Source organism: Bombina bombina, chromosome 3 (genome assembly GCF_027579735.1).
Source record: "Bombina bombina isolate aBomBom1 chromosome 3, aBomBom1.pri, whole genome shotgun sequence".
Lineage (NCBI taxonomy): Eukaryota > Metazoa > Chordata > Amphibia > Anura > Bombinatoridae > Bombina > Bombina bombina.
In genome coordinates this window covers 665,050,840-665,195,018 of record NC_069501.1, presented here as the reverse complement: position 1 = coordinate 665,195,018, position 144,179 = coordinate 665,050,840, and the positions used below count along the sequence as shown (strand labels likewise).

General features: G+C 37.8%; 1 protein-coding gene across 1 annotated transcript; it reads left to right on the top strand.

The window, feature by feature from the left end:
* Positions 1–74,607: 74,607 nt before the first annotated feature.
* UPK3B (uroplakin 3B) lies at positions 74,608–128,299 on the top strand. The gene is made up of 6 exons (XM_053707407.1): positions 74,608–74,766; positions 82,515–82,658; positions 105,522–105,735; positions 109,874–109,950; positions 113,600–113,729; positions 124,350–128,299. The coding sequence occupies exons 1-6, from the start codon at positions 74,709–74,711 to the stop codon at positions 124,489–124,491; spliced, it is 765 nt and encodes a 254-aa protein (XP_053563382.1). The 5' UTR covers positions 74,608–74,708; the 3' UTR covers positions 124,492–128,299.
* The last annotated feature ends 15,880 nt before the right edge of the window (positions 128,300–144,179 follow it).

Sequence of the window (144,179 nt, the reverse complement as noted above, 5' to 3'; positions counted from 1 at the left end):
ATGGGACAAGTATCGTTTTAGGCAACAGAGGGATACACATTAACAGCGGACCCCCCACACAGAGTGTTACTCACAAGAGCGGCGGTACAAACGTGTACCCAGACAAGCAGGACGGAACCAAAAGTCGCCCGTCAGACAGGCGTAAGCTCGGTACGCTAGGCAAACGTCACTCAGCAAGGAGCGTCAGAGTCGACCCAGCAGGGGAACCAATGGAGTCGAAGGAAACTCGACACAGCGGACCTCCAAAGGGGATCAGGAACGTAACCAAATTGCTTCTTCAAATCAAAGGTACTGCCATGGGTACCAGGTTCGCCCCTAGTTACGCGAATTTGTTCATGGGTCATTTTGAAAAGCGTTATATATATGACTCACACTATGGGGCGAGCCTGGTATTCTATGGCAGATACATTGACGATCTGATATTTATATGGAGGGGCAATGAGGACTCAGCCACTTCTTTTGTGGATTATTTGAATTCAAACGACAGGGGCTTGACCTTCACGAGTTCAATTAACAATAAATCAATTGTATACTTGGACCTGCACTTGAGCTTTAATGAAGGCAAGGTGACCAGTACAACCTATTTCAAGACGGTTGACTGTAATAGCTATCTGGATTTCAAAAGTTGTCATTTTCATGCCTGGAAACAAAACGTACCATATGGTCAGTTCAAACGTATTCGCCGTAACTGCAGCACGTTATCTGACTATGATTCCCAAAGTCAGGTCTTGAGGGAACGTTTTCTGGAAAAGAACTATCCACTTAGTATTATAGACAAAGGTTACAGAAGGGCTAGATTAGATGATAGGAACGGTTATTTTATCAACTCAAATAAACATTTGGGACAAGTAACTAATAACTATAATGAAAATCCTCTTTTCATCACGCAATTTAATTCTAATCATGCACTGATTAGAAAGGTGCTGGCCAAACATTGGGACATTCTAACTAAGGATCCCATTTTGGGTAAGTCGATAGGTACCAAACCAAAAGTGGTTTACAGGAGAGCTCCTACTCTAAAGACCCTGCTTGCTCCCAGCAAGATAGTCAAACATAAGAGACAACCAGCCCTCATAACACCGAAGTCTATTGCACCAAAGTTTGGTGCTTTCAGATGTAGAGCGAGCAGATGCAAGATGTGTCAGTCGATTGACACCAAACAAAAAAACCTTTCGATCTACTATCACTAATAGATCTTATTCGATCATTGGACATATCTCTTGTGCATCAACCTATGTTGTATATCTACTCACCGTTTTGTGTGGCATCCAATATGTGGGCAGAACCTGTAGGCGGTTCAGCATAAGGTGGTCTGAACATAAACGTAATATGAGGAAGAATTACAAGTACCATAGTGTCTCTAGACACTGCAACATCATGCACAATGGTGATACTAACTGCTTCTCCGTGACCCCTTTAGAACATATACCTAAATCTTATATCTATAATAGGTATTTTAGATTAAGACAAAGAGAAACGTATTGGATCCACGTTTTGAAATGTATGCATCCTGATGGGTTAAATTTGTGTATTGACCTAGCAGCCTTCCACTAATTAGGGCCATGCACTAGAGCTGTATCCAGTCACTCAATCCATATCTTTTATTCTTTATTTTTTATTTTTATATTTACATCTGAGCATTTAGTATAGTCAATGACTAAGATTAATACTGTTTGATTTATTATTTTCTGGTGCTTTTAGTCATTAATAGTAGAACTTCCATCAATTAGGGCCATCCATTAGAGTTGTTTCCAGTCACTCAACCCATATCTTTTATTTTTTAATTTTATAATTACATCTGAGCACCTAGTATAGTCAGCGACTAAGATTAATATTGTCTAATTTATTATTTATCTGGAGCTTTTAGTGATTAGTAGTAGGACTTTATAGGACCCCCTTATATTTATAGGACTTTGAAATTGTCTTTATCGCTGGTCCTTTTAGTCTTATCCCCTTATTTTCCAAGGATTGCCCCCCCTTTATAAACTATTCTCTCATTCTCTATTTAATAATTTTTAAATCATTATTCAGCCCCTTTTTATTAAACTGGACCATTATTATTATTTTTTTATCTGTTCTGAGTCTTTTAATGATACTGGGTTATTATGATACATTATTATTATTATATTTTATTAAACTATGATCTTAATTTGTGAGCGTTTTAATTCTCCACATGTTGTATGCTGTTACAGTAATATTTATTACATGTATGATTTGAATGTGTATATTTTCTGTAAGGACAGATCAATTACGAACATATAATTCAGAATGTTTGAAATATTTGTGTATGTTATTTGTTGTTTGTAGTCCATCCTTAGCTCCGGCTCCTGAGACACCTCCTACTCGATTCACATCCTATCACCAGTTATCCCCACTTGGAGGTGTGTCGGCAGCAGGAGCTCTGTGATTGACACAGGTGTGTTATAAATAGAGCAGGTATTTCCATGTATTAGTATCAGCCTGATGAAACGACTATTTGTTGAGAAACGCGTTGCTGTACGCTTGTTTTTATCTGTTTGTACTCAATAAATGTATCCTTGAGTACATCACACCTGCCGGTTTTCTATTATTATTGCCGCTGGAGCAATTTGGTTACGTTCCTGATCCCCTTTGGAGGTCCGCTGTGTCGAGTTTCCTTCGACTCCATTGGTTCCCCTGCTGGGTCGACTCTGACGCTGCTTGCTGAGTGACGTTTGCCTAGCGTACCGAGCTTACGCCTGTCTGACGGGCGACTTTTGGTTCCGTCCTGCTTGTCTGGGTACACGTTTGTACCGCCGCTCTTGTGAGTAACACTCTGTGTGGGGGGTCCGCTGTTAATGTGTATCCCTCTGTTGCCTAAAACGATACTTGTCCCATGAGGCGCCTCTTCCATCTGTCATCCACAGGTTCCCGTTGAATTAAGAGTTAGAATACAAACTAATAATTGCATATGTACATTGAGGTTTTTATGTGTATGGTTTACTGCTCAAAGAAATGTCAAGTTTTAACTTGAAAATTCCACAACTTATATACAAAATTGATTCATGAAGGATAAGACAAACATATAAAACCAAATGTATATATTATTTTACTACATGTTTATAACATGGGATCTTTGAGTGTTAATATACCACTGCAATTCACTAATGCAGACACATGAGGGCAGCCAAATCTTTTTTTTTTTAAATATATTCTTTAACAATACACTGAAATCACACAGCAATCATCTTCTATAACTAAATGATTATTTGCTGATCATTTTCACCCATTCACTTAATGGGCTATTGTATATGTCAGATTCAGGAGACCTCCCAGTTTCTGTTTTGAAAATAGGTACTTTAGTCACAAAGTCCTTTTCAGAAGCTTTTTGGTCTAAAACGCATTTGTGGTTTTAACAAACAAAACAATATAGCATTGTCATTTCCAAAGAAACTCGGCTCCCAATTTGCTTGGAAAGCAAAAAAAACATTTTCGGGAGCAAATCATTAAAAGATTGTGATTGTCCTCCAAGTTTGGAAGGAAAGTTTTTCATTCTGTATTTGCTACTAAATAAAGTATTTTATTTTATATTATTATTATTATTATTATTATCATTCATTTGTATAGCACCGCAAAATTTCAGTATAATTAAATTATGAAGTATATTTGTTCTTTGCTATTCACTTTTGAATTTTATGGTTGCTACATGGATGATACAGGAACAATGGAAATTAGATCATAACAATTGTCCATATCTTGGCTATGTAGCAGAACAATTCAAATAACCCACTGATCAAGTGACAAATGTCCTGCACTGTATAATTAGAAGGACACTGTACTTAGGAGAATCGGTTGCTGTCTTCACAACTGAAAACAATAGTCCTAGAAAAATCAGCTCACTGGGGAACTAAAGTTCTGGCATTACTCCTGCAGGTAGCACCCACCCAACTACACTCCCTTCTAGTGCTGAATAAGATTAATGCTCAATAGCAGAAAGAGGAGGCATCTGATCTCCACACTGGGCTCCATACTTAAAGAGCCCTAATTTGTTTGTTTTTGAGTTCTTCATAGGAATTTGGGGCAAGATATAAACATTTCAGTACCTATGTATTTTCCCACATTTATCCATTTTGCTAGACCCCGGTTTTCAGCTCCTCATAACCCATTAACAAGACAGAGATTAGGACATTGGAAGTAGATCAAAGGTGATGTAATTAGCTGCTCACATTTTTTTTTTTCCTTCAAAGTAATCCTTGAAATCAGGCTTGTTTCTGGGTCCTGAGGACTTAGGCCTAGTTTTCATTGAGGTGGTAGTTTGGAAACTGGTGTTAACATAAAAATTCTCCATATACTTTAATGGAGATGAATGTTTTTATCACCAGTTTCCACAATTTACCACCTCAATGGAAACTAGGCCTAAGTTGGAAGAATCTTGTTTCCTACACTGGAGAAAGCCTTGCACTAGACCTTTAGTGTGTTATAAATATGAGCAACTACTGACATGAGATACATTTGCCAGATTAATATGTAGCAGCATCATTTAACTCAAATTCATCTTTCCTTTTACTTACTGAGGTTTTAAAGTGACACTAAAGCAACTATTTTTAACTTAGCAGTACTAATTGTTCACTGCGTCACAGCAGATATGCCTGTAAAATAAATAAAGGTTTTAAAAGCATTCCCAGGACACACCCTTCAAAAGCCTGATGAATGTTGTTTATCTTACTTCCTCAGATATAAATAAGCACCTGCACATATCAAGCAATCACTGTGCAGCACAAAAGAGTGTCGGGGTTCTGCTCTTCATAGAATATTCTCCAGCATCTGAGGGAAATGAAAGCACTGCAACTTTCAGATTTAAATGCCAGAAAAGCATGGAAAATAAATAAAAACGAAAGTGCATTGCAAAATTGTTTACTTTAACATTTTATGAGATGTGAATTTTTGAGTTTAAAGGGACAGTAAAAACAAAATTAAATTTTAATAACTTAGAAAGAGCACGCAGTTTTAAACAACTGTCCAATGTACTTATATTATCAAATTTGCTTTGTTCTCTTGATAGAGTAAACCTATGTAGGCTCATAGTAGCTTAAAGGGATATGAACCCCCAAAAATGTAATTTGTGATTCAGACAGAGCATACCATTTAAAAAAAAACGTTCCCAATTTACTTATATTATCAAATTTGATTTGTTCCCATGATATTCTTTGTTAAAGAGATATCTAGTGAGGTGTCTTAAGCATTACATGGCAGGAAATAGTGGTGCCATCTAGTGCTCTTGTAAATGGATAACATTCTTGTAGAACTGCTGCCATATAATGCTCTAGACACGTGCATGCTCCTCAGCTTACTTCCCTGCTTTTCAACAAAGAATACCAAGAGAACAAATACAATTGATAATAAAAGCCAATTAGAGCATGCCATTTTAAACAACGTTCTATCTGAATCATTAAAGAAACCATTTGGTTTTCATATCCCTTTAAGAGTGTGCATGGGTCTATAGCAGTCTATGACAGCAGTGTTTGCCACTATGTGTAACATTACTATAAACATTGTTGCAAATATTGCTGCCAGGTGGGTAACGACATTTGCAGGCTCCTGAGCTCACCTTGGATTACTCATTAAAAAATGAAATAAGCAAAACCGATCATTGAAGTAAATTGTAATGTTCTTTAAAATGTTGTGCTCTGTCCAATCAGTTTAATTTTGACTTTACTGTCCCTTTAAAGGTTTGTCAGTGTTACCCGTTCTTATGTCTCACATATGCCCCATCCTCATCTATTAATCTAAACTACTATGATTCACAGAGAGAGAAAAATAGGATTAAATAGTTAATCACTAAGTTAACTATCTCAAAAAACAATACAGGGTAGAACAACTCGCCACAGATCTAAATTCAGAGGGCGAAATTGTAGCATTTTTTAGCAAATGGTCAAAATTCATTAAAAGCTTTTCGCCAACCGAAATAGAGTATATGATAAGCCCATTTCAAAATTCGGAAATAGTTCTTTTGGGTATCTGGTAGTATGGGGCATGCGTGGAGGGGGGAGGGAGGAAATGCTTAAGCAAGGCGGGGTTTTTTTTTTTCTCTTTTCTTTTCTTTCCCCTTTTCTTCTTTCTTTTTTTTTTTTTTTTTTTTTTTTTTGTGTTTCCTGATTGCCTTTATAAAATGTTATTGAATCATGGAAAATGAATGTTTATTATGACTTGTTGGAAAATCAAAGGTGTCGGTGAGACTCCCAAAGTAGTTACAAATTTTAGAATATCCAACAAGAAACTCCTTTTTTTTACTACTATGAATAACTGTATCATGCTTCGATTCATCTATTATGTATGTACCAAATTGTGTTTTTTTGTTGCACTTTTTCTGTTTATGTGGGTACTGTTGAAAACCTCAATAAAAATTATATTTAAAAAAAAAAAATGTTGTGCTCTGTCCAATCAGTTTAATTTTGACTTTACTGTCCCTTTAAAGGTTTGCAGTGTTACCCGTTCTTATGTCTCACATATGCCCCATCCTCATCTATTAATCTAAACTACTATGATTCACAGAGAGAGAAAAATAGGATTAAATAGTTAATCACTAAGTTAGTGAATTACAACCATTGTCAATTAAACTCATTGGGGCATATGTATCTCGCCAGAGACAGGGGGCGGCGTTGCACCAGCAGCTCTTGTGAGCTGCTGGTGCAATGCTAAATACGGAGAGCGTATTGCTCGCCGTATTCAGCAAAGTCTGGCGGACCTGATCCTCACTGTCGGATCAGGTCCGACAGACTTTGATAACTTGGGGCCATCGAGTTGTTGATTTAATATTTGCTACAAAATAATCTTATGCAAAAAGGTATATGAAATAGTTAAGGTCACTTTTTTTTTCTCAACCAATTTTTTTTTTTTTTAAATCTTTCAATGGGGGGTTATTTGTGCCTGGGGTTGAATTGTTTTCACTGTTCCATTAAAGGATGTGTGGTACAAAAAACCTGTCTGGCAACATTCTGAAGATATTTCACATACCTGAAGATCTAGGTCTACTACTTGTTGAAACTGTAAAATGTTGAATCTTTTAAACTTGGTTAAAGTATATCCAAGCTGATTATCAATAATAAAGGCAGTATGACATCTATACACATAAAATATAAAAACTTTTATGAAATATCATACTAGCAAAATCTGTAATAATGTGTTGACTTTCTATTACACAATAACTCAATAATGAATACATTAAGTAATGCTGAAAAATATAATACATTGTTGAATAACATTTTTTAAATAAAATAAAAAATTTTGAATAAAGTGTCTACCTTAGCAAAACTGCACACATCATTATAGATCATACTTGAATTATGTAAGACTTCATTACAAAGAAATGAAAAAATAAATATATATATATATATATATATATATATATATATATGTTTAAGGCTGTGAGTTATTAAAACATTAATAAATGCTCTGAGCATTTAGGGAGTCTGTAGATCAAATAATGTTGTTAGCAAACAATGACATGCACACCATTTATTTAAAAGGCAAAGTTAAAGTGGGCATGTAAAGTTTTCAGTTATTGGATATGAATTTTTTTAGGAGGAAAACTGTGGACTTTCTTGAAGGGTTTAAACATTCATGGTCGGTGACATTGTGCTGCATCAACTTGGCTAATAATTTTTGATATTGATGACATTTTTAACTGTTTTTTAACCCCTTAACACAAAATTATGTATGTAGATGTCATGTCATACTTTGGCTATCGTACTACATAAAGTATATATGAAGGATATCGGCTACCCCGACTGGGTAGCTCCGCCAAAGGGTCCTGCTTCCTCCCTGGAGCCTGCAGCTGTATAGCTGGGAAGTGATTATAGCCAGAGCCCACCCAAATAACCAGACAAGACCAGTATTCAGGTGAAACAAGAACTTAACTTTATTGTGAAACACACACTGCTTATATACACATTCAGAGCCTTATCTGATCACAAGATCTCCTGCAATTCCCACCCCTCCAGACAGTCCGACGCCTCCGTAGGAGCCACAGTCCCATAGAGCCCCCACAGTACCTAGGTTGTGGTTTCAGGGTGATCCCGGGGGAGCGGGGGCACTTCCAGGGTGTCATTGGAGATGCCACAGTTCAAAAAGCGGCACAATCCATTATTGGGGACCTGATTTACAGCCTGGCAAAGATATGGAGTTGGGGGTGTCCAAAACCCCCTGTTCCCAAGGGAACTCCTTTCCTGCAATCACCCCACCTCTGGTCTTCCCTAGGGGCTACCAATACCCAAAAGAGCGGAGCTCTGGGGCAAAGGGCCGCTGGAGCGACCTGGGTAAAGGCTAGCGGGTGTCAGGTTGATGTGGCCAACCGGCAGTTCCAGGAGCCCGGCCAGCTGAGAAGGGTTTTCCTGGTCAGGGATCAGCTCTTTTGTGAGGAGGTACAAACAACAAAACAGGCAATAGGAAGAGTTTGGAAGATCGCGTGAGCCATGAAAAGGCCAAATCCAATATAATAATTTGTGTGCCAGTAAGTAGAGGGGTGGGGGGTAGCCTTGGCAGTCTAGTATCTGTGATATTGCTCCCCCCTAGTCTGGCAGACTCAGCTAGACCCCAACGGGTTGGCTTTGGGCTGTCTGGTGGTGGCTCTCCAATTGTAGGTTGCTGGGAGAGGTCATCCCATCCCCCCTGGGTACGTGGCAGCACTGTTGCAACCTGTTTGCATTCATCCCCTGCACCCTGGGGCTCTGCTGCTGGGTAGAGAGACCTGCTGTCTCCTCTCCCTGGAACTGGCTCTGCTGCTGGGGAGAGAGAGTGGCTGTCTCCTCTCCAGGGAAGGGGTTCAGTTGCTGGGGAGGGGGGTCGGCTACCTCTGCTCCCTGGGGATGGCTCTGCCGCTAGGGAGAGAGACCGGCTGTCTCCTCTCCCTGGAACTGACTCTGCCGCTAGTGAGAAGACCGGCTCTTTCCTCTCCCGGGAAGGGGTTCTGTTGAAGGGGGGGGGTCGGCTACCTCCGCTCCCTGGGGATGGCTCAGCTGCTGGGGAGAGAGACTGGCTGTCTCCTCTCCCTGGAACTGGCTCTGCCACTGGGGAGAGAGACCATCTGTCTCCTCTCCCAGGAAGGGGTTCTGTTGCTGTGGAGGGAGGTCGGTTGCCTCCACTCCCTGGGGATGGCTCTGCCATTAGGGAGAGTGACCAGCTGTCTGCTCTCACTGGAACTGGCTCTGCCGTTGGGGAGAGAGACCGACTGTTTCCTCTCCCGGGAAGAGGTTTGGTTGCTGGGGAGGGAGGTCGGCTACCTCTGCTTGCTGGGGATGGCTCTGCTGCTGGGGAGAGAGACCGGCTGTCTCATCTCCCTGAAACTGTCTCTGCTGTTGGGGAGAGAGACCGGCTGTCTCCTCTCCCGGGAAGGGGTTCTGTCGCTGGGGAGGGAGGTTGGCTACCTCCATTCCCTGGAACTGGCTCTGCCACTGGGGAGAGATACCGGCTGTCTCCTATCCAGGGAAGGGGTTCTGTTGCTGGGGAGGGAGGTCAGCTACCTCTGCTCCCTGGGGATAGCTCTGCCACTGGGGAGAGAGACCGGCTGTCTCCTCTCACTGGAAGTGGCTCTGCCACTGGGGAGGGAGACCATCCATATAGCCCCCACAGTACCTAGGTCGCAGTTTTGGGGTGATCCTGGGGGAGCAGCGTCACTCCCAGGGTGTCATTGGAAAGCCCTTGGTCCCCAAAGAACACAAAGCAGCATGATCCATTAATGAGGACCAGAATTACTGCCTGGGAAAGATATGGAGATGGGGGTGTCCAAAAACCCTGGTTCCCAAGGTATCTCCCTTCCAGCAATTACCCCACCTCTGGTCCTCCCTAGGGGCTACCAATACCCAAAAGAGCTCTGGGGCAAAGGGCCACTGGAGTAACCTAGGGTAAAGGTTAGTGGGTGTCCCGGATGATGCGCCTGACCGACAGTTCCAGGAGCCCAGCCAGCTGGAGAGGGTTAGGCAGTCAGAGATCAGCTTGTGGCCGGCTGGCAGTTCTAGGAGCCCGGACAGCCGAGAAGGGTTTTCCCGGTCAGGGATCAGCTCTTTTGTGAGGAGGTACAAACGACAAAACAGGCAATAGGAAGAGTTTGGGAGATCGCCTGACAGTATATATACGGCAGAGCTGCAGGAAGCTCCAGCAGTCACGGCTGTAAAGTTACAGCCGAGAGCTGGAGTTCCTGAGCTCCAGGCATCTGCCTGCAATATGTAAATGGAGCACAATCAGTGTTTCAGCTCCATATGATAGCAGATGTCAGATCATTACAGAAGGTAACACTATGTTGTGATCATCTGCTGGTGAAGGCGGGAGGGAAACTGGGAGGCGGGTGGGTAGCCCAGCAGTAGAGGGGGGAGGGAGGGGGATGGCCCTATGTGAAACAAAAAATAAAGGGAGAGGGAGGAATGGTAAGCTACCCTACAGGAAAAAAGGTGGAGGGAGGAGAGCTGTTTTGGAGGGATCAGGGGGTGGGAGGTGTCATGTGGGAATGTAATCTCTACACTATAATTAACTTTACAAGCCACCTTATTGACCCCTTCACTGCTGGGAATAATAGAAGTGTAGTACGCAGCTGCAATTACCAAAAAGCAATGGCAAAGCTATATATGTCTGCTATTTCTGAACAAAGGAGATCCCAGAGAAGCTTTTACAATTAATTGTGTCATAATTTCAGCGAGAACCAGAAAGTTTGTGAAAAAGTTAACTATTTTTATATATGATTGCATTTAGAGCTGAAATGGTGGCATGCAATATACCAAAATGTGCATAGATCAATACCATGAATTGTCTACTTAAAAAATTGACAGGTAAATAAAAATTAAAATAAAAATCAAGGCTATTTCTGTTTAAATGGAGTGATAGAAAAAATGCTAAAAAGTCTCTGGAATTTTGGGCAAGTTGTTCTCTGAAAGTCCTGGTAGCGAAGGGGTTAATTTATTATATTTCAATAACCCTAACTTCTTAAAAACAAAATCTTGCCCTTTGTTAAGCAACATTTGCTAGCTGATTACAAAGCAATTTAGTTTTATTTCACACTTTAATAAATAAGATTGATTCCTGGTTTTAGGGCTAGACATTGTGCTGTCTGGGTCCATTAATTAAATTACACTCATACAATTCATCCACTACAGTGTAAAATCAACCATAGTGTATATATAGTATAAACAGAAAATCTTGCCTGTCCAGAGCGCTGTCAGTGGTCTCTTCCTCTTTGTATATTCCGGTCTCTTCGGCGTACGGCATACAGCACAATGGAGAGTGGGTGGGAGCTTCCTCCCTATAGGTCCAATGCCAGTGCAGCTAGCAAGCGTGTCTGCTTCACACGCAAATAGAGCCATAAGAATCCAAACAAATAAGCACACTGAATAACATAGGAATAAGATAAAAGTCCAATCTTTAGGGGAGCGGAGTTAAGCCACGCAGGATGATGGCTGCTTTCTAAAGGAGCTTCTATCTCCCTACCCGGCTAAAAGCACTTTAAGAGGCATGTAATCGTCTATATTTTTCCTAAACCTAACTGGGACATTCACAACAATATACAGCAACATACTGTAACTTTTGAGGACCTGATACGACCTGCAACACAACATCTCTAAACACCCGGTCTCCAATCAGCTCACATACCGGGAGCCCTGAGGTGGGCAAACATCGGAACACCACAGTACAAGATTCCACTGCTGTGAGGACAGTTGAAACTACTATCATACTGGACATGTGGTAGATAGATTCTGGGGCAGACTGAAGGGACAACATCGATGCTCCTTTTACAGCAATATACTGCGGCTCTTCTGATCGCCATTTTGGACCCACGTGGCTGATAAACCCCGGCCTGCAGCAAACAGGTTACAAAACTCTGGCGCTGAGGTGATAACCGAACAAGCGATTCACTGCGCAAGTAAGTTACCCCCTGTTGAGACACTGCACACATTTGCTTAGCATAAAGGGAGCATAGGGGAGATAAAGTGTAAGGGGATTATTACACATTGGTAGCGATAACACTCACAAGGCAATAGAAGACAGCAGAATCTGGGACAATACACATCACCAGAAAAAAACGACTGCAGTCATTAAAAGCTCTGTCTGGGATAACAGTAACAAATTTGGCTAACACCCTTGAGGTTTCAAGCACTACCTTTAGATCTAGCGTAAAAGGACACTGGAGACACCCATTTTTATTTCTTTTCCTGAATCCTACCCACAGACCCACTATATATGTAATGCCTTGCAAGAGGCAAACTAAAGCTGACAAACTGACCTCTACCAAGCCCCTCAGTCACTACCTTAAGCCTGCTGAATCTCAAACTAGTACCTGCCCAGGAGATATGGCAGCCACACCAACACCCTTAACTAACCAACAGCAACCTGTGATGACAACTAATAACATGTATGTCACCAAGAGTGACATCCTACATCTTTCCTCTAAGGAGGACATTAAGGAAGTTATGCAGGAGATGAGGAATCTTTTTGGTGATCTTCGCAGGGATATAGGGGTACTAGACCAGAGAGTGTTATCTCTAGAAGAAAAGCAAGAAAGCACTGCAAGTAGCCTTCAAAAAGCCTCGTCTTACATCCAAGAACAAGACCACAAAATCAATAGTCTCGCTGACAAGCTTGAAGACTTGGAAAATAGATGTAGACGCAACAACTTGCGAATAAGAGGGGTTTCAGAAACAGTCTTTCCGCCTGCTATAGATGGTTATCTACAAGCCTTATTTAAGGTCATAAAAGAGAATCCCTCTGCAGAATATATACCTATTGAAAGGACCCACAGGGCCATAAGACCAAAGCCTCCTCCAAAAGCCCCACCTAGGGACATCATAGTGACATTTTTAAGGTATAAGGGCAAAGAAGAGCTCCTTCGCTGTGCAAGAAAAAAACATCCTATATTCCATGCTGGAGAAGAAATATTACTGTTCACGGATCTCTCCCAGACAACACTCCAAAAAAGGAGAGAATTGGCACCTGTCACCACCACTCTCAAGCGGAACAAGGTCCAATACTGGTGGGGGTGTCTGGTGTCCTTGATAGCGTCATGCAACAACAAAATGGCTATATACAAACCTGGGGATGACCCTACGCCCTTTTACAAAGTACTATCTATATCCTCCACTCCTGAGGCCTATAGTGATACTGCTCACCGCTCATCGGAGGCCTGCCCGGATGAGCAAAACGCAATCGACCAAAGTAACCCACATTAGGACGGCCTGTCTCAAATCTTTGCTCATAATATGGACTGCTTTTGCACCCTACCCCACATAAGAGAGTCTTGGCTGCCCTCTAGCGGCTGGTAACGGAACATTGAAGTTGCACTTTCACTAGTGGATTTACTCAATAACACCTCCTGGTAAGGCAAGCATCACTACCGGTTCATAGGGCCCTATGAACCCCTTTCCAGAGCACGTAGGGACACCTTAACAGTGCCCTTAATAGTTGGTAAAAACTACTTAAAATTTGACATTTGCTTTTCTCTTGCAGCACGTGACTGTAACACTGTTAATGATTTCATTGGTTAGGTTTGTTAACTTGTTGCTGATATTTCCCGCTTACAGTACAGAATGTCATTACCGCAAAGGAAAACTGTTATTTTATTTTTATATGCTTTATAAGGTATAAGTTTATATTCTGCATCATAACAGCGCCCTTAAAGGGACACTGTACCCAATTTTTTTATTTTGTGATTCAGAAAGAGCATGCAATTTTAAGCAACTTTCTAATTTACTCCTATTATCAATTTTTCTTAGTTCTCTTGCAATCTTTATTTGAAAAAGAAGGCATCGAAGCTTTTTTCTTTTTTGGTTCAAAACTCTGGACAGCAGTTTTTTATTGGTGGATTCATTTATCCACCAATCAGCAAGAACAACCCAGGTTGTTCACCAAAAATGGGCCGGCATCTAAACTTACATTCTTGCATTTCAAATAAAGATGCCAAGAGAATGAAAAAAAAATTGATAATAGGAGTAAATTAGAAAGTTGCTTAAAATTTCAAGCTCTATCTGAAACACAAAAGAAAAAATTTGGGTTCAGTGTCCCTTTAATAGCTGGTAAAACCTACTTACAATTTGTCATTTGTTTTTTTCTTACAGCACGTGATTGTAACACTGTTACCACAAAAGAAAACTGTTATTTTATTCTTATACGCTTCATAAGGTATATGTCTATATTCTACATCATAACAGCGCCCTTAATAGCTGATAAAATCTACTTTAAATTTGCCTTTTTTTTTTTTTTTTACAGCATGTGACTGTAACACTGTTAATGTTTTCACTGGTTAAGTTTGTTATCTTGTTGCTGATATTTCCTATTTACAGAACAGAATGCCATTACCAAAAAGGAAAACTGTTATTTTATTTTTATATGCTTCATAAGGTATAAGTTTATACTCATGATCATTGCAAATAATGTCTATGAACTGACTATAATCTTCCCCCAGATCGGGGGAATTTTTTCTATATTATTATGTACATAGCTCCAAATAAACACTATTAGTACACCACTCTCGGTACTAAAGAAATACTCCTCCTACACAATCTAGGAATTAAAACTTTCATTACTGACTGCTAACAGATTCTCTATAACACACTCACGCTTAAGAAAGTACCACAAAGATAAGAGACTCATCATTATCTAGGAAGCACTATAGTTATGAGGGGGAACCAGTCTTTCCTGCCCTTAGACCGTACCACTCCGAATCCATAGGAGACTATTTGTTAGGAACCCTCAGACCAAACACTCCCTGGATTGAAAAACCTTGAAACAACATTCACAAAATTAAGAACAAACAACTCACAGAAATGATACATTAACTCTCTATATTAATGCCCATCCTCTCAACCTCCTCCACTATACAAGTGTCCCACACTTCACTTCCCTCCTTCCATATATTCAACATGCCTTTTAGATTTAAAATACTTAGATTTATACTCCCTCTAGCCGGAGGGGGAGATACTTCCCCCTATCATTTCTCTTCTCTAAAAACATTTGTTTGACAGATAGGAATCACTCCTCCCTTGATCCACTGTCATTCACCTCTTGTACACCCCTAACGTGTACTCACACAGCCTCTAAAACTATAAGACTTTAGTCTTTTACTCTCTCCTTACTCTCCTTTCTCTATATTCTACCTTTTTCCCTTAACCTTCCTTTCTTTTTTTACTTTTTTTTTTTCTCTTCCCACTCCCTTTCTCCCCTACATTAGAGAAAATGGCGAGTAAGTTTAGTAGATTCTGTGACCATACTCTAAAGTTGACAACCATAAATGTAAAACTCAACAGTCCAGGCAAAAGATCAATAAACTCAATTATCATTGATTCAAGAGACACACTTGCAAAGGGGTAAAGAACCTAAATGGAACAGTCCACATTTCCCTATAGCTTGTTTCGCCTCAGGCCCTAAAAAAAAGGGGGGGGGGGGCAGGCATCCTAATACATAGATCCCTCCCCTTCCAGATTCTAAACATAGACAAAGATCCAGAAGGTCGTTATATATTTCTGACCGGCCTTCTCTATGGTCAGCAGCTTTCACTGCTGAATATCTATGCACCAAACCAAGCCCAAAATGCTTTCTTCAAGAAAATATCAAACTTAATACTTGATCAGGTAAGAGGCACTCTATTCCTAGCCGGCGACTTCAACCTCACATTCGAGCCTAGACTTGAATGCTCTAGGGGAACCTCGTGTATCCCCAAGATTGTACTAAAAGCAATTAAGACCTCACTCAATAATCTTGCCCTTCACGGCATTTGGAGAACAATGCACCCAGAGGTCAAAGATTACACTTTTTATTCATCTCCACATAATTGCTACACCAGGATAGACCACATCTTTACTGACACTAACGGACTTTCATTGACTAATCACTGTGAGATAGGTCATATAACTTGGTCGGACCATGCTCCGGTGACCTGCTCCATTTTATGGCCTGATCTCCCTATCACGGCCAAACTATGGAGGCTAGATGACTCCTTTCTGGACGATCCACTCATGTTAGCTGAGATAGAGAAGAGCCTATCAGAATATTTCATACTTAATAAAAACTCTACTGCATCACCGCAATGCAAGTGGGAAGCACACAAAACCGTAATGAGAGGTTTATTTATAAACCCGAAAGCAAAGATTCATAGACAGACTAGAAGAAAAACGCACTCATCTACTAGATAAAATCCAAACATTAGAAAAGGCTCACAAGCAGGACCTGAATAACAATAACATTAAGGAAGAATTATTTAAAGCCAGATTAGACCTTAAAACAAATCTGATAACCATACATCAGCGTAACGCCCTATTTTTAGGACAACACTATTATGAGGGTGGAAACAAACCAGGAAAACTACTAGCCAGATGCCTTCGGAGAAGACAACTGGCGACTTACATTCACAATTTACAAACCTCGGATGGTCAAATAATTAAGAAAGAGCAATAAACATATCGCCTCTACTTTCAGAAACTACTATAGCTCACTACATAACATTGTAGATAACGATGACAACCCCCCCCCCCGATTGGAGCCCCCCCCCCCATGAAACTAGAGAATCCCTCAACAATTACTTCCAAGGCTTAGGTTTACCAACATTAACTATAGAAGGGAAGGATCATTTAGAGTCACTTATCACATTAGAAGAAATACATCAAGCTATCAAAGATTCCCCCTCAGGAAAGAGCCCAGGGCCAGATGGTTACACGATAGGTTATTATAAGAAACTCAAGAAAGTGTTATCACCTCACCTCCTCACCTTATTCAACAACTTAAGAGACAATCCCTCTATGTCTAAAAACCTCCTAGAGGCACATATTACTGTAATCCCTAAACCTGGAAAAACGACAACATGCCCAGAGAATTTTAGGCCAATCTCCCTAATCAACACAGGCTGAATAAATACTTTCCTAGTTTTGTGTCTTGCGATCAAGTCGGATTCATACCAGGACGAGAAGCCCGAGATAATGTAATTAAAACCATTCAACTTATAAACCATGCCAAGACTTCTGGGACGCCCATGATCCTCTTCTCGTCCGACGCGGAGAAGGCCTTCGATAGGGTTCGTTGGTCTTTTCTGCGCAGGGCAATGATTGAGATGGGGTTTCCAGAACCCTTTTTAAATATGTCCTTGGCTCTTTACTCCAACCCTAATGCAAAGATCAGAGTGAATGGCACCCTCTCTGACTCTTTTAACATCAACAATGGCACTAGACAGGGCTGCCCCTTATCCCCTCTTCTGTTTGCCATTACCATGGAAATTTTAGCCCAAAAAATTAGAAACAATTCTAACATCAAAGGAATCCAGATAGGACAGTCTGAGCACAAACAAGCATTATATGCCGATGATATTCTCTTTTCTCTGACAGAAGCTGAAAGCTCTATCCCAGAATTACTTAATGAATTAGAAGCCTACGGAAAAGTATCACACTTTAAGTTGAATATCAATAAATCAGAAATCTTGAATATCAATACATCTCCACAAACAGTACAATATTTGAGAAACAAATATAACATTCCCCTAGCTCATCATAAATTGAAATACTTAGGGATACAATTGACCACATCAACACAAGACCTGAACAAACATAACTATAGCACCCTAAAAAATGACATAACGCGTGATCTATCCACTTGGAAGAATAAACCCCTCTCTTGGTTAGGAAGGATAGGAGTTATAAAAATAAACATCCTTCCTCGGATTCTATATCTGATGCAAGCATTACCTATCCCTTTGCAGGATAACTACATAACCCAATTACAAAATATCTTGGAACAATACATATGGGCGGGCACAAAACCAAGAACACCAAAGAAAACCCAATACCTACCCAGGGACAGTGGCAGGCTGGGAGTCCCTAACCTTCAGGCTTACAAATACGGGATAACTCTTAGACACATAGTGGAATGGGCACATAACACTGATAATAAGATGTGGATACAAATAGACAGGGATATCTTTAAATTAAATAATGTCGCTACACTAGCCTGGACAACCCAACAGAAGAGGCCTAAAAATATACAATATTACCTCATCACGGCAAATATCCTAGCGGAGTGGGATAAACTTTTAGCCACTAGTACACACATTTCCTCTATATTTGCTCAGCTGTCTCCTCTTATTGAGAACATGAAACTTCCATATCATAGAATAGGGAAAACAATCTCACAACCCTACGATCTAAGAATGGGATCCATTCAGTTTATTTCAGATAGGGGTAAACTGAAAATGCAAGCAGATCTTGCAGAAGTCCATGGGGAGATTTTCTCCTCTTGGCTTCACTACAACCAGTTAGTACACTATATCTCACACCACAAGTACAAAAACGATTTTGGAAGAGAACCCACATATTTTGAGAAATTATGCATTCAACATAACTATCCAGGGCATTAGATCTCTAAACTATATAAAATCACAGTCAAAACCTCTTCCACGCCTCTCCCCTCCTACACAATTTCCTGGCAAAGAGAGCTAAACCAGGATATAGATATGGATACATGTATGAAAGCATTTACATTAACTAAGAGTTCCTCTGTCTCAGCTAAAATACAAGAAATTCAACAAAAACTGTTATGTAGATGGTATTTAACACCGGCTAGACTATGTAAAATGTTTCCTAGACTGATCAACATCTGCTGGAGGGGCTGTGGTGAGGAGGGATCTCTTCTCCATATATGGTGGTTATGCCCGTGTCTGAAGGAATACTGGACATATGTTTTAAAAACAATGCCCGAGATCATAGGCACACAGATTCCCCTTGATCCAGAGATTTTAATATTCTGCTCAATACCCAGACTTGAGGGTCTAGGCAAGCAATCACTTTTCCTGATAATGCTGACAGCAGCCAAAAAACTTTTACCAAAATATTGGAAAACCCAAAGAGTCCCTACCTGGCAAGAATGGAAACACCAGGTGGTCGACCTTTTGACATTAGAAAGATATCATTACCTAAAAACCCACAAACTAGATCAATACGAGCTAATGCTAGCTTTTTGGAATAGAAAGATTTAGAAAGATATCTCCAATACACCTACTGTCCATCCCTGTATCATTGAATCCTCCCCCCCCTTTTTTATCTTTTCTTTCTTCTTCTTCTCTTCTCCTTTCCTTTATTTCTTCTCAAGTCTTTGTCTACTCCGGGATTCCCTGGAGAGCAAGCCCATCAATACTTACTGTTACAACATTACAGTAGAAAAAAAAAGAAAAAAAGAAAAGAGAATGTAAACAAAAAGACATAATGCAAAAAATGTTAACTTTGATTCGATTACAGGGACCTTTAGTTATTTATTTAATGTTTAGTGATGTCGCGAATTGTTCGTTGGCGATAGCTTGTTCGCGTTCGCAATGGCGGGCGAACATATGCGATGTTCGATCCGCCCCCTATTCATCATCATTGAGTAAACTTTGACCCTGTATCTCACAGTCTGCAGACACATTCCAGCCAATCAGCAGCAGACCCTCCCAGCTCCTGGACAGCAGCCATTTTAGATTCATTTGGAAGCTGCATTGTTAGTGAGAGGAGGGACAGTGTAGCTGCTGGTGATTTAATAGGGAAATTGATAGCTAGGCTAGTGTATTCAGTGTCCACTACAGTCCTGAAGGACTCATCTGATCTCTGCTGTAAGGACAGCAGCCCAAAAAGCCCTTTTTAGGGCTAGAAAATCATTTATTTTTTTTCCCTCTGTAATCTAATCAGTTGCCTGCCTGCCTGCCTGCCAAGCCACTTGCCCAGTGCCACCGCTCATATCTGGTGTAACAGTAGTGTAAATTTAAAAAAAAAAAAACTTTTTTGACTGTGAAACATCAGTCTGCTTGTGTAATCTAATTGCAGCTGCCTGCCAGCGTGTGTGCCAGGCCCACTTGCCCAGTGCCACCACTCATATATGGTGTAACAGTAGTGTAAATTTAAAAAAAAACAAAAACTTTTTTGACTGTGAAACATCAGTCTGCTTGTGTAATCTAATTGCAGTTGCCTGCCTGCCAGCGTGTGTGACAGGCCCACTTGCCCAGTGCCACCACTCATATCTGGTGTAACAGTAGTGTAAATTTAAAAAAAAAAAAAACTTTTTTGACTGTGAAACATCAGTCTGCTTGTGTAATCTAATTGCATTTGCCTGCCTGCCAGCATGTGTGCCAGGCCCACTTGCCCAGTGCCACCACTCATATCTGGTGTAACAGTAGTGTAAATTTAAAAAAAAACTTTTTCGACTGTGAAACATCAGTCTGCTAGTGTAATCTAATTGCAGTTGCCTGCCTGCCAGCGTGTGTGCCAGGCTCACAACGTATACTGTGCCCACTTGCCCAGTGCCCCACTCATATCTGGTGTAACAGTAGTGTAAATAATTAAAAAAAAAAAAAACTTTTTTGACTGTGAAACATCAGTCTGCTTGTGTAATCTAATTGCAGTTGCCTGCCTGCCAGCGTGTGTGCCAGGCTCACAGCGTATACTGTGCCCACTTGCCCAGTGCCACCACTCATATCTGGTGTAACAGTAGTGTAAATTTAAAAACAAAAAACTTTTTGAACTGTGAAAAATCAGTCTGCTTTTTTGTGTCAGGCTCACAGCGTATACTGTGCCCACTTGCCCAGTGCCACCACTCATATCTTGTTTAATAGTAGTGTAAGTGTACATTTAAAAAAAAATGACAGGCAGAGGCAGGCCACCCCGCAGGTGCCGTCGTGGTCGTGGTGCTGTGATTCCCTTTGGCCCTAGAATAATGCCCAGTGTTCAGAGGCCACGTCCCATGAACTTGAAAAGTTCTGAGGAAATAGTTGACTTTTTAACACAGGACACCCAATATTCTATAGCTTCCGCTCCAAACCTTGACGCACCATCCTCCTCCAGCTTATCTTCGGGCACCTCTCAAGTTACCACTCGCCTGCCTGCCACCACCACCAACACTAGCACCACAGCCGCTTCACTTGATCTGTCAGAGGAGTTTTTTACACATCAGTTGGAAGAAATGAGTGATGCGCAACCATTATTGACAGAGGATGTAGATAACAGTGATATGTCTCAGTCAGGCAGCATTACAGACATGGACATACGGTGTGATGATGATGATGTTGTACCCGCTGCTGCTTCCTTTGTTGAGTTGTCAGATACAAGTGAAGTGGTTGATGATGACGATGCGTCCATGGATGTCACGTGGGTGCCTGCTAGAAGAGAAGAAGAACAGGGGAAATTTCAGATGGGGAGACAGAAAGGAGGAGGAGGAGACGAGTTGGAAGCAGGGGGAGGTCATCGCAAGGAGCTAGTGGCACAGTCAGACAGCATGCATCGGCACCCGGGGTCAGCCAGACAGCACGCCAATCAACGCATGCTGTTGCCACCACCAGAATGCCATCATCGCAGAGCTCAGCAGTATGGCATTTTTTTTTGTGTGTCTGCCTCTGACAACAGCGATGCCATTTGCAACCTGTGCCAAAAGAAACTGAGTCATGGAAAGTCCAACACCCACCTAGGTACAACTGCTTTGCGAAGGCACATGATCGCACATCACAAACGCCTATGGGATCAACACATGAGTAGAAGCAGCACACAAACCCAAAGCTGCCATCCTCCTCCTGGTTCAGCATCTTAAGCCACATCAACCACTGCTGTCCTCCTTGCCCCCTCTCAACCATCCGCCACTCCATCTCTCTTCTGGAGCAGTTCCTGCTCATCTGCCCACAGTCAGGTGTCTGTCAAGGACATGTTTGAGCGTAAGAAGCCAATGTCACAAAGTTACCCCCTTGCCCAGCGTCTGACAGCTGGCTTGTCTTAACTCTTAGCCCGCCAGCTTTTACCATACAAGCTGGTGGAGTCTGAGGCGTTCAAAAAATTTGTAGCTATTGGGACACCGCAGTGGAAGGTACCCGGCAGAATTTTTTTTGCACAAAAGGCAATCCCCAACCTGTACTCCATTGTGCGAAAGGAAGTAATGGCATGTCTGGCACACAGTGTTGGGGCAAGGGTCCATATGACCACTGACAGCTGGTCTGCAAAGCATGGTTAGGGCAGGTATATCACCTACACTGCGCATTGGGTAAACCTGCTGACGGCTGCCAAGCATGGAATGCGTGGCTCTGCAGAGGAGGAGTTGGTGACACCGCCACGACTTGCAGGCAGGCCTGCTGCCACCTACTCTACTCCTCCTACTCCATCCTCTTCCATAACCTCCTCGGCTGAGTCCTCTTCTGCTGCTGCATCTTGCTCCACATCAATGGCACCCCCAAGCTCCCCATGTACTATTCCACATCCCGGATATGGCAGTGTCACGCCGTATTGGGGTTGACTTGCCTGAAAGCAGAGAGTCACACCGGACCAGCACTCCTGTCTGCCCTGAATGCACAGGTGGATCAGTGGCTGACTCCGCACCAACTGGAGATGGGCAAAGTGGTTTCTGACAACGGAAGTAATTTGGTGGCGGCATTGAAATTGCTGTGCATGGCACATGTGTGTAATCTGATCATACAACACTTTGTGCGTAAATACCCAGGCTTACAGGACGTCCTGAAGCAGGCCAGGAAGGTGTGTGGCCATTTGAGGCATTCCTACACGGCCATGGCGCACTTTTCCGATATCCAGCGGCGAAACAACATGCCAGTGAGGCGCTTGATTTGTGACAGCCCGACACGTTGGAATTCAACACTCCTAATGTTTGACCGCCTTCTCCAACAAGAAAAAAGCCATTAACGAGTATTTGTATGACCGGGGTGCTAGGACAGCCTCTGCGGAGCTGGGAATTTTTTTGCCACGTTACTAGACGCTCATGCGCAATGGCTGTAGGCTCATGTGTCCTTTTGAGGAGGTGACAAACCTAGTCAGTCGCACCGAAGGCACCATCAGCGACATCATACCATTTGTTTTCTTCCTGGAGCGTGCCCTGCGAAGAGTGCTGGATCAGGCCGTAGATGAGCGTGAAGAGGAAGAGTTGTGGTCACCATCACCACCAGAAACAGCCTTATCAGCATCGCTTGCTGGACCAGTGGCAATGCTGGAAGAGGATTGTGAGGAAGAGGAGTCAGAGGAGGAATGTGGCTTTGAGGAGGAGGAGAAAGGCCAACCACAACAGGCATCCCAGGGTGCTCATTGTCACCTATCTGGTACCCGTGGTGTTGTACGTGGCTGGGGGGAAGAAGATACCTTCAGTGAGATCACTGAGGACGAGGAACAGGACATGAGTAGCTCGGCATCCAACCTTGTGCAAATGGGATCTTTCATGCTGTCGTGCCTGTTGAGTGACCCTCTTATAAAAAAGCTGAAGGAGAATGACCTGTACTGGGTGTCCACGCTACTAGACCCCCAGTATAAGCATAAAGTGCCTGAAATGTTACCGAATTACCGCAAGTCGGAAAGGATGCAGCAGTTCCAAAATAAATTAAAAAGTATGCTTTACACAGCGTATAAGGGTGATGTCACAGCACAACGGGAATCTAACAGGGGAAGAGGTGAAAGTAATCCTCTGACTCCCGCGACCACGCCGGCAAGGACAGGACGCTTTACAGACGTGTTGTTGATGGAGGACATGTGGAGCTTTTTAACTCCTATGCATCGCCACAGCCCTTCGGGGTCCATCCTCAGAGAACGACTCGACCGACAGGTAGCAGACTACCTCGCCTTAACTGCAGATCTCGACACTCTGAGGAGCGATGAACCCCTTGACTACTGGGTGTGCAGGCTTGACCTGTGGCCTGGGCTATCCCAATTTGCGATAGAACTTCTGGCCTGCCCCGCTTCAAGTGTTCTGTCAGAAAGGACCTTCAGTGCAGCAGGCGGTATTGTCACTGAGAAGAGAAGTCGCCTAGGTCAAAAAAGTCTAGATTACCTCACCTTTATTAAGATGAATGAGGGATGGATCCTGAAGGGACTGACATTGGGCGATACATTCGAGTAAAAAAGGCCTGATGAGATGAGCTGCCTTGGGCTAAAAATGGTCCACACGCTGCTGTATTTTATCTGCGAATGCCGGATGACTTGCGTGACTTATCCGCCACCAACTAGGGTTCAAGCCGCAATGTTTTAGGGCACTTTCTGCCTGGGAAACAAACATCAATTTTTCTGGCCTCTGCTGCAGCAGCGGCTGCAACAATACCTAATTTTTCAGGCATGTGTACATGCCAAATTTTTCTGGCCTCTAGTGCTGCACTGTGGCTTCAAAAACCAAACCAAAAAAAAAGGCACGTAACAGGGATTAAACTGAGAGGAATAGTTTTTTCTCATAGCTTCACTTGCACTACTCCTCATCACAACTTCTTGATATAACTGAAACTATTGATGCCCTACATATTAAAAGCTTTCCTGACATAAAGTTTAAAGTTACATAGCTCACATCGCATAATAAACTAACCACCTCCTCCCTCCTCCCTCTCTCCCAACCCCCCTCCCTGTAATGTACCTCCTATTGGTGGAGGACTATCTATATGGCTTATCTTGCCTATGCCATACTCTAACTACCTATACCTCCATACCTTACCGCATATTTCAGTTAGCAAAACTATATATATACTCATGTTATAGTTCACAATATCAACTACTAATTACTCTAATCTACTGACCTAAAGTGTTTTAGAAAACTACACAATCCATGGGTAGCCCTGTAGACTCAATATTATTCCCAGTTAATACCCCTCCTGTCTATTGATATAAGAATCTTCAGGCCCTCAGGAGCATAACTTTTCATTTTCATATTATTCCATACCTACATCTCATACCATACTAGGTTAGCAAGGGAATGGCGCCTTTACTGTATTTAATGTCTGACAAACTAATTGCCATCTCATTCTAAGTCGCCAAGCTTTATATTTTGCACCACACCCTTATATTCTACTATGTTCTTTAAATATTAATATTACCTAATAGCATAAGTATGTATTTACTCTATTTTTTTTGTAGGATCATTCGCATTTCCTACTTTCCTCTCCTAATGTTAATATAGAAGGGACCTTAGTAATAAGTGAGGAAACTCTTCTTGTCCAGAATATGGAAAAAAAAAATAAAAAGAGGTTCCAGTTTTTTCGTATAACGTTACCTTTGATAGGAATGTAATCTGTCTTTATGTATACAGAATTATTATATTGTATCGTATTTGTTTGACTATTCTTCATAAGTTGTATTCTGTTTGCACAACCTCAATAAAAAATTATTAAAAAAAAAAAACTGAGAGGAATAGTACTACTTAACACACCACTCCTATCTGGTGGCACATTAGATTGCATGCGCAGTGCCCCAAATTTGAAGTAGGAGGACCGACCAAGCATCTTTTTCCATCTCCCGGTTCCTAAAATCCATACCATATACACGTCCCCTGGTGCCGCAACTGCCTCTGGGAACCTTACCATGGGTCCCAGACCGCACGTCTTGTAATTCTCTGTCTGGGAAATTATCTATCTATCTATCAAATCTATCTATTTATCTATCGTATCTATCAAATGTATCTATTGCATCTATTGATCTATCTAATCTATGTATCTATCTATCAAATCTATCTATCTCGTGGCCGGACTGTTATCTGACAGCCACTTGTGTTTTGGCCAAATGTCCGTCTGCCAAATGTCCATCAGCTAAAAGTCCGGCCACGATTGCAAGCGCAGTGCCCCAAATTTGAAGTAGGAGGACCAACCAAGCATCTTTTTCCATCTCCCGGTTCCTAAAATCCATGCCATATACACGTCCGCTGATAGGGGACGTAACAGGGATTAAACTGATAAGAATAGTACTACTTAACACACCACTCATATCTGGTGGCACAGTAGATTACACGCGCAGTGCCCCAAATTTGAAGTAGGAGGACCGACCAAGCATCTTTTTCCATCTCCCGGTTCCTAAAATCCATGCCATATACACGTCCCCTGATAGGGGACGTAACAGGGATTAAACTGATAAGAATAGTACTACTTAACACACCACTCATATCTGGTGGCACAGTAGATTGCACGCGCAGTGCCCCAAATTTGAAGTAGGAGGACCGACCAAGCATCTTTTTCCTTCTCCCAGTTCCTAAAATCCATGCCATATAAGTCCCCTGGCGCCGCAACTGCCTCTGGGAACCTTACCATGGGTTGCAGACCGCACGTCTTGTAATTCTCTGTCTGGGAAATTATCTATCAAATCTATCTATTTATCTATCAAATCTATCTATCTATCATATCTATCAAATGTATCTATTGCATCTATTGATCTATCTATCTAATCTATCTATCTATCTATCAAATCTATCTATCTCGTGGCCGTACTGTTATCTGACATCCACTTGTAATTCGTCCAAATGTCCGTCGTCCAAATGTCCATCTGCCAAATGTCCGTCGGCTAAAAGTCCGGCCACGATTGCACGCACAGTGCCCCAAATTTGAAGTAGGAGGACCAACCAAGCATCTTTTTCCATCTCCCGGTTCCTAAAATCCATGCCATATACACGTCCCCTGATAGGGGACGTAACAGGGATTAAACTGATAGGAATAGTACTACTTAACACACCTTATAATAACGCAGAGAGAGGCAACGCAGAGAGAGGAGTCTGAAGAAGAGGAGTCAGAGGAGGAAGGTGGCTTTGAGGAGGTGGAGGACCAAACACAGCAGGCGTCCCAGGGGGCTTGTTGTCACCTTTCAGGGACCCTTGGTGTTGTACGTGGCTGGGTGGAGGAAGAGACTTTCAATGACATCAGTGAGGACAAGGAACGGGACATGGCTAGCTTGGTATCCAACCTTGTGCAAATGGGGAGTTTGCGGTTGTGCAAATGTACTGTTTGCGGTTGTTTGCGGTGCGTTAAACGGGGAGTTTGGTCTGTCACTGTGAAGCGGGTGTAACCCTTACACTACCTGATCAATACAACATCATACCTGATGTTTTAAAGCACGTTATTCCAACAATTTAGGAATGTTACGTGATTTATGCCCTTTATGGGTTAAAACCAGATTCTGCATCAACTATGTAATTTTACGTGGGAGTTTTGCCATGGATCCCCCTCCGGCATGCCACAGTCCAGGTGTTAGTACCCTTGAAACAACTTTTCCATCATTATTGTGGCCAGAAACAGTCCCTGTGGGTTTTAAAATTCGCATGCCTATTGAAGTCAATGGCGGTTCGCCCGGTTTGCCCGTTCGCAAACATTTGCGGAAGATCGCCGTTCGCGAACGGAAATTTTTTTAGCTCGCGACATCACTATTAATGTTTATACTTTTCTAAACATTGTCTTAATACTCGCATGGACTGTAAGCTTTTCTTTGGACTTGTAACATGTAATACACAACAGTATCTTTATTGTAAACTAAACTAGGTTATCCCATGTTATGCGATATCTCAGTTTGTACGGACTGTTAGACTGAGTCCATGTTTATGATTTATAACATGTAAAATGTATTATTGTCTTTCTTATATATCTTAATAAAACTCTTTTGAACAAAAAAAAAAAAAGTCCAATCTTTAATCCGAAAAGGGATCAAAACAGGTCAGTAAAGGTCAGTACGAAAAAAGTTAAAAGTATCGGGTAGATGAACAGGAGCACAACACTGATGTGTTTTGTGCGCTTGCGCACTTGATAACTGCTTACCTGTGCACCTGTTCATACACCCTTTTAAAGCTAAAATTTAAAGTGATATACCACATATCAATTTAACTTTCTTCATCTGGTACTTCAATACTATGGTTTAACTATCTAGAAGAGCACAAGTATAAAAATAAATTAACATTTTAATATCCCTTAATATCATATTTCATTAGGGTATACAGGGGAAACCACATCATATAAGGTCAGAAATTTATAAAATAGTACCATTTAAAGGTAAAGAAATGAATCACCACATCATAGCTATATAATAAACTTCACTATATTCATAAATAACAAGCTTAAAAATTGTTATTCAAAAAAAAAAATACCTCTTTGATTATCTATTATGTGGAAAAAGAGAAGAAAACATCATCTATTCTAAACATGATAACTATAGGATTATTACAGTTGTAGAGTGAACATCCAACAAATTTCCCTTTTACTTAGTATAATTTCTCAAAATCTATGCCTTGTAACGAGAGAGCAGAGGTGTCAGAATTATGCAGTGTTTTGAAATGCCTGGCTACAGGGGTGTCAGAGTCCTCATCTTCAATAGAAGGTAAATGTTCAAGAAACCTCTCTTTTAGAGGCCTTATAGTTTTACCTATATATTGTTTCTTGCATACTTACATGTTAACAAATATACTACGTGAGTAGTAGCACTGTTGATGAAGAAATTAATGTCATGTTCATGTTGTGTAATAGAAGATTTTAATTTGTTGCCCTCAGAGACAAAACAACACGGTTTGCAGATGGGTCTTCTGCATTTAGCGAAACCCTTCTTTTTTTGCAACCAACATTTGTTGACCTGTGACTTACAGTCTAAGGGAGACAGTTTCCTAAGTTTTTCCCTTTTCTAGGTATGTATTTGCAACCTTCTTCTATAATACGTTTAAGACTGGGGTCAGTATAAAGAATGGGCAAAGATTCTTTGACAATATCACAAATTGTATCGAATTCTAAGCTAAACGCTGTAATAAACTTGGGTTTTTGTTTTTGTTTTGTGTTATTGTTTCTACAGTCACTCTTATATGTGAGAAGGTCCTCCCTACGTATGTTGTCCACGTGATTTTTGGCCGTATTTAGGACTTGTTCAGTTTACTCTCTCTCTATAAGTCTTCCTATGGCTTCTTTAGCTTGTCTCTGGTACTCAATCTCAGTAGTACAATTTCTTTTGATACATATTAGTTCTCCTTTAGGTATACCCTTTAAAACATGTCTGGGATGGCAAGAGTTATAGTGTAAAATGGTATTGCCAGCAGTAGGTTTTCTGAACATCCTCGTATCCACACTGTGTTCAGTTTCCTTGCTTGAGATGGTAAGATCCAAAAGATTCACTTCTTTGGAATTCTGTTCACTCGTGAATTTAATACCACATTTATTTTGATTTAGGTATTCACAGAAATTGTTAATTTTTTCCTCACTTCCATCAAAAATTAAAAACAAATCATCTATATAGCGATGAAACTGAACTATCTTGTTTCTTAATGGGTTGCTATCTCCATAGACGTGGGACAGCTCCCACTAACCCATAAAAAGTTTAGCATAGGAGGTGGCAAATTTAGCCCCCATAGCTGTCCCATGTCTCTGGATATAGCAATCATTCTGAAACATAAAAAATTATGAGTGAGAAGAAATTCAATGGATCTCAACAAAAATATTTTAGTCGCAGGCTCAAAATCACTGTGAAGGTCAAAAAAGTCTAGATTACCTCACCTTTATTAAGATGAATGAGGGATGGATCCCGAAGGGACTGACATTGGGCGATACATTCGAGTAAAAAAGGCCTGATGAGATGAGCTGCCTTGGGCTAAAAATGGTCCACACGCTGCTGTATTTTATCTGCGAATGCCGGATGACTTGCGTGACTTATCCGCCACCAACTAGGGTTCAAGCCGCAATGTTTTAGGGCACTTTCTGCCTGGGAAACAAACATCAATTTTTCTGGCCTCTGCTGCAGCAGCGGCTGCAACAATACCTAATTTTTCAGGCATGTGTACATGCCAAATTTTTCTGGCCTCTAGTGCTGCACTGTGGCTTCAAAAACCAAACCAAAAAAAAAGGCACGTAACAGGGATTAAACTGAGAGGAATAGTTTTTTCTCATAGCTTCACTTGCACTACTCCTCATCACAACTTCTTGATATAACTGAAACTATTGATGCCCTACATATTAAAAGCTTTCCTGACATAAAGTTTAAAGTTACATAGCTCACATCGCATAATAAACTAACCACCTCCTCCCTCCTCCCTCTCTCCCAACCCCCCTCCCTGTAATGTACCTCCTATTGGTGGAGGACTATCTATATGGCTTATCTTGCCTATGCCATACTCTAACTACCTATACCTCCATACCTTACCGCATATTTCAGTTAGCAAAACTATATATATACTCATGTTATAGTTCACAATATCAACTACTAATTACTCTAATCTACTGACCTAAAGTGTTTTAGAAAACTACACAATCCATGGGTAGCCCTGTAGACTCAATATTATTCCCAGTTAATACCCCTCCTGTCTATTGATATAAGAATCTTCAGGCCCTCAGGAGCATAACTTTTCATTTTCATATTATTCCATACCTACATCTCATACCATACTAGGTTAGAAAGGGAATGGCGCCTTTACTGTATTTAATGTCTGACAAACTAATTGCCATCTCATTCTAAGTCGCCAAGCTTTATATTTTGCACCACACCCTTATATTCTACTATGTTCTTTAAATATTAATATTACCTAATAGCATAAGTATGTATTTACTCTATTTTTTTTGTAGGATCATTCGCATTTCCTACTTTCCTCTCCTAATGTTAATATAGAAGGGACCTTAGTAATAAGTGAGGAAACTCTTCTTGTCCAGAATATGGAAAAAAAAAATAAAAAGAGGTTCCAGTTTTTTCGTATAACGTTACCTTTGATAGGAATGTAATCTGTCTTTATGTATACAGAATTATTATATTGTATCGTATTTGTTTGAATATTCTTCATAAGTTGTATTCTGTTTGCACAACCTCAATAAAAAATTATTAAAAAAAAAAAAAACTGAGAGGAATAGTACTACTTAACACACCACTCCTATCTGGTGGCACATTAGATTGCATGCGCAGTGCCCTAAATTTGAAGTAGGAGGACCGACCAAGCATCTTTTTCCATCTCCCGGTTCCTAAAATCCATACCATATACACGTCCCCTGGTGCCGCAACTGCCTCTGGGAACCTTACCATGGGTCCCAGACCACATGTCTTGTAATTCTCTGTCTGGGAAATTATCTATCTATCTATCAAATCTATCTATTTATCTATCGTATCTATCAAATGTATCTATTGCATCTATTGATCTATCTAATCTATGTATCTATCTATCAAATCTATCTATCTCGTGGCCGGACTGTTATCTGACAGCCACTTGTGTTTTGGCCAAATGTCCGTCTGCCAAATGTCCATCAGCTAAAAGTCCGGCCACGATTGCAAGCGCAGTGCCCCAAATTTGAAGTAGGAGGACCAACCAAGCATCTTTTTCCATCTCCCGGTTCCTAAAATCCATGCCATATACACGTCCCCTGATAGGGGACGTAACAGGGATTAAACTGATAAGAATAGTACTACTTAACACACCACTCATATCTGGTGGCACAGTAGATTACACGCGCAGTGCCCCAAATTTGAAGTAGGAGGACCGACCAAGCATCTTTTTCCATCTCCCGGTTCCTAAAATCCATGCCATATACACGTCCCCTGATAGGGGACGTAACAGGGATTAAACTGATAAGAATAGTACTACTTAACACACCACTCATATCTGGTGGCACAGTAGATTGCACGCGCAGTGCCCCAAATTTGAAGTAGGAGGACCGACCAAGCATCTTTTTCCTTCTCCCAGTTCCTAAAATCCATGCCATATAAGTCCCCTGGCGCCGCAACTGCCTCTGGGAACCTTACCATGGGTCGCAGACCGCACGTCTTGTAATTCTCTGTCTGGGAAATTATCTATCAAATCTATCTATTTATCTATCAAATCTATCTATCTATCATATCTATCAAATGTATCTATTGCATCTATTGATCTATCTATCTAATCTATCTATCTATCTATCTATCTATCAAATCTATCTATCTCGTGGCCGTACTGTTATCTGACATCCACTTGTGTTTCGTCCAAATGTCCGTCGTCCAAATGTCCATCTGCCAAATGTCCGTCGGCTAAAAGTCCGGCCACGATTGCACGCACAGTGCCCCAAATTTGAAGTAGGAGGACCAACCAAGCATCTTTTTCCATCTCCCGGTTCCTAAAATCCATGCCATATACACGTCCCCTGATAGGGGACGTAACAGGGATTAAACTGATAGGAATAGTACTACTTAACACACCTTATAATAACGCAGAGAGAGGCAACGCAGAGAGAGGAGTCTGAAGAAGAGGAGTCAGAGGAGGAAAGTGGCTTTGAGGAGGTGGAAGACCAAACACAGCAGGCGTCCCAGGGGGCTTGTTGTCACCTTTCGGGGACCCTTGGTGTTGTACGTGGCTGGGTGGAGGAAGAGACTTTCAATGACATCAGTGAGGACAAGGAACGGGACATGGCTAGCTTGGTATCCAACCTTGTGCAAATGGGGAGTTTGCGGTTGTGCAAATGTACTGTTTGCGGTTGTTTGCGGTGCGTTAAACGGGGAGTTTGGTCTGTCACTGTGAAGCGGGTGTAACCCTTACACTACCTGATCAATACAACATCATACCTGATGTTTTAAAGCACGTTATTCCAACAATTTAGGAATGTTACGTGATTTATGCCCTTTATGGGTTAAAACCAGATTCTGCATCAACTATGTAATTTTACGTGGGAGTTTTGCCATGGATCCCCCTCCGGCATGCCACAGTCCAGGTGTTAGTACCCTTGAAACAACTTTTCCATCATTATTGTGGCCAGAAACAGTCCCTGTGGGTTTTAAAATTCGCATGCCTATTGAAGTCAATGGCGGTTCGCCCGGTTTGCCCGTTCGCGAACATTTGCGGAAGATCGCCGTTCGCGAACGGAAATTTTTTTAGTTCGCGACATCACTATTAATGTTTATACTTTTCTAAACCTTGTCTTAATACTCGCATGGACTGTAAGCTTTTCTTTGGACTTGTAACATGTAATACACAACAGTATCTTTATTGTAAACTAAACTAGGTTATCCCATGTTATGCGATATCTCAGTTTGTACGGACTGTTAGACTGAGTCCATGTTTATGATTTATAACATGTAAAATGTATTATTGTCTTTCTTATATATCTTAATAAAACTCTTTTGAACAAAAAAAAAAAAAGTCCAATCTTTAATCCGAAAAGGGATCAAAACAGGTCAGTAAAGGTCAGTACGAAAAAAGTTAAAAGTATCAGGTAGATGAACAGGAGCACAACACTGATGTGTTTTGTGCGCTTGCGCACTTGATAACTGCTTACCTGTGCACCTGTTCATACACCCTTTTAAAGCTAAAATTTAAAGTGATATACCACATATCAATTTAACTTTCTTCATCTGGTACTTCAATACTATGGTTTAACTATCTAGAAGAGCACAAGTATAAAAATAAATTAACATTTTAATATCCCTTAATATCATATTTCATTAGGGTATACAGGGGAAACCACATCATATAAGGTCAGAAATTTTTAAAATAGTACCATTTAAAGGTAAAGAAATGAATCACCACATCATAGCTATATAATAAACTTCACTATATTCATAAATAACAAGCTTAAAAATTGTTATTCAAAAAAAAAAATACCTCTTTGATTATCTATTATGTGGAAAAAGAGAAGAAAACATCATCTATTCTAAACATGATAACTATAGGATTATTACAGTTGTAGAGTGAACATCCAACAAATTTCCCTTTTACTTAGTATAATTTCTCAAAATCTATGCCTTGTAACGAGAGAGCAGAGGTGTCAGAATTATGCAGTGTTTTGAAATGCCTGGCTACAGGGGTGTCAGAGTCCTCATCTTCAATAGAAGGTAAATGTTCAAGAAACCTCTCTTTTAGAGGCCTTATAGTTTTACCTATATATTGTTTCTTGCATACTTACATGTTAACAAATATACTACGTGAGTAGTAGCACTGTTGATGAAGAAATTAATGTCATGTTCATGTTGTGTAATAGAAGATTTTAATTTGTTGCCCTCAGAGACAAAACAACACGGTTTGCAGATGGGTCTTCTGCATTTAGCGAAACCCTTCTTTTTTTGCAACCAACATTTGTTGACCTGTGACTTACAGTCTAAGGGAGACAGTTTCCTAAGTTTTTCCCTTTTCTAGGTATGTATTTGCAACCTTCTTCTATAATACGTTTAAGACTGGGGTCAGTATAAAGAATGGGCAAAGATTCTTTGACAATATCACAAATTGTATTGAATTCTAAGCTAAACGCTGTAATAAACTTGGGTTTTTGTTTTTGTTTTGTGTTATTGTTTCTACAGTCACTCTTATATGTGAGAAGGTCCTCCCTACGTATGTTGTCCACGTGATTTTTGGCCGTATTTAGGACTTGTTCAGTTTACTCTCTCTCTATAAGTCTTCCTATGGCTTCTTTAGCTTGTCTCTGGTACTCAATCTCAGTAGTACAATTTCTTTTGATACATATTAGTTCTCCTTTAGGTATACCCTTTAAAACATGTCTGGGATGGCAAGAGTTATAGTGTAAAATGGTATTGCCAGCAGTAGGTTTTCTGAACATCCTCGTATCCACACTGTGTTCAGTTTCCTTGCTTGAGATGGTAAGATCCAAAAGATTCACTTCTTTGGAATTCTGTTCACTCGTGAATTTAATACCACATTTATTTTGATTTAGGTATTCACAGAAATTGTTAATTTTTTCCTCACTTCCATCAAAAATTAAAAACAAATCATCTATATAGCGATGAAACTGAACTATCTTGTTTCTAAATGGGTTGCTATCTCCATAGACGTGGGACAGCTCCCACCAACCCATAAAAAGTTTAGCATAGGAGGTGGCAAATTTAGCCCCCATAGCTGTCCCATGTCTCTGGATATAGCAATCATTCTGAAACATAAAAAATTATGAGTGAGAAGAAATTCAATGGATCTCAACAAAAATATTTTAGTCGCAGGCTCAAAATCACTGTGTGAATCAATAAAAAATTCCATTGCTTTCATACCTTTATCATGCTGTATGGAGGTATAAAGGGCAGTAACATCGACAGTGAGAAATTTATATGTAGACTTCAATTTTACCTTTTTTCAACTTGTTTAATTACTCCACAATATCCAGTGACTCCTATTTTTCACTATTTTCCCAAAATCCACAAAAATCCCACATCACCTCTGGTTAGGCCCATAATTGCGGGTATTGATTCTTTAAATGAACCCCTCTCTGAATTAGTTTATTCTTTTCTGCAGCCATTGGTTAAAAATCTGTCTAGCTATATTAAAGATACAACAGCATTATTAAACAAATTGAAAAAGGTAAAATGGAAGTCTACATATAAATTTCTCACTTTCGGTGTTACTGCCCTTTATACCTTCAAACAGCATGATAAAGGTATGAAAGCTATGGAATTTCTTATTGATTCACAAAGTGATTTTGAGACAGCGACTAAAATATTTTTGTTGAGATCCATAGAATTTCTTCTCACTCATATTTTTTTTATATTTCAAAATGATTGCTATCTCCAGAGAGACGTGGGACAGCTATGGGGGCTAAATTTGCCCCCTCCTAACAATTTCTGTGAATACCTAAATTAAAATAAATGCAGTATTAAATTCACGAGTGAACAGAATTCCAAAGAAGTGAATTTTTTGGATCTTACCATCTCAAGCAAGGAAACTGAACACAGTGTGGATATGAAGATGTTCAGAAAACCTATTGATGGCAATACCATTTTACAATATAACTCTTGCCATCCCAGACATGTTGTAAAGGGTACACATAAAGGATAACTAATATGTATCAAAAGAAATTGTACTACTGAGATTGAGTACCAGAGACAAGCTAAAGAAGCCATATCAAGACTTATAGAGAGAGGGTACACTGAACAAGTCCTCAATACGGCCAAACATCAAGTGGACAACATATGTAGGGAGGATCTTCACACATATAAGAGTGACTGTAGGAACAATAACACAAAACAAAAACCCAAGTTTATTACAGCGTTTAGCTTAGAATTCAATAGAATTTGTGATATTGTCAAATAATCTTTGCCCATTGTTTATACTGACCTTGGATTTTAGAAGAAGGTTGCGAATACATACCTAGAAGAGGGAAAACCTTAGGAAACTATCTGGCTCCCTATGACCTTAAGCCACAAGTCTACAAATGTTGGTTGCAAAAAAAGAAGGGTTTCTTTAAATGTTGAAGACCCATCTACAAAACGTGTGGTTTTGTCTCTGAGGGCAACAAATTCTAATCTTCTATCACACAACATGAACATGACATTAATTTCTTTATCAACTGTGCTACTACTCACGTAGTATATTTGTTAACATGTAAGTTATGCAAGAAACAATATACAGGTAAAACTATAAGGCCTCTAAAAGAGAAGTTTCTTGAACATTTACGTTATATTGAAGATGAGGACTCTGACACCCCTGTAGCCAGGCATTTCAAAACACTGCATAATTCCGACACCTCTGCTCTCTTGTTACAAGGCATAGATTTTGTGCCCCATTGGAGAAGGGGAGGGAATGATCCTAAGCAAAAGGGACATTTTCTGGATGTTCACTCTACAATCCAGTTGTCCCTTAGGTCTCAATATGAGGTGTGACATTGACTTATTCACCTGATAAAACTTTGCAGGCTACAACTGTAATAATCCTATAGTTATCATGTTTAGAAAAGATGATGTTTCCTTCTCATTTTACACATATAAATATTATTACATAATAGATAATCAATTAAATACTAAGGGATCTTAATTTTTCTATGTCTCTATGATGAATATTTAAGTGCATAACATTTTTTCAGCGTGTCCTTTAGGAATAGAGTGAAGTTTATTATCTAGCTTTAATGTGGTGATTCATTTCTTTACCTTTAAATGGTACAATTTTATAAATTTCTGACCTTATACGATGTGGTTTCCCCTGTATACCCTCATGAAATATGATATTAAGGGATATTAAAATGTTAATTTATTCTTATACTTGTGCTCTTCTAGATTGTTAAACCATAGTATTGAAGGATCAGGTGTAGAAAGTTAAATTGATATGTGGTATATCACTTTAAATTTTGGCTTAAAAAAGGTGTATGAACAGGTGCACAGGTAAGCAATAATCAAGTATGCAAGCGCACGAAACGAGTCTACGTTGTGCTCCTGTTCGTTTACCTAAGGCCTAGATTTGGAGTTTGGCGGTAGCCGTGAAAACCAGCGTTAGAGGCTCCTAACGCTGGTTTTAGGCTACCGCCGGTATTTGGAGTCATTCAAAAAAGGGTCTAACGCTCACTTTTCAGCCGCGACTTTTCCATACCGCAGATCCCCTTACGTCAATTGCGTATCCTATCTTTTCAATGGGATCTTTCTAACTCCGGTATTTAGAGTCGTGGCTGAAGTGAGCGTTAGAATTCTAATGACAAAACTCCAGCCACAGAAAAAAGTCAGTAGTTAAGAGATTTCTGGGCTAACGCCGGTTCATAAAGCTCTTAACTACTGTGCTCTAAAGTACACTAACACCAATAAACTTTGTTAAAAATAAAATTAGAGGCGCCCTCAAATACTAGTAATAATCCGCCAGTATTGGTGTATAATGTGCTGTAAAATTGTCATAGAAAAGTTGTTACTATTGGCAATGATACAACAAGAACAGTATTGATAACCTACAAATAGATGTATAACTTGTTCAGTTAAGAGGATTTGAGTATGATATAGTTTGTTATAATGAATAAACTATCTCTCTAACAATGTATAATAAGATAGTCCACACTCTCAGAGGTGTTTGTAATCTCCAGGCAGCAATCTCATTCCAGAAAGGTGTTGGCCGTCACAGGTTCTGTTCAAAAAGAGAAGAGAGAGAAGAGGCGCCAAATGGTGTGTATCGTTTTGAATTCAGTAGGCCTTGCCCCCAAATAAAAACTACTTACAAAATTTCCAGCACTTGAGAAGTGCCACAAATGCCTTCTGAACTGTTAGCAGCCGTCCAGCTAGCTGATATGTATCAGAATTGCTTCTATACTGTGCTGTTCAAGACAAAAAACACAAAAGTGCCACAATAGTGTGTATCAGTGTGATCATTTCATATAGCGCAACAAATGAAATATACTCACAAGATGTAGGGCACTTGAGAAGTGCCACAAAAGCCTCCTGGACACTTGTCAGCTGTCCAGCTCACTGATAGAATCGATATCCCCTTGGTTCACTTGTTCAGCTCACAAACGAACTCTAATGTAGCACACTAGAATCTCCCTGCAACTCAATATTCGGATGAGTGCAAGTATGGCTACCAGTGTTGGATGTGCAAAGTTGCTAAAAATTGCCGTGCTACTAGTACTGGTTAGTTAAAAATAGAAATTTATTAAAAACAATGTTACACTAACATTGTTTTTAATAAATTTCTATTTTTAACTAACCAGTACTAGTAGCACGGCAATTTTTAGCAACTTTGCACATCCAACACTGGTAGCCATACTTGCACTCATCCGAATATTGAGTTTCAGGGAGATTCTAGTGTGCTACATTAGAGTTCGTTTGTGAGCTGAACAAGTGAACCAAGGGGATATCGATTCTATCAGTGAGCTGGACAGCTGACAAGTGTCCAGGAGGCTTTTGTGGCACTTCTCAAGTGCCCTACATCTTGTGAGTATATTTCATTTGTTGCGCTATATGAAATGATCACACTGATACACACTATTGTGGCACTTTTGTGTTTTTTGTCTTGAACAGCACAGTATAGAAGCAATTCTGATACATATCAGCTAGCTGGACGGCTGCTAACAGTTCAGAAGGCATTTGTGGCACTTCTCAAGTGCTGGAAATTTTGTAAGTAGTTTTTATTTGGGGGCAAGGCCTACTGAATTCAAAACGATACACACCATTTGGCGCCTCTTCTCTCTCTTCTCTTTTTGAACACCAATAAACTACCTATGTACCCCTAAACCGAGGCCCCCCACATCGCCGACACTCGATTAATTTTTTTTAACCCCTAATCTGCCGACCGCCACCTACGTTATACTTATGTACCCCTAATCTGCTGCCCCTAACACAGCCGACCCCTATATTATATTTATTAACCCCTAACCTGCCCCCCACAACGTCGCCGACACCTACCTACAATAATTAACCCCTAATCTGCCGACCGCCACCTACGTTATACTTATGTACCCCTAATCTTCTGCCCCTAACACCGCCGACCCCTATATTATATTTATTAACCCCTAACCTGCCCCCCTCAACGTCGCCTCCACCTGCCTACACTTATTAACCCCTAATCTGCCGAGCGGACCGCACCGCTACTATAATAAAGTTATTAACCCCTAATCCGCCTCACTAACCCTATAATAAATAGTATTAACCCCTAATCTTCCCTCCCTAACATCGCCGACACCTAACTTCAATTATTAACCCCTAATCTGCCGACTGGAGCTCACCGCTATTCTAATAAATGTATTAACCCCTAAAGCTAAGTCTAACCCTAACACTAACGACCCCCTAAGTTAAATATAATTTTAATCTAACGAAATTAATTAACTCTTCTTAAATAAATTATTCCTATTTAAAGCTAAATACTTACCTGTAAAATAAATCCTAACATAGCTACAATATAAATTATATTTATATTATAGCTATTTTAGGATTAATATTTATTTTACAGGTAACTTTGTATTTATTTTAACCAGGTAGAATAGCTATTAAATAGTTAAGAACTATTTAATAGCTAAAATAGTTAAAATAATTACAAATTTACCTGTAAAATAAATCCTAACCTAAGTTACAATTAAACCTAACACTACACTATCAATAAATAAATTAAATTAAATTCCTACAAATAAATAAAATGAAATAAACTAACTAAAGTACAAAAAATAAAAAAGAACTAAGTTACAAAAAATAAAAAAATATTTACAAACATTAGAAAAATATTACAACAATTTTAAACTAATTACACCTACTCTAAGCCCCCTAATAAAATAACAAAATAAAAAAATGCCCTACCCTATTCTAAATTACTAAAGTTCAAAGCTCTTTTACCTTACCAGCCCTGAACAGGGCCCTTTGCGGGGCATGCCCCAAGAAATTCAGCTCTTTTGCCTGTAAAAAAAAACATGCAATACCCCCCCCAACATTACAACCCACCACCCACATACCCCTAATCTAACCCAAACCCCCCTTAAATAAACCTAACACTAAGCCCCTGAAGATCTCCCTACCTTGAGTCGTCTTCACCCAGCCGAGCCAAATTCTTCATCCAAGCGGAGCAAGAAGAGGTCCTCCATCCGGTAGAAGTCTTCATCCAAGCGGGGCAAGAAGAGGTCCTCCATCCGGTAGAAGTCTTCATCCAAGCGGGGCAGAAGAGGTCTTCCATCCGATTGAAGTCCTCCGACGCGGAACATCCATCCTGGCCGACGACTGAACGACGAATGACGGTTCCTTTAAATGACGTCATCCAAGATGGCGTCCCTCGAATTCCGATTGGCTGATAGGATTCTATCAGCCAATCGGAATTAAGGTAGGAATATTCTGATTGGCTGATGGAATCAGCCAATCAGAATCAAGTTCAATCCGATTGGCTGATCCAATCAGCCAATCAGATTGAGCTTGCATTCTATTGGCTGTTCCGATCAGCCAATAGAATGCAAGCTCAATCCAGACGTAGGAAGTGTTTCCCCATAGACAACAATGGGGCTGCGGCTTTTTTGCAGGTGTTAGGTTTTTTTTCAGCTCAAACAGCCCCATTGTTTCCTATGGGGGAATCGTGCACGAGCACGTTTTTGAGGCTGGCCGCGTATGTAAGCAACTCTGGTATCGAGAGTTGAAGTTGCGTTAAATATGCTCTACGCTCCTTTTTTTGGAGCCTAACGCAGCCATTCTGTGGACTCTCAATACCAGAGTTATTTTAAAGGTGCGGCCAGAAAAAAGCCAGCGTTAGCTACGCGGGTCGTTACCGACAAAACTCTAAATCTAGCCGTAATACTTTTAACTTTTTTCGTGCTGACCTTTGAATGTTTTTATCCCTTTTCGGATTAAAGATCGGTCTTTTATCTTATTCATTTGATATTCTGTGTGCTTCTTTGTTTATATATCATTGCCTCAGAGCTGAGGAAGAGAGGAAACTCTCAAAAGCTTTCCTTTTACTATATAATGTTAGTCCAATACAAAAATGTGTTGCTGCATACTGCGATACTCTTGTTATACATTAGATAAATTATAGGAGACCAGAGGTACTGTATCATTTACAGACACTGCCAGTTTTCTGCAATGCATGTTGTGTCATCATGTATGATGACATCACACTCAATCAGATCATTTCCAATTTAGGACATTCTGATGGCACTACTCTATATGTTAATTTTATAAGAGATTCCACCACTTTAAATAGTACTAAGGCCCTTATTGGTATTATACTGTGGCTAGTAGGTGCTCTTTAACTTAAAGGGACAGTCTACAATAGAATTTGTATTATTTTAAAATATAGATAATCCCTTTATCACCCATTCCATTGTGTATTAAACTGCCAAAGTAATAGTTCCCAATTATTTGCTAATATGTAGCTATATTGAAACAATGTTATCATTGGCAGCTTGTCCAGGAAAGTAAAACATTATGAATGATAGTGCTAACAGCTCCCATGAATATAAATCAGTATTGTTGCAAAAATTAAAGGGACACTAAACCCACATTTTTTTGTTCATGATTCAGATAGAGCATGCAATTTTAAGCAACTTTCTTATTTACTCCTATCATCAATTTTTCTTCATTCGCTTGCTATCTTTATTTAAATGCGAGGAATTTAAAGCGTAGGAGCCGGCCCATTTTAGGTTCAGAACCCTGGATAGCGCATGCTTATTGGTAGCTTCATTTAGCAAGCTAATAAGTAAGCATAACCCAGGTTCTTAACAAAAAATGGGCCGGCTCTTAAAGGGACACTGTACCCAAAAATTTTCTTTCTTGACTCAGATAGAGCATGCAATTTTAAGCAACTTTCTAATTTACTCCTATTATCACTTTTTTTATTTTGGGGGGCTTTGTTATTTTATTAGGGGGCTTAGAATAAGTGTAATTAGATTAAAATTCTTGTAACTTTTTTTATTTTTTGTAATTTAGTGTTTGTTTGTTTTTGTAATTTAGTTTAGTTTATTTAATTGTATTTTAGATATTTGTAGTTTATTTAATTTATTGATAGTGTAGGTGTATTTGTAACTTAGGTTAGGATTTATTTTACAGGTAAATTGGTAATTATTTTAACAAGGTAGCTATTAAATAGTTATTAACTATTTAATAGCTATTGTACCAAGTTAAAATAAATACCAAGTTAGCTGTAAAATAAATATAAACCCTAACATAGCTATAATGTAATTATTAATTACATTGTAGCTATCTTAGGGTTTATTTTATAGGTAAGTATTTAGATTTAAATAGGAATATTTTAATTAATAATATTAATATTAATTAGATTTATTTTAATAAGAATTTAGTTAGGGGTGTTAGAGTTAGATAGGGTTATTATACTTAATATATTAATCCTAATATAATTAGGGTTAATATAGTTAATATACAGTATATAATATAATAACTATATTAACTATATTAACCCTAATATAATTAGAATTAATATAGTTAATATAGCTGGTGGCGGTGTAGGGGGATTATATTAGGGGTTAATCTATTTAATATAGGTGGCGGCGGTGTAGGGGGATTAGATTAGGGGGTAATACATTTATTATAGGTGGCGGCGGTGTAGGGGGATTTAGATTACTGTTACTTAGGGGCAATGTCACGCAAAAGGCCCTTTTAAGGGCTGGTAATAGAGGTGATTATTTTAGGGGGATTAGATTAGGGGTTAATGTATTTAATATAGCTGGCGGCGGTGTAGGGGGATTAAATTAGGGGTTAATAATTTTTATATAGCTGGCGGCGGGGTAGGGGGATTAGATGAGGGGTTAATAATTTTAATATAGCTGTTTTGCCTCCACCTAGGAGCTTCAAGGGGGCGAAGCCCCCCTTGTAAACCTATCAAAAGGTGAGTCGGCCCGTCCTGGTGGATTTTCTATGGCGTCAACCACGCCCCCATTGTGTATGTTGGTGATTCAAATATGCTTGATATCTTCTCCATCCTGATTGGATGTTTGTTTTGTTGCATTTGATTACTTTCATTTTTGCTTGACAGAATTCATCTCATGTTGTTAGTATTTCCACTGTTGTCTTGGAAAGGACACATATTTTTATTCTTTTCTTGCAATAGCAAAATACATGATATATCGAGTGAGGATTATTATTGTATCAGGTTGTTGTTTTGAGGGATATTCCTGATGTTTTAACTGATTATTAAATTATTTTGCATATTAACTAATATTTTCTATATTTATTAATCTCAAATAATATGATTAACATTCTGTGTAATTATTTTCATATTGTGCTAAGTGAAACTAAGAAGTACTGATATGATTTATAAGCAATGAAATGTAATAAAAATGTATCCGTGAAAGGAATAAACTACTTTAAAGTATGTGCAATAAAAAGAATAAGAAAAATTATTTTGGAGTGTGAATATTTGTGACTATCAGTGTTATAAGTGAATGACATAAATCATTATAGGAAAATTATTTTTTTATATACTTTCATATTAATAATTTGGTTGCAATTTAAATAAGTGATTCTAAATTGAAAATGTGAAAGTTTGTATGATTTACTGAGATATTGGCATTGTGTGATGTGTACATATCTCAAGTGCAATTCATTTTTATGAGGGCTTTGACAATTGTTGTAAATAATAAAAACAAAAAATTAATTATTGATGGAAGTGACCCAGACACAACAGATAATGAGACAAATACTGCAAGTACATCTTCACACATGGAAACAAGACAAGAAACAAGGAAGAGAAAAGATTTTTTTACAGGAAGTCCATTCTATTCAAAAGTGACCCACCAGAAGAGGGGGCAGGAATAAACCAAAGACCCTCAAGAAACAAACACAGAGACAAGAACACAAGAGATGGATCCTTACAAGAGATCCGCCAGCCTATTCGCAGAGACTGATGTAATGCAAATAATTAATGATTATTAATGTCCATTTAAGGAAGTAGGTAGAGATGGGCTAAGGTTTTAAATAAAATCAGAATTTTGAAACATAATGATTCTAACCAAAATTAGACTGGAAAGCCAACATATTCTACCTTTTGGTCTGGTATTTGAAATTTACTTCAATTTAGTTGATATAAAAGTAAAGCAAATTTGTATATTAAACTGCAATGAAACTGTGATATTGGAAACAAAAATAGAAATATGGTGTTAATATGACACTCATGTGTCTCTTTACCTATTCTCATAATGGCTTCTGTTAATGGGCTTTCTCTGTCACTTGATGTTGTGGTCACGATATTATTTAGATAACTGTATTCTTATATAACAGGGAATCTTTTAGCCCTCCAATTACCCACTTCCCTAAATGTATTTGGCCTTCCATAATCACACCCTCAACCCTTGCTGTATCTCAGATTCATTATAAAATGTTTAATGAATGTGTTAATGGGCTACATATTAATTATTGGGCTCAATTGAACTATTTGTTTTACTGAACTCCAGTCAGTGCAGGTTATTCTCTGCTTGTGGTACTCTTGATATTTGTGAACGAGTGGATTCCCTTAAAATGTATATATGTGTATGTATGTAATTTCTTAAGTGCTGGGAATATCTTAGACACATCCTCAGCTGTACATGCCTGGTATAGAGCCCTAGTTTTCAAACCCATCCGCAGGCCTCCCTAACAGGACAGATTTTGAGGATATCTGAACTGGAGCACAGGTAAAATAATTAGCTGATTAGTAAACATGGTTATTTTACCTGCTCTCACCCACGGTAATCCTGAAAACCTGACCTGTTGGGGAGGTGTGATGAAAGCTTTGAAAACCAGTGGTATAGAGGAGGTTTCTCTGAGTTGTTATTGTATTAACTGCAAGAGACAAGACAAGAGGTGCTATTTACGGACACTGCCAGCTATCTGCAATGCATGTTATGTCATCATGTAGTGTGTGATGATGTCACATGCAATGGTTTATTAATGGGTTTTGATTTGCGCCTTTTGATTCTTTTCCCTGTATTGTAAAAGTGTAGTCCTCCTCCTCATACAGCCATGGTATTCCCCATGATACATTTGGATGCTTACACACATTAAAAGGTAAGGGTTCTTCCTATTTTATGTTAGTCTTGAGAATAAGCATACTGATAAATTCCCATTCCTCTCCCTGCATGTCATTATGTTTAGCTGATTCTGTTCTAAATTGGTTTGAGTAGGAACAGTACAATTAACAATTCGGTCTAATTATGTGTTTAACCCCATTCAAAGAAGTTCAACACATTGTAAAAGTTAGATCAAGAGCAGCAATGCACTATTGGGAGGGAGCCATTGGCGGCTAGGCACATATGCTGGTAATGCAGGGGTTAAAACAGATTGTTAAAGGGACATGAAACCCACATTTTTTCTTTCATGAGTCAAAAAAAGCATGTGATTTTAAAAAACTTTCCAGTTTACTTTTATGATCTAATTTGTTTTGTTCTCTTGGTATCCTTTGTTGAAAATGATATCTAGGAAGGCTCAGGAGCTGCTGATTGGTGGCTGCACATTTATGCCTCATGTTATTGGCTTAACCAGTGCGTAACTAGTTCCCAGTGGTGCATTGCTGCTTCTTAACAAAAAAAAAAAGATACCAAAAGAATGAAGCAAACTAGATAATAGAAGTAAATTGAAAAGTTGTGTAAAATTGTATTCTCTAATTCATGACAGATAAATGTGGGTTTCGTGTCCCTTTAAATAATAGATCATTTTATTTTTGCTCTGTTGCCACTTAAAAATCTTAATTGATACTGACACTAAATAGACACTGAAACAAACAGGAAATGTTTTATACAATTCTGCTCTCCTGATGAGCATAATCTTCAGCAGCATAAAGCAAAATTATGTTTTATTCAGAACAGGAACAAATATTAGGCAGCTAATACATGATAAAACACTCTCTTTTACAAAGAACAAAGAAAACAGTGACTATAATTATCCCACAGTAGGAGGAGTCTGTGGATTCCCAGGATTCTTTTGCTTCTGGTTTATCCAGTTTCAAGCATTTTACTAGCCGATACTTTCATTTACCCTTCCTTGGCAAAAAGAAAAAAAAAAGATCTTTTCCATCAGTTATGGTCTGTTTTATTCAGGGCTTTTATGTATATTACAAACACTAAATCAGAGCACTGTCATTTTATAGCCCTTACAAAAGGTAGATATTTTGCTACACAAAAACCACACATACACACCTTTCTGTGTAGAGTTATTTCATGTTACCAATCAAGTTTTCTGTCTCTTCCAAAGAGATTGGGTTATTTCATGTGCAAAATACTTTATTTGGATTCTCCACTTAGTTCTTTTAAATCTAAGACATTTACCATCCATATTTTAAAGGAATATTAAATTAACATTAAACTTTCAAGATTCAGACAAACTATGCAATTAAAAAAAATCCAATTTACTTCTGTAAATTCAATTTAACCCTCTGTGGCAGCAGTGTTCACAACAATGTCTGTTGCAATGTTATACATTGTTGCAAATACTGCTTTCATAGAGTGCCAAAGACACATGCACACATATCATATGGGCTCCTATGAGCCTACCTAGGTTTACTATTCTACAAAGGATAGCAAGAGAACAAACAAACTTTGACACAAGTACATTGGAATATCATTTTGACTCTACTGTCCCTTTTACATTGAAGGATCATGAAACCAAAAATGTTGCTTTCATGATTTAGGTAGAACATACAATTTTTAACAACTTTCTAGTTTATTTCTATTATCAAATTTGCTTCATTCTCTTGGTATCATTTGTTCAAGGAACAGCAATGCACTACTGGTTTCTAACTGAACACATAGGGGAGCCAATGACAATCGGTATATATATATTTGCAGCCACCAATCAACAGCTAAAACCTAGGTTCTTTGCTGCTCCTGAACTTACCTAAACATTTTAGCAAAAGATAGCAAGAGAAGGATGCAAATTAGATAATAGAAGTCAATTGGAAAGTTGTTTAAAATTGTATGCACTATCTAAATCATGAATGTCTAATTATGATTTTACTGTCCCTTTAAAAAAAAAAATGTATAAAAAAGTTAAATACATCCAGATTACAAAATGATGTTGAAAAGAGCAACAGTGAATGATCACAACATTATATTTGGCTGCTTTTTCTTTTGTATATGTGCAAGCCACACCAAAATAATGTCACTTTAAATGTTTAAATATCTTGACCTACTGTTTAAATACATTGGAGGTAATTTGCACTGGAGAGTAAAGGGAAGCAGACTGACCATTATCAATTTATAGAAGTTAAAGGGAGAGTCTACACCACATTTGTTATTGTTTAAAAAGATAGATAATCCCTTTATTACCCATTCCCCAGTTTTGCATAACAAGCACAGTTATAATAATACATTTTTACCTCTGTGATTACCTTGTATCTAATCCTCTGCAAACTGCCTCCTTATTTCAGTTCTTTTGACAGACTTACTTTTTAGCCAATCAGTGGTCTCTAATAGTAACTCTACAGGCATGAGCACAATGTTATCTATATGGCACACATGAACTAATGCCCTCTAGCTGTGAAAAATGGCCAAAATGCCCTGAGCTAAGAGGTGGCCTTCAAGGGCTTAGAAATTAGCATACGAGCCTACCTAGGTTTAGCTTTCAACTAAGAATACCAAGAGAACAAGGCAAATTTGATGATAAAAGTAAACTGGAAATTTGTTTAAAATTACATGCCCTATCTGAATCATGAAATGTTTAATTTTGACTAAACTGTCCCTTTAAGGTGGATAAATTGGATAAGTGTTTATGATAAAGGAAAGCCAGAGTTGAGCAGATAAATCAGGAATAGCCTAAAAGTATTCTAAGTTCAGCCATCTTGCATGCTGCCAACACTTGTCCTCTCTGTAGAGGATGTAGATACCAGTAAATATCACACTTCACATGGTACTATGCCAAAGAAGGCAAAACTACAGATAAGTTTAGTATAACATCTACAAACTGTATGTACTGAATGCATTATTATAGGGCTTGCATAAATGTATCATTCCATAATATTTAAGGGATACTGTACTGCGCTTTTTTCCTTGACCTTTAATGTGTCCCTAATTATTCATTTTATCTGCTGAAGTGTATTAAATTGTTTCCAAATAGCTCCATAGCCTTTATTTTCAAATTTTATTTTATTAAACATTTCTATTTCTTAAAGCATATATACAGTATATATATATTTATAACAATCTACTTTCTGCTAAAAACAACGGCTACTACTCTATACTCATCTTACTTGACCTCTCTGCTGCCTTTGACACTGTTGACCATCCCCTTCTCCTGCGGACTTTCAGCTCTCTTGGGCTCTGTAACACTGCCCTCTCCTGTATTCACTCTTATCTCTCTAACAGATCCTTCTCTGTCTCTTTTGCTGGTGACTCCTCCTCTCTAATGCCTCTGTCTATTGGAGTACCTCAAGGCTCTGTCCTGGGTCCTCTACTCTACTCTGTATACACTTCTTCACTGGTTAAACTTATCAACAGCTATGGTTTCAACTATCACCTCTATGCTGATGATACCCAGATCTACCTATCCACCTCTGCACTCTCTCCTTCTGTGAATTATCACATAGTGACTGCTTAACTGGCATTTCCTCCTGGATGGCCTCTCACCACCTAAAAATAAACATGTCCAAGACCGAACTACTTCTAATCCCCCCCCCCCCTCTAGCTCTACTCCAGTGTCTAATTTTTATAACACTGTTGGCGGCACCACTATCTCCCCATCACCCCAAGTCTGCTGCCTTGGAGTCACACTTGACTCAAATCTGTCCTTCATTCCCCATGTCCAATTGCTCTTTTCATCCTACCGCAACCACCTACGCAATATCTCCAAAATGTGTCCGTTTCTGTGCGTTGAAACAACTAAACAGCTAATCTACTCCCTGGTCATTTCCCGACTTAATTACTGTAATAACCTAGAAACTGATGTCCCTCTCTCCCACCTCTCTCCCCTTCAATCCATCCTAAATGCATCTGCCAGGATAATCTACCTCTCCCGATGCTCAGTTTCTGCTGCACCACTCTGCGAGTCCCTTCACTGGCTCCCTATTCACACCAGAGTTAGATTCAAAATTCTCACCCTGACCTACAAAGCCCTCACCAATGCTGCTTCACCCTACCTGTCCTCATTCATCAACAAATATACTCCAGCCCGCCCCCTAAGATCCAACAATGACCTGCTCCTTGCCTCCTCTACCATCACCTCCTCCCATGCTAGACTACAGGACTTCTCTCGTGCGGCACCAACCCTCTGGAACGCACTTCCTCGAGCCGTCAGACTTTCCCTTAACCTGTCCTCCTTCAAACGCTCCCTAAAGACTTTTTTGTTTAGGGAAGCTTATCACCCCACTCAGTAACAAATGAATTTCACTTACCTAACAGTTGCCCTCATCTATCTCCTCACTAATATCATTCTCACCTTTGCAGTCCCCACCTCCTGTTTCCCATCCTCCTACCCATCTAGATTGTAAGTTCCCATGGGAATAGGGCCCTCAATTCCCCCTGTATCTGTCTGTAAAATGTTGTCTTTTATTGTATTGTTTCTCTGTTGTACTTTTATCTTTTTACCCATAGGCAGCACTGCAGAATCTGTTGGAGCTTTATAAATAAAAAATAATAATAATAATATTCCAAATATATATTATAAGTTTTCTCTTATAAATAAAATGATTTATTAACTTTTTTTTATTTTTTAAATTTAGATGTCAATCATCTACTATTGCCTGCCTCTTTAATCACAGTATAACATCCGTCCAAGCAACATCCAAATCTCTCCGAAGACGAGAGTGTAAGTGAACCCACTACGAGTGCAACCAAACAATCCTCCTAAGGGAACGGAGTACCGTAGCTGTGGCAGAACCAAGCCACACACATAGGATAACTGACAGACAAAAAGTAGCAAGTACTCAGTGGATAACGTAAAAAAAGTTTGTTTATTAAATAGAAAAAATAGTAAAAAACAGCAAAAGAAGCTGTTAACACACAGATAAAGCCACTATAGGCAGGCTTCTTATGTGTATGTTGATCTATGCCGCGCTTTTATCAGGCTGCCACGCCCCTTTTTTCTTCTTGCCGCAGTTGCCAGACATAACAATCTCATTAGACACATAAATCTGCTCACCACACAAGTATTGCTGTAAATAACAGTCCGTTGCCTATCCCCCCAGCACCCGCATAGGCTACACAAGCCCCCACAACAGCAGCTGAACAAGAGCACATGCGCAAGGGATCCGGCTGTGTTAGGAGTAAAGCAGCGCACATTGCTCATGGTCCTGGAGCACAGCTCCTACAGCAGAGGGGTGTTGGGTTAACTGTCTATCAGGGCCCTTTCCAAGGGAGTTCTAAAGAAATAGAAAACTCAGAAATCAACTCAGAAATACAGAAACTCTGCTATTTCTGAGTTGATGGTTATTTTGCCTCCAGCAGTTACAATACATGCAGATGCTTCCAATGGGTAGAAGGTAATATTTCAAAGGCCTAGAGCTCGTCAGGGACATCCATCAGGAGTAACACATCTAAGTACCCTGCAAAGAAGAAAGGTATATTAGAATCTAAAGTTTACTTCTCTGAGAAATATTTCTTAGAAAACCCAAGACCCCTCTGATGCTGATGTGGCCAAAGATGTGTCCTTTAATTTCAGGTTTTGGCATATACATGCACTATTGCAAGACATTTTACTGGCTTTGGAAGGTGAGGATCCTCCTACTATAGACAAGCAAACAGTAATATAGATTGATCAATTCTTTAGGGGCAGACCCTATGTAATTGTCTACCTTCCCTGTACCTGACTCTGTTTCTCAGTTTATTACAGAGGAATATAACAAACCTGGGATTCCCTCTGTTCCCTCCATCAGATTTAAGACGATGTTCCCATTCTCCTCTGCAAAACTGGAGGTATGGAAAACCATCCCAAATTTGGATGGAGCAATATCCAGTCTTGCCAAGTGGACTACAATTCTTTTAGAAGAAAGCACCTCAATCAAGGATCCAATGGACCAAACGTTAGAAGGTTTTCACAGACAATCTTCTCAGCTTGTTGGCTTTATGTTTAGGCTGATTGTCAGTGTAGTGTGCGTGGCAAAGACTACTGTGGTCTGGTGTTACAACCTAGCTATTGCTAGTTTAACACAAAAAAAAAACTGTCCCTATAACAACTGCATTTTATTTTGAGTAATTTTATTTTTTTATTAATTAACATTGAAGCATCCAAACTCTTAAAGGGATGTGAAACCCAATCATTTTCTTTTGTGATTTAGACAGAGCATACACTTTTGGAAAAAAAGTTTCAAATTTTCTTCTTTTATCAAATTTGCTTTGTTTCCATTGCATTATTTATTGATGAGATGCCTAGGTAGGTTTCTGGAGCACTACGCGACAGGGAATTATGCTGCCATCTAATGCTTTTACAAATGGATAACATTTGTGCAAAACTGCTGAGATATAGTGCTTGAGACACGTGCAAGCTCCTGAGCTTTTTTCAACAAAAGATAGCAAGAGAATGAAGAAAATTTGATAATAGAAGTAAATTAGAAAGCTGTTTAAAATTGTATGCTCTATCTGAATATTGAAAGTAAAATTTGGGGTTTTTATATCCCTTTAAGAAGCATCCCTGGAAGAATTTAAGGTTCGCTTGAAAATGGTCAGGACTGCAAACAGCGGTATTTGTGATGCAGCTATAGTAATGACCCGCATTAATGTGAAAGGAGCCGTAATCGCTGTTTTGGCTAGAAGTGCCTTGTGGCTCAAGTCATGGTCTGCAGATATGGTTTCTAAAAGCAGACTCATCTATTCCCTTTCAAGGGAAGATTTTTTATGATCCCCATCTAGATGCAAATATGCAGTCACTGGAGGTAAGGGAGCTTTCCTGCACAAAATAGAAGAAGATAATCTTTTAAACTAGGCAAAGGGCGGGGGGTGTCAGTCCAATCATCATAGAACAGAAAGGGGTCCATCCGATAAAAATCGTCGCCCGCAAAAGCCGGCGACGCCAATATTTGCGCGGGTTTTGTATCACATATACGGCGTAACCTAGAAGTTACGCGTGTATATTTCTGCCGTCGCCCGTAGTTTTTTGGGCTATAGGCAAGTATACCAAACCCGCGCAGTTTGGTATCCAATATGCAGCGTAAGGACTTACGTGGCGAAAATGGAGAAAACTTACTCCATTTTCACCTCGCCACAAAAAGCAGCCGTAAGAAGCCTTACGCTGACTATTGGAGCCCCGTAACTCCCTAAACTGGCTGCTAAAATAAACCTAACACCTAACGCATGCGCAATGTCTATCTCCCTGTCAACCGCGATCTTCTAAAATAAACCTAACACCTAACGCATGCGCAATGTCTATCTCCCTGTCAACCGCGATCTTCTAAAATAAACCTAACACCTAACGCATGCGCAATGTCTATCTCCCTGTCAACCGCGATCTGCTAAAATAAACCTAACACCTAACGCATGCGCAATGTCTATCTACCTGTCAACCGCGATCCCCCCCGAAAACCCTAATAAAGTTATTAACCCCTAAACCGCCGCTCCCGGACCCCGCCGCCATCTACATAAACTAACCCCCTACTGTGAGCCCCTAAAACCGCCGCCATCTACCTTATCTATCCCCTAATTAGAACCCCTTACACCGCTGTCATCTACCTTATCTATCCCCTAATCTGACCCCTTACACCGCCGCCACCTATATAAAAATTATTAACCCCTAATCTAATCCCCCTATACCGCCGCCAGCTATATTAATATTATTAACCCCTAATGTAAGCCCCTTACACCGCCGCCATCTCACCGCCGCCATCTCTATTAATCTGATCGGAACAGCCAATAGAATGCGAGCTCAATCTGATTGGCTGATTGGATCAGCCAATCGGATTGAACTTGAATCTGATTGGCTGATTCAATCAGCCAATCAGATTTTTCTAACTTAATTCCGATTGGCTGATAGAATCCTATCAGCCAATCGGAATTCGGCGGACGCCATCTTGGATGACGTCATTTAAAGGTACCTCATTCCAAGTTCAGTAGTCGTCCGGGATGGATGCTCCGCGGCGGCGGAGCGAAGAAAGAAGATTGAAGATGCCGCCGGAAGAATGAAGACTTTGCTGCCGCTTGTAGGAAGACATCGCCGGAGGAAGAATTCTTCTTTGCCGCTTGGAGGAAGACATCGCCGGAGGAAGAATTCTTCTTTGCCGCTTGGAGGAAGACATCGCCCGGATCGGATCAGGAGTTCGGCCCGGTGTGGTGAAGACAAGGTAGGGAGATCTTCAGGGGGGTAGTGTTAGGCTTTTTTAAGGGGGGTTTGGGTGGTTTTAGAATAGGGGTATGTGGGTGGTGGGTTGTAATGGGGGGGGGTATTGTATTTGTATGCAAAAGAGCTGAATTCTTTGGGGCATGCCCCACAAAAGGCCCTTTTAAGGGCTGGTAAGGTAAAGAACTTTGAAATTTGTTTAATTTAGAATAGGGCAGGGAATTTTTTTATTTTGGGGGTTTATTATTTTATTAGGGGGCTTGGAATAGGTGTAATTAGCTTAAAAATCTTGTAATCTTTTTTTATTTTTTGTAATTTAGTGTTTGTTTTTTTTTGTAATTTAGTTTAGTTAATTTAATTGTATTTTTAGATAGATGTTTGTAGTTTATTTAATTTATTGATAGTGTAGGTGTATTTGTAACGTAGGTTAGGATTTATTTTACAGGTAATTGGGTAATTATTTTAACTAGGTAGATATTAAATAGTTAATAACTATTTAATAGCTATTTTACCTACTTAAAATAATTAACAATTTACCTGTAAAATAAATATTAACCCTAACATAGCTACAATGTAATTATTAATTATATTGTAGCTATCTTAGGGTTTATTTTATAGGTAAGTATTTAGATTTAAATAGGAATATTTTAGTTTATAAATGAATTAGATTAATTTAATATAAATTTAGTTAGGGGTGTTAGGGTTAGATAGAGTTAATATAGTTAATATAAATACTATAGTAACTATATTAACTATATTAACCCTAATATAATTAGGGTTAATATAGTTAATATATATAATGTAATACCTATATTAACTATAATATACTTAGGGTTAATATAGATAATATAGCTGGCGGCGGGGTAGGTAGATTAAATAAGGGGTTAATCATTTTAATAGAGATGGCGGCGGTGTAAGGGGCTTACATTAGGGGTTAATAATTTTAATATAGCTGGCGGCGGTGTTAGGGGCTCACTTTAGGGGGTTATAGATATAATATAGCTGGCGGCGGGGTACGGGAGCGGCGGTTTAGGGGTTAATAACTTTATTAGGTTGCGGCGGGGTACGGGAGCGGCGGTTTAGGGGTTAATAGCTTTTTTATTGTTAGGATAGTGAGGGGGATAGCGGATAGAGGGTTAGACGTGTCGGGCTATGTTAGGGAGGCGTGTTAGACGTGTCGGGCTATGTTAGGGAGGCGTGTTAGACAGTGCGGGTGTTTTAGACTTTAGTCAGGTTTTATAGGCGCCGGCAGTTTCTAACGTGCCGCAAGTCACTGGCGACGCCAGAAATTTGTACTTGCGCAGATTTCTGGACATCGCTGGTTTGTCAGACTTACGGCACGTTAGCATCTGACGGCGACTTATATGGGATAGCTCGAGTTGCGAGCTGAAACTGCGGGCGACGCCGGTTCCCTCCCTTGCGCCGCAAACTGCGATCTATATCGGATCGCGCCCAAAGTCTTTGAAAATGTCACACCTAGAATACCTCAAGGAAGGGATGACTTAAGAAATGTCACATTATAAAGTATGGAGGAAAGCGCACCAAGTAGCAGCAGAAAGCACTTGAAAATTAAATGTATGACAGCAAATGCAAGAAGCATGACTGGTAAAATGGGGGAAATGGAGCTCTTAGTTGCAGAAGAGGACTACGATATTATCAGTATAACTGAAACTTGGTGGGATGATTCACATGACTGGGCAGTTACCTTAGAGGGGTATACATTATTTAGGAGGGACAGGAGTAATAAAAGGGGGTGGAGGAATCTGCATGTATATTAAACCTAACCTGAAACCTACAATAAGTGAAGATATTTTACGATGATACAGGTGATAATGTAAAGACCCTGTGGGTTGAAATAAGGAGTGGGGGAATTAAATCGCAAATAGGAAAGGCTGCTAATAATAACCGTACTGTAATTATGGGAGATGTTAACTATTCTGACATAAACTGGGCCAATGAAACTAGTAATACAGCTAAGGGAGATATATTTTGAAATGTTCTCCGGGATAATTTCTTGTCATAATTAATAGAGGCGCCAACTAGGAATAAAGCTATATTGGATGTAGTGCTATCAAACAATACAGATATAATATCAAACATAGAAGTAAAAAAACATTTGGGTAACAGTGATCATAAAATGGTCACATTTGAAATCTATTTTCATAAGCAGTATCTTAAAGGTTTAACTAAGACTTTTTTAAGCAAAATTCAATGATTTCAGGAAATCATTTAATAACATAAATTGTGACAAAGTATTTGCTAATAAAAATACAGAGGATAAATGAATAACATTTAAAACTTTGTTAAATAAATATACATATCAACACATCCCCATATGGTGATAAAAGTAAAATAAAAAAATTCAAGTCAATGTGGCTAAATAAAATGTGTTAAGAGAAACTAGGAAAAAACTTATGGCATTTAAATTATTAAAAAAACATAGTACAGACTCAACATACCAAATTTATAAGGAATGTAAAAAAGCATGCAAAAAAGCAATCAAATTAGCCAAAATTGGAAAATGAAAGATTAATTGCAAAGGATTCTTAGTCTAACCCTAAATGGTTTTTTAAGTACATAAATAGCAAAAAATCTAAGAAGAACAATATACAATAGGTACATTAAAATGTGTGGAGGGTAGCATAATTAACAGTGACAGGGAGAAGGCAGAGGTACTAAACCAGTTCTTTTCTTTAGAATACACAAGAGAAGAGCCAATGAAGGACACTTTGGAACAAACTAGAACATACAAGCCCATACCATTTACTGGGATATATCTAGAGGATATTAGGAAAAAACTGCATAAAATTAGGTAAATAAAACTCAAGGCCCAGATGGAATTCACCCAAGGAATTTATGAGAATTGTTATAGACAAACCTCTACACTGATGTGGTGCCACTTTTCAAAATGGGAAGCAGGGTTGATCCAGGAAGCTATAGACCAGTTAGTTTGACATCAGTAGTGAGGAAAATACTTTAAGGGCTAGATAGCTCAGCATGCAAAAGCACTGTGGCTGAGCTCTGTAGAAACCCAAGGGTTGCAGGTTCAATCCCCGGCGAGGTCCATTCAGCCTTTCATCCTTCCGAGGTTGATAAAATGAGCAGCGCCTTGAGACCCTTATGGGTGATTAGCCACTCTTTACAAGTACCCAATACAAACATACATAAAGGATTATATTGATGAGTATATCTGTGTAAACAAGAGTATGAGTTCAAATCAGCATGGTTTTATGAGAAATGGATCATGTCAAACTAATCTAATTAGATTCTACGAGGAAGTAAGTAAAAATATAGATAAAGGGGAATCAGTTGATGTGATATACTTAGATTTTGCAAAGGCGTTTGATACAGTGCCACATGAGAGATTAATGTACAAAATTAACACACTGGGAATAGCTGAAAATGTTAGTTCATGGATACATAACTGATAAAAGACAGGGAGCATAGAGTAGTAGTAAATGGATCATACTCAGATTGGACCAAGTTAATCAGTGGAGTCCCCCAGGGATCAGTACTGGGCCCTGTTCTTTTTAATATTTTTATTTATTACTTGGAGCAAGGATTAAATAGCAACATCTCTATTTTTGCAGATAATACAAAGTTGTGTAGGGTCATTAGGTCAGAGCAGGATGAACTTGCGTTACAAGGGGATCTGCAAAAATTAGTATGGACAGGTAAATGGAAAATTAGATTTATTATAGGAAAATGCAAGGTTCTACATTTTGGAAGTAAAAATACGCAGACAATGTATTATTTAAATGGGACTAGACTTAGCCAAACAGAGGAGGAAAGGTATTTGGGAGTGGTAATAGATAACAAGCTAAAGATGGGTGCACAATGCAGGACAGCGGCTTCTAAGGCTTATAAGATACTATCATGTATTAAAAGACTAATTAATTCAAGGGAGGAAAGCATAATTCTGTCACTATATAAAACCCTGGGAAGACCTCACTTTGAGTATGGAGTGCAGTTCTGTGGACCAATCTAAAAAAAGACCATTGCAGACCTAGAAAAAGTTTAGAGGAGAGCCACAAAGCTAATAAAGGGAATGGAGAATTTAAGCTAAAAGGAGAGGTTAGCCAAACTGGGTCTGTTTTCTCTAGAAAAAAAAGGTGCTTGAGAGGTGACATGATTACTTTACATAAATGTATTCAAGGTTCATATACAGAGATGGCAGAAGCTTTGATTATTCCAAGAAAATTGTTTGTGACAAGAGGTCACAATTTAAGGCTAAAGGAAAGGAGATTTAATCTCCTGTAACGAAAATAATTTCTCACTGTAAGAATTGTGGAACTCATTACCAAAAGAGGTAGTGAATGCCAATACCTTAGATACATTTAAAAATGGGTTGGATAGATTTCTAGCTAGAAACAGAATTCAGGGATATGATTGCTTGTGTTAAATGTGTTAAAGGGGTCACCTTTTAATGGGATTAATTTAAGCTCAACTGAAATTTTTTTGTAAGTATATTAGATTTGTATAGGTTGAACTCGATGGACTTCAGTCTTTTTTCAACCTCATCTACTATGTTACTATGTAAATAAAAATACTAAATGCAGGGTTAGGTCCACTGGAGGTTTTCCCCTTTTAGTCAGGCTAAAAACAAAAATACTTCCTCCATATTGTGTCAGAGGACAGACTCCGCTTAAACCCAATGGAAGCCCAGCTCTTGCTTGTCAAATTCCAATCAATCCTAGACTCCCACCCCATATCTGCATGAAGGTGAGATCCCCAAGCCAGATGACATTCTGGTAGAGGGTAGATTGAACCTTTTTCATGAAGCCTGGGAGAAATCATTTCAGGATTCTTGGGTGTTAAAGATCATATCCTAAATGTACAGGATTAGGCTTTCAAACTAAATCTCATTGTGGAAGATTCCTCCTGTCTTATACATTGAGATCCCTCAAAGTCTAAGTCTTCTTGACTTATGTAAAAGATATGTAAACAATGGAAGCAATTGCTATCTTTCCTATCATGGATCAGAATCAGAATTTATACTTCAACCTGTTCATAGTTCCAAAGAAGGACTGCATTTTTGGGTATATATTGGATCTTAAAACCCTGAATACATTTTTATAAAGCACCAACTTTCAAAAGGGAGACATTTCCACTATGCTTCCTTTAGTGCAGAATGATCAATTTATGTCTACCATCAACTTAAAAGATGCCTATTTTCATATTTCTATTCATATGGATCATATGAATTACCTGAGATTTGCCTTTCTAAACAGGCATTATCAGTTTGTGACACATTCCTGGCAACTGCAAGTTCTTGGAGTATTATTGTCTGTAGTGAGAGCTCAAGGAGTTGCTGTATATCTCCATACCTAGATGACATTGGGATACAGGCACCCTTCTTCAAATTGGCAAGGGACTGACCATACACACAAGTTCTTCAGGTGCTTCACAATCACCCATAGTTCTATAATATATTCATTATCTATAATACTGTCTCTGACAGAACAAGGTAGATTCAAGTTACAGATGGCATGTGCCCTTCTACAACTCAATTCCTTTACTTCAATGGCTCAATGCATGGAAGTGATAGGCCTCATTTTAGAGGTTTCAGATGCAGTTCCATTTACCAGATTCCATCTGTGACCTCACCAATTGAGAATGTTTCAACTGTGGAATAGAAATTACAAGGCATGTCTGGACTTCAAGACAAGGCAGTCCCTGACATGGTATCAGACTCACTACTCCATTCTTCAGGGTTCCTCCTTTCTCTGGCAAATGTAGGTGGCTATCACTACAGATGCCAGCCTGAAAGATTGGGTTGTTGGCTTGGGGTCCTAGAGGGCACATGGAGTTTGGTCTCCTTGGGAGTTCATGTTACTAATCAACAACTTGGTTTTAAGGGCACTCCAGGCTCGTCCTTTTTTTTTTTTTTTAAATTTTTCTTTATTGAGATCAAAAATATCATACAGCCATTAAGTATTCAATACCGAACAAAAATAATAAAGAGAATACAATGATCTGACATAGTGTGTCTAAGCAATACACAAAATGAAAAGTTTACACATATACATTGAATGGCATGCATATATGCAGCTAATAATTAAAAGACATCATCTAAATCAAAATTGATCTCAACTATTTAAAACACATAAATCAAGAACTTGAAATGAATAACATACCCATATATCTAGTACTGTATATTGATCTCTGTAGTTTAGTGCATCCTGTCTAGTCAGGTATAATGCAGGAAGAGGGAAAGATAGGGAAAAGAGGGGAAGGAGTCATATTAAGAAGGGGAATGGGAGAGATTAGGAAAGATAAAAAGGGGGAAAAAAATATTGGGGAGGGGGAGGGAAGAGGAGAAGGGAAGACAACGGTATTATATTAAATATATTGTCTCAGGTCTCAAAGTTGGAGCTATGATATATCATTACCAGATCTCATCCGGTTTTACTGGATTTGGAGCCAATCCATCCATATCATCCAGTAGTCTTCCATACGTTCCAGGGAGCTATACGCAAACTTTTCCATATTGGACAAATATTGTATCACACCGCAGACATCTGATATTGTGGGTTGATCAATTTGTTTCCAGGCCCTGGCAATACAGAGCTTAGTGGCGGCAACCAGATAAATCACCAGCTGTTTAGTACATTTAGGTAGCCCATCAAAAATATGGAAAAGAGCATTTCTGGGAGTCAGCTGCATATCTATATTCATAGATTGCAGAAGTACATCAACATCTCTCCAAAGGTCATGAATTTTTGGACAAGTCCGCCATACATGAGTATCAGAACCAGTTTCACCACATAATCTCCAACACCTTGACGAGGATCTGGCAAACATTTTGGAAAGCCTAGTGGGAACTCTATACCATCTTAGCATAAGTTTTATGTACCCTTCAAAAATTGTTACACAATGAATTGTTTTCTTTGTCAAGATTACTGCAGTACTAAGATCCAAGTCCGTTATTCGCAAGTCTAGCAACCTGCACCACATTTTGTTCTGTCCCGGGAGGCCAACAGAATGATCTTTTAAAATGGCCCTATAGTGAAAAGTAAGAGGCTTATACGTCCCCAATTCACTCATCCATCTCTCTTCCCATTTAGAGTAAGGGCTAAGTCTTTTGGGTATTACATTTCCAAGAGTGTAATAAACTAAGTATTCTACAGCATTCAAAGTGAAACCATAATGGGGTTCATTTAAAGAATAAAGGACCTGAGGGACCGTCAACAACTTGTTATTAAGGAATAGGTGTTCAACCACAATGAAGTTATTGTCAATCCAGAATTCTTTGTGAATATTAGGGAGACCCCACAATAGGCCCCTTAGTTGATGAATTGGGGAGGGATGCAGAGCGATTTCCGAATGGTGTCTAAGTGTGTGCCACAATCGTATATTTTGCTGAATGATAGGGTTAGCAATTTTGTCAACCAGCGATTTGTAACTCGGAACCCACAGGATGCTTGGAAGATTCAAGCCCTCAGGTAAGTAAAGTTCTTCCAGCCTAAACCATCCTGGTCTCTCCACTCCAGGACCCCAGGCTGTAATCTGTGACAGTCTTGTTGCTTTGCAGTATAAAAATACGTTAGGGAAGGAAATTCCGCCTCTTGAGTATTCACTCTGTAAAATTTTATGACTGATACGTGGGGTTTTCTGCATCCAGACATATCTGGAGAAGATCTGATGGACATGTTGTAGAATAACATGTGGGATATTCAAATGTATGCATCGAAACAGATATAGTACCTTAGGGAGCAGCAACATTTTTACTGTGGCCACACGTCCCAACCATGAAATTTCTCTAAGATCCGATCTATTTGTTAATAGCTTCAGTTCGGTGATCAAAGCATCAAAATTTTATGTAATTATTTTGTCTAAATCAGTGATCAATTGGATACCCAGATGTCTTATGGATTCCTTGGACCACTGAAATGCACATCTCCTTTGTAGATCTAAAAGCTGTTCCGGGGAAAGATTAATGCAATACGCTTCTGTTTTTGTCATGTTTATTTTGTAACGACTAAATGCACTAAATTGTTTCAATATGGTAAAAACCACTTGAACTGAAGAGGAAGGGTTTGTAAGAAAGAGAGTAATGTCATCAGCGTATAAGACAATTTTTTCCTGACTAGACCATATTGGCATGCCCATAATATCAGGTGAAGTTCGGATTGCCTTCGCGAGTGGCTCCATGGCAAGAGCAAAGAGCAGGGGGGACAGTGTGACACCCCTCTCTGGTGCCGTTTCGAAATGGAAAATGCCGGGGAGCAGAAGCCCATCCCTCTCACCTTAGGGCTTGGATTTGAGTATAAAACCCTAATCATGTCAATGGCCTTAGGTGGGAATCCAAAAGCCTCCAGTACCTCCCACAAGTAATCCCATCTGACCCTGTCGAATGCTTTTTCAGCATCTAGTGACAGAGCCATTAGAGGGACTCCAGATCTCTTTGCCTCTGAAAAAATAGTTATTAAACGTTGTGTGTTGTCCGGGCCTTGACGACCCTTCACAAAACCTACCTGTTCCACCTCTATCAAGGGTGGTAGCATAAATGCCAACCAATCTGCCAGTAATTTAGAATATAATTTTATATCGACATTTATCAATGATATAGGACGGAAGTTGCAACAGTAGGAGGGATCTTACCCGGTTTAGGGATTGCAATAATGGCCGCCTCAAGGTATTCCTCTAACATCTGACCCTTTGAACTAATTTCATTAAATACCTGGCACAATAGGGGTTTCAGCTGTGTCTGTAGTTTTTTATAGAATTGGCCCGGGAATCCATCCGGGCCCGGGGCTTTACCAGTTTTTAATTGTTTGACTGCCTGCCCTATCTCTATCTCAGTGAAGGGTTCTAGTAATCTGTCTCTATCTTCTTCTGGCAATGAAGGTAAGTTTAAGCTTTCCAAAAAGGAGGATATGTCCGAAGTCGTTGCCGTTTTGGGTTTTTCATAAGATTCAATATTATAGAGCTGTTTATAAAAGTCTGCGAAAGCCTTTCCTATATCTGCAGGTGCATATACCTTCTGCCCATCATGCATAACATATGGAATCCTAGAGATAGCCGTCCGCTGTTTTAATTTGTTTACCAACATCAAGTCCGCTTTATTGCTCTTGGAGTACATAGTAATCTTAAATCTGGAAAATGCCAACTTAACCTTTACCAGCTCCAAGTTTTTAATTTGCGACTTCAATCTCAGAACATCGTCAGACAAGCCAGCGGTAGGGGTTAGTTTATTTTGCCTTTCTTTTGTTCTTAAATCACAAGTCAGTTTGCCCAGAGGAGCACCCCATTTTTTCTTTATGTTTGCAGCTTTTGCTATACAAAACCCTCTGACATAGGCCTTCAAAGTAGCCCATCTGATTTTATGTGAGGTTTGATCGGCCAGATTAGTCTCCAGAAACTAATCTATCTTCTCCATCAATTCAGGAATGAAAGATGCGTCCTCCCACAAAAATTTGGGGAGCCTCCATGATGGTCTGACCAGGACCCACCCACCCTAATTGACATTGTCACGGCATCGTGATCTGACCACGGGCAGCTACACAAGCTAGCGTTTGTGACTAGATTCATAGTCCAGGAGTCTATGAAAAAATAATCTAACAGCGAATATGACCAGTGAGGGGGCGAGAAATACGTATAGCCCCTAGAGTCTGGATGACAGGCTCTCCATACATCATATAGCGAGGCCTGGTAAATATGGTTCTGGAATTTAGGGGCTGTGGACAGGGAGTAGTTGTCAAGTGTCTTACCACTTGGGAGTTTTTTGTCAATCTGTGGGTCCCAAATTAAATTAAAATCTCCTCCTAGCACCAGTGTGCCCTGTCTCAAGCCTTCAATAAAATGTAGCATTCTGCGCAAATTATTTATCCGTCCCTGATTAGGGGCGTATATATTTACAAGAGTGTAGAGATGTGAATTAAGTCTACAGATCAGTAACAGGAACCTTCCCTCCGGGTCTGTCTCAACATGAATTTTCTGAAAGGCTACCTCTTTACTTATGCATATGGATACCCCCCTGCTCTTCTCATGATAGACCAAATTGAACACTACCGGATAATGCTTGAACTTAAGGACTGGAGTTTTAGTTGAAGTCCAATGTGTCTCCTGTAAAAAGGATATATCACAATGAAGCTTTCTCAAGAACGATTGTAATAAGCTTCTTTTGAAGGGTGAATTAAGTCCCTTTGTATTTAGGGAAACAAATTTGAGACTAGAGTCCATTTGTTAAATTCAAGGGAAGGGAGAGAAGAAAAAAAAAAAAGAAAAAAAAAGGGGTGTGGGGTGTGGGGAGAGGATATGAAGAAGGGAATAAGAAGTAAATAAAAGAAATGAGAGAGGATAGGGTAAAGGAGACTAGACCAGGAGGACTAGAATATTTTACAAATACACTGAGACCACTACTGTCAAAATCTCAGTTATGGCCGTATGGGTATAATATTATGTGTAATTGGTGTCTAAATTTGAGTGAATCTGCGTTCTCCTGCTTACTTTTAGTAAGCCTTGGTTTTACCCTGGGGGGGGGGGAATAAAGCCTACGATCCGTAGGAGTAAACACCTAGAAAAGGAAAGGGTCTAGGCCGGGGCACAGCCTGCTGTTAGGGGGAATAGATATAGCTAACATGACTCATTTAATATCCCTTATATGTGTAAATCAGTGTTTGCAAGGAGAGGGCCCCTGTCATATCATACTATTTAGTAAGTTGAAGGTTGTTTCCTCATATTTACTCAAAGGCATACACAAGGGGAAGGCTAGCAGTGTAGAACATAGTACATGATTCACTAAGAGGTCCTGTATGTAATCTGGTACAAGCTCAGTCATGTCTCGAATTTATCAATTTTGTATGTGTCAGGGAATTTTAAATTGATAATGGGCATATTTACCTTCTGCAATTGCAAAAACCCTATTCATGATTTGGGCTCCTGTCATTATTTTCTAGTTATCTAAATCAAAGCTCTTGACTCACATATGTCTGTCTCTAACAAAAGTGAAACTAATGGAAGATGAACTCAATAGTGTGTGTAGCAACTGCATCTAAGCAGTGGGTATTATATCTCAAATCTTTCAGTTATAGCATATTATAACTTCAGACATAACAATTATTAATAAAGCATAAACACCCTTTGTCCCATAACTTACTTATATTTATAAGTCCCCATTTATATTTACCTTATGAAATCAAACAATTTTTGAACTGAAAAACAACAAAGGTGAATGAGTATTATGACTGGGAAATACAGTGGTATAACAACTAAGCCGGAGCCTGTATATTGGACATATCTGGCTTGTTACCATCACATTCAGATCTTTGAATAACAAAACTCATTGACATGTACATCACATATTGTCATTATTGTGTTAGACATATTTGTATTGAACTTACTAAACCGGTAATTCTTTGATTGAAAAGCTACAATTAAATGTAAGAGTTTTAGCCGGGTGAGATACTGGCATAATAACTAATCTGGAGCATATATATATGACTTAACTGGTTTAACCTATCTCCCTTTCATGGGCATCACATTTTATCATTATTATACTAAATATTGCAATCCTGAACCTACATCTTTAAAAGTAAATGTGGTTAGTGTCAATACAAATGTTCTCCTTGATTAATGTAAAAATCTCTATTCTACCTAAATTCACAGAGCAAATCAATACTTAGGCTTAAATGTACATTAGGGATTAATGTGACTAGAGCCCATGTCAGCATGATGAATAGAATGAAACATATGTATATGGCATATCTAGTACATCTCTAGTATACTCCGGCTTCAAGAGAGAAGCGCACCCCATTATCTCGAGCTTAACACCTTACTATTTTTACACTGAGCATAGTAAGCATGTTAACACCTCACTATTTTAACACTGGGTATAACAAACATGAACCTTTAAAAGTGATTATAAACATCAAATATAAACCTATAAATGCAATAATAAACATAAGTTATAGCAGGTGCCTTTCAGTGTTAAACATAACGTCTGATGGAGTGAGAGTAAAAAGGATATTTTCCTTGCCCGTTATGAATGGCATAGTCACAATGATATCCATGTGTCACAAGAAAACAGTGTAGTAGAAGAGGCCTTTTTGTTAAGGGCCACCTCTAGTACATTCCTGGGATTGGGAGTCATGCTCGAAGAAAAACTGAGGGAAGTACAAAATGTCTTCCAGAAATTAACCTTTCAATAAAAAATATATTAAAGTCAAAAATATACTTATCAGTCCTGGTCCACTGGGGGTATCTCCGGCTGAACCAACGGCAACTGGTCCAGAGTAATGTTCTGACTTTTAGTGGAAACGGGCCTCTGTGAGAGAGGTCTCCATTCAAATGCAGCCAGCCGTAGGATAGAAGATGATGCAGTATCTTGTTCTGTATCTTCAGAAGTACGAGAGTTAGGCCTTCTCTGCTGATTATTCTGTTTGAACCATCCTTTAAGGAGAAGTTGACCTTGGTCTGGGGTGTCTGCTGTGTAAAAATGACCATCTCTTTGTATTAGCAATTTAGTGGGATATCCCCATCTGGATTTTACTCTCATCTGTCTCAATGACTTGGTGACTTCACGGAAAGAACCTCTCTTTTGAACACTGAATTGAGACAGATCTGGGAAAATTTGTATGGACTCAAATTTCTTTGGCAGTGTGGGGCGCTGAAACATAGCTCTTAGAAGCTGCTCTTTGTAGGTGAAAAAATGAAACCTGGCTATTACATCCCTTGGCTTATCTGTAGGAACATTTTTCCCTCTTGGAAGCCTATGTACTTTGTCCACTAGAGTTTCATTAGGAAATCCCGGGGGGTGTAGGAGCTCACATAGTTCTGTTAAAAACGTACCCAGATCTGACTGGGGGATGTCTTCTGAGATACCACGGAATCTTAAATTGTTCCTGCGGGAACGATCCTCCATATCAGCAAGCTTGGTTTCAATAGTGTCCAGCATGTCCACTAGGACCTTTGAGTGGTTAGCTAAATTCCCTTGTTCTACTGCCAGATCTTCCTGTTTTGTTTCCAGAACATCAATACTTTCACTGATAGCTCCAATGTCCTTTCTAAGATCTGCAGCAGAGCCCAGAGGTGTTTAACCTCTGAGTGAGGGTAGAAACAATGTCAGAAGCCATAGAGTCAGAGAGGCTATTTTCCTCACTAGTGGGGATCTCTGTGCAGGAATCCTTAGCACTATGTGATTGGGAAATACTGGACTCGGATGCAGGCTTCTCTGAGACAGGCTTAGATTTGAAATGGTCTGCCACAGATTTTTTATATTCCGAAAGGTTGGCGGTTTTCCTTCTGGAACCCTGTGGCATGTTAAGGGCAGAAAATATTCAGTTAGGGTTCAATATATGTATGGATCAACGTACTGCGGACACCCCTCAGTAGGAAACACAGATTATCCCCTTTGGTTATTAGCTGCTAAAATGTAACTTATGCCCCGGCCATACAGGCCCAACTAGTTAATGCATGTATTCAGAGTTCCAGCAATATGTAATAAACAACATGGCAATCATTCTGAGCTCTATTGCAGGCAGCATTACTGGTCTGGTCTAAAAAAGTGAAAGTATAGCGAAGAGGCTGCGTATGTAAATATATGATGCGAAATATGCAAAGACATACACCTAGATTTAGAGTTCTGCGTTAGCCGTCAAAAGCAGCGTTAAGGACTCCTAATGCTACTTTTGGCCGCCCGCTGGTATTTAGAGTCAGGCAGGAAAGGATCTAACGCTCACTTTCAAGCCGCGACTTTTCCATACCACAGATCCCCTTACGCCAGTACACCCTCTACCAACAAGACTCCTGACGACAAAAAAAGTCAGTAGTTAAGAGCTTTATGGGCTAACGCCGGTTTATAAAGCTCTTAACTACTGTGCTCTAAAGTACACTAACACCCATAAACTACCTATGTACCCCTAAACCGAGGTCCCCCCACATCGCCAACACTATAATAAATATTTTTAACCTCTAATCTGCCGACCGCACACCGCCGCCACCTACATTATCACTATGAACCCCTAATCTGCTGCCCCTAACACCGCCGACACCTACATAATATTTATTAACCCCTAATATGCCCCCCCCCAACGTCGCCGCCACCTAACTTCAAGCATTAACCCCTAATCCGCCGACCGGACCTCGCCGCTACTCTAATAAATGTATTAACCCCTAAAGCTAAGTCTAACCCTAACCCTAACACCCCCTAAATTAAATATACTGTAATTTTAATCTAACAAAATAAATTAAATCTTATTAAATAAAGTATTCCTATTTAAAGCTAAATACTTACCTGTAAAATAAACCCTAATATAGCTGCAATATAACGAATAATTATATTGTATCTATTTTAGGATTTATATTTATTTTACAGGCAACTTTGTATTTATTTTAACTAGGTACAATAGCTATTAAATAGTTAATAACTATTTAATAGCTACCTAGTTAAAACAATTACAAAATTACCTGTAAAATAAATCCGTTGGGTGTGGCAGATTAGGGGTTAATAAATATTATGTAGGTGTCGGCGATGTTAGGGGCAGCAGATTAGGGGTTCATAGGGATAATGTAGCTTGCGGCGGTGTACGGAGCGGCAGATTAGGGTTTAATAATATAATGCAGGGGTCAGCAATAGCGGGGGCGGCAGATTAGGGCTTAATAAGTATAAGGTTAGGGGTGTTTAGACTCAGGGTTCATGTTAGGGTGTTAGGTGCAGACTTAGAGAGTGTTTCCCCATAGGAAACAATGGGGCTGCTTTGGGAGCTTAACGCTGCTTTTTTGCAGGTGTTAGGTTTTTTTTCATCCCAAACTGCCCCATTGTTTCCTATGGGGGAATAGTGCACAAGCACATTTTGCCAGCTTACCGCTACAGTAAACAACGCTGGTATTGAGGGTTGAAGTGGCGGTACATTCGGCTCAATGCACCCTTTTTGGAGCCTAACGCAGCCCTTCAGACAACTCTAAATACCAGCATTGTTTGGGAGCAGCGGTAGGAAAAAAAGCTGCGTTAGCTACGCGGGTCTTTACAGACAAAAATCTAAATCAAGGCGTAAATTTCTTAGTTTGCAAACAGCCACAAAAATAATGTAGGACACAGTCTAGTTAAGGGTGGAGTGTCCCTAAAGAGCTGGGAGCCTCTATTATGTCTCAGGTTATATTAAAAACTTTGTTGTTTGCCCTGTATGTAGAGAGTGTCCCTCAGAAAAGATGTTTGCTCTCTAAAAGCTTCTGGATGCACAAAATGATATAGGAGGATGTATGGTAATAGCTTCTGTATTTCCCCTTTAGGATTGCAGAGCTGATGTAAAGAGAGCTAAGTAAAACAGTCACTGTAGCTTTTTTTGTCCCAATAAAAGTTAATAGAAGAGGCAAATTCTTAAATCTAGCAGTCCAGGATTATGTGTCTCTTACTACTGAGACAGGTAACTTGTTACTTACAGTCTGCCACATGGGATGCGTCTGGAAATCATGCCCTTTAAAATGCTACTAGAGGGTGATCCAGCTTACATATCTTCCTCTCTCAGGGCTGATGGTGATCCGGTGTCCCTCAGAGAGGGTCCTGTGGCTGTTGGGCAAACTTGTACCTCTCTGGCTCGTTCACAAGTGCCGATGTAGGCCGCAGCCGCTGCCTTTCCTGAGAATAGGTCCGGTTCTCCTAGACGGCCAGGTATAACTTCCAAAAGTGTTGCAGAAAACAGACCCAGAGCAGTGTCAGATGTCTTAATATCTGCCTCAGATACTTTGTGGGTGATTCCGCCAAGTATAAGAGTGGTTTATAGGCTAAAATACTACTTTTAAAGCCAGAGCTCTGTCTCCACACGTCCTTACAGTTACGCTGCTAGCTCCGCCCCCAGGCTCATCCTTTTAAGCATATGCATGGTCTTCACATTAAATTGTGCCTGAACTTTTAGCTTTATGCTGTGATCCTCATTACCTGATTTTTTTTATCAGGATAACGTGGCTCTTGGAAACAACTACTGTTTCCTTCCTAAGTTAGTATCTTCCGATAACATTAAGAAAGAATTTGTTAAGAACTTTATTATTGCATTACTAAAATTGACATTAAACTATTTAATAGAATGTGAAAGCTTTACTGAGAATGGTGTATCAAGGGTCCTCTTTATACACTTTTCACTGTTCACTGTATTGTGTTTTGGTTATATATGCTCCACTTTTGTTCTTCTGTTTACCTGATTTTTATCTTTGTATTCAAGGGACGCCATCTTGGAGGACGTCACTTAAAGGAACCTTCATTCATCGGGTAGTCGTCGGGGAAGGAGGATGTTCTGCGCAGGAGGTCTTGAAGATGGAGCCGCTCCTCGTCGGATGGATGAAGATAGAAGATGCCGCTTGGATTAAGATGTCTGCCGGTCCAGATGTCCTCTTCTGCCCGGATAGGATGAAGACTTCTGCCGGTCTAGATGTCCTCTTCTGCCCCGTCGGATGAAGACTTCGGCCCGGCTGGGTGAACACGACTCAAGGTAGGAAGATCTTCAGGGGGGTAGTGTTAGGTTTATTTAAGGGGGGTTTGGGTTAGAGTAGGGGTATGTGGGTGGTGGGTTTTAATGTTGGGGGGGTTGTATTTTTTTTTTACAGGCAAAAGAGCTGATGACTTTGGGGCATGCCCCGCAAAAAGCCATTTTAAGGGCTGGTAAAAGAGCTGGTTACTTTTTAATTTAGAATAGGGTAGGGACCTTTATTATTTTGGGGGGCTTTTTTATTTTATTAGGGGGCTTAGAGTAGGTGTAATTAGTTTAAAATTCTTGTAATTTTTTTTGTAATTTAGTGTTTTGTTTTTTTTTGTAATTTAGTTTAGTTTATTTAATTGTAGGTAATTGTAGGTAATTTATTTAATTAATTTATTGATAGTGTAGTGTTAGGTTTAATTGTAATTTAGGTTAGGATTTATTTTACAGGTAATTTTGTAATTATTTTAACTAGGTAGCTATTAAATAGTTATTAACTATTTAATAGCTATTGTACCTAGCTAAAATAAATACAAAGTTGCCTGTAAAATAAATATAAATCCTAAAATAGCTACAATATAATTATTCGTTATATTGTAGCTATATTAGGGTTTATTTTACAGGTAAGTATTTAGCTTTAAATAGGAATACTTTATTTAATAAGAGTTAATTTATTTTGTTAGATTAAAATTATATTTAATTTAGGGGGGTGTTAGGGTTAGGGTTAGACTTAGCTTTAGGGGTTAATACATTTATTAGAGTAGCGGGGAGGTCCGGTCGGCAGATTAGGGGTTAATACCTGAAGTTAGGTGGCGGCGACGTTGGGGGGGGGGGGCAGATTAGGGGTTAATACTATTTATTCTAGGGTTTGCGTGGCAGGAGTGCGGCGGTTTAGGGGTTAATACATTTATTATAGTGGCGGAGGGGTCCGGTCGGCAGATTAGGGGTTAATACTTGTAGTTAGGTGGTGGCGACGTTGGGGGTGGCAGATTAGGGGTTAATAAATATTATGTAGGTGTCGGCGATGTTAGGGGCAGCAGATTAGGGGTTCATAGGGATAATGTAGCTTGCGGCAGTGTAGGGAGCGGCAGATTAGGGTTTAGTAATATAATGCAGGGGTCAGCGATAGCGGGGGCGGCAGATTAGGGCCTAATAAGTGTAAGGTTAGGGGTGTTTAGACTCAGGGTTCATGTTAGGGTGTTAGGTGCAGACTTAGAGAGTGTTTCCCCATAGGAAACAATGGGGCTGCTTTGGGAGCTTTGCACAAGCACGTTTTGCCAGCTTACCGCTACCGTAAGCAACGCTGGTACATTCGGCTCTACGCACCCTTTTTGGAGCCTAACGCAGCCCTTCAGACAACTCTAAATACAAGCGTTGTTTGGGAGCAGCGGTAGGAAAAAAAGCTGCGTTAGCTACGCGGGTCTTTACCGTCAAAAATCTAAATCTAGGCGTAAATTTCTTAGTTTGCAAACAGCCACAAAAATAATGCTTAACACAGTCTAGTTAAGGGTGGAGTGTCCCTAAAGAGCTGGGAGCCTCTATTATGTCTCAGGTTATATTAAAAACTTTGTTGTTTGCCCTGTATGTAGAGAGTGTCCCTCAGAAAAGATGTTTGCTCTCTAAAAGCTTCTGGATGCACAAAAAGATATAGGAGGATGTATGGTAATAGCTTCTGTATTTCCCCTTTAGGATTGCAGAGCTGATGTAAAGAGAGCTAAGTAAAACAGTCACTGTAGCTTTTTTTGTCCCAATAAAAGTTAATAGAAAAGGCAAATTCTTAAATCTAGCAGTCCAGGATTATGTGTCTCTTACTACTGAGACAGGTAACTTGTTACTTACAGTCTGCCACATGGGATGCGTCTGGAAATCATGCCCTTTAAAACGCTGCTAGAGGGTGATCCAGCTTACATATCTTCCTCTCTCAGGGCTGATGGTGATCCGGTGTCCCTCAGAGAGGGTCCTGTGTCTGTTGGGCTAACTTGTACCTCTCTGGCTCATTCACAAGTGCCGATGTAGGCCGCAGCCGCTGCCTTAACTGAGAATAGGTCCGGTTCTCCTAGATGGCCAGGTATAACTTCCAAAAGTGTTGCAGAAAACAGACCCAGAGCAGTGTCAGGTGTCTTTACTATCTGCCTCAGATACTTTGTGGGTGATTTCGCCAAGTATAAGAGTGGTTTATAGGCTAAAATACTACTTTTAAAGCCAGAGCTCTGTCTCCACACGTCCTTACAGTTAGGCTGCTAGCTCCGCCCCCCCAGGCTTGTCCTTTTAAGCATATGCATGGTCTTCACATTAAATTGTGCCTGAACTTTTAGCTTTATGCTGTGATCCTCATTACCTGATTTTTTTTATCAGGATAACGTGGCTCTTGGAACCAACTACTGTTTCCTTCCTAAGGTAGTATCTTCCAATAACATTAAGAAAGTATTTGTTAAGAACTTTATTATTGCATTACTAAAATTGACATTAAACTATTTAATAGAATGTGAAAGCTTTACTGAGAATGGTGTATCAAGGGTCCTCTTTATACATTTTTCACTGTTCACTGTATTGTGTTTTGGTTATATATGCTCCCCTTTTGTTCTTCTGTTTACCTGATTTTTATCTTTGTATGTACCCTAGACAACTGTTTTTTACTTATAGAAACTGGTAATTGTGTATTGTATATCCTATTACCTTTTTTTTGTTTTGTTATTACCCTATTGTATGTGAGTGGTGTGGGAAGAGGAAAAAGACAGACTTTAGAAGAAACTATGAAGGAGCATAAATTATATATAAAAAACCATTGGTTTGACCGATTATTGGCTGAATTAAGATGGACTAGTAGCCATATTATGCCATATACTTATGCTATAGATATGTTATGTTCCAGCACATTAGTCTAAATGTGAAGCTTTTTTCAGTGTTGCATTTATCTATAAAACATAGTTATTACAGACAATATATATAGGAAAACATCGGCCTGGGTTTTTTCCATACCACTAAGAAGATTGACAGAACAGGGACTTCTACTATCTAGGGAACAACTCATTGAAGTAACAGTAATTAAATTCTCCTTTTGGTTCAAGATAACGCAACTAAAACACTTTTTAGCCTCTTCACCACATAAAAATTACCTACTTAGACTGCTCCTCCCTTTTGCGACCCTTTGCCTAAGAGGAAAAGTGGTTAAGAGCACCTTATCCCTATCACATAGGCTACTACAAACCCAAGTTTTCACAACTCTACCCCCCTATACAGACAGATGGCAAAAAGACTTGGCAACCTAAATAGATAATGAAACGTGGCACAGAATCTTTAACAACACCAGCAGATCCTCAGTCTCCCTGCTGAGGTTGAACACCATTTACCCAGAAGCCCCAGAAGCCCCACGCAGGTGTTGGAGAGATTGGGAGCCTGCTGCACATCTGCTAGCAATGCCCTCTAGTTTGACCCCTTTGGAAGACAATAGAATCACACTTTCGTAAAATTCTTAACAACGAATTCACATTGACTCCTCAATTAGCACTACTAAATGACCTCCCAAAGTTTCCCTGTAAAATAAGGCTACACCTCTTACAAATTGGATTCAATGGTGCACATTCCCTAATAGCTAGACTGTGAAAATCCAAAACTATACCATCCAGACAATCCTGGTTAGACAGAACTACAGAACTATTATCACTAGAAATATATGGTTACTTTAAAAGGAAAAAACTCAATTACTTCCTAGACATTAAATTTTACTGGGAACAATCCTTAGACGCGACCTAGACTTCTGAGACCAAGGTTTTTCACCTCGGCATATACCTGACTGACTCATGACATTTCAACTAGACTTGTGCACGGCGGAAAAATTTGTTTCAGTTTGTTTCGGACCGATTCAGATGTTTTTGAATTTTGTTTTAGGATCGATTCGAATTTGGATACATTTGAATGCATTTGTTTCAGATTCATTCGGATTCAAATAAATTCGGATGTATTCAGTTCTGATTTGATTTGTAAATTCGGAAGTTCGGTATGTGTTAGGTGGGATGTGCTGTGTATTAGACTAGTATTATGTACTGTAATATTAGGTGTAACCCTTAGCAGAGTGATATAACCTAATATACTGTACAATACTAGTGTAATTGTGATTAGTCCATGGCCATCCAAATGTAATGAATAAATCCGAACTAATTCAGATTTATTTGTTAGTTTCGTTGCTATGGTAATTCGTAAATTCAAATCGATCCGAAGCTCCGAATTTGACAAATTCGTCCAAATTTCAATTCGGAACTAAACGAAACGCACATGTCTTATTTCAACTTACCTCTCATCTTCTCTGGTTCACCCCTCCCCTCCCATTCCCTCTTCCCCCTCTTTCTTTCTAGGTGGTTAACCCTGTTATGTTATAAGCTTATTCAAACTGTTATATATAATTGATTTTCTCACTACTGATAATGCAATTATCAGAGACTTTGCACAATTTAACACTCAGTGACATGGGTTAATTATTTATTATTCAGAGATGTTTTATACTTCATGTCAAATAGCCCTGTATGCCTTTGATTTGGTATCTAATTAAAATCAACAAATAAATGTAAGAAATTCAGTTTCTTTTTTGTGTGCATTTTTTTAATGGCATTTTAATACATTTGAATAAACCCTCTTTGTTCCTGATAACCCAACTAACTAGAACCTTGTTATTTCCTTATGTTGCCCCTGATTCACTTTTAAGATTATGTCTACATCTTTGAATGAAAAAAAATCTCAGGACCTGATTCTCTAAAACTCTATACTCCTTAGTACTGCAAGGTGTCTCAAAGAGGTTTAAAAGGCACATTTTAGCGGTTTAGCTTGTTATGCAGAGTTGTTGATGTGAAAGAAGGATACCTGCATTACAATATAATGCTAAAATAGGTTTTTGCTTGATATCTCTCCATGCCGGTGACTAGCCTGAGAGAAATAAGATTATTTATACTATCCATATCAAGCATAAAATCTTTTAATTTGTATCACTTCTATCTTGAATACTCTCTGACAGCACCAGACAGATGGCAATATACAAGCACGACTGGATACCTGGGTTGATAACAACTTTGAAATCTCAGTTCAATAAGTTATGCTTAGTAAAAACAAGTCTAACTTGTTTGCTACAAAACCGTATATCTCTGTTTGTTAAAAAAAAAATCCAAAGAATCCACATTCTGTATGTGTGAACCTGTGCATTCCTACATGGGGGCACACATAGGCTTCCTCCTGAAAAACCGGTTAGCTTTCAGTAAATGTAATCTGTGAAAAAAAAGAACAGCAGGTTCAAAATCTAATATTGCTACAAACTTTAAGAAGAAACATCTCAATAATGGATCTCCACCAAAACTTTTGGCTGCTCCTTACTCTATTTGGTTCATCTTTGGCAGGTACGCTTGTATTGGTATTATTTTCAATATTTACATTTTAATTGTCTAAAATTCACAACTCTTTATTATACACAACCACAAGGTATTAATCCAGATAAAATATAAACATACTGTTTTTCAATCCAGATAAAATACAAACATACTGTTTTTTAATCCAGATAAAATACAAACATACTGTTTTTTAATCCAGATAAAATACAAACATACTGTTTTTTAATCCAGATAAAATACAAACATACTGTTTTTTAATCCAGATAAAATACAAACATACTGTTTTTTAATCCAGATAAAATACAAACATACTGTTTTTTAATCCAGATAAAATACAAACATACTGTTTTTTGATTTCAATATACTTTGGTAACCCAAATATTGGGATTTTCAAAATAGCCTATTTGATCACTGTCTAGATTTATTGATGTATTCTTAGTTATGATGAGTGACTGTCATGTGTGCAGCACTCAAGGTACATTGCTTCCTTATGCAGCAAATCAAATTAAATGTAAGACTACAACGTACTCTTTGGTAAAACATAAGTGGAATTCAAATGTGAATTTAAAAAAAGTAGCATTTTTTAAATATATTGTTTTTAATTATAGTTAATTTATTCAACCTCATGCAATGTGACTAGTGTCTATACATTTGTTGAATTATGTATCCTTCTACTGTGTCCCAATGAACCTGTATTATTTCTTAACTTTAACATATTAACTTTGAAATTAAAGTTATACGTTTGTCCAAGTTCTAAATATGTTTTTCTACTTCCCAGGTACCGTTATTTCACAAATAATTTGATAGTCTATTCAATCATAAGGTTTTAGAGATTAATAATGGGGATTTTAAAACACATTGTAGTGGATCACAATCCAATGATGTATCTACAAATCTCCCCACAGAATTTAATATTGATTTTCTGAGAAAAACTATTAAATAGGTTTTTTAATGGATTATGATTTACCCCATTGTGAATACATATACCATTTTCTATAGTTGTATAAATATTAGTACATATATTCGTTTTTACATTGTGTTATGTTTTTTTTATTTATATATACTATTTTTCCTTTTGCTGCATTTTTTCAAGACAAGATTGGTTCAATTATTAGAGAAATAAGCTCTCATAAATTATATTTCTTGATACAAAGTTAAAAAATCATAAATTTTGGTTAATATTTTTATAAAAAATAATTCTAGTGACCTATGCATCATCATTTTCATCTGTTATCATTGTCATAATAAGAGATAGTTAGTACTTATTTAAAGGGACATGAAACCCAATTTAATTGATTTCATGATTCAGATAGATGATGCAGCAATGCATTTTTTAAACTGTACTATATATATGTAATTTCAAGACATTTCTGTTTGTTGCTTTTGAATAATATATCAACCAAGCCCTAAAGTTTTTAAAACAAATTAACCTCCTTTTAACTGCAATTATTTTTTAGTAGTAAAACTCCACCAACAATTTGACTTATTTGGAGGAACAAATCTGGACTTTGGTCTGCAAACAACAAGGGTAGCTACTGTCCTAATGTTTGTATAAAATGCATTGTTTTGCAGTTATTATCTGATAAAGAGAATTAGGGACAGATATGCAGCAGGATTAGTCTTGAGAAATCGGCAGTAAGAATTTCAAATTCACAAGAATTGGAAATGTCTTCATTTCAGAGCTAAATTACATAAAAGGGGGCATAATAATGAATTAAAAATAATGCAAAGTTGCTTTATTATTCATTACTAAATATTTTATAAAATGTTCAAGGTGTTTACTGTCCCTTAACTTTTTGTCATGTGAAAATATTTTCATTTATTAAATAACGCTGCTTCATAGGCATTATGTTTTTTTTAGAGTTCAATGTCCCTTTATTTTTAAACATTTCTCAAGAACGTTTGCAGACTGGCAATAGTGAGTTTTATTGAAGAGTGAGATTGATAAGTGAGATTGTCTTATGAACCTTTGCCTAGGATATATCCATTTGTACATAATATATTTTTATTATTTAAAGTAGCATAGTTTGAAAGAGAGTATCAGAGTTTAATAGCTACAGATATATATATTTTTTTTACAAATAACTAATTATGAAATAGTAATAATAATAACTGTTATGAACTATGTTTAAAAAAAAGTCAATAAAAGTTTATTAATAAACATATTTTTAAGACACTGTTAATTATTCGTGCTAATTAGAATTCAGTGCAAACGACACCCATGTTATCTATAAGCCTGTTTTACATTTTTGTAATACTTCAATCTTAAAGGGATAGTCTAGTCAAAATTAAACTTTCATGATTCAAATAGAGCAGGTGATTTTAAGCAACTTTTTAATTTACTCCTATTATCAATTTTGTTTGTTCTCTTGCTATCTTTATTTGAAAAAGCAGGAATGTAATCATAGGAGCCAGCTCATTTTTGGTTCAGCACATGGGTAGAACTTTCTGATTGGTGTCTAAATGTAGCCACCAATCAGCAAGTGCTACCCATGTGCTGAACCAAAAATGGGCTGGCTCCTTAGCTTACATTTAAATAAAGATACCAAGAGAACAAAGAAAAATTAATACTAGAAGTAAATTAGAAAGTTGCTTAAAATTGCGTGCTCTATCTAAACCATGAAACTTTAATTTTGACTAGACTATCCCTTTAATACATGTTCTTTAGTGAAAGGGACACTAAATCCAATTTTTTTCTTTTGTGATTCAGATAGAACATGCAATTTTAAGCAGCTTTCTCCTTTACTCCTATTATCAATTTTTCTTCGTTCTCTTGTTATCTTTATTTGAAAAAGAAGGTAACTAAGCTAAGGAGCCAGACAATTTTTGGTTCAGACCCTGGACAGCACTTGTTTATTGGTGCTGTCCAATTAGCAAGGACAACCCAGGTTGTGAACCAAAAATGGGCCGGCTTCTAAACTTACATTCTTGCTTTTCAAATAAAGATAGCAACAGAATGAAGAAAATTTGATAATAGGAGTAAATTAGAAACTTGCTTTAAATTGCATTCTCTTTCTGAATCTTGAAAGAAATAAAATTGGGTTCAGTGTCCCTTTAAAGGATTACTTTCTGTTATAATTTTTAAGCTAAACAACTAACATATTAAAGTTAATAAACATTAATTAAAACCTACTGACCTATATTTTCTCCAAAACGAAGTTTCATAACGTTCTAAAAGTTATATATTTTATTCGCTGATGATGTCACGTTATCCTGCCCACTATTTTCAGCACTGAGTGTTCAAAATACTTAAACCAATAACTTTGTGTTAAAAGCTCCATTTTGAAACCTAGGTATTGTAAACGGATTGGTACAGAGCAAAGGATACCCACAGAGTGGGTTTGGAAAACAATTAAATTTGCAGACAAGATTTCTGAAATACGGTAGAGATATGTTAATGAAATGCTATTGATAAAAAGCGTATTTGGGGTAGTTAGTTAGTAACAGGCATAGAAAATATTTACTTACAGTGGCCCTTTAATCTTTCATTTTTGTGACACTTCCAGAAGTTTATGAAACAGCACCAAAATGGCCGATTCTGATCCACTTAAGGCTGCCATGCAAACACTTCCTATTAAATTTTGGGTGTTTGGCTCCCTTTTCTATTGCATTCCAGTCCATTAGAATGGTTATCATTAAAATAACTTAGTACTAATTCTGAATACAGTATTGCAGATGAGTAAATGCTTAAAAACTATACATCACAGTTGTTTTAATGTGAATGTAAAACATGACTGCTAATCATTTAGATACTATAGATATTATTGATTACAATCCACTGTGTGTGAATGCTATTTTTTCACTTAACCACGTCATTGACAATTTGTATAATATTTAAATGATCATTTACACTATAATGGTCATATTTTGTTGGTTTAAAGGGACAGTCAAGTCCAAAATAAACTTTCATGATTCAGATAGAGCATCTAATTTTAAACAACTTTCCAATTTACTTTTATCACCATTTTGCTTGGTTCTCTTGGTATTCTTAGTTGAAAGCTAAACTTAGGAGGTTCATATGCTAATTTCTTAGACCTTGAAGGCCGCCTCTAATCAGAATGCATTTTGACAGTTTTTCACTACTAGAGAGGGTTAAGTCATGTGTTTCAAATAGCTAACCTAGGAGTGAGAACTGATTGGCTAAAATGCAAGTTTGTCAAAAGAACTGAAATAAGGGGGCAGTTTGCAGAGGCTTATATACAAGGTAATTACAGAGGTAAAAAGTGTATTATTATAACTGTGTTGGTTTTGTAAAACTGGGGAATGGATAATAAAGGGATTATCTTATTATCTATCTTTTTAAACAACAACAATTCTGGTGTTGACTGTCCCTTTAAAGGGTGATTTGTGCTACAATTTTAACTTTTAAACCAGCCTTTGTTTATTAAATATATGTTTGATCTTAAAATGCCTAAGAACTAAAACATAAAATGTGATAGAAGCTAAGCTAAGATAAGATAAGATAAACTTTTTGGAAGTAGCCAAAAGTGGGGTTTTTTTTTACAGGGTGGAAGCTGTTGAACAAGAAAAGTCTAAAACCGTGTGAAAAAATGCTCAAGAAGTGTTTTCTGATGGACTGAAATATTGTTGTTGAATTTCTTAAAGGGACATAAAACCCAAAAAAATTCTTTCATTATTCAGACAGAGAATACAATTTAAAAAAAGATTTTAATTTACGTCTATTATCAATTTTGTTTCGTTCTCATGTTGAAGAGATATCTAGGTAGGTAGCGTGCACATGCCTGAAGCACTACATGACAGGAAATAGTGTTGCCATCTAGTGCTCCTGCTAATGTATAGCATTGTTACAAAACTGCTGCCATACAATGCTGCAGACACGTGCACACTCCTGAGCTTACCTTCCTGCTTATCTTCAAAAGATAACAAGAAAACGAAGAACATTTGAGAATAGAAGTAAAGTGGAAATATTTTCTTTCTTTCTTGTCATAATTTGCAGTGGAATTTTCCTCTCCACCAGTAAATAAGAGGCAGTTGTCTTTATCTGCCATGCAGGATTAGTAGAACATGCTTGACCAATATTGCATTATTGGTTTCAATTTAAATTTAAATAGATTTTATGTTTTTTCAGGAAAAACATTTTTTGTGTGTAAATTCGGCTCTTTTATATGCATGATCGGAAGATTTGGAATACAATGTCTCTTTAACATACTTTTGTGTTGTCTGCCGCAATATTTGAATACTGAAGCTTTTTAGCCAAATAAAATAGCACTGGTAGTTAGTGAAAGCAAGCAATTCCTTGTTTGCTGCAATTGTTTTTTAGTGGCAAAACTCCACCCACCACTTTCCTTATTTTGAGGAGCAAATCTGGACTTTTTAGTGCTGTAGACAAGGCAAGCTATTGCCATTTATTTGTTTTACAGCTCCTTATCTTATCTCTGCTGAATCCAATTATGTGACAGATATGTGGCAGGGTCAGACATGTGAAATCTGCCATGTGCGCTTCCAATTCCCATAATTGGAAAACCCACTATTTTCAGGCCTAAATTACAGGGAAATGGGATACAATAAATAAGTAAATGATATATTGAGTAGGTTTGTTCAAATACTTTTTAAAAAAAATACTAAATAATAAATCGAATATAACAAGATTGTAATGAGACAAAGCATGGCATACTAAAGAGCAGGGTGGATAAAAATCAATGATTTATTATTTTAAAAAAATCTGATTTGTTGTATTTAAATTGGATTTTCTTGATTTAACCCCTTCCCGCCATAAGGGCATTCCATGGCGTCCTAACTGCCCTGGGCTTTAGCCGTTTGGCTGTACTGAAGCCATAACAGCTTCCTAACTGGGATCACATCATAGGCACTTCCCCCAGACCCAATATTATCTTCATTCTCTTTATATCCTTTGTTGAAGGAGAGCAGTGCTCTACTGGGGCCTAGCTGAATACATTGGGTGAGATAGAGACAAGCAGCTTACCTATGTATGCTTTTCATTAATGGATACCAAAAGAATGAAGCAAATTAGATAAGAGAAGTAAATTGCATGTTCTTTCTGAAAGTTTAATTTGGACTTTACTGTCCCTTAATGTCATTGCTCCCCTGCAAATCTATGTAACAGAATCAACCCATACTGTTTCAAGAAGCTCCATGAATAGAAGATTGTTTGGAGTGGAATAGATCTGCATAAGGACCTAAGGGAGAGGAGGGAGGGGCAAGCATTAAAAACAAAATATTTTTTTTTAGTTAAATAAAACTATTTAAAATGTTATTACTACAGTAATCATTATTTTTCTCCTTCCAATAAAGTACAGCTGAAAAATTGATAAAATATGAATGATGAACCTATTAAACTAAGCGACAGTTCACCTCCCAATAATTGTATTAATTTCAATGATTTATCTATGCATATCTAATGATATATATCTAAATCAATAATGAGTTGATATAACTGGGAAAAAAAATTGAACAGTTATTATTCTAAAAATGAAAACAATGATTTCAATTGATTTCAATTGATCTTACTGACTAGTGATTTAAAGGAATAGGAAAGTCAAAATTAAACTTGCAAGAATCAGATAAAGCATGTCATTTTAAGACACTTTAAAAATCACTTGGTATCCATTGTTGAAAATGAAAATGCACCTATCCTACACTAGTGGGAGCTAGCTGGTGATTGGTACCTGCACACATTTGTGATTGGCTAGCTAGATGTGTTCATCTAGCTGCCAGTAGAGCAATGCTAACAAGAGAATAAAGCATATTTGATAATTAAAGTAAATTTGAAAGTTGCTTAAAAATATATATTCTATCCGAATCATGAATTAAATGTTTGGGGTTTTTCTGTCCCTTAAAGGGCAATGAAACCCACATTTTTTCTTTCATAATTTAGAAAGAGAATGTAATTTTAAACATCTTTCTAATTTACTTAAATTATCTAATTTGTTTTATTCTCTTGATATTCTTTGCTGAAAAGCATATCTAGATATGCTCAGTAGCTGCGGATTGGTTGCTGCACATAGAAGCCTTGTGTGATTGGCTCACCATATGCATTGCTTTTTCTTCAAATAAGGATATCTAAAAAAAATAAACAAAATAAATAATAGAAGTAAATTGTAATGTTGTTTAAATTTCTATTCTCTATCTGAATCATGAAAGAAAGATTTTGGGTTTAGTGGCCCTTTAAAATTGTGATTTTAATCAATTTGATTTAAATCAAACCCACCCTGATAAAGAGTTAAAATTGTTTTAGCTTAATTTTAATTTCTATTTTGTATTACATTATATAACTGAATAAAGGTCACAAGGTGATTAGATAGTAAGACAAAGTAGGGGAACTCTATAGAAAATACGTATTTTTTTTTCCCTTCTCTTTTCAAAGTATGTTAAGGTGTGTCATACAATAATAAGCAAATATTAAATTGTAACTATAGTCTGTCATCTTTACTATCTGGTATGTGCACTTTAGCATAACAAACACATGTCAATGTACAGAAACCAGCACAGGAATGTATCTGCTCTCATAAAAACTGCTCATCTGACAAGGAAAGTGAATAAAAACACAGAACCAATTTTGAGAGTTTGAAACTCTGGGGACTGAATATGCACTGGCAAACTGGCAATGTGTTTAACTCTTGTTAACATGGGTTACAACACATAAGGCAGAGGAAATAGGGTAAAAAAATGATGCTTTTTTAATTTTAAAATGCTAATGATAAATAATAAAAATGTGTGCTTTTTGTGCTTTATAGGTTTCTCTTTCCATTAACTGTCTCATATGTTTTGTCTTTCAGATATTACGACGTACGTTCCACAGCTCACCCTCAAACCAATTCATGGCAAAGTAACAGCCACAACATTTGCATTAGAGCAGCCTCAGTGTATATTTAATGGCTTTCTTGATAAAGAAATTTGGTTAGTTGTAGCTAATAAATCTGGTAAGTTTAATTATTATTTAAATTCAAGCTATCCAATTAGAATTTGACAAAGATGCTGCCATTGTATTTGATATTACTGCTCGATAGATACTTTTTAATTGTGATTCAGGTATATTCGTTTCAAGCTTATGTTGTTGAAATATAGACCTCACTGCTATTAATTTATACATTACTTTATAAATATGTTATATACCAATTTATAACTTACATCATAAAACATTTATCAGAAATATTCCAGAGATATGAACAAAGAAAACAGGAATTTCTGACCTTGATGCTACAAGTATATGTGTCAAGCCCATTATAACAGGGATTAAACACTAAGGGATAAATTACAAGTGGAGCGCTAACAGTTGCAAAATAGGGCTTATCATGGGTGTTTGCGCACATCAGGCTTTTCACTCATATTATAAGTTGAAAGTAAACACGATCGCTTGCATGCAATTGAAGTTAACGCTCGTAGGGATGGCGCATCCTCAGCACTCTGGTTGACTGTTTTGTGAAACAAAAAAGTGACACAAAACATTAAAAAAATACACTAAAAAGTACAGTTACACTCATGATAACACTATCTAATAAAAAAAAAATTTTTTTAAAAATTGCACAAAAAAGTCATAAGGGCTCAAAAATATGAGGTCTCGTGTTAGAAAAAAAAGGCAGGCAAAGGGCTTTAACATAGAGTTACATACATTTACATGTAAATATGGATATATATATATATATATATATATATATATATATATATGTATGTACAGTGAGGGAAAAAATATTTGATCCCCTGCTGATCAGTCTATCATTTTAATTTAATTGTAGGTTTAGTTGAACAGTGAGAGATAAAACAACGACAACAAATCCAGAAAAACGCATTTCAAAAAAGTTATAAATTGATTTGCATTTTAATGAGTGCAATAAGTATTTGACCCCTTTGCAAAACATGACTTAGTACTTAGTGGCAAAACCCTTGTTGGCAATAACAGAGGTCAGACGTTTCTTGTAGTTGACCACCAGGTTTGCACACATCTCAGGAGGGATTTTGTCCCACTCCTCTTTGTAGATCCTTTCCATGTCATTAACTTTTCGAGAATGACAGTTGGCAACTCGAACCTTCAGCTCCCTCCACAGATTTTCTATGGGATTAAGGTCTGGAGACTGGCTATGCCACTCCAGGACCTTAATGTGCTTATTCTTGAGCCACTCCTTTGTTGCCTTGGCTGTGTGTTTTGGGTCATTGTCATGCTGGAATACCCATCCATGACCCATTTTCAATGCCCTGGCTGAGGGAAGGAGGTTATCACACAAGATTTGACGGTACATGGCCCCGCCCATTGTCCCTTTGATGTGGTGAAGTTGTCCTGTCCCCTTAGCAGAAAAACACCCCAAAGCATAATGTTTACACCTCCATGTTTGACAGTGGTGATGGTGTTCTTGTGGTCATAGGCAACATTCCTCCTCCTTCAAACACGGAGAGTTGAGTTGATGCCACAGAGCTCGATTTTGGTCTCATCTGACCACAACACTTTCACCCAGTTCTCCTCTGAATCATTCAAATATTCATTGGCAAACTTCAGATGGGCCTTTACATGTGCTTTCTTGAGCAGGGGGACCTTGCGGGTGCTGCAGGATTTCAGTCCTTCATGGCGTAGTGTGTTACCATTTGTTTTCTTGGTGACTATGGTCCCAGCTGCCTTGAGATCATTGGCAATATCTTCCTGTGTAGTTCTGGGCTGATTCCTCACCGTTCTCATGATCATTGTAACTCCACGAGGTGAGATCTTGCATGGAGCCCCAGACCGAGGGAGATTGACAGTTATTTTGTGTTTCTTACTTTTGCGAATAATCACACCCACTGTTGTCACCTTCTCACCAAGCTGCTTGTTGATGGTCTCGTAGCCCATTCCAGCCTTGTGTAGGTCTACAATCTTGTCCCTGACATCTTTGGACAGCTCTTTGGTCTTGGCCATGGTGGAGAGTTTGGAATCTGATTGATTGATTGATTGCTTCTGTGGACAGGTGTCTTTTATCCAGATAACAAACTAAGATTAGGAGCACTCCTTTTAAGAGAGTGCTCCTAATCTCCGCTCATTACCTGTATAAAAGACACCTGTGAGCCAGAAATCTTGCCGATTGATAGGGGATCAAATACTTATTTCACTCATTAAAAAGCAAATCAATTTATAACTTTTTTGAAATGTGTTTTTCTGGATTTTTTGTTGTTATTCTGTATCTCACTGTTCTAATAAACCTACCATTAAAATTATAGACTGATCATTTCTTTGTCAGTGGCCAAACGTACAAAATCAGATAATTGTTTTCCTCGTTAGTATATATGTGTGTACATATGCATTTATGTATTTATATGTATTTACAGACATATATGCACATATAAACACATAAATACATATGTATATACATATAGGTATATATATATATATATATATATATATATATATATATATATATATATATATATATATATAAGTGCATTGGAGCCCTTTGCAGTTAAAGGGCCATAAAACCCACATTTTTTTCTTTCATGATTTAGAAAGAGCATGCCATTGTAAACAACTTTCTAATTTACTTCTATTATCTAATTTGTTTTATTCTCTTTATATTCTTTGCTGAAAAGCATATCTAGATAGGCTCAGTAGCTGCTGATTGGGTGCTGCACATAAATGCCTTGTGTGATTGGCTCATACATGTGCATTGCTATTTCTACAACAAAGGAGATCTAAAGAATGAAGTAAATTGGAATGTTGTTTAAAATTGTATTCTCTATCTGAATCATGAAAGAAGAATTTTGGGTTTAGTGTCCCTTTAAGTAGATGAAAACATGAACAATCATATTTATGAAATATTCATTTTTAATAAAGTGTTATAATGTGTATTCACTGTAAATATTTCACATTCCAATGTTCTGCACATAGCAGAATATGTTCTATGTATTTATAAATAGATATTTGTTTTAAGTGTGTTTGCCTCAATTGCTTCTGTCTGGAAAAGACTGCCCTTTGCTTAAAGATCAGCTCCTGCTAACTTTGGTTGCTTGACTGCTGGACTAACTAACACTGCAGTGTTGAATTTCCTGCATGAACATTTAAGCAATTTTTGATAATAAGTCAAAGCTCTATGATAAGATACAGTCTAGAGTTCCTAGCTATTTAGGTATAGTGGGACAGTTTTTGATCAATGGAAACTGGTTTCCTTTTTCAATTTTATTCTGTTTTGAGAAGGAATGTGTATTCATGATATTTGTGCACCTTAAAATAAACAGATATTGAATCTGATTAAAAGATAAACGAGTGCTGAAATCCCTTTCTTTCTTAGTGATACCTGAACACATTGGGTAATCACTTTTCTTTTCTTCTTGGTAATAATTTATATATTTACTAAGGGTTTGCACCACGAGAACTTAACTTAAGAAAATATATCAATATATTTTTCCAAAAAAGAAAAGCCTTGGATTATAATTTGTATTCTTTAATAAATAACATTTTTGGTGTTTAATGTCACTTTAACTCAAACAATTCAGAAAAGCTGAAAGCAACTTAAAGGGCAAGATTACATATGCAAGATTACATATGCAGCATTGCCAGCAAAAGCCGGCGATGCCGGTGTTTAGTCCGGTTTTGCTATCACATATATTTCTCTCATCGCCCACTAATTTTACTCCCATAAGCTAACATAGAACCGCGTCGCAAGTTGGTATCACATATTCAGCACAAGGACTTACGTGGCGAAAATGACATTTTACTCCATTTTCACCTCGCCACACATAGGCAGGCGCAGCAAGCCTTACTCTGAAAATGTAAGCACCGTAACACCCTGAAAATATAAACACCTAATGCATGTGCAATATCTACCTGTCAACCGCAATCCCCCACTGCAATAACTAATAAAGTATATTAACCTCTAATCCGCCGAACCCTCACATCGCAATATGCCTAATTAAACTATTAACCCCTAATCCGCCATTCACCCACATTGCAAACTACCTAATAAACAGCTAGATTACGAGTTTTGCATTAAGAGTGAAAAAGCAGCATTATGGGTTATAACGCTGCTTTTTCACTACCGCTGCTATTACGTGTCTTGTCAAAAAAGTTGTACCGCACACTTTTTTGGTCGTAACACAAATTAACTTACGCAATTTGCGTAAAGTCTCTTTTCAATGGGACTTCCATAGCGCCGATATTACAAGCTTTTTTTGGGAGGCCAAAAAGTGAGCGGTACAGCCTATCCCGCAAGATTCGTAACGCAATCTAAAGTCAGTAGTTATGATTTTTACGTTACAAAGCTGTAACATAAAACTCATAACTTAAGTGCTAAAAAGTACACTAACACCCATAAACTACCTATTAACCCCGAAAATGAGGCCCTCCCGCATCGCAAACACTATAATAAAATTATTAACCCCTAATCTGCCGCTGCGGACATTGCCGCCACTATAATAAACATATTAACCCCTAAACCGCTGCACTCCTGCATCACAAACACTAGATAAATATTATTAACCCTTAATCTGCCGCCCGTAACATTGCCGCCACCTACATATATTTATTAAGCCCTAATCTGCCGCCCCAACATCGCTGCCACTATACTAAATTTATTAACCCCTAAACCTAAGTCTAACCCTAACACCCCCTATTTTAAATATAATTAAAATAAATCTAAATAAAAATTCCTAGCATTAACTAAATAATTCCTATTTAAAACTAAATACTTACCTTTAAAATAAACCCTAAGCTAGCTACAATATAACTAATAGTTACATTGTAGTTAGCTTAGGTGTTATTTTTATTTCACAGGCAAGTTTGTATTTATTTTAACTAGGTAGAATAGTTAGTAAATAGTTATTAACTATTTACTAACTACCTAGCTAAAATAAATAAAAATTTACCTGTAAAATAAAACCTAACCTGAGTTATACTAACACCTAACACTACACTACAATTATATAAATTACATTTATTAAATACAATTAACTAAATTACAAAAAACAAACACTAAATTACACAAAATAAAAAACAAATTATCAGATATTGAAACTAATTACACCTAATCTAATAGTCCTATCAAAATAAAAAAGGCCCCCCAAAATAAAAAAAAACCCCTAGCCTACACTAAACTACCAATAGCCCTTAAAAGGGCCTTTTGCGGGGCATTGCCCCAAAGAAATCAGCTCTTTTACCTGTAAAAAAAATACAAACAACCCCTTAACAGTAAAACCCACCACCCACACAACCAATCCCCTAAATAAAATCCTAACTAAAAAAACCTAAGCTCCCCATTGCCCTGAAAAGGGCATTTTTATGGGCATTGCCCTTAAAAGGGCATTTAGCTCTTTTTCAAGTGTCCAACCCCTAAGCTAAAAATAAAACTCACCCAATAAACCCTTAAAAAAACCTAACACTAACCCCCGAAGATCCACTTACAGTTTTGAAGATCACACATTCATTCTCAACGAAGCCGGGATAAGTCTTCATCCAAGCGGCAAGAAGTCCTCAACGAAGCCGGCAGAAGTGGTCCTATTGGCTGATTGGAACAGCCAATAGAATGCAAGCTCAATCCTATTGGCTGATTGGATCAGCCAATAGGATTGAAGCTCAATCCAATTGGAATTTTTCACCTTTAATTCCGTTCAGCCAATCGGAATTCAAGGGACGCCATCTTGGATGACGTCACTTAAAGGAACCTTCATTCTGGAAGAAGACTTCGATTGAAGAGAATGCTCTGCGCCGGATGTCTTGAAGATGGAGCCGCTCTGCGCCGGATGGATGAATATAGAAGATACTGTCTGGATGAAGACTACTGCCTGTCTGGAGAACCACTTCTGCCGGCTTGGATGAAGACTTCTCCCGGGCTTTGTTGAGGATGGATGTCCGGTCTTCAAAACTGTAAGTCGATCTTCGGGGGTTAGTGTTAGTTTTTTTTAAAGGGTTTATTGGGTGGGTTTTATTATTAGATTAGGGTTTGGGCAGAAAAAGAGCTAAATGCCCTTTTAAGGGCAATGCCCATCCAAATGCCCTTTTCAGGGCAATGGGGAGCTTAGGTTTTTTTAGTTAGGATTTTATTTGTGTGGTTAGTTGTGTGGATGGTGGGTTTTACTGTTGGGGGGGGTTATTTGTATTTTTTTTTTTTACAGGTAAAAGAGCTGATTTCCTTGGGGCAATGCCCCGCAAAAGGCCCTTTTAAGGGCTATTAGTAGTTTAGTGTAGGCTAGGGTTTTTTTTTTATTTTGGGGGGCCTTTTTTATTTTGATAGGACTATTAGATTAGGTGTAATTAGTTTAAATATCTGATAATTTGTTTTTTATTTTGTGTAATTTAGTGGGGGGTTTGTAATTTAGTTAATTGTATTTAATAAATGTAATGTATTTAATTGTAGTGTAAGGTTAGGTGTTAGTGTAACTCAGGTTAGGTTTTATTTTACAGGTAAATTTTTATTTATTTTAGCTAGGTAGTTAGTAAATAGTTAATAGCTATTTACTAACTATTCCACCTAGTTAAAATAAATACAAACTTGCCTGTAAAATAAAAATAAACCCTAAGCTAGATACAATGTAACTATTAGTTATATTGTAGCTAGCTTAGGGTTTATTTTACAGGTAAGTATTTAGTTTTAAATAGGAATTATTTAGTTAATGATAGTAATTTTTATTTAGATTTATTTTAATTATATTTAAGTTAGGGGGTGTTAGGGTTAGACTTAGGTTTAAGGATTAATAAATTTAGTATAGTGGCAGCGACGTTGGGGGCGGCAGATTAGGGCTTAATAAATGTAGTTAGGTGGCGGTGATGTTAGGGGCGGCAGATTAGGGGTTTATAATATATAACTAGTGTTTGCGATGTGGGAGTACGGCGGTTCAGGGGTTAATATGTTTATTATAGTTGGTGGCGAAGTTGAGGGCGGGAGATTAGGGGTTAATAAATATAATGTAGGTGTCGGTGATGTCGGGGCCAGCAGATTAGGGGTTAATAAGTGTAAAATTAGGGGTGTTTAGACTCGGGGTTCATGCTAGGGTGTTAGGTGTAAACATAAATTTTGTTTCCCCATAGGAATCAATGGGGCTGTGTTACGGAGCTTTACACTGCTTTTTTGCAGGTGTTAGACTTTTTTTCAGCTGGCTTTCCCCATTGATGTCTATGGGGAATACCAGCTCACCGCAGCTTTCAGCAGCACTGGTATTGGAGTGCGGTATGGAGCTCAATTTTGCTCTACGCTCACTTCTTGCCTGATAACACTGGGTTTATGAAAACCTGTAATACCACCGCTGTAGGGAAGTGAGCGGTGACAATAACGTGGAAAACTCAAAATCTAGCTGATTGTATATTAACCCCTAAACCGCCAACCAACCACAACGCAATTAACCTAATTAAGCTATTAACTCCTAAACCGCCAACCCCCACAAGGCAAATAATGAATTAAATTACTAAGACATTAAAAACCTAATACCCCCTAAATTAACCCCAATTACCTAAAATTAAAAAATACTAAATTTCAATTAAAATAAAAAAAACCTAACATTACTTTTAGAAAAATTTAATTTTTTTTTTTTAAATTACAAAAAATAAAAAAGTCAAACATTACAGAAAATATTAAACCAAATTATCAAAAATAAAGAAAATTAAACCTAATCCATATGAAAATAAAAATGCCCCACCCAAATAAAAACACCTCCAATATAAACAAAACTACCAATAGCCCTTAAAAGGGCCTTTTGTGAGCATTGCCCTAAATTAAACAGCTCTTTTACATTTAAAAAACACTAAGTTCCCCCTAACAGTAAACCCCCCACCCACCAAAGCCCCCAAAATAAAAAACCTAACACTAAAATATCCTAAACTACCCATTGCCCCTAAGGGGGCATTTGTATGGGCATTGCCCTTAAAAGGGCATTCAGCTCTTTTACCGACCAATAAAATCCCTAATCTAAAAAATTTAAAAATTTAAAAAAAAAAAGCCTAAGTCTAACCCCCAGATAGGTACTCACGGTTCCTGAAATCTGGTGGTGAAGTCTTCTTCCAAGCAGTGACATCTTCTTCCATCGCGGCGACCTCTTCTTTCTTCATCCAGGACCGTGGAACTGAAGACCGATGACCGTTGAGTGTGGAGGATCCTCTTCATACGATCACCACTGTACACTAAATATTGAATGCAAGTTACACATTTAAATATGGCGTACCTTGCATTCCTATTGGCTAATTTGAATCTTCAAATTCAAATCAGCCAATAGGATGAGAGCTACTGACATCCTATTGGCTGATTGGCTCCATGGCTCAGCGGTCGCCGGTCTTCAGTTCCGCGGTCGCCGGTCTTCAATTCCGTGGTCCTGGATGAAGATAGAAGAAGTCGCCGCGATGGAAGAAGATGTCGCCACTTGGAAGAAGACTTCACCGCCAGACTTCAGGAGCTGTGAGTACCTATCTGGGGGTTAGACTTAGGCTTTTTTAAAAAAAATGTATTTCATTTATTTTTTAGATTAGGGATTTTATTGGGCAGTAAAAGAGCTGAATTTAGCAGTAAAAGAGCTGAATGTTTTTTTAGGGGCAATGGGAAGCTTAGGTTTTTTAGTGTTAGGTTCATAGGGGTTAGGTTTAATTTTTCTTTTTTTAATAATATGGTTTATTATTTTCTGTAATGTTAGACTTTTTTATTTTTCGTAATTTTAGATTAATTGAATTTAATCTTAGTTTTTTTATTTATTTTAAATACAATTAGGATTTTTTATTTTAATTGTAATTTAGTATTTTATGTAATTTGGGGTTAATTTAGGGGTTGTTAGGTTAGGGGGCTTAGTAATTAAATTAGTTATTTGCGTTGTGGTGGGTTGGCGGTTTAGGAGTTAATAAGTTAATTAGTTACTTTTCGATGTGGGCATTTGAAGGTTTAGGGGTTAATAAATTAGTTACTTTGCGATGTTGGGGTTGGCGAATTTAGGGGTTAATACTTTTATTAGGTAGATTGCGATGTGGGTGAATGGCGGATTAGGGGTTAATAGATTTATTAGGTAGATTGCGATGTGGGTGAATGGCGGATTAATAGTTTAATTAGGCATATTGCATTTTGGGGGGTTGTTTAATTAGGCATATTGGGGGTTGTCGGTTTAGGGGTTAATACTTTTATTATTAGCTGCATTGTGAGGTATTTGTGGATATAGGGGTTTTTATGTGTCGGGTTTATTTTTGGAAGGCGGGTTAGACTTTTATGGGAATTTTAACTCTTTTTTTTTCTGAGGTGCTGGCAGTTTCTAAAGTGCCGTAAGTCACTGGTGACTCCAGGAAATGTGTATTTACGCACATTTCTGGACATCACTAGTTTATCCGACTTACGGCACTTTATAAACTGCCGGCAGGGTTAATGTGATTCCCCGATGTGCGAGGTGAAATTACGGGCAGTGCAGGGTTCAGCAGTTATTTTCTGTAATGTTAGACTTTTTTATTTTTCGTAATTTTAGATTAATTGAATTTAATCTTAGTTTTTTTATTTATTTTAAATACAATTAGGATTTTTTATTTTAATTGTAATTTAGTATTTTATGTAATTTGGGGTTAATTTAGGGGTTGTTAGGTTAGGGGGCTTAGTAATTAAATTAGTTATTTGCGTTGTGGTGGGTTGGCGGTTTAGGAGTTAATAAGTTAATTAGTTACTTTTCGATGTGGGCATTTGAAGGTTTAGGGGTTAATAAATTAGTTACTTTGCGATGTTGGGGTTGGCGAATTTAGGGGTTAATACTTTTATTAGGTAGATTGCGATGTGGGTGAATGGCGGATTAGGGGTTAATAGATTTATTAGGTAGATTGCGATGTGGGTGAATGGCGGATTAATAGTTTAATTAGGCATATTGCATTTTGGGGGGTTGTTTAATTAGGCATATTGGGGGTTGTCGGTTTAGGGGTTAATACTTTTATTATTAGCTGCATTGTGAGGTATTTGTGGATATAGGGGTTTTTATGTGTCGGGTTTATTTTTGGAAGGCGGGTTAGACTTTTATGGGAATTTTAACTCTTTTTTTTTCTGAGGTGCTGGCAGTTTCTAAAGTGCCGTAAGTCACTGGTGACTCCAGGAAATGTGTATTTACGCACATTTCTGGACATCACTAGTTTATCCGACTTACGGCACTTTATAAACTGCCGGCAGGGTTAATGTGATTCCCCGATGTGCGAGGTGAAATTACGGGCAGTGCAGGGTTCAGCAGTTATGCTGAAGCCTGCGCCGCATATGTAATCTCGCCAAAATTGAATGTAAATGTTCATAAATGGGTGCCCGGTTTTTAAAAATACTATTAAAAACAGGGGCACTTTCATTCATGAAAGCTTACATTGCAGCGGTTTTGTTAAAATACTTACCTTTTTCTTCTTCCAAGCCGGACCAGCTTTCCCCTGCCTGCTTCTCATGCTGTACTTAGCACAGCAATGACGAATCACGGCATTGCCTCAGGAAATGTTTGCTCTGGGAGGGGAAGCCATGATTGGAGGAAGCCGGATTTTTCATTGCTGACGTAAGTACAGAGGATCTGTGGGCAGGGGATCATTGGTCCGGCTCAGAAGAAGAAAAAGGTAAGTATTTTAACATAACCTCTGCAATGTAAACTTTCATGAATGAAAGTGCCTCTGTTTTTAATAGTATTTTTTTAAAAAAACAGGCACACATTCATGAAAATATACATTAATTAATGGAGCCTTATTGAAAAGTTAGCTTTATTAAATTCACAATTCAACATGAACTCCAAAAATAAAGTGTTGTTTAAAATGGAACTTAGGTTCTAAATCCAAGCAGCATATAAATTTACTAAGCATACCACCTGCTATAAGGGAGGGCGGCAGTGAATTGTATACATTATATAATGAAGAAACACAATTTATATTTATATATATATATATATATATATTATATATCTATAAAATGATTATTATTTTGTTAAGTGAAAATGCCGATAAATTCAACACATTTATTGAACAATTTAAAGCTCCCCAATCCAATCATTTGTAAGAGGATTCTCCAGTCCTAACGTGTTTTTCGCATATACACAGTCCAGTCAGTTAAAGTATATCAATGATATATGTAAATATTCACAGTACAACTGTGTACCTATCATTAAATGACAATAAAAAAATAAATGCCAATCTATCCAATTACAAAAACACACACACATGCACTCAATTAATCCAATGAATCCACTATAAAAAAAAAACTCACTGATGCTGAATGTTGGCAATGTAGTCAATGTTTCTGGTTGGCTGTTGATGCGAGGTAAAAAAAAGCGCAAATATACTATTTCTCCTGTTAAGTGTAGTCAGTCCACGGGTCATCCATTACTTATGGAATATTTCTCTTCCTAACAGGAAACTGCAAGAGAATTACCCAGCAGAGCTTGCTATATAGCTCCTCCCCTCACCTGTCATACTCAGTCATTCTCTTGCAGCCTAACTAGATAGGAAGCTGTGAGAGATCTGTGGTGTTTTTTTAACTTAGTTTATTTCTACAATCAAAAGTTTGTTATTTTTAAATGGCACCGGAGTGTGCTGTTTATTCTCAGGCAGCTTTAGAAGAAGAATCTGCCTGGGTTTTTTTTCTATGGTCTTAGCAGACGTAACTAAGACCCACTGGCTGTTCTCATCTGAGGAAAAGTGAGGTAACTTCAGAGAAGGGGAATAGCCTGCAGGGTCCCCCTGCAACAAAGAGGTATGTGCAGTAAATTATTTTCTGAGGAATGGAATTGACTGAGAAAATACTGCTGATACCATTGTAAAGTAAGTTCAGCCTTAAATGCAGCGATAGCGACTGGTATCAGGCTGATGTGTGTGTGTACACTGAATGTATTTTCTAAGGAATGGAATTGACTCTGAAAATACTGTAAATACTGAAATAATGTATGAGCCTTAACTGCAGTAAAAGCGACTGGTAGCAGGCTTGTAAATAATAATACATAACTTTTAAATGTATGTTTAAAACGTTTACTGGCTTGTTAATCGTTTTTTGTGAGGTACTTGGTGATAAAACTTATTGGGGCTTGATTTTTACCACATGGCCATTTTTGTTTTCTGCATAGAAACAGTTTCTGAGCTTCCCCAACTGTTGTAATATGAGTGGGAAGGGCCTATTTTAGCGCTTTTTTGCGCAGTAAAAATTCAGTCACAATCTGTCTACTTCATCCTCCATGATCCAGATCGTCTCTAGAGAGCTCAGGGGTCTTCAAAATCCATTTTGAGGGAGGTAATCAGTCACAGTAGTCCTGTGACAGTGTATTTGACTGTGAGAAAAACGTTAATTATATAATTGTTATCCGTTTTTGGGTACTAAGGGGTTAATCATCCATTTGCTGGTGGGTGCAATCCTTTGCTAACTTAATACATTTACTGTGAAAATTTGGTTGCTATAACTATTTTTGTTCATTGTTATTTCAACTGTGTCAGTTTTTCTGTGCTTCTTAAAGGCACAGTAACGTTTTTTATATTGCTTGTAAATTAATTTTGAAAAGTATTTCCAAGTTTGCTAGTCTCATTGCTAGTTTGTTTAAACATGTCTGACTCAGATGAATCTCTTTGTTCACTATGTTTAAAGGCCAATGTGGAGCCCAATAGAAATTTATGTACTAATTGCATTGATGCTACTTTAAATAAAAGTCAATCTTTACATGTAAAGAAATTATCACCAGACGACGAGGGGGAAGTTATGCCGACTAACTCTCCTCACGTGTCAGTACCTGCGCCTCCCGCTCAGGAGGTGCGTGATTTTGTGGCGCCAAGTACATCAGGGAGGCCCTTACAAATCACTTTGCAAGACATGGCTACTGTTATGACAGAAGTATTATCTAAGTTGCCAGATTTAAGAGGCAAGCGCGATAGCTCTGGGTTAAGGATAGAGCGTGCGGATGAGATGAGAGCCATGTCAGATACTGCGTCACAGTTTGCAGAACGTGAGGACGGAGAGCTTCATTCTGTGGGTGACGGATCTGATCCAGGGAGGATCAAGAGACCAGAGATTCTCTTCTATGGTGGCTCTCTCGGCCACATCTGTCCAAGGGGATGACCTTTCGCAGGCCAGATTGGACGAATGTAACAACAGACGCCAGCCTTCTAGGCTGGGGAGCAGTCTGGAATTCCCTGAAAGCTCAGGGATTATGGACTCAGGAGGAGAAACTCCTCCCAATAAATATTCTGGAGTTAAGAGCAATATTCAATGCTCTCCTAGCTTGGCCTCAGTTAGCAACTCTGAGGTTCATCAGATTTCAGTCGGACAACATCACGACTGTGGCTTATATCAACCATCAAGGGGGAACCAGAAGTTCCCTAGCGATGTTGGAAGTCTCAAAGATAATTCGCTGGGTAGAGTCTCACTCTTGCCACCTGTCAGCTATCTACATCCCAGGCGTGGAGAACTGGGAGGCGGATTTTCTAAGTCGCCAGACTTTTCATCCGGGAGAGTGGGAACTTCATCCGGAGGTCTTTGCTCAACTGGTTCGTCGTTGGGGCAAAACAGATCTGGATCTCATGGCGTCTCATCAGAACGCCAAGCTTCCTTGTTACGGATCCAGGTCCAGGGACCCGGGAGCGGTGCTGATAGATGCTCTGACAGCCCCTTGGGTCTTCAACATGGCTTATGTGTTTCCACCATTCCCAATGCTTCCTCGTTTGATTGCCAAGATCAAATAGGAGAGAGCTTCGGTGATTCTGATAGCGCCTGCGTGGCCACGCAGGACCTGGTATGCAGACCTAGTGGACATGTCGTCCTGCCCACCGTGGTCTCTGCCTCTGAGACAGGACCTTCTAATTCAGGGTCCTTTCAAACATCCAAATCTAATTTCTCTGAGGCTGACTGCATGGAGATTGAACGCTTGATTCTATCAAAGCATGGTTTCTCGGAGTCTGTTATTGATACCTTAATACAGGCTAGGAAGCCTGTTACCAGAAAAATTTACCATAAAATATTGGTGCGAATCCAAGTGTTACTCATGGAGTAAGGTTAGGATTCCTAGGATATTGTCCTTTCTACAAGAGGGTTTAGAAAAGGGCTTATCTACTAGTTCGTTAAAGGGACAGATTTCTGCTCTGTCTATTCTTCTACACAAACGTCTGGCTGAAGTTCCAGACGTTCAGGCTTTCTGTCAGGCTTTAACTAGGATTAAGCCTGTGTTTAAGTCTGTTGCTCCGCCGTGGAGCTTAAACTTAGTTCTTAATGTTCTTCAAGGCGTTCCATTTGAACCCCTTCATTCCATTGATATCAAGTTGTTATCTTGGAAAGTTCTGTTTTTGATGGCTATTTCCTCGGCTCGGAGAGTCTCTGAGTTATCTGCCTTACATTGTGATTCTCCTTATCTGATTTTCCATTCAGACAAGGTAGTTCTGCGTACTAAACCTGGGTTCTTACCTAAGGTAGTTACTAACAAGAATATCAATCAAGAGATTGTTGTTACATCTCTGTGTCCTAACCCTTCTTCAAAGAAGGAACGACTTTTGCATAATCTGGACGTAGTCCGTGCCCTGAAATTCTATTTGCAGGCAACTAAGGATTTTCGTCAAACTTCTTCCCTGTTTGTCGTTTACTCTGGACAGAGGAGAGGTTAAAAGGCTTCGGCTACCTCTCTCTCTTTTTGGCTTCGTAGCATAATACGATTAGCCTATGAGACTGCTGGACAGCAGCCCCCTGAAAGGATTACAGCTCATTCTACTAGAGCTGTGGCTTCCACCTGGGCCTTTAAAAATGAGGCCTCTGTTGAACAGATTTGCAAGGCTGCGACTTGGTCTTCGCTTCACACTTTTTCAAAATTTTACAAATTTGACACTTTTGCTTCCTCGGAGGCTGTGTTTGGGAGAAAGGTACTTCAGGCAGTGGTTCCTTCTGTTTAATGTTCCTGCCTTGTCCCTCCCTTCATCCGTGTACTTTAGCTTTGGTATTGGTATTCCATAAGTAATGGATGACCCGTGGACTGACTACACTTAACAGGAGAAAACATAATTTATGCTTACCTGATAAATTCCTTTCTCCTGTAGTGTAGTCAGTCCACGGCCCGCCCTGTTTTTACGGCAGGTCTAAATTTTAATTAAACTCCAGTCACCACTGTACCCTATGGTTCCTCCTTTCTCGTATGCTTGGTCAAATGACTGAGTATGACAGGTGAGGGGAGGAGCTATATAGCAAGATCTGCTGGGTAATTCTCTTGCAGTTTCCTGTTAGGAAGAGAAATATTCCATAAGTAATGGATGACCCGTGGACTGACTACACTACAGGAGAAAGGAATTTATCAGGTAAGCATAAATTATGTTTTTTGATTTGCATTGTTGTTTTTTTTTTTTTGTTTTTTTTTGCATTGGTTCCAGTATTTGTTGATCTACAGACATTATTTTTTGTTAAAGGGATAGTGTATTGTAAAATTGGTTTCCCTTTAATGTGTTGACAATGACTTGTTATACCAGCTGCAGAACTTAAAAATGTATGGGAAATTGATTATTTGTGTTTGTTTTTGTATATGAAATAGCTACATCAGCCATTTGAAATCACAACCCAATGAAATGGGCTGAGCTTGCAAGGATTCATTAGCTTATTTCTTTAAACTTATACAAATTCCTCCATTTCTTTTCCCTCACTATATACACAGTGAGACTAGTACAATAGAAAATGAACAAAGTATTATCACTTTATCCCACCCCCACACTAGGAGCATGATTTCTCCTAAACGTTCTTGTTTATACAGCTTTTCTATAACCAATACTCTTAAATATTGAAATTTACAGTATAGGCGGGGATACAACAGGCAAAATATGCTATTTCAAATGACTAAATAAAGGTAAAGAAGCTATTTGTAAACAACTAACTAATACATTCCAGCAGGTCTAATAAATAATTGGGAACACATTAAAGGGAAGAAAAAAAATGAGTTATCAGTCTTGGCCGTGTTTGACTCAAGAAGACTGTAAATAACTTAATTAAAAAAAAAAGTTTTTATAAGTTGAGCAAGAAAGTTGGAAAGATTTGAATCATCTCCACTATGTTTGTTGTTATTTTGTATCAAATAAATTCTTGTTACTTATGATTTCTTGTGATACCTTTTTACTGTTTTACTTTTTTTGAATCAAAATAACAACTGTATGAACCTACTTTGATAATCAAATTGTTTTAATACAACAAGAAGACATTAAAGCAGTGCATTGTGCAAATGAAGAGCAGCTCAGGTAAATTGCTTCTAAAAGATTCTCTTAGCGCTTGGCCTGTGGAACACTAACATTTTATAAATATATACAATGGAACATAAATGAAAAACCTGAACATAATTTCAGACTTTAAACAAAACAGCATTTTTATAATGAAAACTTAATGCAGCATACAGTGCTTTATAGATATATGTAGATATGTACAGTGAGGGAAAAACATATTTTATCCCCTGCTGATTTTGTATGTCTATAATTTTAATGGCAGGTTTATTTGAACAGTGAGAGACAGAATTACAAAAAAGTTATAACATTGGGGGAGCGGAGCCAGCTAAGGAAGAGAGAGGACGCAACTTAGCTGCGCTCCTGTATATTGTATCATTTAAGAGCAAAAAGTTAGTCTCTGTAGGCTATAAAACGCCATATTAGTCAGAGCATTTTTTTATGGGGAGGATCGGTTGGAGAAGGAGACAGGCGAGTTATTGCTCTGCATTCAGCTTATTACCAACTCCCACTCACTCACCTACCATCAGCTTAAAGCACTGAGAGGCAAAGCTGCATTTGAGAGGGCTCCTAAATCTACCCCAGAAGTGAGAGAACAAACGGCACGAAAGAGCGCCATTGCTGTATGTGACGTCAAAAACTCCAGGGAGGAAGGAGGCCTACTCTAAAGTGCCGGACTGCACAGAGACTCACGGCACAGAAACCCAGATAGCCGCCTAGACTGGAAGAAGATTTGAAGTACATTTGCAACAATATACTTGGTGCTAGCAAAAGTCTGGCTTCGTTGCTGCTGCAGGTTCATGCAGCTGTGACCTACAACTTCACTCTGGAGGGTCGGGGCTCCGCTTCAGAGATCAGTCTGCTCACAAGGTCAAGTGGGAACTCAGAAGACCAGTTGACAGTGCCTAAGAGATTACCGACAGCCCAGGTCAGTGTGCCAGTCCTGAGAGGGAAGTACTGTGAAGGAGCAGTGAGTACATTTGGGGATATCACGGACACTAGTGGGGGATCACATCTAGCAGCATATTGCCCACTTGCACCCATAGGCACTTTAAATATCCTTTACGTCCTGAGCTGACTCCCCTATGATGCTAAGCGGTGTATTAACAGGGGTGTGAGATGCCATCTTAGATTGAGCTAACTGGTTTACAATGATCTCCCCAGCAGAAATTGGTAAAAAGTGCCCTGAATGTACCTCACACCCAACCACATATCACTGCACTTCTTCTCTTTTTTGGTGGATAGTGTTTCCTCTCCTCCCTTTCTCACTAGGTAGTAGCTATTGTGTCATATCCCCTCATCCTTTCCCCGACATTATCATGAGGTGATGAACTCCCTGAAAGGAACGGGGGGAAAAGAAAGAAAAGAGAAGAGGAAAAAAAGAGAAAAAAAAGAAGAGGAAAAAAATAAGAAAGATAACAAAACAGCAGAGAGTTTACAGATATGTGACAAGCCTGCCCTGGATATAATAATTTTTTTGTCACTCTAAGCTTTCCTTTACATTGTCCTGTCCCCCCCTCCTTGGAGTGGATAATATCAGTCAGTCAAGCACTGTATTACAACTGTCCTTCAGTGGTGCTAGGAGAATAGTGTTACCCTAGGCCCTTGCCCAGAGATTCAGAATTCCTGTTACAAAAACATATATACTAATATGTCGCAGCAAGCCAGGAAAAGGCAGAAAGGCAGCTTTGGGGCTAAGAAAACTGTGATCGACCATTTTCAGCCTCATAGAGACCATGACAAGACCAGGTCTGATGATGAGCAGTCTTTCCCTCCAGATCTACCTGACGATCGCCTAGAAAATAAATTCTCAAATTCAGCTACCTCTGGGAGAGGCCTGGGAGAGAGCTCCACTTTTCCTCTTGAATCCATACAGCACATGTTTGAAAACCAAAACCAGACTCTCACAAGGCGCTTCGATAAGTTAGAGAGGTCCTTTGAAGAACTGCAAAGAGACATTTCCTCTATCAATGAACGCACTGACATAATAGAAAGAAAACAAGAGGACCTCATGGTGGACCATGCTAATTGAGTCAGTCACACTCAGAAACTGGCAGACCAAGTCTCATCTCTTGAAGCGAAATTGGCAGACCTGGAGGACCGCTCAAGGCTAAACAACGTGAGACTCAGGGGGATTCCTGAGTCGGTACCCCTGCACCCACTAAGAGGAATATGCTTTACGCTTGTTTCAGTCTATCTTGGGCCCTGCTGCTGGAGACATTGGGAGGATAGACTGGATTTATTAAACAGCAAGAACAAAAAATTTCCCTCCTGGCAAGCCTAGGGACACTATAGTTTGCTTACATTACTACTCATATAAGGACAAATTAATGAGGGCAATGTTACGCTCTCCAAAACTGAATGGACAGTTTAGAGATGTCTCTCTATTCCCGGACCTCTTATCTTACACTTTGTTGCAGAGACTACGTTTTTCCGAAGTCACTGGAGCCCTGAGAAATCACCAGATTAGGTACAGATGGGGGTTCCTGACCAAGCTAATCATTACCAAAGACGAAGCACAAAATACCATTTTAACTTTCCGACAGTGACAGGAGCTCCTGAAAACATGGCATCTCGACCAGCAGGACCATGAGCCCCCTGACTCTCCGCGGAGGCCCATTAATGGTCCGGACAGCCCCAATCACCCACATAGGCAAATGCTCCAGATTGGAATCCTGCTAATCCACACCTCAACACATGAATTTGATGGAAATTTGGAAGGTGAATATCATCTGGTACTCCAAAAGGTACTCAGGACTACTGTGGCTCATGGGTTGGACGTCCTATGGTCAAACACTCATTCAAAAGGTTCAGTTTGGTTTGTTACACTTAGTTTACTTGTTATGTTGTATTGCTGAGACATAAGTTAACAAATCACCACATGTTACACTTCGTTTACTTGTTATGTTGTATTGCTGAGACGTAAGTTAACAAATCACCACATGTTCCCCCCCTGATCATAGATTGACATTGGAGGCTGCCCGCCTCATTTTACTGGGACCTGTACTTTGACCCTGGTGTATTTGGGACCAGTAATACTTGATTAGGTGTGAATACTGGGGGTACAGTTATTGACAACACTGTTTAATATGTTCTTCCCATGTACTATGACAAGGAAAAGAGTTTCATTAACGCCTAAATTACGGGCTGCCTTTAGAGGATACTTACCCTTCCTATTAGTGGAACCCTTAAGGCTCCTAGTACTCCCTGTTAAATCCTTGCCCAGTTAATGATTTTGGTTATCCCTAGGCTCTGATACAGCTATGGACTACTTTTGGAGACTGTCTGCTTCACTTTACTATGATTAACACTTCTGCTGGGCGGGTGCTCCATGACCAGGTGGAAATCCTAACAGTTCTGGTACTATATATGCTGTTTAATGTGTTCTCCATGAGATATTCTTTAATGAACAATGTTTGGGCATATGCTTATATATGGGCCGTCCCTTGGGGAGACTTAGTCCCTCCCCCCCTGAACCAGAGAGTACGCCTGGGGAGCCCTGGGATAGGCGCCCCATGGTTAAGTAAATATACCATAGGTCTTAAACTAGGACTGCTTTGGATAAAGGCCGTGAGATATAACATAATACCTTTTTACGTTGTATGCCTACATGTGGTTATGGTTTAATTCAGTTACTAGCTACTTATGGTGCCCTCTGGTTGAGATTTATGTTAAATAGATGCTCGTGTGTTTTAGCCTGGGGACACATGTTGCTGGAAATGCAATTATTCGCAAATGGAAGAAACACAAAATAATTGTCAATCTCCCTTGGTCTGGGGCTCCATGCAAGATCTCACCTTGTGGAGTTTCAATGATCATGAGAACAGTAAGGAATCAGCCCAGAATTACACAGGGGGATCTTGCCAGTGATCTCAAGGCAGCTAGGACCATAGTCACCAAGAATACAATTGGTAACACACTACGCCGTGAAGGACTGAAATCCTGCAGCGCCCACATGGTCCCCCTGCTCAAGAAAGCACATGTACTGGCCTGTCTGAAGTTTGTCAATGAACATATAAATGATTCCGAGGGAGGGAGGGAGGGAGCTGTAGGTTCGATTTGCCAAACGTCAGCCTCAAAACCTTAATGGCTTGGAGAGGATCTGCAAAGAGGAGTGGGACAAAATCCTTCCTGAGATGTGAGCAAACCTGGTGGCCAACTACAAGAAACGTCTGACCTCTGTTATTTTTTGCAAAGGGATCAAATACTTATTTCACTCTTTAAAATGCAAATCAATTTATAACTTTTTTGAAAATGCGTTTTTCTGGATTGTGTGTTGTAATTATGTTCAAATAAACCTACCATTAAAATTAAAGACTGATCATTTCTTTGTCAGTGGGCAAACGTATAAAATCAGCAGGGGATCAAATAATTTTTTCCCTCACTGTATGCTCCAAATATTTACATTATCCTTCTAACTACCTTCTCAAAGTAAACATCATTACAATTATTTTATAGAAGCCCCTGCTTGCCTGACAAGTGGACACACCCTTGTAGCTGTAAAGAGGCCTTCTTTACTTTAGTAAAATATTTGTTAATAAGAATTGGCATGAAGTGTAAGTGAATGAAGAAATCTCTTAAACTGGGAAATATTTGATAAATAATTCTGATACCAGTTGATCAAAATATTCTGTATGTAGTTGCTCATTTTTATATTACTGTATCATATTAAAAGGTTCCATGAGGTGTCAAAGGCATATAAAAAGTACATATTGGGTTTTATGTAAATCAAATGTAAAGCAAGGATGTCACAAACCAGAAAGAATGGTTGAGAACTGCTGAAATAAATGTTAGGAAGGTTAGGAAGTAAAGAGTCAGATGTACAAGCAGATATTTGCACACTAACTTGTCTGTATACAAATATGGAAGCACTTTTGCAGAATCTGCAAACACTTTTATCCTGAAGTCACTGCTCTGTGGCTAATGTATGCAATATGTTATTTTACAAGGAACTGAAGGATTTGTGGCATTGAAGCCAAGTGCTGAATTAAACACTATAATATCTAGAAATTATTTCAAAACTTAACACTTTATTGAACATATATATAGACGAAAAACAGTTTACCAAAAATTGGATATATAAAGAGATGGGAACATCACAACCGCCTAATAATATGTGATTATATAATCCAACATAAATTTAAAAACAAAGGGGCCATGTGGTCAGTGCAGAGGGTATTAAGGGTAGAGGGTATAAAGGGTAGAGAGGAAAAGCAGCAATCATACATGCACGGTGCAGCCAAACTATGCGCTCAAAGGCGTCCTCCTGCCTGCGTACTGCTGTGATTAAACACAGTCAGCCGATTTCTAACTCAATCCCTGTAACTATTGTCCACATTCCAAGCATACACTGTTATGGTATCTATCTTAAGCAGAGTGACACACAAACATACTGACATAATTCATGTCCATTCAAAGGGGACCATTTATCAAGCTCCGAACGGAGCTTGTGGGCCCGTATTTCTGGCGAGTCTTCAGACTCTAAAGACCGCTGCTCTATAACCCTGCCCGCCTGCTCTGAGCAGGCAGACAGGAATCGCCGGAATTCAACCCGATCGTGTACGATCGGGTTGAGTGACACCTCCCTGCTAGCGGCCGATTGGCCGCGAGTCTGCAGGGGGCGGCGTTGCACCAGCAGCTCTTGTGAGCTGCTGGTGCAATGCTGAATATGGAGAGCATATTGCTCTCCGCATTCAGCGAGGTCTTGTGGACCTGATCTGCACTGTCGGATCAGGTCCGCAAGACCTTTGATTAATTGGCCCCAAAATGTCAACCGTAATAGATTATTATTCTCAATCTCTTTGTGTGTGTGAGAGCAGGTGGGCTTGGTCGGAGAGAGGAGTTGCTTGGAGTTAGAGTGGTTGTAACTTTTTTGCTACACTGTTGCGATCTTGTTAAGATCATTATTTAGCACATATATGACATCGATTCTGCTCTTACACACGCAAAGAGATTAAGAATAATAATCTATTATGGTTGACATTTTGAATGGACATGAATTATGTCAGTATGTTTGTGTGTCGCTCTGCTTAAGATAGATACCATAACAGTGTATGCTTGGAATGTGGACAATAGTTACAGGGATTGAGTTAGAAATCGGCTGACTGTGTTTAATCACAGCAGTACGCAGGCAGGAGGACGCCTTTGAGCGCATAGTTTGGCTGCACCGTGCATGTATGATTTCTGCTTTTCCTCTCTACCCTTTATACCCTCTACCCTTAATACCCTCTGCACTGACCACATGGCCCCTTTGTTTTTAAATTAATGTTGGATTATATAATCACATATTATTAGGCGGTTGTGATGTTCCCATCTCTTTATATATCCAATTTTTGGTAAACTGTGTTTTGTCTATATATGTTCAATAAAGTGTTACGTTATAAAATAATTTCCAGATATGTTATTTTACCAAATTGAAATACAAAAGTAAATAGGAGCAGTGTTCCCTCTAAGGTTAGTTTTGTGTGCGGCCCAGCAATGAAACAGTTAAGAGAACCATACCTTGCAGTCTGCATTGGGCAGTAATTATTAATCGAAAGGTACGGTTTCCTAATTAACTCTTTCACTGCTGGGCCGCACACAAAACTGGCCTAAAAGGGAACAACACTGATTAGGAGTGTCAAAATATTGAGCAATAAAGATTTTAATAGTTAAAACCAATTCGCAAAATGTAAATGTCCTGTATTTTAATTGCCTTCCTAATTTATTTTTGCAGCTGTAAAAGGAATAACTGATGCAAATCTGAGAGTTCCGGTACCTTATTCTTCATTACAAAGTAATGGATACTATCATACAATCAAATCTATTGGAAGTGATTACCCATGCAGTAATGATCAGCTTATATTTAAATCTATGCGTGTTGGTGCCGAGGCAGCTTGCTCAGATGATTCATTTTGCAATGGCCCCTTGAATATTCCTGGAGCTTACAGGTAAGACAGGTGCTTTGATAACGTGTAAGTACATCCACCTTTAATGAATGTTTTTATTGATAGGATACTGAAGTATCACAGTTGGAAATGTCACCTAACTCCTCCAAGACACACACTCCTGGATTAATACCCAAGTAAAGTGTTTTTTTGACAACAATTACAGGCAATAGAGTGATTGTATTGTTCACTGAAATTTGGAAATATTTGATCAATAATATATTACTTTCAAGATTAAGACTGGTAATATAATAACTAATGTATATACTATTACAGTAAGTAGGATATGTTTTGGCTAAATTATTAGTTAATTTTCTGCAAAGTCTTAGATATTTTCCAGGTAACTGGAAAACTGATATAGTGCATGTTAAATGTGGCATGGAAGGCACATAAAGTGTGCAATAAAAAAACTTTCAAATTGTCTTTTTATGATCATATTTCTTTCTCTTGGTAAAATTTGTAGAAACATAGCTCTTTCTCATGAGAGCTTATTGAGACTGACTCAGGAATGTGCATCTATTAAGCATAGGGATACCAGAGGTCCTGTATTTAACTGGACAGTCCAGTATTTCAGCAGGCTGTCCATTGCAATCTACACAAAAATACTGGACTCTTAAATGTCCTCTGAGTGTCAGCTAAATGTAAAATGTACACAATGCCTTTATGAATTACAAATACATCTAATAAAAAGTGTGACACTTGACATGCTATTTTCTACTTGCAGCCAACCCACTGTCTTATTTGTTACTGGCAATCATTGGTGTGTGTTAAATATCTGCTCTGTGTGTTCTTTGCAGTGAAAGGGGTCAAATAACAACTATTTACCTGTGTTACTGGCAACCAAAGAGGAAATTAAAGTGAAAAAGATACATATTTTGTATGTTGCTAACAGCCAAGGGCTAAAATTAATGTTATGTTGTGAAAAATATACAGCTTTTGGTGAGACATTATGTGGCACCACTTACAACCCATGCCCTCTCACCTAAATGTTCTTTAGCATTTTTGCTGGTAACCCTTATTGAACACTATATGGCAGCAGTGTTTGCAACAATGTTTGTAACAACATACATATATTACTCAAGACCTATGCAATGCATGATTTTGTTTCTTATGAAGCTTTGAATGAAAGAAGCTAAGTTTAAACAAAGGAAACAAAAATAACAAATAAACAAAGGAAGAAAATTGGATACTGCATACCCCCAACACACTGAAAATTACTGCTGTTGAAAGTTCTGTACATGTTTTTTTTATCTGAGACTAGGGTTGCCACCTTGGCCATGTATTTCTGGACAGTTACACATGCTGTCCAGGGTCACTATTCGTGTGCTATCTAAGGGCGCAATACACGTTCCCTTATGTGTACCCTGCAACATTCATAACTCATAACTGTCCAGGAAAACATGGCTGAGGTGGCAACACTATCTGAGACACCATCTTCTTATTGACAGGAGCTTTTGACAATCACAACTACCTGTTTGCCCCAGAGGAAGTTTTCTTCCTCATGTAACACAAAATAAAGTTGATACACTCATGCAGTTGAAAATGTTACTCTGCTGCATTCTACCGTAAACAAATTGTTGGAACGTGCATTTTTTTCACTATTGGTATTGTAATTCTATGTTTTTAACCCTCACAAGTGAGTTAAACACATAGCTAAAGTATTACTTGGAGATACAAGCATTGTAGCTGAAGAGCTAGACATAGTAGGGGATTGGTAGAGTCATGCAACTGCCACTGTTAATTGGTTCACTGACATTTTCCTGTCTGGAACCAGCAGTTGTCTGTGGCTTTAGAGTGGGACATTATCTATGTGATGAACTTCTTTGCATGGGTTAAACAAAAAGAGTTGCAGTGTGGACAGTGATAACAATTCGTTAGAGCATACAACTTTTGCACTAGAATGTCCCTTTAAATTTAAGCTACTGACCAGCTGCCTTTTTGACTGCCCTAAAGATGTTCTCTTTAGGAAATAAGAAGTTAAGAAATTTCCATTAACAAAAACATATTGCCACAGTTCAGCTGAACTAATCTTGGACAAAATGAAAGATAATTGTTTTCTGTGACAAGTGCTTTGTCTTTGCGCGTTTTCATTTAATGTTGAACACGTTGCAGACAAAAATCAGCAAGGGCTCTGCTGTAGTGGAAGGATCAGTTTAATACATACGATATATACAATAGTATTTAAAACAATATTTTGAATTAACACTTTCAGGGCTTTCAAGAGTTTGAATCCAAATAAGTTTGCAGTGGATTCCATTTGCAGGTGCAGGAAAACAGGCATACTCAGCCTCTAACAGCTCAAGTTGTGGGTTAATAGCAAATCTAAGAACATTGGAGCCAATAGTAAACAGGGAACAATACTATCTCTGGGATCTACAGGATACTAGAACAGTAGAACCAGAACAAAGGAACTTTGGAGCTTTACTAGAGTTGATCTGAAGCAGCACTGCTCAAAACGCTTTGGAGCAAAAGGGAATTAAAGGGATATTAAACAGTATAAAAATGTAATATAAAATGTTTCATTACTACAGCTCAGTCGCTTTCTTGACCTGCACTGAATCCACTGGGTTCTAGCCCCTATGTGCTGATAAAGGGAGGGGTACAAGGTTGGTTTAGGGGGCTTTAAAAATTCAGATTTAAATTAATGTGTGGTCTCAGGCCAGAATGGTATTAATCACAGACTAGTATTAAACAAATAAGACACATGGATTGAGAGCAAAGAAAGAACGTTGTCTCCCTCTGGAGGATATGCTTCGTACATAAACAATAAACATTTTTATGGTAGTTTAAAGAGAATTAAAAAAGCTGTAAATTGTATACTTGCAGTATTATTATTATTATTATTATTATTACCTTTGCTCATGCTTTATGTATCCTGTTTCTTAATTTATGTTCATGTGTGTTTAATAATACTAATATTAATAATAATAATATGCATAAAATGATTAATTTTGGATTCCAGCTTCTGGGAAATGTGTAATTCTGCTTTTTACTGTAATCAGTCGTTTGTATAGATGTTTTATGTAAGTTTAATAGGGACACAAATGGGGGAAGTGAGTAATTCGTATATTTTAAATGTGTTTTATTACAGACTCCATGATAGATACAGTAGGGTATTTGACCAGAATGGTTGGAGCAAAGTTAGGGAGAATCAGGAAGGTCTGGAATGTAGTTAGTTAGTGGAGGGAGGTCTGTCAAGTCACGGGGGGGGGGGGGGGGAGGGGGGGGCACTAAGTGTGCAGTGGGTTGGATCAGGTGGTCTAGGCAGGGCTAGGTTGTCCCAGAGCTCATTCATAGGGCTGTGATTGCTGCAGAGCAACATGGGAGGGTTAGCAGCTGTGCTATTAAATTATATATTAACTCATAGCATATATCAGCAATTAAAGAGACAGGAAACCAAAAAAAACTATTTAATGATTCATACAGAGCATGTAATTTTAAACCACTTTCTATTTTACTTCTATTATCAAAATCTCTTTGTTTTCTTGGTTTCTTTTATTGAAAAGCAGGGTAAGATTTGGAGTGTGCACGTGTCCAGAGCAATATAAGGCAGCAGTATTGCAAGAATGTTATCCATTAGCAAGTGCACCAGATGGCAGCACTATTCACCTGCCTAGGTATCTCTTCAACAAGGAATAACATGCAAATGAAGCAAAATTTGATAAAATTTTATGCTCTGCCAATTTACTTCTATTATAATTCATTCTCTTAGTATCATTTGTTGAAGAGTAAACCTAGTTAGGCACAAGCGTAGCAATGCACTACTAGGTGCTAGCTGCTGATTACTTCTATGGGGCTGACTCTTCAACAAAGGACACCAAAATAATAAAGCTATTTTGATAGAAAGATGTCAATTGGAAAGTTGTTTAAAATGACATGCTTTATCTGCACCAAAGTTTAATCAATTCACTTTGGCTTTATTGTTCCTAAAAAAGACATCTTTTCGGCATGACAAAAATGAAGTAGTATATAGCAATCCAGCTTTGTCTGTCCTTATACATTTTGCACATAGGGTTCTATATATGGTTGTTCTGATGCTTCTATCTATTCATCTTTTTAAACCCTGCTAGCTGCAATAAGAACATGCATTTTACTGACAATATGTCCATATAGTACATAACTTTACTGTGTTTTATTACAGAGTGAAATTTGTTGTGCTGAATGGAAATACATTGCTCGGCCAGACACTTTGGTCTAGCTCGATAACTCTAAACACAGGTAAAATTATTTCCAATATATGAAAATTAAGATAACTGTTTACAATCAGATGCATACATTTTCTTCTTAGTCAAGTAGGCCTGTGTCTAGGGCGGCAGGATTCAAGGGGCAGCCATGTTTGACAGGCAGTTGTGACATGATACCTTTCCTATGTTATGCTTTCTGAATGTTTTATTTATTCATTTTATTATAAATGAATGACCTGAGCTATGCTTTTATCATTGGGTGCATGACCCCCTCTATAAGTCCCTGTCCTCAAGTTGTGAGAAATAAATATGAGGCAAGTATGAGCTAAAATTGTGACAGAAATAGGGAGCATCAGATTTCCCCAGGCCTAGGTCAGCACAAAAACTAAATATGCCACTATCATAATACTGTAACTATGCCCCATATATCTTTGACTGGCAACACGTTAAGTTAAAGATATATAGAACTCTATAACTGTGTATCTCATTTCCAATGGCAATGTTTTAAAAAGCTATAATAGTTGAAAAATGTCATGCTCTAATTTGTTACAGCATGCAATTATAGGACTAGTGACCCTGCACTACTATGTATTGGTATTTTTATTTGAAAAAAGGAGGAATGTAAGCTTAGGAGCAGGCCCATTTTTGGTTCAGAACCTTGGTAGTGCTTGCTTTATTGGTGGCTTAATGTAGTCACCAATCAGCAAGCAATACCCAGGGTGCTAAACCAAAAATGTGCACGGCTCATCAGCTTACATCCCTGCTTTTTCAAATAAAAATACCAAGAGAACAAAGACAATTGATAATAGGAGTAAATAAGAAAGTTGCTTAAAATTGCGTGCTCTATATGAATCATGAAAGAAAAAAATAGGGTTTCATATCCCTTGAAGTACACTCCTGAAAGAGCTATAGCTTTTATTAAAAACATTTTGGCTAATACATGTTTATTGCAAAAATACTTCTATTCAAAGCTGAAATGCACCTGTGTGTATTCCAGTTTTGTCTGGAATACCTCTTTAAATGCATATATTCTGTATTGCATTATTTTAACAAGTTTAAGGAGCAGTAAATACCTTGAGATTTTATTAAAGTAAAATGTTTAGTTATACATAGTAAAACACCTTTTGCAATATGCTTTCATTAATTATTCTGCCCTGTTTTCATATAATTTAGCTCTGAAAATGGTGGATAATCTCATTTTTAGAACTGTAAATGCAAATTGCAGATTCCTAAAGGCTAACCCTGCTACATGTTTAACCAATTGGCTTAAACAGATAACAATTGCAAAACAATATTATTTATACTAACATAATGACAGGGAGTGAATCTATTTATACCTTACTATCTATTTGCTCTGAAAATCTCCTGTACCTTTTAGAAGGGTTGTGCGAAAGGCCAATCAAATGGAAACATTGTTACTGTCACAATAGTGGCAGAAACCTAACCTGAGCTACCAGCATTTGTGTGTTCTGTGCACTCCATATGCACAACCTGAAATCTATATCTATATTTATAGTTGCCTGTGGTCCTTGTCTAATCCCAAATATCTGTTCTCGTCTAAGTCAATGGTGCTTTTTCAAGGATTTGCTGTTAAACTAGCAGAGCAAATGGAATCAAGTACTGTGTAAAGTTTTGGAAGATGAGATTCACAGTTTTTGCTAAAAATGATCACACAATACACATATTCAGCAGCACTGTGAATATGGAGAATTAAGATTATGCCAATTGTTGTATCACTATGTAACCCTTAACAGCAGTACAGTGTATTGATATAGACTCTTGATGTTGAGAAAGCAGCCTTTTCTTTTGTGTGATCAATGAGAACATGTCAATGACCTTTTGTTAAATCTAGTATTGTCTTTTCTAGATGATTATTTATTTAAAATAACATGGCTTCAACATTAGAAGGTTTTTTTTTTGCATATAAATAAAGGGATCATTGTAGAAAGGTTTACGAGCATTGTCAACATTTCCATTGGAAACTGGATAAGAGATCTAACTTATTTTAAAGGGGCATTGTTACTCTAGTAGTCTATTTAACTTACTTTAACTACAAATACATTATAGAAAACAATCTGTATATTATTTGCTTAGAATACATAATTTTATCTAGCATTTATTTAGTGTTTAATGTCACTTTAAGTGGAGAGAATGGATGAGGATAACTGACATGTTATTTCACTGCTGGCTACTAACTTCAGGCCTCAGAGGGCTGATGATATTTTTTACTTAAAGGGACAGTCTACAATATAATTTTTATTGTTTTAAAAGATAGATAATCCCTTCAATTATCCATTCCCCAGTTTTGCATAACCAACACAGTTATATTAATATACTTTTTACCTCTGTGATTACCTTCCATCTGAGCATCTTCTGAAAGCTCCCTGATCACATAACTTTTTATTTATTATCTATTGACTTGCATTTAGTACTGTGTTGTGCTATATCTTAAATAACTCCACGTGCCTGAACACAGTGTTATCTATATGACCCACATGAACTAGCAGTCTCCTGTTGTGAAACGCAAATACAAAAGCATGTGATAAGAAGCTGTCTATAGCGGCTTAGAAAAAGGCACAAATTTAGAGGTTTAAATGTTATAAAGTATATTAATATAACAATGTTGGTTGTGCAAAGCTGGGGAATAATTAGTAAAGGCATTAACTCACTTTTTAAACAGTATCAATTTTAGTGTAGACTGTCCCTTTTTAAGCATCATTAAAGGGACATTAAAGTCAAAATTAAACTTTCATAATTCAGATAGAGCATTCAATTTTAAGATACTTTCCAATTTGCTTCCATTATCAAATTGTGCACAATCTTTTTATATGCACACTTTCTGAGGTACCAGCTACTACTGAGCATGTGCAAGTATTTACAGTGCATGCATATAGGAGTCTTTGATTAGCTGATGGCCGTCACATGATGCAGGTGGATGGAAAATTGAAGTCAATTTGAAATTTGTCAGAAAAAATCTTCTACTCATTTAAAATTCAGAGGTAGTTCTACTGCATTGTCTTTTGATTATGCAATTCTACAATATTTAATAGTCCTTAAAATTGGCTAGGCCACTCACTAATTTATCTCATTTTATTAATTAGAGATATACCTGAAACCTGACTTTTTTAGCTGTACTGTAGCCTTATATTGGAGACACTTTCTTAGACTGTGGATGAACTTTCCTTCGTCGCTTTGAGAAAAGCACAGCTATGATTTACTTGAGTGTGGTTTAATAGACAATTAATTTTGATGACAAGATTAGCTGGTGACCTGTGAAACTCTTTACTGCGTATTTAAATTATCCATTCCATTGTTGTTTTGTGTTCTTCCACAGCTGTGCAATTACTAATGAGATAATATTTTTTTTAGATTATAGGATTAAGGCCTTTAAATTGCAAATGTTAACTTCCATTTATTCTTTAACTCCTAGTTGCCAAGAATTTCAATCCCTAATTTCCTTTCCAATATTCAAATTCTCTCCAGTGAAAACATCGCTAATTCTTCTTGCACATTCTACTTCTATATAATATTGATATCACAATCAATCAATCTATCTATTGTGTGTGTGTGTATATATATATATATATATATATATATATACAGTATATATATAAAATATAAGATACCATGTTTTTTATTATTGGATTAATGAAAATGCATTATTTTTCTCTGCATTCCTTTAGCTAAGAGCTCAGATGTAATTGACGCTTGGCCAGGAAGACGCAGCGGAGGCATGATTGTCATTACCAGCATTCTCTCAATCCTTATTGGTCTTTTATTGGCCAGTTTGGTTGCTGCTATTGTCTATGGAAGGTGAGAAAATTAAATATCAGCAAATCATGATTTTCAGTAGAATTTACCCCAAATCATATTAAAGTTTTTAATGTCTGAGAATTAGCAATTGTAATGATATGGTATAGCTACATTTAATCCAAATTAAAATTATAGAGAAAGAAAAAAAAAATGTAAATTTTAGTAGTTTATAAAACCCTTAATTATTTAACTAAGGATGAGTGTGATATATTTTGGTACAAAAAAAAATGAATCAGATTATCAAAATGGAGGATTAAAACTATTGTGCTTTGTTTCAGTGTTTGTATATATATATATATATATATATATATATATATATATATATATACAGGGAGTGCAGAATTATTAGGCAAATGAGTATTTTGACCACATCATCCTCTTTATGCATGTTGTCTTACTCCAAGCTGTATAGGCTCGAAAGCCTACTACCAATTAAGCATATTAGGTGATGTGCATCTCTGTAATGAGAAGGGGTGTGGTCTAATGACATCAACACCCTATATCAGGTGTGCATAATTATTAGGCAACTTCCTTTCCTTTGGCAAAATGGGTCAAAAGAAGGACTTGACAGTCTCAGAAAAGTAAAAAATAGTGAGATATCTTGCAGAGGGATGCAGCACTCTTAAAATTGCAAAGCTTCTGAAGCGTGATCATCGAACAATCAAGTGTTTCATTCAAAATAGTCAACAGGGTCGCAAGAAGCGTGTGGAAAAACCAAGGCGCAAAATAACTGCCCATGAACTGAGAAAAGTCAAGCGTGCAGCTGCCAAGATGCCACTTGCCACCAGTTTGGCCATATTTCAGAGCTGCAACATCACTGGAGTGCTCAAAAGCACAAGGTGTGCAATACTCAGAGACATGGCCAAGGTAAGAAAGGCTGAAAGACGACCACCACTGAACAAGACACACAAGCTGAAACGTCAAGACTGGGCCAAGAAATATCTCAAGACTGATTTTTCTAAGGTTTTATGGACTGATGAAATGAGAGTGAGTCTTGATGAGCCAGATGGATGGGCCCGTGGCTGGATTGGTAAAGGGCAGAGAGCTCCAGTCCGACTCAGACGCCAGCAAGGTGGAGGTGGAGTACTGGTTTGGGCTGGTATCATCAAAGATGAGCTTGTGGGGCCTTTTCGGGTTGAGGATGGAGTCAAGCTCAACTCCCAGTCCTACTGCCAGTTTCTGGAAGACACCTTCTTCAAGCAGTGGTACAGGAAGAAGTCTGCATCCTTCAAGAAAAACATGATTTTCATGCAGGACAATGCTCCATCACACGGGTCCAAGTACTCCACAGCGTGGCTGGCAAGAAAGGGTATAAAAGAAGAAAATCTAATGACATGGCCTCCTTGTTCACCTGATCTGAACCCCATTGAGAACCTGTGGTCCATCATCAAATGTGAGATTTACAAGGAGGGAAAACAGTACACCTCTCTGAACAGTGTCTGGGAGGCAGTGGTTGCTGCTGCACGCAATGTTGATGGTGAACAGATCAAAACACTGACAGAATCCATGGATGGCAGGCTTTTGAGTGTCCTTGCAAAGAAAGGTGGCTATATTGGTCACTGATTTGTTTTTGTTTTGTTTTTGAATGTCAGAAATGTATATTTGTGAATGTTGAGATGTTATATTGGTTTCACTGGTAAAAATAAATAATTGAAATGGGTATATATTTTTTTTTTGTTAAGTTGCCTAATAATTATGCACAGTAATAGTCACCTGCACACACAGATATCCCCCTAAAATAGCTATAACTAAAAACAAACTAAAAACTACTTCCAAAACTATTCAGCTTTGATATTAATGAGTTTTTTGGGTTCATTGAGAACATGGTTGTTGTTCAATAATAAAATTAATCCTCAAAAATACAACTTGCCTAATAATTCTGCACTCCCTGTATATATATACAGTATATATAGAGAGAGAGAGTTTAAGTTGTTAATCAATTTGCATTACATCATCAATGGCATCAGTAGTGACATAACCCATGACACCCTCCTACAGATCAGATAAATTATATATTGATATATTAAAATAATTAATGACATTTCCTATGACATCATCAATGGCATCAGTAGTGACAATCTTTAAAATCATACTACACAAGGAAATTATAATATCTAAATCATCAATGACATCACTAGTGACATCAATGACACTGATATTTTGTAAAAGTATAACACACTAACAGCCAGCACCACACAGCAATTATTTTTTGCTTTATAACCAAATTTTCCTAACCCATATTCTCATCTGTATGCACACTAGTATCTCCTCATTCCTCCATATAATTTCAGTTCTCTCACACACAGCCGTGCCTTATGTGTTGCTCCTTCTATCAACCATGTCTACATCACACCAGGACTGCATGACTCTCAATTACCTTTATATTTACCTATAATCTGTTGCTTTAACCTTCTCACACTTGTCTATTTTTAACACTTCCTCCTTTTCTCATACAAAGAGCTTCTCATCCTTTCCATTAATCCGACTCTTTCTCATCCTCTTATCTTTCTCTCTTATGCACATCAGTCTTCTCCTCCTCAAACCGCACTGAGATACACCTCCTATACCATTTCATACCCTAATTTCTCATGCACATGCAGCCAATTAAGTAAATACAAACAACTTATTAAATATTTCACTACATACTTTTATTTTATTGTAAACATGCATATACTTCTTCAAATTTCTGTATATGGTGGTACCATCAGTTACATCATATGTCATGTTATAATAAACAATATTGCACAATGTAATCTGAGATCAATTATAATATATTTTTCCATATTCTCTGATGTGTAGGAAATGATCATGAGTTATATCACTACTGATGCCATTAATAATGCCATATGTGATGTCATAGATGATGTCATATGTGATGTAATCAGTGATGTCATTGATGATGTCATGCAAAGTACCCAGTGCGGGGGCAGTTTAAGTTGGGAATTCAATTACCTTTTAATGTTTGATTAACAACTTAAACTCTAGGATTACTGTAGGTTTTTTTTTGCCAATTTCCTAGCTTTTAATTTAAAAAAAATAATAATATTTAAATCATATTTATCATAGATATTTTTTATACTTAACATGCTGTGGTGCTAAAAAAGTTAAATAAAACTAAACAAAAAGGAAAAGATATTGTAAAAAGAAAAAAATTTCCATAATTTTTTTTTACAATATCTTTTTCAGCAGACAAGTTACGAGCATATATTTTACCCTTCGCCCACAGTTTTTACTCCAATAAACTGACATAGAACTGACATCGCCTGTCGGTATCATATATTCAGCGCAAGAACTTACACACGCAGAATGTAGAAATTTTACTCCATTTTCACCTTGCCACACATAGGCAGGCGCAGCAAGCCTTGCGCTGAGTATAAAAGTACTGTAACTCCCTGGAAGCCTTATCAAACACCTAACGCATGCGCAATATCAACCTCTAAACTGACATACCCCACATCACAATAACTAATAAAAGTATTAACCCCTAATCCGCTAAACCCCCACATTGCAAACTACGTAATAAACATACTAACCCCTAAACCTCCATCCCCCACATCCCAAACTATCTAATAAACATATTAACCCTTAATCCGCCAACCCCCCACAACGCAAACTACTATATAAACCTATTAACCTCTAAATTGCCATCCCCCAACAACACAAATTATTTAATTAACCAATTAACACCTAAACCTCCAACCCCCACAATGCAAACAACTTATTAACCTATTAACAACTAAACCCCCCACAACGCAAACTACCTAATAAAACTATTAACCCCTAATCCGCCAACCCCCCACAACACAAAGTATTAACCTAATAATTAAGCCCCCTAACCTAACACCGAGGGATAGACAAGGTGTCCGTACACGGACACTGGTGTCCGTGACTAGCCCTTGCAGTGTTCGCCACAACTTTTATTATATCTTTTCTTTCTGATTAAATAATATGAATAAAAAAAAAAGTAGTGTGAATAAAGTTAGTGGCTTGTTAAGAGACTGCTAGCGATATTGGGTGATAAGTTATGGAATAAATAAAGCCTGAGTGAAATACTGGATGTGTATCTATTCTGCATCTGTATTATAACACCCAGCTCTATACAAAGACACAGTAGTGACACTGGCACATGCGTATAGCCGGACAAGGGCTGGTTATAGGGTCAGTGCTATCTGCATCAGTATATCACCCAACGCTATATAATAACACAGTAGTGACACTGGCACATGGGTATAGCCAGAGTAGGGCTGGTTATAGGGTCAGTGGTATCTTCATCAGTATAATAACACCCAGCACTATATAATGACACAGTAGTGACACTGGCACATGCGTATAGCCAGAGTAGGGCTGGTTATTTTCTGTAATGTTAGGTTTTTTATTTTTTGTAATATTATTTTTTTTTATTGTAATGTTAGTATTTTTTATTTTATGTAATGTTAGGTTTATTTATTTTGGGTAATGTTAGTTTTTTTAAAGTAATTTATGTTTTTTATTTTTTGTAATTTTTAATTAATTTTGAATATAGTTAGTATTTTATTTTATGTAAGTGTATTTTAATTGGGGTTAAGTTAGGAGGTGTTAGGTTAGGGGGCTTAGTTATTAGGTTAATACTTTGCATAGTGGGGGGTTGGCAAATTAGGGGTTAATAGTTTTATTAGGTAGATTGCGTTGTGGGGGTTGGCGGTTTAGGTGTTAATAAGTTAATTAGATACTTTGCAATGTGGGGAGTTGGCCAATTAGGGGTTAACACTTTTATTAGGTAGTTTGTAATGTGGGGAGTTTGGCAGATTAGGGGTTAATACTTTTATTATTTATTGCGATGTGGGGGGATGGCGTTTTAGAGGTTAATAGGTTTATAGAGTAGTTTGTGTTGTTAGGGATGGCGGTTTAGAGGTTAATAGGTTTATTAGGTAGTTTGCGATGTGGAGGGATGGCAGATTAGGGGTTAATAACTTTTATTAGTAGTTTGCGATGTGGGGGATGGCGGAAAATGGGTTAATAAAGTTTATTAGTAGTTGCGATGTGGGGGGATGGTGGATTAGGGGGTTTGATATGTCGGTTTAATTTTTTTAGATCGTTTAGATTTTAAGTGGGATTTTAACTTTTTCTTTATAAACTTACGTGCCGCAATATGATATACTGGCATAAGTCACTGTCAACGCCAGAAATGTGTAATTGCGCACATTTCTGAATCTCACCAGTTTGTTCGATTTACAGCAGTATATTTTCTGCTGGCGCCGTTTATGTGATTCACCCGATGTGCGAGGTGAATTTACGGGCGACGTGGGTTTCAGCAGTTGCACTGAAACTTATGCCGCATATGTAATCTCGCCCGTTGTGCTCAGTAAAATAAGCTCATGATTTCTCTCCATGCCAGTGAGTTTTGAGAATTGGTAGAAATAAGGAAAATACTTTTTTGAGGATTTATTGAGCATTATATTGTGATGTAGGTGTCTCTCCACATTCAGAACCTCCCATAGGACCTGATGATATAAACTAGCTTCTCGCTCAGGTGAGATGATATAAAATGATCCTCTAGCCCTGCGAGATCTCTAGTGAGATTCTAAAAAGGCAGATTTTGCTATACTTCTCCAATGTGCGTTCCCTGCATTTCTGTATGTGAAGGAGAGACAAGTCCAGGGCAATAAAGCATTGCATGACATGGCAGTTCTGCTGCATTTACACTTTGTGCTTTGTAATTTATGTTATTTTATACTTTAGATTAAAGGGACAGTCTAGTCCAAAATAAACTTTCATGATTCAAATAGGGCATATAATTTTAAACAACTTTCCAATTTAATTTTATCACCAGATTTGCTTTGTTCTCTTGGTATTCTTAGATGAAAGCTTAACCTAGAAGGTTCATATGCTAATTTCTTAGACCTTAAAGACCGCCTCTTATCTGAATGCATTTTGACAATTTTTCACAACTAGAGGGTGTTAGCTCATGTGTGTCATATAGATAACATTGTGCTTACACATGTGGAGTTACCTAGGAGTCAGCACTGATTGGCTAAAATGCAAGTCTGTCAAAAGAACTGAAATAAGGGGGAAGTCTGCAGAGGCTTAGATACAAGGTAATTACAGAGGTAAAACATGTATAATTATATAACTGATCTATGCAAAACTGGGGAATGGGTAATAAAGGGATTATATATATTTTAAAACAATAAAAATTCTGGTGTAGATTGTCGCTTCAGTTTCATTATTTTCATTTTGCACAATAATCAAAAATTCTCTAGTTTGGAGAAGTCACAGAGAAATGAGAAATGTCTTCAATATAAAGTAAATGAGGCTCTCTTGGATACAGAATTTCAAAGGGGAGATATAAAGTTTTCAGGGCTGATATAAAGTTTCAGTTTGCAGCAAATACATATTAAACTGAAATGTTTTCATTACAATTTTACTTGTTTTTTTGCCACTAGTTTTGTATATATTATTTCTCTGTCAGTTAAATAAGGGTATTGTGAATTTTGAGCAAACTTCACCTGCATACAGCTGGCAAGATAAATCAGTGAGACAAGCTTGTTTAAAATGCTAACAGCATAACACAAGAATTGGGAGAGAGCTGCAGAAATATCTTGGTAACTCCCCTGTTCCTCCCATGCTCTGAAGCTCTATTTTAGTTTAGAATTGATAAAACTCAAAGTGCAATGAAATTTGTAAAAGATACACAGAAATATACAAAATATGATCCTAATTTGTTAAAGTAACGCATACATTTTTCAAAGCATAATCAGAATTTGCAAACATCACTGCTGGGTCTAATTTTAAATGCATTAAAATATAAAATAAAAAGTGTAAAGCTTAAATGTAGTTATACTGAAAGGACCCAATCTGAAGTGTAAAGTAATATAAAATACAAAACGCTAAGGGGCCTATTTACTAAAGTGCGGATTCTAGAAAGTCCCACCCTTTTTCTTTTAGCATTAAGTGAGTTCAGCTCCTGTGAAGTCTGCACTACAATTTCTCTCCAAGTAGGAGAATATTTTATCAGGTCCATAGTGAGATAAACATCTCTCAGGCTACAATTTGACGTTCTAAAATTGTTTGAGGAACCTCTCAGCCTTTTTAAATAATAAATTAATTTCTCTTGAGTATGGTGGTTAATTTTATTAATTTATACTTGAATATATTTTTCCATTAAGAACATAAACTCTTGCCCAAATGTAAGTTTGTTTGTTTTTTTCTACAATAACATTCAAATTCAAATATAAACACATTCGCCCATGCCTACTGGGAGCTAGTTGCTGATTGGGAACTGAACATATATACTCATTCTCATTGGGACAACCAATCTGTTCAACTCCCTCCCATAGTGTATTGCTGCTCCTTCAACCAATAATACTAAGAGAATGAAGCAAAGGTGATAATAGAAGTAAACTGGAGAGTTGTTTAAAATTGTATGTTCTACCTAAATCATGAAAGAGCATTTTGGGTCTATGTCCCTTTAAGCATTCATTTGGGAGACTACCCTTTAATATATTTTTAAGTTTTATTTTTTTCCCATTTCTAAAATATTTCAGCTAACAAAACTTTCAAATAAATATACTTGTTTTAATAAGGTCAAAATTAGGGGGATATGAAACCCCCCAAAAAAAATTTTATGATTCAGACAGAACATACAATTTTAAAAAGCTTCCAGTTTACTTCTATTTTCAAATTTGCTTTGTTCCCATGGTATTCTTGGTTAAAGAGATACCTAAGTAGGTGTCTGGAGCACTACATGGCAGGATAACATTCTTGCAAAACTGCTGCCATATAGTGCTCAAGATTCATACACTATAAGTTTACTCTTCATTCATACACTTCTGCCGTTCACTTAGCCAAGCAAACCTACTTCTCTCATATCTACTCTTTCCTCAAACCCTAAACTACTCTTCTCTACCTTTAACTCTCTCCTCTAACCAACTGCTCCACCCCCCCTGTCTGTCTTTAGTGCCCAAGACCTGGCCGACTACTTTTTAAACAAAACACATACTATCCGAAGCAACATCCCAACAACAACCTGCAATATTCCAACAGGCCCAGATACTCCCTATGCCACCCTCAGCATCTTCCATCCAGCAACTGACAATTAAGTTTCTTCCTTTCTATCTTCCTCACGCCTCACTACCTGCCCACTCGACCCTATCCCTTCCCATCTAATACTCTCCCTGTCTTCTGCCCTCACTCCTGCTCTTACTCACATCTTCAACCTATCTCTCTGTACCGGCTAATGCCCATCTTCTTTCAAACACGCAAAAGTCACTCCCATACTCAAAAAACCCTCCCTCAACCCTAATTCTCCTGAAAGCTACCGCCCCATATCACTGCTTCTACTAACATCAAAACTCCTTGAACAACTAGTTAACAATTGCCTAACCCACTTCCTGTCCACCAACTCCTTGGTTGACCAGCTGTAATCTGGATTCCGCCACAAACACTCAACTGAGACTGCCCTTACCAAGGTTACTAACGATCTTCTCTCTGCTAAAAGTATTGTCCACTACTCCATACTCATCTTACTTGACCTCTCAGCTGCCTCCGACACAGTTGACCACCCACTCCTCCTACAGACCCTTAGCTCTTTTGCCCTCTGTGACACTGCTCTTTCTTGGATTCAGTCCTATATCCAGGTCTTTTTATGTGTAATTTGCCAGCGACTCCTCCTCTCCAATGCCTCTGTCTGTTGGAGTACCTCAAGGATCTGTTCTGGGTCCTCTTCTCTTTTCCATTTATACTTCTTCACTGGGTAAAGTTATCAACAGTTATGGCTTCAAATATTACCTCTATGCTGATGATACCCAGATCTGCCTCTCCACCCTTGCTCTCTCTCCCTCTGTCCTTTCTCATGTCAGCGACTGCTTATCTGGTATTTCTTCCTGGATGGCCTCTCACCACCTAAAGATTAACATGTCCAAGACTGAGCTCCTTCTAATCCCCCCCTCAAGCTCTATGCCGACTTATGACTTCTCTATCCCAGTCGACGCCATCACCATTTCCCCATCGCACTTGACTCAAATCTGTCCTTCATCATCTAATCACTTTTTACATCCTGCCGCAACCACCTATGCAATATTTCCAAGATTCGCAATTTTCTGAGCACTAACACCACAAAGCAAATAATCCACTCCCTTGTTATTTCCCGACTTGACTACTGCAATAACCTACTTACTGGCCTTCCTCTTTCCCGCCTCTCCCCCCTTCAATCCATCCTAAATGCCTCTGCCAGGCTAATCCACCTTTCCTGTTGCTCTGTATCTGCTGCACCTCTCTGCGAGTCCCTTCATTGGCTCCCCATTCACAGAAGAATTAAATTTAAATTTCACACCCTTACATACAAAGCTCTCACCAATGCCGCTCCCCACTACCTATCTTCTCTAATAAACAAGTATACTCCAGCCCGCCCACTAAGATACAACATTGACCTGCTCCTTGCATCTTCGACTATCACCTCTTCCCATGCTAGTCTGCAGGACTTCTGTCGGGAAGCACCTACCCTCTGGAACACTCTCCCTCTTGCTGTCAGGCTTTGTCCTAATCTTTCTTCCTTTTAAATGCTCCCTGAAGACTTTTTTGTTCAGGGAAGCCTACCACCTAACTCAATAATAAATTAATTTCACTTACCTAACAACATTTCCCTCATCTAACTCTGAATTAACATATTTCTCAATCTTGCAGTCCTCACCTCCTGTTTCTCAACCTCCTACCCTTCTAGATTGTAAGTTCCGACGGGAATAGGGTTCTTAATTCCTCCTGTATGTGTTTGTAAATTTTGCCCTGTCTCTTACAAGTTTTATATTATTGTTTAATTTAAATGAATTGTACTCATGGACAGCACTGTGGAATATGTTGGCGCTTCATAAATATAGTATAATAATAATAATAATTCATGCACAACAAAAATTTTATAATAGAAGTAAATTGGAAGGTTGTTTAAAATTAGATGTTCTATCTGAATCATGAATGCAAATTTTGGATTTCAGGTTTCTAAACTTTCATGGTTTACATATGATGTGCTTTTTTATAAAAAAATCTGTTCTCAAATTTTCTTAGGTATCCTTTGTCTAATAGCATACCTTGGTGGGATTAGGAGCATGCATGCATCTTTAGCACTGCTGTCATATAGTGCTAAAGACATGTGCATGCTTCTGAGCCTACCTAGGTATGTTATTAAACAAAGAATACAAAAGAGATTTAAGTAAATTTGACGAAGAAAGTCAAATTATTATTTTTTTCAGATTTATTTTTTTTCCAAATTGCATGATCAATCTGAACCACAGATATTTAATTCTGACTTTCATGTCCTTTTACGATTATAAAATCACTTCCATACCCCATTAGTTTAAAGGTTCCAATTTACTTTGAAAATCAAATTTACTTTGTTCTATGGTATTGAAGAGAATACATAGGTAGTTAGCATGCATGTCCGGAGGAGTATATGGCAGCGCATTTCCAAGAATGTTTTTGAACACTAGATGGCAGCAGTGTTTGCAGAATGTACAGTATAATATTGATAACTTGTACTATGTAATGTGGAACACATATAGTTATGTAACATCAATACAACTGTTTGGTTTTATGCTTTAATAGCATATTTCTGCATGATAAAATAAAAAGTTTTCTTTTTTTTTTCTTTAGCAAAGCCTTAATTGGGGTTACGAAAACAGAAAAGAAGCAAGAACCTGACAAAGAAGTAATTGGTTTGAGGAAATACACAACTCACCACTCGTACAGTGGAGCATCAAAGGAAGGATCACCTTTAGATGCAGAAAAAGTGTAGATAATCAGTTGGTGTTTTTAAAGCCTTATTTAAAAGTGCCAGAGAAATCAAATTAAACCAGAGTACAAAAAGTTCTAAGCACCATATAATAAAACTCAATTCTTCTTTATTTCAGCATCCAGATAGAACAAACTGCAACGTTTTGGCCATCTTGACCTTAATCATGAATGCAAGATGGCCGATATGTTGATGTTTATTTTATTTGGATGCTGAAATAAAGAAGAATTGAGTTTTATTATATGAGGCTGAGGACTTTTTGTGGTTTGACACAGGGGTAAGCAGTGACCTTTCCTTCGTGCACCTCAAAACCGCTTGGAAATATTTTATCCTATTTTTTGCTGAGCCCAGTATATGAATAGGGAAATCATATTACAAATTAAAGCACGGTCATCTGTTTTATATTATTTTTATTACACTGAAAAACATTTTTATAATTCCAGTGATGACCTTTATAGAAAATATTCTTTAATATTTAGTCAAATTAATGTAAATGAATACATAAATGTTTAAAAATTGTCAAGATCTGATGCGCAGTTTCTTATGCCTAATGGGGATGTTTTGTATTAAACGATTGATTTTTTTTTTTTTCTTAGATAAGTTTTCATTTCTATCTCTTTCATGTATCCAACTTTCTGCATTGAAAGGGACTTCAAATAAAATAAAACAATGTGCTCTTCTATTTCCAACAATATTATTGAGAAAATATTTCCTTTCTTGTACTCTTCTAGTAAGAGAAATGAGAACAGTTTACTTGCTAAACTAGTTGAGTAAAAAGAGAATGGTGCATTATTATTTTTTGTATGATTTGCTCACTCACATTAACCTGACTTATTTATGTTGGATTGCTGGTTATACACCTGCTCTATATTTGGATATTCCTGAACTCTTATGATCCTACCTATGTTTACTCTTAAACAAAGGATACCAATACAACAAAGCAGATTTCATCATAGAAATTTATTGGAAAGCTGTTTAAAATTACATGCTGTATCGAAATCATGATAGTTTAATTTTGAATTTACTGTCCCATTAAATATTATTCTTGTATTTTAATGAGGATGGAGTGGAAACTCTTCAATGCACATTATTTGACAGGAAAATAATAAGTATTTCTGCCTCTTGAGTTTTTAGAAAGTCTTCCTGGGAATTAGTAAGAAAACGGCTTCCCAGAACAAGATCTGAGTAATAGTAATCTCAAAATTTAAATATCACCATTTATTGTAGCTATAGAATTGCTGCCGCCACAAACGTTAGTAAATAGAGATTTAGTGAGAATGGCTTTTGAGATTCACTGTACCTCCTTCTGTAAAACATTGGAATCTTAAAAAAAAAAGTTTGCCATAATGACTTAAAGGGACATTAAAGAAAAAATGAACTCAAAATGAAATTCCCCTACAAAATATTTAATTATGCATAATGAATACACTTTTATTCATTCTGCCCCCTTTTCCTTTAATTTAAATCTAAAACTGTTTTACTCCCCTAAAGCTGGAGTGCATTTTGTAAAACTCTGAACTCTATTCTCAATGGTGCACAGTGGTTGCTTGATACGTACAGAAGTTAATTCATATCTGTCCTTAATAAGTCACAGAAAAAAGGATAAGATAAACAAAATAGAAACTAGAAACTTTTCAAGGAGTGTGTACCTGGGTTGCAAACCAATGCAAATTTTGCAAACATGACAAACATTTTTTTTTATTCTTTTAGAGCAGTCACTTTGTATGTAAATCTTTTACAATGAAGTAATTGATTTCTGATATACATATAAAACGATTTAAAGGGACAGTCTACACCAGAATTGTTATTGTTTTAAAAGATAGATAATCCCTTGTTTAACCATTCCCTAGTTTTGCATAACCAACACAGTTATATTTCTATATATTTTACCTCTGTGATTATCTTGTATCTAAGCCTCTGCAGACTGCCCCTTTATTTCAGTTCTTTGACAGACTTGCAGTGTAGCCAAACAGTGATGGCTCCCAGGTAACTTCACGTGCACGAGCACAGTGTTATCTATATGAAAAACATGAACTAACACCCTCTAGTGGTGAAAAACCTGTTAAAATGCATTCTTAAGAGGCGGCCTTCAAGGTCTAAGAAATTAGCATATGAACCTCCTAGGTTAAGCTTTCAACTAAGAATACCAAGAGAACAAAGAAAAATTGGTGATAAAAGTAAATTGGAAAATTGTTTAAAATTACATGCCCTATCTGAATCATGAAAGTTTTTTTTGGACTAGACTGTCCCTTTAATGTCCCTTTGACAGCTCGAATATACAGCAATGTACCACTTGTGCTATCATAAAAGTAACTATATTTAAAGGCAATGGAAAAAAAAAGACTCTAAAAAGTTTGCTTATTACTGTGAAAGGGAGAAACAGTGCTAAAATCCACACTGTGCAAAAGAAAGTGTTCCCTTTCTTTTGCACAGTGCATATTTTAGCACTGTTTCTCCCTTTCGCTGTATTAAGCATATTTCTTAAAGGGTCTGCACCATGAATATATCATATGTAATACTTTCTAGGAGGTATTGATCTATTTGTATGCTGCTACCTTAGTGGAAAGATCTAAAGAGTTTGTTACGCTTTTACAAACCTTGATTAAAGTACATTACCTGCTAGGGACAAAGGAATGAATGAAATAATATGCTTTACACTGTGCAATTAAAATTCTCACTTTTAAGAGCTATTGTACTAGCCAATTTGCAATAATAAACATAACATACTTAATAGCTATAATTAGGAATTAAATACATAGCAAATAATGACAAATGTAAATAGAATTTTCATGCATAAAACTTTGTTTTCCTTTTAGTTCTGATCATATTGTATTTCCAGTGTAACTATATACTGTATACTGTTGATGTGTTTTTTTTATTGTGTGGATCATTCATGCAATGCTCAGGGACAATTAGTGATTCACTGGTAGGGTATGTTTCACAACTAAGCAGTCATTTACTAGACAGCCTGCTAAAATACTGGACTGTCCTGTTAAATATGAGAAACCTGACAACCCAGTTGACTGGACATAGAGAGAAGGAAAATGTTAGTTGGAAAACATGTAAATGGCATTGCAGAAAGCTCTATTCTCTTGTCAGTATTAGACAGGAAATAGATGTACAGTAATTGTAACCAGGGGTCAAGTCCAGCAGAAAAGCATGGGAACAGAGTTCCTGCACTATTTTTGCAGGAGGAACTAAGTTTCCCCTGGACAGAGAACCGAAATGCTTCAGTAAAAACTGCTACTGATGGTGGGAGGAACTGGAACACAGTCTGGTTAGAGAGATAGTGAGATCCTCTAGTAATGTACAGTAACACTTCCTATGAAATAATACATGTAAGCCTGTGTGTCAGAGGTCCTGTTGTGTGATCACCACGCACTGTGTGGAACTCATGGTGCTTACATTTCTGTGAGGCTGCTCTCGGGTTATTAAGCTCCCCTCAGCAGAAATAGGACTATTGCACCTTAAGTTGGTGAGACCCTGTCTGTGACAGAGTTGGAGACTCAGGCCCAAAGGTCAACCATTCAACCCTTCATTGGTTTTAACTGGCTTTCATTAATCAAAATTTATATATTTTATACATATAAATACAGTGTGTCTGTGTGTGTGAGGGGATGGAAGTCTTGGTGAGTTCCCACACTTTTTTTGTAGGACTTGATCCCTAATTGTAACCCTTATCATTTAATTTGCTGTGTGGTTTTATATATAAAAGTAATCTATGTGATTATCCATTCTGTAAACATTTTGCTTTTCATGTCGTATGCCACTGTCTATGTAAAATCATTAATAAACATTATTATACTATTAATCATAATATTAAATGCACCTCATTATCTGGTAAGTTATAATATTTAGATAATGTTTGGATGTATCTACTGCCTTATGTTTCAGCTTTTGAACTTACGTTTACATATATTTCTTAACAAAATACTTACTCTAATGTTGAGTATTTATGTTTAATACTTAAAAATTCACTGTGATATATATTCATTGCAGCCTTGTAAAATAAATAACAAGTTACTGACAATAATTAATTATATACTATTCTTACATTTTTACTATACTGAAACAGCCTGCAGCACAACCAATAAATACCAACTGAGCATCTGACTGACACACAGGTGGAGCATGAATTTACCAGAGACCCCACCCTAAATGAGGTTCTCTATAAACCTATTAATAATAAAGGCTATTCAAGGTTACAACAATCTGAAAAACAAAGCTTGTGTCTTCATCATATTTATCCCCACAAAATAACAATAATATGAACAAACAATTTGGAATAAACACAAATGTTAGAACTCTGGATAATCAGCGGTTAGCAAAGATGAATAGTGCATATAGGTGCACAGTCATGCTGGGACAGGAAAGAGCCTTCCCAAAACTGTTGCTACAAAGTTGGAAGCACCTAATTGCCTGAAATGTTTTTGTATCCTGTAGCATTAAGATGACCCTTCACTGGAACTAAGGGTCCTAGTTCATTATCCATCCTCCGCCAAACTTTACTGTAGGCACTATGCATTCTGGTAGGTAGCATTTTACTGACATCTGCCACACCTAGATTCTTCCATCAAACTCCCAGATAGCGAAGCATAATTTGTCACTCTACAAAACATGTTTCCACTGCTTCAGAGTCCAGTTGCACATGCTTTACACCACTTCAGCTGACACTTGGTATTGTGCAAATTCATGTGAGGCTTGTGTACAGCTGCTCGGCCCAGAAACCCATTTCATGAAGCACCCAATGCACAGTTTTTGTGCTGATGTTGCTTCCAGAGGCAGTTTGGAACTCTGTGAGTGAGTTATACACCAAACGATAGGTGATGTTTACGTGATACACTCATGGTTGGGCTTTTGCTGTTCCTAGATGCTTCCATTTCCCAATAACAGCACTTACAGTTGACCGGGCCAGATCTAACAGGGCAGACATTTCCCAAATTGACTTGTGGTATCTTGTGACAGTGCTTCAGTACCTGTACTGCCAATGATTGTCTATTATTATTATTATACTTTATTTATTAACGTCAACATATTCCGCAGCACTGTCCATGGATACAATTCATTTAAATAAGACAATACAAGACTTGTAGGATACAGGGCAAAATTTACAAACACATACAGGAGGGATTGAGGGCCCTATTCCCGTGGGAACTTACAATCTAGAAATGGAGATTTCAATAGGTTTAGCAAAATACCAAGCAAAACAATAAATGCACAAATGTATATATTAAAGGGACATGAAACACAAACATTTTCTATCACAATTCAGATAGAGAATACAATTTTAAAAAACTTTCCAATTTACTTCTATTATTTAATTTGCTTCCTTCTATTTTTATCCTTTGCTGAAATGTTTATCTAGGTATGCTCAGGAGCAGCAAAGAACCTAGGTTCTAGCTGTTGATTGGTGGCTGCATATATATACCGATTGTCATTGGCTCATTTATGTGTTCTGTTAGAAACCAGTAGTGGATTGCTGCTCCTTCAACAAATTATACCAAGAAAATGAAACAAATTAAATAATAGAAATAAATTAGAAAGTTGTTTAAAATTGTATTCTCTATCTGAATCATGAAAGAACATTTTTGGGTTTCATGTCCCTTTAAGCCCTTAGGTTATAGTTTTGAATGTAATCCTTGGCATAGTAGAAATGTTGTTTTTACACCATGTGATGCGTTTACAAATGTATATATGAAAATCACTACAGTATTAAGCAATCAGTAGATTTTGCAATACAAGATTAGTTAGTTTGTAATCTAGCTATACCAAAATAAAATGTAGTTTTCTGATAAGATAAGTTTTGAGATATCTGCTTCTGAGGCTTCTAGAGTAAACATATGCCCAGTTGTAGAAAATTATTAAAAATCACCTCTCCCAGATGATAGGGAAATAAGTGTAAATGTATTTTATTCATGTTGCAGTAATAGTCCTATGTAAGAAAGACTATGTTTATGTGTATATATATTTATTTGTACAGTTCAGTAAAAATAAGAAATATCATGTAATATGTAACATGGGTACCAGCGTCATAGCAAATGGCATCAGAAATTCCCCGGTATCTGGTTATAGCAACCACTATATTATTAACTGAACCTTAAATAGGTTATCACTAAATGATGGAATAGATCAGGTAGTAAAAATGGAGCTATTAAAAAAATTAGCTTTGCTGGATTTTGTTCCTAGTCACTCCATTAAGGGAATCCAGGCATAAGTAATTGGGGTTTGAAGATAGTTAAAGTGAAAGTTTCTAGATTCCAAATATGCGCTAATGACAAAAAAAATATATTCCCTCTTTGCACCTAATAAAATTTAAAAAAAAGGGGTAAAAAGAACCTACAAATTGAACAAAGCTCAAATACACATTTCTGGAGTTGCCAGTGACTTACGGCAGTTTAGAAACTGCCGGCGCATACGGAAAAAAGTTTAATCTCCCGTAAAAGTCTAACCCGCATCCCAAAAATAAACCCGACATGTCAAAACCCTATATCCGCAATCCCCCCACATCGCAACTAATAATACAAGTATTAACCCCTAAACCGCCAATTCCCCACAACGCAATATACCTAATAAATGTATTAAACCCTAACCCCCCATTCACCCACATCGCGATCTACCTAATATATGTATTAACCCATAACCCGCCATTCACCCACATTGTGATCTACCTAATATATGTATTAGCCCCTAATCCGCCATTCACCCACAACGCCAACTACCTATCAACACTATTTACCCATAATTCGCCAACCCGCACAACGCAAAGTACCTATCAACACTATTACCCCTAAACCCCCAAACCCCCACAATGCAAATAACAAATTTAATTACTAAGCCCCCTAACCTAATACCCCCTAAATTAACCCCAATTACATAAAATAAAAAATACTAAGTTACAATTAAAATAAAAAATCTAACATTACTTAAAAAAATAAATAAAACTAAGATTACTTCAGATTAATGTAAAATTACAAAAAATAAAAATATCTAACATTACAGAAAATAATAAACCAAATTATCAAAAATAAAAAAATTAAACCTAATCCCTATGAAAAGAAAGAAGCCCCCCCAAAATAAAAACACCCCCTAATCTAAACTAAACATAGCCCATAAAAGGGCCTTTTGTAGGGCATTACCCTAAGTTAAACAGCTCTTTTACATTTAAAAATACTAGTCCCCTCCTAACAGTAAAAAAAAACATAAGCTACCAATTGCCCCTAAAGGGACATTTGTATGGGCATTGCCCTAAAAAGGGCATTCAGCTCTTTTACAAGCCCATTTAAACCCTAATCTAAAAAAAATAAAAAATAATAATAGTCTAACCCCCAAATAGGTACTCACCATTCCTGAAGTCCGGCGGAGAAGGTCGTCTTCCAGGTGGTTAAGTCTTCCTGGAGACGGCAATATCTTCTTCCAACACGGCGACCTCTTCTACCTTCATCCAGGACCAAGCTGGCACGTAGCGGAGGAGACCGCGGAACAGAAGACCGGCAACCACGGAGCCATCGAGCGTGGAGAAAAAATATATACATCACAAAGATGCCGTGAAAATAAAAAAACATTAATACATCAAATTAAAAATATATACTTAAGCACATATCTGCACTAGAAGAATGTCATATGTCAATGGATTCTAAAGTGATCACGCATACAAGGAATATAAATAAAGTGCCATCATGCAAGTAAAGTGGTATCTGTTCGAATATGTGTGTAAGTAATAATCAGTAAATATATAAAATATAAATACTACTGAATAAATGCAATTTTTAATAGACTAATTACTTACACCTAGATTACAAGTTTTGCGTTTGTGTTTTAATGCTGAAAATATGGCTATTTCAGCGTTAAAAAAGCACCGCAGCCATTACAAGTCTTGTTGGTATAGCTGTACCTCAAGCCTTTTAGCCTGTAACGCAACGTCAGTCCCGCACACGTAAAAATTAAGTTTTTTTCATGGGACTTCATGGGACATGGGCGCTGCCATTATGAGTTTTGCCGTGAGGCTAAAAAGCTTGTGTTGCCTATAACGACAAGATCCGTTTCACAATCTAAGAGCAGTAGTTATGAGTTTTACGCTACAAAACTGTTACATAAAACTCATAACTAAACTGTCACAGAGTACACTTACACCCATAAGCTACCTATTAACCCCTAAACCGAGGCCCTCCCGCATCGCAAATACTATATTAAACTTATTAACCCCTAATTTGCTGCTCCTGACATCCCCACCACTATTAAAAATTATTAACCCCTATTCCGCCAATCCCCGACATCACCACCACTATACTAAAGTTATTAACCCCTAAACCGCCGCCCTCCCACATCGCAAACACTATTTAAATATTATTAACCCCTATTCTTTCATCCGCCCACATCGCCCCCACTATACTAAAGTTATTAACCCCTAAACCGAAATCCCCCTAAATTGCAATAAACTAATTTAAACTAGTAACCCCAAAACCTAACCCTAAACCTAACCCTAACATAACCCTTACTCTAACACCCCCTAACTTTAAAATAATTAAAATAAAGCTAAATTAAACTTACAATTATTAACTAAATAATACCTATTTAAAACTAAATACATACTTACCTGTGAAATAAAACCTAAGCTAGCTACAATATAACTAATAGTTATATTGTAGCTAGCTTAGGTTTTATTTTTTTTTCACAGGTAAGTTTGTATTTATTTTAACTAGGTAGACTTACCTAGTTAAAATTTGTATTTATTGTAACTATTTACTAACTACCTAGTTAAAATAAATACAAACTTACCTGTCAAATAAAACCTAAGCTGCCTTACACTAAAACATAGCATTACAAAAATAAAAAGCCTACCATTACAAAAAATAAAAAACCACTACAATTACCAAAAAAACTACCATTACAAAAAATAACAAACAAAATTATACAAAATAATAAAAATTATTCCTATTCTAATACCCTTTTAAAAAAATAAAAAACACACCCCAAAATAAAAAATAAATAAATAAAATAAACTACCAAGGGCCTTTAAAAGGGCCTTTTTGTGGGCCCTTAAAAGGGCCTTTTGTAGGGCATTGCCCTACATTTAACAGCTCTTTTGCTACTAAACAAAACAAACACCCTCTAACAGTATACGAACTCCCACCCCCAACCCACAAAATACAAATAAAGTAAAACCTAATCTACCCGATGCCCTAAAAAGGGCATTTGTATGTGCATTTCCCTTAAAAGGGCATTTAGCTCTTTATCCTGCCCTTAAAAGGGCATTCAGTTTTTTTATGAAATGCCCAAGCCCTAATCTAAAAATAAAAACCCACCCCAAAACGAAAAAATACATTACACAAAATAACAAACAATTTATTATCAAAAATAATAAAAATTATTCCTATTCTAATACCCATTTAAAAAAAAAAACACCCCAAAATAAAAAACCCAATCTAGAATAAACTACCAATAGCCCTTAAAACGGCCTTTTATAGGGCATTGCCCTAAGTTAAACAGCTATTTTACCTGAAAAAATGCTAAGACCCACTAACATTACAACCCCCCCCCCAAACCCACAAAATAAAAAAACTATCTAAAACTATCTAAAAAAACCCTAAGCTAACCATTGCCCTGAAAAGGGCATTTGTATGGGCATTGCCCTTAAAAGGGTATTTAGCTTTTTTGCATTGCCCTGAAAGGGGCATCCCTAAACTAAAAAAAAAACACCCCAAAAAAATCTTTAAAAACCTATCACTAACCCCGAAGATCCACACAGTTTTTGAAGTCCATCTTAAACGATCTACATCCAGGCTGCGAAGTCCTCATCCAGAACAGTGTACAATTAGAAAATAGATTTTCACCTCTCCTAGAACAGTTGAATGATCACTCTAACAGACCTAACAATTATCAAAATAGAACAAATTATAATATAGGAGGGATATATCAATATACACACCATCAGTATTCCCCAACATCGATTTCAGTGTCTTCTGCGCAAACGCAAGTCATGAATCGTTATTACAAGTGTGGATGCGCATACTTCATTCTATGGTGCCATTACTACTAGGCATGCTGAAACTGGGGCGTGCGTTAATTTCTAGATGAAGGATGAAATGTCATCGCATGCGCACATCATCTGGGAGGCGGATGACGCTGATTGACGGCCTCCTTACAGCCAGATTTTCAATAGGCTGTTAAAGAAACGTGATCAACCCATGAAAACAAAAACAAAAAAACGGGTTGAATTTGCCAACAAGAAATAAGTGAGTACAAACAGTGATAACTTACTTTAGCATGATATTTAAAAAAAATTATGAATGAAACTCATATTCATTTTGTGCAAAAAATGTTAGTAGATTTTCATAGAGAAGTAACTTTACCTTCACTTTAATGTTGTACCTTCATCTTGTTTTTTCTCTTTATATTCCAGTAGGGATTCTCTTTCCATTCCTTCAACCTCTTGAATTGTTTTATCAATGGTGTTTGCATCATAACCCCTATCTAAGAACCTCTCTTTGAGGTTTTGCGATTGTTCCTTCCATTTGTTGGTATCGGAACAGTTTTTCCTTATTCTCATGAGTTGGCCTTTTGGGATGTTTGACTTCCATCTATGATGGTGACAACTCATTTGATGGATGTAGTTCGAATATGTGTGTAAGTAATAATCAGTAAATATATAAAATATAAATACTACTGAATAAATGCAATTTTTAATAGACTAATTACTTACACCTAGATTACAAGTTTTGCGTTTGTGTTTTAATGCTGAAAAAAGGGCTATTTCAGCGTTAAAAAAGCACCGCAGCCATTACAAGTCTTGTTGGTATAGCTGTACCTCAAGCCTTTTAGCCTGTAACGCAACGTCAGTCCCGCACACGTAAAAATTAAGTTTTTTTCATGGGACTTCATGGGACATGGGCGCTGCCATTATGAGTTTTGCCGTGAGGCTAAAAAGCTTGTGTTGCCTATAACGACAAGATCCATTTCACAATCTAAGAGCAGTAGTTATGAGTTTTACGCTACAAAACTGTTACATAAAACTCATAACTAAACTGTCACAGAGTACACTTACACCCATAAGCTACCTATTAACCCCTAAACTGAGGCCCTCCCGCATCGCAAATACTACATTAAACTTATTAACCCCTAATTTGCTGCTCCTGACATCGCCACCACTATTAAAAATTATTAACCCCTATTCCGCCAATCCCCGACATCACCACCACTATACTAAAGTTATTAACCCCTAAACCGCCGCCCTCCCACATCGCAAACACTATTGAAATATTATTAACCCCTATTCTTTCATCCGCCCACATCGCCCCCACTATACTAAAGTTATTAACCCCTAAACCGAAATCCCCCTAAATTGCAATAAACTAATTTAAACTAGTAACCCCAAAACCTAACCCTAAACCTAACCCTAACATAACCCTAACTCTAACACCCCCTAACTTTAAAATAATTAAAATAAAGCTAAATTAAACTTACAATTATTAACTAAATAATACCTATTTAAAACTAAATACATACTTACCTGTGAAATAAAACCTAAGCTAGCTACAATATAACTAATAGTTATATTGTAGCTAGCTTAGGTTTTATTTTTTTTTCACAGGTAAGTTTGTATTTATTTTAACTAGGTAGACTTACCTAGTAAAAATTTGTATTTATTGTAACTATTTACTAACTACCTAGTTAAAATAAATACAAACTTACCTGTCAAATAAAACCTAAGCTGCCTTACACTAAAACATAGCATTACAAAAATAAAAAGCCTACCATTACAAAAAATAAAAAAACACTACAATTACAAAAAAAACTACCATTACAAAAAATAACAAACAAAATTATACAAAATAATAAAAATTATTCCTATTCTAATACCCTTTTAAAAAAATAAAAAACACACCCCAAAATAAAAAATAAATAAATAAAATAAACTACCAAGGGCCCTTAAAAGGGCCTTTTTGTGGGCCCTTAAAAGGGCCTTTTGTAGGGCATTGCCCTACATTTAACAGCTCTTTTGCTACTAAACAAAACAAATACCCTCTAACAGTATACAAACTCCCACCCCCAACCCACAAAATACAAATAAAGTAAAACCTAATCTACCCGATGCCCTAAAAAGGGCATTTGTATGTGCATTTCCCTTAAAAGGGCATTTAGCTCTTTATCCTGCCCTTAAAAGGGCATTCAGTTTTTTTATGAAATGCCCAAGCCCTAATCTAAAAATAAAAACCCACCCCAGAACGAAAAAATACATTACACAAAATAACAAACAATTTATTATCAAAAATAATAAAAATTATTCCTATTCTAATACCCATTTAAAAAAAAACACCCCAAAATAAAAAACCCAATCTAGAATAAACTACCAATAGCCCTTAAAACGGCCTTTTATAGGGCATTGCCCTAAGTTAAACAGCTATTTTACCTGAAAAAATGCTAAGACCCACTAACATTACAACCCCCCCCCCCAAACCCACAAAATAAAAAAACTATCTAAAACTATCTAAAAAAACCCTAAGCTAACCATTGCCCTGAAAAGGGCATTTGTATGGGCATTGCCCTTAAAAGGGTATTTAGCTTTTTTGCATTGCCCTGAAAGGGGCATCCCTAAACTAAAAAAAAAACACCCCAAAAAAATCTTTAAAAACCTATCACTAATCCCGAAGATCCACACAGTTTTTGAAGTCCATCTTAAACGATCTACATCCAGGCTGCGAAGTCCTCATCCAGAACAGTGTACAATTAGAAAATAGATTTTCACCTCTCCTAGAACAGTTGAATGATCACTCTAACAGACCTAACAATTATCAAAATAGAACAAATTATAATATAGGAGGGATATATCAATATACACACCATCAGTATTCCCCTTATAGAAACTTTAGGAATGAGGGACCAAGTGATATTCCTCATTTCCCAAAAAAACAATCCACCCGAAAATAGGGAGGTTATAAGACAAGGAACATCTAATTCCCCCAACCCCCATTTTTTAGGGGACACAATACCACTAGTCCCACTGTGGAGAAAGATGGACACTCTGACACAAACCAACAAATAGGCAAAAACAAAAAGAACATACACAAACGAGGAAGGAGAGGAAGGGGATATACCACCAAGAAAAAGAAGTTACAACAATTAGGTAAAGGGATTTTTAATCTTTCCAATAGAACTCTAAATGATGATGAAATCAAAATATTGGGGAAAGGACTACATTTTTGTCCCTCTAATTCACACAAGACATTTGAATTGTTTGTTGATCTCAACAAATTTGCAAGGAAACTCTCTTTACAGAGGTATTTTGTAAATAAACAATTAAAATATAATTGAATAGATGGGATTCCGGTATTAACAAATAACATGGAGATTAATCGTAATACACCATTAGTATATGTAGATCCAATGGATCTCACAGATTAACTTTTTGAAGGTATCATTCATACTGGTTTAGCCGCACCTTCCAATTTTCATCCACAAAAAGAAGATGTAGCCTATCTGGATTTATTCCGCAGTTTAGTTATGGAAGATTTGATAAAATTACCTAAATTTCATGGGAAACAAAATAATATTTGGCCTAATGAACTTAGGGCTCAGGATAGGCTAGCATCAGATGATAGTATTGTAATATGCCAGGCAGATAAGGGTGGGGGGATTGTAATTCAAAATTATGAAGATTACATTACTGAAGCCCAACGTATACTGTGGGACAAGGAATATTATAGAAAATTAGAAAAAGATCCCACTGATGACTTTATGAAAGAATTGTTAGAATTTATCCACTTTGGAAGTAATGAAGGTATTATTAATAATAAAGAGAAAAAGTATCTGACCCCTAGGAACCCGAATATTCCTTACTACTATCATCTGCCCAAGACACATAAGAGCTTATCTATACCCCCAGGCAGACCAATTATCGCTGACATAAATAGTATGACTGACAAGTTGTCAGTCTATATTGATTTCTACCTACAAAGATACGTTATTCAGTTAAAGTCATATGTTAAAGACACAACAGATCTTCTATCCAAATTGACAGTTATAAAAAAATTTTATAACTATATCTGGTTATCGTGCGATGTAAGCGCCCTTTATTCTAATATTACACACAGTTTGGGTTTAAAATTCCAACTCTAATTTCACTACTATATACAGCTGAGACATGGCTCTATGAAGCCTTGCTTCTGAGCTTCAAAGTGACTCTGGATTATAAGTGGCTGAGTTAAGAACTGGAGGGGAAACTGCAGACCCCACTAACATGTAATCCTTACTAACTATACACCTGCACAATGCTCTCTATGTCCTTTCTGCTCTTTCTGTCTGCCATCTTCCTAAAACTCACTGCATGCCCTTATAACACCAATAATCCCCACACTATCCTTATCTCTCCCTCCCTTCTGTCATCCCCTATGCTGTCCTCTCATGAACTGCTCTGTTTCCTTAGCAATACTTCCCCATCTAACTTTCCTGTGTCTAATCATACATGCTCCTACAAGTCTCACTCTCACCTTCTGTCACTCTCACTGCTACTACTGCTTGCTGCTGGTGACGTCTCTCCTAACCCTGGCCCTGCAGTAATCAACACAATTTTACACTCTCACTCAGTCTCCAAAAATACAAACTCAAGGTCACGCAATCCCAACAATCTCATCTCCATTAACCCACAGTGCTTATCCCCTCTCTTTTCTTGTGCCCTCTGGAATGCACACTCTGTCTGTAACAAACTTACAACTGTTCATGACCTGTTTGTTTCTAACGCTTTCAATCTTCTAGCAATTACTGAAACCTGACTATCTTCTTCTGACACTGCTTCCATTGCTGCTCTAATGCACGGCGGTCTCCACTTTAGCCACACACCTAGGCCAGGTGAGAGACATGGTGGCGGCATTGGAATCTTACTATCCCACTCTTGCTCCTATCAGCACCTGCATCCTCATCCATCGCTCTCCTTCTCCTCCTTTGAAGTCCACTGCATCTGCATTTTCTCCCCCCTCTCCCTCAAGATGGCAGTTATCTATCACCCCCCCTGGACCAACCTCCCAATTCCTCAACAACTTTGCTGCCTGGCTTTCTCACTTTCTCTCTACAAATACATCTGCTCTAATCCTAGGGGACTTCAACATCCCCATTGATAACCCATCTGCCCCTGATGCCTCTAAACTTCTCTCAGAACTTATGGGTATCTCCAGCGCCAATAAAACTACCACTCTAGCTCCTCCCAAGGAAAAGCGAGATCTCTCAACCAGATCTCAAAAGATAAGTGTAAAAAGTATGCGGCAGGGGAGCGCTAAAATAACCCCCAAAGAGGATGTTAGAAAAGCTTAAGGTGGAATCCAAAGGTTAAAAAGAAATAAAATCACATAAAAATATATTTAATTATATAAAAAGTAAGACAGACAAATAATATTAAGAGCAATGATTATCAAAACAGGTAGTTAATTCATCAAAAACAGTGATATGATGATAGCGACAATCTAAACTGATTGTCTAAAAAATGTACAAATGGTGTAGTCCTAAAAAATGATTTAAAAAAAAAATGTGATAACTACGCAGAGAGGAATAGAAATGGTTTGATAATACGTGTTGTGGGTAATATCCTATGTCCAAAATAAATCTAAAATAACTAGAATGACCTTAACATTAGAATAAAATAAGGTAAAAATATCCAATATAAATAATGTCCCAAATGAGATCCAATACAATTAGTCCAATGTGATCCAATACAATAAGTGTTCCAAATTGTATCCAATGGGTATCCAAAAGAATGTGTGAAAATAGTATCCAGAGGGAATATGTGTCCAAAAATTGATATATATGAAAAATAGATAAAATTAAAAACGTGAGAAAAAATGTGAAAAAATGAGGAGAAAATGTAAAAATAAAAGTAAAAATATAAATGGAAAAAATGGAAAAAATATGTGGAAAAAATGTGGCCAAAAAACAGGTGTACACCTTGGAAATAGTGGTGAAAAAAGTGATATAAAGCAGTGAGCAAAAACTCTCTATTAAGGGTAAATTGCTATTGGCACAATGTCTAATCCAAAGCTGTTAAAACCTTATAAAAAAATCAGAAAGTACAAAAATCCTATATCCTATAGTCAGGTGGTGCTAAATGATTGAATTTGGGTCTCTTCTTAGAGGAAATCCACAAGAAAGTTTCACAAGTCTATTCCACAAGTTAAATTCAAAGCCCTAGAAATAAATAAACAAACATAGTGCAATAAAGCTAATAACCATGTTAAAGAATAGGTAATGAGCTTACCAATAAAATCTGAGCCGTGATATCAGTAGTATAAATGTCAATGTCTATGCGTTTCGGTCCTCTCCTGGGACCTTTCTCAAGACTGATATCGGCTTGTTACATTAACGTACCTTAAATAAGGGTATCCAGCCAATGGCATTTACTGGACCATCACACCAAAACACGTTGCAATTGGCGCTGCGGAGTAGCGTGTTTGACCCGGAAGGGGTGTCTGATGTAATAGCAACTTCCGCCTCCAAAACTAACCCTGGTTGGCAACATCCATGTGCAGTGCATAACCAGAAGTGACGTAATATCCTGTATCGTCACTTCTGGATATCCGCAATGTCAACTTCCGCCTCCAAAACTAACCCTGGTTGACAACATCCGTGTGTAATGCGTAACCAGAAGTGACGTAATATCCTGTATCGTCACTTCCGGATATACGCAATGTTATTTACCCATTTAGTTGTCGGAAGTACTATTGGAAATCATATTAAATGTGAATAGTGGTGGACAATAGAATCCATTGGATGTTAGCCTATATGGTGTACTCTATTGGAGGACGAAAAATGGTAAATAAATGGGGATTTTGTGGATGAGTAAATAAATGAATGAATAATAGATATCACTGGCTCAGATTTTTTTAAATATAAACAACGGTGAGTGCTGTTCTATCATGTTCTTGAATTCTATGCCTGGGATTAATCAGTGTTGCTAAACAGTGATAAAAACCTGGAGGTCTAAGGTTATAAATGGCAAAATTGCCAATAAGCACAGCGTGTTACATGGTTAAAAATACAGTGTGTTACATGGTTAAAAATACATGGTTAAAAATACAATAGAAATAAAAATAAAAGTAATCATCTGATGGAATTACAGATAATCAAAATTACAAGAAAAGTTAGCATAATACTTTATAACAGATAAAATGACTGGTAAAAAATCAGATAAGGTGACTGGTAAAAAATCAGCATAATGCTTTATAACAGATAAGATAACTGGTAAAAAATCACAGCATGAAATGCTGTTAAAAACGGTGGAGGATAAGAATAAAAATTTAAAAATGAATAAAATGCAAACAGGTAAGTATATCTAAAAATCTAGTATTCTAGTAAAAGTATCTCATACAGACAAGGTTAAATCCATAAAAATGACTGAATATATGATAAAAGCTTCAGAGGAGGTATATTCTGAAGGTGGGGAAAGAGACATATCGACTCGTATTAAGGAACTCCCAAAGAATATCTAAAATCGGACCAATACGTATGTTAAAACACTATTTGTAGTGATAGTTAAAAATAGATTACTATACGTTATGTTGGTAATATCTCAAAGGTAACTCTTAAATGGAATGGAAATTTGATAAGATAACTTAGGTGAATAACTTCCAGATCAAAATGGAGCCATCTGATAATAGTATAATTTCCTATAGGTGATGCCTCTGTAGATTGTAGTATGAGGAGTTGATCTTATAGGGAATTTTCATAGCAGGTGGAATATTTCCACGCTGCTATTAAGACCCTTGGGGAATAAGCAATCTAGGTTAAAAATCCATTTGGATTCCGTTTTCAGAAGTTGCTTTTCAAAGTCCCCTCCTCTCCAATTCTTCATGGGTTTACATATACATGTATTGGAGGCTCTCACTACTGCTATATATAGGAAAATCGTCTTTCTTCCATTTGATCTGGAGAAGATGTTCGTGTATCCTATCTTTCAGTTTCCTAGATGTCTGGCCTATGTACTGAAGTCCACATCCACACTCGATCAGGTATACTACACCTGTATCCTGACATCTAATGGTATCTTTCATAACGAAGGTTTCCTTCATGACCATAGATTTAAATGTGTGTGTTTTTTTGCCATGCTTGTAAGCCTTGCATGAATAGCATGGGAAAAAACCTTTCAGCTGCTTACCAAAGACATCTCTTGTTTTATTTTTAGATGCAATAGGCACACTAGGTGCAATAATTGTTTTTAGGTTCCTTGTTTTTCGATAGATGAATTTGGGTGTTTCACTTAAATTCTTCCCAATGATACTATCCTCTTTAAGAAAGTGCCAATGCTTTTTTATGATATTTTCTATTAGAAATCTGTTTTCACTATATTCTGTGATGAAAGGTACTGTTAAAGTGAAGGTTAAGTTTAATCATGTGCAATACATGAATGAATTTGTTAATATTAGCCTAAGGTAATCGCTAAGTTTTTTTTCTCAATTTTATTTTTTATTTATTTTATTTCAACATTTTTCTCTTCCTACCGTTGCGATGTGTGACTCCTCCCATAGGCTACTTCCTTGCTTTTTTAGTGTTTGACGTAGAGAGAGGTCCCATCCGCTTTCTACGTCTGCCTAGAGCGCGTTCACGAGCCTCCGTGGAACAGCGCATGCGCCAACATCGATTTCAGTGTCTTCTGCGCAAACGCAAGTCATGAATCTTTATTACAAGTGTGGATGCGCATACTTCATTCTATGGTGCCATTACTACTAGGCATGCTGAAACTGGGGCGTGTGTTAATTTCTAGATGAAGGATGAAATGTCATAGCATGCGCACATCATCTGGGAGGCGGATGACGCTGATTGACGGCCGCCTTACAGCCAGATTTTCAATAGGCTGTTAAAGAAACGTGATCAACCCATGAAAACAAAAACAAAAAAACGGGTTGAATTTGCCAACAAGAAATAAGTGAGTACAAACAGTGATAACTTACTTTAGCATGATATTTAAAAAAAATTATGAATGAAACTCATATTCATTTTGTGCAAAAAATGTTAGTAGATTTTCATAGAGAAGTAACTTTACCTTCACTTTAATGTTGTACCTTCATCTTGTTTTTTCTCTTTATATTCCAGTAGGGATTCTCTTTCCATTCCTTCAACCTCTTGAATTGTTTTATCAATGGTGTTTGCATCATAACCCCTATCTAAGAACCTCTCTTTGAGGTTTTGCGATTGTTCCTTCCATTTGTTGGTATCGGAACAGTTTTTCCTTATTCTCATGAGTTGGCCTTTTGGGATGTTTGACTTCCATCTATGATGGTGACAACTCATTTGATGGATGTAGTTACTACAGTCAACTGTTTTGAAATAAGTTGAAGTTAAGACCAGTCCTTTGTCAATGTCGATATTCAAATCCAAAAAGTGGATGTTGGTCCTACTTAATTCGTATGTGAACTTCAGATTTTTAATGTTGTTGTTCATCACATTTATAGTGTGTTGTAGGTCCTCAACGGATCCTCTCCACACTTTTAGGATGTCGTCTATATACCGCTTATAGAGGACCAGGTCTGCGCCTGCTGGGCAGGAGTCCCAGAAAATGCCTTCCCATATGCCCATGTAAAGATTTGCATAACTAGGCGCAAACCTGGTCCCCATAGCCGTTCCACATATCTGATTATAAAATTTTCTTCTATTATGGAAATAATTATGTGTAAGTATGTAGAGGATACCTTCCAGAATGAATTCTCTCTGATCTG

Excerpts from the sequence above, each read along its gene's own strand:
- UPK3B (XM_053707407.1), top strand. The coding sequence starts at position 74,709 with ATGGATCTCCACCAAAACTTTTGGCTGCTCCTTACTCTATTTGGTTCA. Across the intron at positions 82,659-105,521 it reads AGTTGTAGCTAATAAATCTG|CTGTAAAAGGAATAACTGAT; the intron begins GTAAGTTTAATT and ends TTATTTTTGCAG. Across the intron at positions 109,951-113,599 it reads CTCGATAACTCTAAACACAG|CTAAGAGCTCAGATGTAATT; the intron begins GTAAAATTATTT and ends GCATTCCTTTAG.